At 42.0% G+C, this 144,179-nt stretch overlaps 3 protein-coding genes across 13 annotated transcripts; 2 read left to right on the top strand and 1 right to left on the bottom strand.

The window, feature by feature from the left end:
- The first annotated feature begins 43,853 nt into the window (after nucleotides 1-43,853).
- RPL7L1 (ribosomal protein L7 like 1) lies at nucleotides 43,854-53,488 on the top strand. 4 transcript variants are annotated; one of them, XM_061585219.1, is made up of 7 exons: nucleotides 43,937-44,026; nucleotides 44,310-44,418; nucleotides 45,819-45,982; nucleotides 46,770-46,907; nucleotides 48,343-48,452; nucleotides 48,577-48,791; nucleotides 53,387-53,488. In XM_061585219.1, the coding sequence occupies exons 1-6, from the start codon at nucleotides 43,980-43,982 to the stop codon at nucleotides 48,783-48,785; spliced, it is 777 nt and encodes a 258-aa protein (XP_061441203.1). In that variant the 5' UTR covers nucleotides 43,937-43,979; the 3' UTR covers nucleotides 48,786-48,791; nucleotides 53,387-53,488. The 4 variants fall into 4 exon arrangements, with proteins under 4 accessions (XP_061441205.1, XP_061441203.1, XP_061441204.1 ...); XM_061585220.1 differs by lacking the exon at nucleotides 53,387-53,488 and adding an exon at nucleotides 49,684-52,163; XM_061585221.1 differs by lacking the exon at nucleotides 53,387-53,488 and having other exon boundaries at nucleotides 43,854-43,970; nucleotides 48,577-52,163.
- On the bottom strand, nucleotides 51,867-58,190 carry MAD2L1 (mitotic arrest deficient 2 like 1). Its single transcript, XM_061585222.1, has 5 exons — nucleotides 57,849-58,190; nucleotides 56,168-56,314; nucleotides 54,998-55,118; nucleotides 53,459-53,562; nucleotides 51,867-52,444 (listed from the first exon to the last, which is right to left on the bottom strand). The coding sequence occupies exons 1-5, from the start codon at nucleotides 57,919-57,921 to the stop codon at nucleotides 52,272-52,274; spliced, it is 618 nt and encodes a 205-aa protein (XP_061441206.1). The 5' UTR covers nucleotides 57,922-58,190; the 3' UTR covers nucleotides 51,867-52,271.
- REC114 (REC114 meiotic recombination protein) lies at nucleotides 57,478-130,631 on the top strand. Of its 8 annotated transcripts, none has more exons than XM_061585213.1 (8): nucleotides 57,478-57,740; nucleotides 122,087-122,330; nucleotides 123,264-123,353; nucleotides 124,389-124,472; nucleotides 125,165-125,206; nucleotides 125,691-125,903; nucleotides 127,718-127,771; nucleotides 130,453-130,631. In XM_061585213.1, the coding sequence occupies exons 2-8, from the start codon at nucleotides 122,124-122,126 to the stop codon at nucleotides 130,612-130,614; spliced, it is 852 nt and encodes a 283-aa protein (XP_061441197.1). In that variant the 5' UTR covers nucleotides 57,478-57,740; nucleotides 122,087-122,123; the 3' UTR covers nucleotides 130,615-130,631. The 8 variants fall into 8 exon arrangements, with proteins under 8 accessions (XP_061441197.1, XP_061441193.1, XP_061441196.1 ...); XM_061585209.1 differs by lacking the exon at nucleotides 57,478-57,740 and adding an exon at nucleotides 58,153-58,483; XM_061585215.1 differs by lacking the exon at nucleotides 57,478-57,740 and adding an exon at nucleotides 71,152-71,177.
- The last annotated feature ends 13,548 nt before the right edge of the window (nucleotides 130,632-144,179 follow it).

Below are 144,179 nucleotides of genomic sequence, written 5' to 3'. Positions count from 1 at the left end.
CCCCCCCAAAAAACCACCCACATTGCCTGATCTAGACTGTCAAATGTCTGTAGTGTCTGTCACGCAGAACTCACTGAGCACCATCACAAGGGGTTCAGATAACCCGCATTCCAACATGGTAAAATAATGCATTGGGGGGCTGCAGGGCCCCATGGATTAGACTCACCCCCTGACAGCATGTACCACAAAATGCACCCCCCTCTATCTGCAGGTTTGACTGGTGTGTCAAAGGGAACATCTGAAATGAGGCAGAATCGTGGGTGGGATGTAGGCAGCATAAGGTAGAAGCAGATGCACACTGTATCCTGTAGCCCTTCAGCCCATGGCCCTGTCAACAGCCCAACTTTATGCCAGCCCCTGACTTGGTGCAAAGGATTTCCCTCCCACTTACATTAGCAAAAGGGAGGAAATAAAAAAATAGCCATTCCCACGGTAACAACTGCCCCGCTAATGTCAGCATGACAGAGCACAGGATATCGTATACCCAATCATAGCACGCCACCACCAGTATATAAACCCCACCCAGGGAGACTGTAACTCAAATGATAGGGCAGGTGGCATGAGATTATATCTCTGTGGCCTTATGCCATGCACACACAGAGCTCACAAAGGGCATCTCTGTTGATGGAAAATTGTGAAGAAAAGGAACACAGCAGCCTGACCTCAGAACACACAGCACCTTGAGCACATGGCTAACAAATCTCTTCCTAGATCCCAACAGGTACTTTTGGTCTTGAGAAAGAAACCTAGCACCCTACACAAGGAAGCAAGAGAAGAAGGGGGTATACAGTCTTCCTCCAGAAAGAGAGAACACCGGTTCCTATACCCTTGCAAGCTCATTGACAGGCAGCAATGTAACAAGTGAAAATGTTTCTTCCTAGGGAGCTGGTCCCGTAAGAGATGCTGTACCTGCTGTTACCCTGCTGTCTGTCAAGGCACAGGAGCTCTGCTGGGGTGATTGGTTGGCAGCCCCACACATGTGCCTTTTCCTTTCAGGATCTCCTTCATCCTGGATGCAGTGCAATAAAGGTCATGACTTTGCAATAAACACTTTTTTTTAATGGTAAGGAGTGGTACATAGGCAGGCCCGCTGAAGCCTAGGGGCCCAGGGCTCTTGCGGGCCTGTGCATAAGCTAAAAAATATATATATATAGTTTTTTCATTATGTACAAAAAGAAAATGTTGGCACTTTGCAATCGCATTCATAACGTTCTAAAAGGATGGCTTAAAAGACATAATGCACACCAGCCAAATAAAAACGGTCCATTAAACATTTTATTTTCCATAACTTTACTGTGCCTGCACACTGTGCCAATATTTAGTATTGATCGCTGTTTTTAATCTTCGCGGTTTGTGGCGTGCATACTGTATGTATAGGCAGGGTTCATTGTAAAGGGTTTGAGAAAAATATTGCCTAAGAAGAGAAGGGCCCCCCAAACACCAATTAGCCTAGGGGCCCTCCTCAGCTTAATCCGGCCCTGTACATAGGGATCCCTTTTCCTCACATTAGTACGACTTGACTTCATCTGGGCTCAGGACAAGGTTGTCAGGGGGACAGGCAGGAACTTGAAGAGGTCAGGTCAGACCAGTGGCTCCTCTACTGATCCTTGGACTGGGAAAGGGCAGGTTTTTCAGGGGGCACAAGGGGGGCACTGTTGCCAGGGTGTATGAGGCAGTCAGGTGGGGTGGAGAGAATGAGCAGGAGAAGGAAGGAGAGGGACTAATGAGGCCTGCAGGATTGCTGTCGAGCTAGGCTTGCCTATTAGGCTAGATAGCAGTGGGGAGTGGTCACATGGGAGGCCAGTAAGAGGAGGGGTGGGCCATAAAGGCTGCTTGGCCTATGTAGGAACCAGGGTATTTGGTCCTGGCAGTGCTCCTCTTGATTGGCTCAAGGGTGCTGGGGGGTGTATCCCCTGGCTTTTCTGGTATAACCTGAATTTGAACCAGGAACCTTCAGCATGTAAAATATAACTTGTTTTCCAGGCAAGAAGGGTGATGCTCTTGTAGTCCTTGTGGCATTTCTGATTGGGTGTTGGGGTGGCAGTGGCAGGAAGAGAGACAAATGCCCCGCATGATGGGACTGATTGCTGTCTGCTGCTATGGCCAAGTTTTGGGAACTGTTCTGGTGTTTGCCCAGAGAGTATGGGCTCCATCTCTTGTGCCCCTAATATACCAGGCATATAAGAACATAAGAACATAAGAAGAGCCTGCTGGATCAGGCCAGTGGCCCATCTAGTCCAGCATCCTGTTCTCACAGTGGCCAACCAGGTGCCTGGGGGAAGCCCGCAAGCAGGACCCGAGTGCAAGAACACTCTCCCCTCCTGAGGCTTCCGGCAACTGGTTTTCAGAAGCATGCTGCCTCTGACTAGGGTGGCAGAGCACAGCCATCATGGCTAGTAGCCATTGATAGCCCTGTCCTCCATGAATTTGTCTAATCTTCTTTTAAAGCCATCCAAGCTGGTGGCCATTACTGCGTCTTGTGGGAGCAAATTCCATAGTTTAACTATGCGCTGAGTAAAGAAGTACTTCCTTTTGTCTGTCCTGAATCTTCCAACATTCAGCTTCTTTGAATGTCCACGAGTTCTAGTATTATGAGAGAGGGAGAAGAACTTTTCTCTATCCACTTTCTCAATGCCATGCATAATTTTATACACTTCTATCATGTCTCTTCTGACCCGCCTTTTCTCTAAACTAAAAAGCCCCAAATGCTGCAACCTTTCCTCGTAAGGGAGTCGCTCCATCCCCTTGATCATTCTGGTTGCCCTCTTCTGAACCTTTTCCAACTCTATAATATCCTTTTTGAGATGAGGCGACCAGAACTGTACACAGTATTCCAAATGCGGCCGCACCATAGATTGATACAACGGCATTATGATATCGGCTGTTTTATTTTCAATACCTTTCCTAATTATCGCTAGCATGGAATTTGCCTTTTTCACAGCTGCCGCACACTGGGTCGACATTTTCATCGTGCTGTCCACCACAACCCCGAGGTCTCTCTCCTGGTCGGTCACCGCCAGTTCAGACCCCATGAGCGTATATGTGAAATTAAGATTTTTTGCTCCAATATGCATAATTTTACACTTGTTTATATTGAATTGCATTTGCCATTTTTCTGCCCATTCACTCAGTTTGGAGAGATCTTTTTGGAGCTCTTCGCAATCCCTTTTTGTTTTAACAACCCTGAACAATTTAGTGTCATCAGCAAACTTGGCCACTTCACTGCTCACTCCTAATTCTAGGTCATTAATGAACAAGTTGAAAAGTACAGGTCCCAATACCGATCCTTGAGGGACTCCACTTTCTACAGCCCTCCATTGGGAGAACTGTCCGTTTATTCCTACTCTCTGCTTTCTGCTTCTTAACCAATTCCTTATCCACAAGAGGCCTCTCCTCTTATTCCATGACTGCTAAGCTTCCTCAGAAGCCTTTGGTGAGGTACCTTGTCAAACGCTTTTTGAAAGTCTAAGTACACTATGTCCACTGGATCACCTCTATCTATATGCTTGTTGACACTCTCAAAGAATTCTAATAGGTTACTGAGACAGGACTTTCCCTTGCAGAAGCCATGCTGGCTCTGCTTCAGCAAGGCTTGTTCTTCTATGTGCTTAGTTAATCTAGCTTTAATAATACTTTCTACCAGTTTTCCAGGGACAGAAGTTAAGCTAACTGGCCTGTAATTTCCGGGATCCCCTCTGGATCCCTTTTTGAAGATTGGCGTTACATTGGCCACTTTCCAGTCCTCAGGCACGGAGGAGGACCCAAGGGACAAGTTACATATTTTAGTTAGCAGATCAGCAATTTCACCTTTGAGTTCTTTGAGAACTCTCGGGTGGATGCCATCCGGGCCCGGTGATTTGTCAGTTTTTATATTGTCCATTAAGCTTAGAACTTCCTCTCTCGTTACCACTATTTCTCTTAGTTCCTCAGAATCCCTTCCTGCAAATGTTAGTTCAGGTTCAGGGATCTGCCCTATCTTCCACTGTGAAGACAGATGCAAAGAATTCATTTAGCTTCTCTGCAATCTCCTTATCGTTCTTTAGTACACCTTTGACTCCCTTATCATCCAAGGGTCCAATTGTCTCCCTAGATGGTCTCCTGCTTTGAATGTATTTATAGAATTTTTTGTTGTTGGTTTTTATGTTCTTAGCAATGTGCTCCTCAAATTCTTTTTTAGCATCCCTTATTGTCTTCTTGCATTTCTTTTGCCAGAGTTTGTGTTCTTTTTTATTTTCTTCATTTGGACAAGACTTCCATTTTCTGAAGGAAGACTTTTTGCCTCTAAGAGCTTCCTTGACTTTGCTCGTTAACCATGCTGGCATCTTCTTGGCCCTGGCGGTACCTTTTCTGATCTGCGGTATGCACTCCAGTTGAGCTTCTAATATAGTGTTTTTAAACAACTTCCAAGCATTTTCGAGTGATGTGACCCTCTGGACTTTGTTTTTCAGCTTTCTTTTTACCAATCCCCTCATTTTTGTGAAGTTTCCTCTTTTGAAGTCAAATGTGACCGTGTTGGATTTTCGTGGCAATTGGCCAGTTACATGTATGTTTAATTTAATAGCACTGTGGTCACTGCTCCCAATCGGTTCAACAACACTTACATCTCGCACCAGGTCCCGGTCCCCACTGAGGATTAAGTCCAGGGTTGCCGTCCCTCTGGTCGGTTCCATGACCAACTGATCTAGGGAATAGTCATTTCGAATATCTAGAAACTTTGCTTCTTTGTCATGACTGGAACACATATGCAGCCAGTCTATGTCCGGGTAGTTGAAGTCACCCATTACTACCACATTTCCTAGTTTGGATGCTTCCTCAAATTCATATCTCATCTCAAGGTCTCCCTGAGCATTTTGATCAGGGGGACGATAGAGCGTTCCCAGTATTATATATATTATATAAAAGATGAATGAGGGGGCTTCCCCCCCCTTTTATCCCATTTTCTGCTCCCCAGCCTCATGCCCTGTGCAGTGAGCCATGGAAGCTACTACTGTCAGTGTGGGTGGGTGTCTGTCTGCCCTTGTTGTACATCTTCCCTTTCCTGGGCGGGTCTTGAATCCTTGTCCAACACACAGGGAGAGCTGTATGTGGTCTCCACAGGTGCTGTCTTGATGGCTTTTCCTCCCCCCCCATGTTATGGTCCTAAACAGTGACTGTGAGGAGCATAAAAGCATTCAAACCTCTGCCTGGAGGGACAACTGGGCTGTGTGCTCACTATACATTTAAAGCACATGACTTCCCTCATAGAATCCTGGGAACTGCAGTTTGTTAAGGGGACTGGGCATTGTAGCAATGTGAGGGGTAAACTACAGTTCCTAGGATTCTTTGAGGGACGGTAAATGTATGATGTGTATGCAGCCCAGCTGGCCTCTGGGGTCATTGTTGACTGTGCCACTGGGGCTGATGGAGTGTGGATGCGCTGATATCATTGTGCATGGGAACACAGTGAGTTCCTCAGACCAAGAGAAGTGGCCCATCTAGTTCAGTATTTTCTACCCTGACCGGCAATGGCTTATGGATTTCAGACAGGGTTCTCCTCCAGTCCTACCTGGAGATGCCTGGGATAGAAATGGAGATGATCTGCATGCAAAGGAGATGCTCCACCACTGACATTGTTATGATGTCCGCCCTGCGCTCCTGCTGGGAGGAAGGGCAGGACAGAAATCAAATAATAAATAAAATGATGTGGAGAAGTGTTCTGGGGATATGTCCCCATTGCTGTGAGTGGATATGTCTGTTGGTTTTTTCTGTTTTTGCATTTTGCGTGTTTCTCCTGTCCCTCCTGGGTTGTGCACTCACTGGATATGGAGGCTGTTTTGCTGGCCTAGTATTGGCATATGCCCAGTTCCAGTGCAATTTGAGTATAGGATTGCTCTGCCCATCTTGGTCCCTTGTACTGTGTCGGTAGAACACTTTCTAAGGAACATACCAAATATGTTCCATAATTTCTACTGTGCAAAATACAAAAATTATAAATTGGTAAGAACTATAAATGTCTTTTCAAAATCCATGAGGGATACCACTTTTTTTCTTTTGGTAGTCCTAATGTGTTCCTTGAATTCTCCTTCGCCTCATCCCCCACCCCACCCCAGATTTTGGTACAGCACAAATAATTGGCAAACATAATGAACTGCTTACGTAGAATATGGAATATATGGATACTTTCCCGATTACTTCTTGCAAATTTTCAGTAATTTGTCTTGTAAATTTTCAGTAAATGGTGTTCTGTGTACCGTTTATGGGACATTTATCCAGTTAGAATATTCTACCTTTTATTACTGACTCAAAACGGTGTTACAAACAAAACGCCTCAGTCCCTTTTAGGGGTCCTGATGGCTTGAGTTCGCTCCCAATACTCACCCCAATAGAGTTCAGAAACGACGAAACAAGATGGAGAAGGAGTATATATTTATTACTAACACGTGCACGTGGAGAAGCAGCCAGGCTAGTTCTGACTCAGCTGAGCACAGCCAGCCTTTTTATTAACTTTGATATGTTAATTACATTAGCATCATCAAGCATCATTCTAATACATGCCCATTTCTCTAAAATCATGTGCTTCACAAGAAATCAGTACGTGCAGTTTCTATCTTTTGTAATGTTGCTTCCCTATGACATTCCATTGCCCTTTTATGGTGTTATTTTTCACTTGTTTTTCACTTCAGCACAGTTGTTTTCCACATTCTTATCAAAACATGGTCTATGAGGCCAGCATCATTTTTATCTCAAAGGAGGCACAGTACCCATTTACTTTCAGTAAACAAGGCCACAATCAGCAAAATACATTTTTAACTCAAACAAATAAAGTCCAGTGTCACAATTGTGTTCATTTTGTATGGAGCTGGATAAAGAATTTGAACTGCGCAGGCAGAGAAAAAGAAACAGATCTCCATTGCTCCTGAGGAAGGATTACTCCGAAACGCGTTGAGCCTCAATAAATTTACCAAGCACCAGAGCCTGCCTCTCTTTTTTGTGCATTACATGGTGCTTTTCCCTTTTGTTTCTACCTTTTATTACTGCCATAATTCTAAGGAACAGGGCTTTTTTCAAATATTTACAATATTTAGCCCTGATTCTAATTATCATTGATTTGCCTCCCGATTCCCAAATACTACGCAGTAAAATGGTCATATGAAAAGTGCTCCCATGTGATAAGATTTCAAGTTACCACCTTCCTGGAAAATGCTTGCGATTTTAACAATGTGTGGGTGCTTTCTTTCTAATTGTCAGCTCTACACTGCGTCAGCAGTGCCGGTGGGGGCTGGAAATTCCTGGGTGGTTGGCAGGGAAGCAAAGTCCTTAGCCGGCAGTCTGGTCATAAATCTGCCAGGTCTAGGAGGAGGGGAGCTGATAAGGGCCAGGCTTGTCCGAAGCGTACTTGCCGAGTCAGGAGTCCAGAAGCGAGGTCAGTAGAGGTCCGGGATCAAGTGCCAAGGGGTCAGTCCGAAAGAGGGTGCCAGGAAACTAGGAACACACAAGCCACGCCTGACGTTGCAGTCAGCAACAAGCTGCAGCCAAGGTGTGCCTTATAAAGAGCAAGGTTGACAGCAGGTGTGAGTCCTCAGCGTTTGGGCCTTAAGGAGACAGGCCTGCCTCTCTTCTGCCTGACCTTCTGCTGTCTACGTTCTGCAGGTGAGGGGGGAGTATCGTGTTCACTGTCTGTGTCTGGCGGCAGGGACTCTGCTGTATCTGGGGTGCTCTGCAGCTGAGGGGGAGAAGGAGCTGGATTCTCAGGAGGCTCCTCCATGTCTCCTTCTGAGTCTGCTGCTCCTGGGTCTGCTGCTGTTACTCCCGAGTCGTCCTCATCTGAGGAGTCCTCTGACGGGGCCATGACACCATCCCCCGCCCCATGACCAACCCTCCGCCTCCCACCGGGGCCCGGCTTATCCAGGTAGCGCTGGTGGAAGCGCCGGACCAGACGAGGGGCATGCACCTGCGTCGCCTCTTCCCACGAACGTTCCTCAGGGCCGTACCCCTGCTAGTCTATGAGGTACTGGAGGCGGCCACGATGCCTCCGGGAGTCCAGGATCTGTGCCACTTCGAATTCCTCTTCCCCGTTGACTTGTATCGGCGGCGGGGGCGGTGGTTTACTACTCAAGGGGTGAGGTGGGAGAGCGGGAGTCAGCAGTGATCTATGGAAGACAGGGTGAATGCGGAAGGAGGCAGGGAGTTGGAGCCGGAACGCCACCGGGTTAATTTGCTGGGTGATCCGGAAGGGACCTACGTTCCGAGCCTCCAGCTTGTGAGACGGCCGTTGCGAACGCAGGAATTTGGTCAAGAGCCATACCCGGTCCCCTACCTTCAGCGGCGGGCCTGGTTGGCGGTGGCGATCAGCAAAGCGCTTATACGCGTCCTTGGCCTGCTCCAGCTGCTCCTTCAGGACTGCCTGCAGGGCCTGCAACTCCTGCAGCATGACATCCGCAGCGGGGACTGGCGATGGGGGTTGCACTGAGGGGAAGAATCGGGGGTGGTAGCTGTAGGAGGCAAAGAACGGGGTCTGGAGCGTGGAGGCATGCACGCAGTTATTATATGCGAACTCCGCCAGCGGTAACAGATCCACCCAATTGTCCTGTTGGAAGCAGGTGTAACACCGCAGGTATTGTTCGATGGTGGCGTTGGTACGTTCTGTTTGTCCATCTGATTGAGGGTGGTGGGCGGAGGACAAGTGGATCTGGACGTGCAGGGCCCGAAACAGGGCCTGCCAGAACCGGGCGGTGAACTGGGCTCCTCGGTCAGAGATCAGGTGGTTGGGGAGGCTGTGCAACCGGAAAACCTGGGTCAAAAACAGTTCCGCAGTTTCTGGGGCAGAGGGTAGTCCGGCACAGGGGAGGAAATGGGCCATCTTGGTGAACAGATCTACGATTACGAGGATGGTGGTCATTCCCCGGGAGGCTGGTAAGTCCGTGATAAAATCCAGGAAGACCGAGCGCCAGGGCCCTGGGGGGGTAGGCAGTGGGAGCAGGAGCCCCGGGGGCTTGCCGGGGTGGCTCTTGGCTCGCTGGCAGGTATCACAGGCCGCTACATAGTCCTTGACGTCCACTTGGACCCGGGGCCACCAGAAATTCCGTAGGACCAGGTGGAGGGTTTTATATGTTCCAAAATGCCCTGCAGGCTGGCTGTCATGGCAGAGGTGGAGCACCTCTCCCCGCAGAGCTCCCGGGGGAACGTACAACTGGTTCCGGTGGTACAAGAGGCCCTGATGCAAGGAAAAGGGGCTGTCCCGGGTGGCCATCCCGGACTGGAGCTCTCGCTGCTGGGCCAGAGCATAGGGGTCCTTTTGCTGCTGCTCCTGCACCCGGTCCAGGAGGGGTTGTGGCTGGTGGGTAGCGGCGAAGTTCTCTGGGCGGAGGATTGGGCGAAGGGGGCGATCGACCTGCTCGGCTCGGTATTCCGGCTTGCGAGAGAGCGCGTCTGCTAGGGTGTTTCGGCAGCCAGGGAGGTAGGTGACCGTGAACTGGAACCGGGAGAAAAACAGGGACCACCGGATCTGGCGTTGGTTCAGCCGTTGGGCACTTTGCAGGTGCTCCAGGTTTCGGTGGTCCATTCGTACCTGGACCGGATGGCGTGCCCCTTCCGGGAGATGACGCCAGGTCTCGAAAGCTACTTTGATGGCCAGTAACTCCTTCTCCCAAATGGTGTAGTTACTATTTTATTATTTATTATTATTTATTAAATTTATATACCGCCCGACTAGCAATAGCTCTCTGGGTGGTGAACATAAAACAGCATAAAAATACAATAAATAACAAAACAATACTAAAATACAAGCAACAATCCAACACAATAAACATTTTTAAAATTAAATCAGTGTAACTTAAAATGCTTCAGAGAATAGGAAGGTTTTGACCTGGCGCCGGAAGGAGAGCAGAGTCGGCACCAGGCGTACTTCCTCAGGGAGACTGTTCCATAGTTCGGGGGCCACCACTGAGAAGGCCCTAGATCTTGTCATCACCCTCCGGGCCTCCCTGTGAGTTGGAACCCGGAGGAGGGCCTTCGTAGCAGAACGTAGTGCACGGGCCGGTTCATATCGGAAGAGGCGTTCCGCAAGGTATCGTGGTCCCACACCGTATAAGGCTTTATAGGTTAATACCAACACTTTGAATCTAGCCCGGAAACATATTGGCAACCAGTGCAAGCTGGCCAGAACAGGTGTTATATGCTCGGACCGCTTGGTCCTTGTCAGCAATCTGGCCGCCGCATTTTGCACTAGTTGTAGCTTCCGAACTGTCTTCAAAGGTAGCCCTACGTAAAGCGCATTACAGTAATCCAAACGTGAGGTTACCAGAGCATGTACCACTGATGTAAGGTCCTCTTTACTCAAATAGGGACGTAGCTGGGCTACCAACCGAAGTTGGTAAAACGCATTCCTAACCACCGAGGCTACTTGAGCCTCAAGTGAGAGGGAAGAGTCTAAAAAGACTCCCAGACTACGAACCCGGTCCTTTAGGGGGAGTGTAACCCCGTCCAGGACAGGGTATATATCCACCATCCGATCAGAGAACCCGTCCACCAACAGCATCTCAGTCTTGTCTGGATTGAGCTTCAGTTTGTTAACTCTCATCCAGTCCATTGTCGAGGCCAGGCAACGGTTCAGCAAATCGACAGCCTCACCTGAAGAAGATGAAAAGGAGAAGTAGAGCTGCGTGTCATCAGCATACTGATGACAACGCACTCCAAAACTCCTGATGACCTCTCCCAACGGCTTCATGTAGATATTAAAAAGCAGGGGGGACAAAACTGACCCCTGCGGGACCCCATATTGGAGAGCCCGCGGTGTCGAGCAATGTTCCCCAAGCACTACCTTCTGGAGACGACCCGCCAAGTAGGAGCGGAACCACTGCCAAGCAGTGCCTCCAACTCCCAACTCCGCGAGCCTCTCCAGAAGGATACCATGGTCGATGGTATCAAAAGCTGCTGAGAGATCAAGGAGAATCAACAGAGTTACACTCCCTCTGTCTCTTTCCCGACATAGGTCATCGTACAGGGCGACCAAGGCTGTCTCAGTGCCAAAACCGGGCCTAAAACCCGATTGAAATGGATCTAGATAATCAGTTTCATCCAATAGCACCTGGAGCTGGCCAGCAACCACCCGTTCCAAGACCTTGCCCAGGAATGGAACATTCGCCACTGGCCTGTAGCTGTTAAAATTGTCTGGGTCCAAGGAAGGCTTTTTCAGGAGTGGTCTCACGACTGCCTCTTTCAGACAGCCCGGGACCACTCCCTCTCATAAAGAGGCATTTATCACTTCCTTGGCCCAGCTACCTGTTCCATTCCTACTAGTTTTTATCAGCCAGGAGGGGCAAGGATCCAGTACCGAAGTGGTTGCACGTACCAGTCCAAGCACCTTGTCCACGTCCTCGAGTTGAACCAACTGAAGCTCATCCAACAAAACAGGACAAGACTGTGCTCCGGACATCTCACTAGGATCTACTGCTATAACTTGAGAGTCTAGGTCCTGGCGGATACATGAGATCTTATTCTGGAAGTGATCGGCAAACTGATTACAGCGGGCCTCCGATGATTCCACCGTGTCCGGAGGGTTTGAATGGAGAAGCCCCCGGACAACTCGAAAGAGCTCCGCTGGGCGACAAAGAGATGATTTAATAGTGGCAGCAAAATGATGTTTTTTAGCTGCCTTCACTGCTCCTACATAGAGCTTAGTCGAAGCACTAACCAGCGCATAATTGTATCCGTCGGGAGTTCGTCTCCATTTCCGCTCAAGCCTCCTCCTATCTTGCTTCATCGCTCTCAGCTCCGGAGTATACCATGGAGCTGTATGAGCTCTACACAGGAGAGGGCGTGCAGGAGCGATCGTGTTTACAGCCCGGGTCATCTCCGTATTCCACAGAGCGACCAGGGCTTCAGCAGGAGCGCCAGTCCTATCAGCCGGAAAATCCCCCAGAGCCCTTTGAAAACCTTCAGGATCCATTAGTCTCCGGGGGCGGACCATTTTAATAAGTCCCCCACCCTTGCAGAGGGAAGAGGTTACTGAAAGTCTAAACTTCAGCAAGCAGTGGTCTGTCCATGACAAAGGGAGTGTTGTAAAACTCCCCACATCCAGATCACTTTCCCCATGCTCAGTAGCAAAAACAAGGTCTAGAGTGTGCCCCGATACATGTGTTGGACCACTAACATATTGAGACAGCCCCATGGCTGTCATGGAAGCCATGAAGTCCTGAGCCGCGCCAGACAAAGTGGTCTCGGCATGAATGTTGAAATCCCCCAGTACTATTAGTCTGGGGGACCTCAACAATATATCTGAGACCACTTCCGCCAGCTCAGTTAGGGAAGCCATTGGGCAGCAAGGTGGGCGGTACACCAAAAGGATTCCCAGCCTGTCCCTCTGGCCCAACACAAGGTGCAAACACTCCAGGCCAGTAACTGAATGAACATGGTGCTTGGTGAGTGAGATGGAACTCTTATAGATGACAGCAACCCCACCTCCCCGACCCTCAGATCTACCATGATGCTGAACCAAGTACCCCGGTGGGCAGAGCTGAGAGAGACCAACTCCTCCCTGCTCACCCACCCAGGTCTCGGTTATACATGCCAGATTGGCTGCCTCATCCACAATCAAATCGTGGACGAGGGAGGTTTTATTATATACCGATCTGGCATTTAATAACAGCAACTGGAGATCTGAGAGTTGGCTGATAGGACTACCAACGACCTTGCGGGTGTGGGAAGGACCGGAACAAGGCACAGCCACAACATGTCTGGACCGCGTTCCCCTTACCTGGCACGTCCTTCTCACAGCGCCATACCTTCCTTTGCCCATCACTACGGCAATTGGGGCCCCCTCAAGTCTCCCCGCCTGATGGATAAAACTCTCTCCGAAGCACATAATACAACTAAAATATACAACAATTAAACGTATAAAAACAGCTATATATACAGCCATATATACAGCATATAAACATACACACTCACTCAGACATACATTCATATAATCAGGCACCCATTCATCTCAAATTGCATCAACACACCAACAAAAAAGTAAAAAAAAGAAAAAAAAAGAAAAAAGAAAAAAGAAAAAGAAAGGAGCAGCACAGCAGCAGCAGCCTCTCCTTCCCTTGGGCGATGCTTTCTTTCTCCTGCAGGGCCTGGGTCTCCCAGGCCACCTCAGCCAGCCGGCTTATGTATCCCTCCAAAGAGGGACAGGTGGTAAGAATCAGTCCTGGCTGGCTGGGTACCTGGGGCCTGGTCCTGCCAGGCAGAAGTCCCTCAGGGAAGGGTGGTGGAGATGGTGGTCCCACAGTAGCAGCAGCACAGCAGCAGCAGCAGCACAGCAGCAGCAGCCTCTCCTTCCCTTGGGGCGATGCTTTCTTTCTCCTGCAGGGCCTGGGTCTCCCAGGTCACCTCAGCCAGCCGGCTTATGTATCCCTCCAAAGAGGGACAGGTGGTAAAAATCAGTCCTGGCTGGCTGGGTACCTGGGGCCTGGTCCTGCCAGGCAGAAGTCCCTCAGGGAAGGGTGGTGGAGATGGTGGTCCCACAGTAGCAGCAGCACAGCAGCAGCAGCAGCACAGCAGCAGCAGCCTCTCCTTCCCTTGGGGCGATGCTTTCTTTCTCCTGCAGGGCCTGGGTCTAGTTCTGTTCCAAAGCGTTGAGTTTCCGGGAATGGAACGCACAGGGGAGCAGGGACTGCTTGCTCCCCACCGGCTGAAGTAGGACCGCTGCCACTGCCTTATCAGATGCATCGGCCTCCACTATGTAAGGTCGGGTAGGGTCGGGTTGCTGGAGGATGGGTTCAGATGTAAAGGCGTGCTGGAGGCGCCGGAAGGCCTGTTGAGCGGCCTCTGTCCAAACAAACTTCTCTTTGCCTCGAAGCAGGTCTGAGATTGGCGTGGTGAGTTCGGAGAAGTGGGAGATGAACCGGCGGTAATAGTTGGCGAAGCCCAAGAAGCGCTGCACATCTTTGGGGCTTCGCGGAGCTGCGCAGTGGAGGATGGTCTCAATTTTGGCGAGGTCCATCTGGATACCCGAGGGCGAGATCCGATGGCCTAGGAAATCCACGGTCGTGAGGTCAAAGGCGCATTTTTTGAGCTTGGCGAAGAGGCGGTGCTCCCGCAGGCGCTGCAGCACCGCTCGAACGTGCTCCTTATGTTCCGAGGGGTTCCACGAGTAGATCAGGATGTCATCCAAGTAGATCACCAGGAAGTGGTCTAGGAGGTCCCGGAAGATGTCGTTCATGAAGTGCTGGAAGACGGCAGAGGCGTTGCACAAGCCAAACGGCATCATGGTGTACTCAAAGTGCCCATAATGGGTGCAGAAGGCCGTCTTCCACTCATTGCCCTTCCGCATACGCACCAGGTTGTAGGCCCCTCGCAGGTCTAGTTTCGTGAAAATGCGAGCGCCCCGCAGCCGCTCTAACAGTTCTGGGATCAGGGGCAAAGGGTAGCGATTCCGAACTGTAATCTGGTTGAGGGCGCGGTAGTCATTGCACAGCCAGAGTTCCCCACATTTCTTTTTGACAAAGAGGACAGGGGTGGCTGCAGGGGACGTGGAAGGGCGAATGAACCCTCGGCGCAGGTTCTTGTCTAGGAACTCTCTGAGGGCTGCCAGTTCGGGTTCTGACAGGGAGTAAAGCCGGCCCACAGGAATCTTGGCTCCAGGTAGCAGATCAATGGGACAGTCATAAGGACGATGTGGCAGCAACTGGTCTGCCTCTTGCTTCCCAAACACATCCGCGAACTCCCGGTACTGCTCCGGTAAGGGCTCGAGCGCGGAGCTTGCCTCCCGGGTCATCAGGATGCGCTCCTTTGGCCTCCAGCAGTTGGCTTGGCAATAGGGGGATCCGAGGGTCAGCCGGCCCGTGGACCACTGGATGATGGGGTCGTGCTGCTGGAGCCACGCCAGGCCCAGCACGACCGGGAAGTGGGGTGCGGCAGCCAGGTAGAACTGGAGGCTTTCCTGGTGCTCCCCCAGGGCCACGTCGAGCGGCACTGTCTCCTGTACTACAGGGCCCGAGACGAGAAGCCGGCCATCAATAGTCTCCACCAGGAGGGGGTGGCGAATGGGTTGACTAGGAACCCAGTGGAGCTTGGCAAAGGACACGTCCATAAAATTGCTGGTGGATCCTGAGTCCAGCATGGCGGGTACTTGTAGGGTCCCCCTTCCGGGGACTGTCAGTGCGATCAACACGGTCAGATGCTTGGGCGGTGAGGAACTGAGGTGGCAGGCCCCTTGAACCACGAGGTTGCCCCGGCTCAGGGGCCTGTGAAGGCCGGGGCATGGACGTTTCCCGAGGCAGGGGCTGTGGGTCGTTTCGCGGAACACTGGGCTGCAAAATGTCCCGGGGGCCCGCAATACAGGCAGAGGCCCTGTTGCCGGTGTCAGCAGCTTTTCGGCCGCAGAGAGATGTGGCCGAGCCCCTCCCAGCTGCATCGGTTCTGCCAGGGGTGTAGGGTCCTTGCCTACGGGCTCCGAGGGCCCAGCCACTGGGGCTGATGCTCTGTAGACTGGCCGGGGTCGGTTGGCAGCACGCCTGCTTTCCAGCCTCCCGTCAATCTGGAGACACAGGCGTATGAGGGCGTGCAGGGTTCCAGGGCGCTTCACCCTAGCTAGCTCATCCAGAAGCTCATCCGACAACCCCTCCTGAAATTGGTCCATGAGAGCTGCTTCGTTCCAGCCCAGGTTTTGTTGTAATAAACGAAAGTCTGTTACATATTCCCCAAGGGGCGTCGGCCTTGCCGCAGCCGGCGTATGCGGCGGTTGGCTGTAGCTGATTGGACTGGGTCCTCGAACATAGCCTTCAGTTCTCTGGTGAAGGCGGCTAAGTCGTTGAGCACGTGGCTCCGCTCGAGGAGTAGGGGCGTGGCCCATCTAGCTGCGGCCCCGGTGCACAGGTTAATCAAGAATCCCACCCGGGTCTTATCATCTGGGAAGGCCTCTGGTCGTAACTCCATGAAGAGCTGGGCCTGGGCCAAGAAGGCTGGGAGCTGGTCAGAAGCCCCAGTAAATTTCTCTGGGAGAGTCACAGGGCACTTGGCTCTCCCTGTAGGGAGAGGGGGTGGGGCTGCTGCTAGCTGGGTTTGCAAGCCTTGGACGGCCAACAACAGCTGGTCTACTTGTGAGCGCAGGAGCAAGTTTTCCTGCTGGAGTTGCTCCATGGTCAGCACTTCCCCCACTCCCTCGTTTGCCTGCTTTGTTTAGGCTGACTGCAAACTGTCAGCTCTACACTGCGTCAGCAGTGCCGGTGGGGGGCTGGAAATTCCTGGGTGGTTGGCAGGGAAGCAAAGTCCTTAGCCGGCAGTCTGGTCATAAATCTGCCAGGTCTAGGAGGAGGGGAGCTGATAAGGGCCAGGCTTGTCCGAAGCGTACTTGCTGAGTCAGGAGTCTAGAAGCAAGGTCAGTAGAGGTCCGGGATCAAGTGCCAAGGGGTCAGTCCGAAAGAGGGTGCCAGGAAACTAGGAACACACAAGCCACGCCTGACATTGCAGTCAGCAACAAGCTGCAGCCAAGGTGTGTCTTATCAAGAGCAGGGTTGACAGCAGGTGTGAGCCCTCAGCGTTTGGGCCTTAAGGAGACAGGCCTGCCCCTCTTCTGCCTGACCTTCTGCTGTCTACGTTCTGCAGGTGAGGGAGGAGTATCCTGTTCACTGTCTGTGTCTGGCTGCAGGACCTCTGCTGTCCCTGGGGTGCTCTGCAGCTGAGGGGCAGAAGGAGCTGGATTCTCAGGAGGCTCCTCCGTGTCTCCTGCTGCTCCTGGGTCTGCTGCTGTTACTCCCGAGTCGTCCTCATCTGAGGAGTCCTCTGACGGGGCCATGACACTAATATTTATCATATAATATGCATTACTTCATATAGTAATATTCATACAGTAAAAGGAAAGTCATATTATGGTGATAAAAAAATGGTCTCAGGAAATAGAGTTGACCCTCAGATGCTGAAATTTAGGTTTTTTAAATATATATATAATTTAAATATATATATATATATTTGTTTACCTAGAAGTCCTTGCTTTGTCCTCTATTTGTTTTCCCTCTTCTCCTTGTTGTCCTCATTTTATTTTATTTAGATTGTATGCCTTGTTTTTATTGTCTTATTTTATGTACAGCGCCATGTATATCTGATGGTACTATATAAATAAATAAATGATGATGATGATGATAATGAAACAAAAAAGAAATGAACGACTCAGAGCAGTATTGAGCTACTATATACATTCATTCACATGCACAGATCTGTCTAAACTATTTATTTATTTATTATATTTATATACAGCCCCATAGCCGAAGCTCTCTGGGCGGTTTACAGCAATAAAAAAAAAGAACAAATATACAAATTTTAAAACATAAAAACAATTTAAAAACTTAATTTTAAAAAAATTAAAAACTAAAACAAATTTTAAAAAATTAAAAACTAATTAAAAACTAAAAACTAAAAACAATGCTAAAATGCCTGGGAGAAGAGGAAACTAAACTAATAGACAAAATTTCCTCATGCAGAGGAAGAGACAAAATTTCCATGCCCTAATATAAATCAATTGGACCATATACTCCGGTTTTAAGGTGCCTGGGAGATGTACCTGGGTGCTTGTGTTTTATCTCACAGAATCACCACATGAATCTCCAACCACAACATCTCTCTCTCTGAAAAATAAGTTTAGCATGAAAAGTGGGAATAAGTGCATAGGGCAGTCAGATGGCAGTGGGAGCTGTGGCAATAGGATATACATGTATAGAGATGTGAATATGCATCTGTCTATGTATATCTGAATGCATTTTTGAGGATTTATATCTGCATTAATATTATAAATGGGCTATTGGCTGGATTAGAGGCTCTGAGATATGCACAGCACTTCCTTTAAACAGGTTTGTGTTCTATGCACTATCATGTAGTTTCTTTATTCTTATTATGAACCACAAGTGCTTCTGTGACGTAAAGACGCCATCTTGTGACTGATGATCAAATATCGTTATGTGAAACCATTTGGTAGTTAATTCCTTGTCTTCAGAGACCCAAAGAACTAAATTTTATTTATTTTGCCAAATTCTGATGTGGAATATTCTGTGAGGAAAAACACTTGTAAACTTGAAATATGTCCACCTTTGGTCATTATGAGAGGCAAGTTTATATGATTTGGAAGGAGAGCGACTGACAGCTATATACACAAACACATACCAGGGGATTAATTGAAAGATAGGCTGGGTGGTCTATGTCTCCATTTACAAGAAGAAAACAATCATCAGGAGATGAAGTATCTTGTAATATCAACCTCCCTGCAAAATGTTGTGGACCCATATATTTTCCCCTTTCTTTTATCCAACAGACTTGTTAGCACTGAGTAATGGCTTGCTTTTCTCAATAATCTCCATATGTCTTCAGCAGATAAAGAAAGGTGGTACTTAGATGCAGAAGAAAACAAAACAAAAATCTTAAACAATCTGACTTCCCAGTCTCTGGATTTCACAGATACGCTCTTTCACAACCAAATTTTCATCAGGCCTGAAGATTTCAACCATTTTCTTAGCATTTTGCATGATTTGTTTCACACATGAGGTTGTAGACTTGAAGTCCCTGAATTCATCCTATTATGGCGAACAGTGCATATTGCTGAATGTCCTGCATTAAGATTACAAGGCACCTATGTTTGCCGCATAATGTAATTCTGCTCATAGCAGCTGAATTGCTAAATTGCAAGTGACACTAGAGGTAACTCACCTGAGGCATGAAGCCCACCCAGCATAATGCGGCAATATCTCTGGAATACAATTAATTTTTCCTGGCCTAAGGCTGCTAACAATATGTAAACAAAAGCTTAAAGCAAAGAAACCCATAACAACAGCATTCACTGTCCTGGAATCAGGACTAATTCAGTTTAGACTAGGTGGCAGTCTTCAACTTTTCAGACTGTTTGGGGACTTTACCATATGATGGCAGTGCAGCTGCTGCAACCTATCTTAGATAAGCAGCAGCCTAGTAGTGGGTCCAGAGTGACCCATCATTTGAAGACCAATGGTTTAGATCAAGGGTTCCCAAACTGTGGTCTGGGGATCACCAGTGGTCTGTGAGCTTCATTCAGGTAGTCCACAAATGTATCTAAAAATACAATTAAAAATCATACAGCATCTAGCACAGCACATTGTAATTGTTACAACAGGCAGAAAAGCAATTTAGTGGTCCTCCAAGACCCTCAGCAATTTTCAAGTGGTCCACTGGGGAAAAGGTTGGGGAACCACTGGACTAGTGGGAAAATAGCTGTAAAGGACACCATTTGTATATTTGAGTTTAGCCTGGAGTAAAAAAACAACCACCCTTTTTCATATGTTACTATTTCATCATGTCATGAAGTTTTTGAACATGGAAAGGAGGGTTGGCAACCTGTGGTCTTGGCCAAAGTTCATGTAGCCCTCTTGGCATAATTTCATGTGAGTGACAAGAAGGAAAAATGAGGAAAAGGGGTGGCAGAAAGGGAGAGGGGAGTGTATTTGGGAGGGGTAGCCCACCACCTTTGCCCTCAACACTTTTGATTCCAGCCCTACCCACTAGGTAACAAATTACCTGTCAAATTACTCCTGAGGGACTGCGGTCCTTGGCAGATACAAGGTTGTTCACTTCTATAAAACTTAACATAATCTCAAATTTTTAGCTACTACATTCAGAGGTATATACTAAGTACTTGTAATTAATTCTACACGCTAAAGTGCCAAATACCAGCAGGTCCTGACAACTGATTTCCTTTCTTAATCAGCACCAAACTGTTAATGATGATTTATTTCACACAGTACAAAAGTCACACTTTTAAAGAGCACATTTTATTTCCTCACCCATCTATTTCTCAATAATAGTATATAACACACTGGATTTACTTTCAACATTCTCAGTTTTTGAAGTATTTGATTTACCACATCCTAAGCATTTGTTTACTGGTTCAGAAAATATAGTGATCAGCCCATTAGTGCAATCGCTCCCATCAAAGCAGAAAGCACAATTTAACCAAGGCTAACTCACACTGAAACTGCAAATTGGTTTAATGATGGCTAAAACAGAATAAAATGTATAAATGCAGACAAAAATAATGTCCGAGAAAACATATACTCACCATTCTTTTTATGACATCCAGAATCTTAGACCTTAAACAGAGGACAAAGTACTACCAACGTTGGCAATGAATATGAAGAGTGCTGTTTACAAACCTGCCCCTTCATTAAGATCTTCAAAAGAGATCCTCTTCTATGTGCCTTCACCTTCAGAAGGTACGCTACCAGAGAGAGGACCTTTTCTATGGTGGCACACATTTGTAGAATTCCTTCCCCAGGAACATCTGCTTGGTGCTGTCATTTTGGTGAAACCTAATCTGTTCATCTGTGCATTTTAACTTTGTATAATTTTACTCCTGATGTAAGCATTGGTCTCGGCTATTGTTTCTTAGATGGTTTATTATTTATTGTGTTTGTATTGTTGATTTTAATTTTTGTAAGTTCACTAATATATAGCTGTTTTAGGGGAAAGGTAGAATATAAATTTCTTAAGCAATAATAAAATATTTAGTTATGTAGATAAAAGTTTCCCAAATTTTTCCTGCAGGATATAATCTCTTGGATACAATCTGGAGCTCAAAGCCTCTTATATCTTTGTGTTGTCTCTCTAACACACACAGCTGACACACACATTACTTGCTTATACACAAATGCTCCAGTATGAATACCATTCATACTACATTAAGGCAACAGAAGTTATTTGCATTGCTAGAATTCCACCAGTGTAGTGAACATGTGAAGACAACAAGGAAAAAAAACACCTTTTGCTGTGTTGGTGTATTAAATAGTGCCATAGTGTCAGTATATCCTGTATTTTTCAGGAAGCACAATGTAGTAAGGCAGAAAGCCAGAGTATATTTATGGCTACATTCAAGGCTACCTGCAGATTTAAGGGGACCCTGGCCAAAATGTCTTCTACTGGGTCCTCTCCTCTATTAGTGGACGCTGGTCTGAGCAGTTCACCACACAGTGGCTATAGCCAGCAGCAACAGGCACTTGGGTCTAGCCACCATTTTAACTTTCCACAAAGCCCAGAGTGGTGCTACATCAACGGCATTCTGGGAAATTAAAATGGCAACTAGGCTCCACCACTTGGTGCTGCACTGGGAAAAAGTTTGGCCCTAGGACAAACTTCATCTAAAAGCCTTGCTGGGTCCTGGTAGCTAACCAAGGATGCTGGATGCTGATGCTGGACCTGGTTATATAGCCAGAGAGAGAGGGCATAGAATCATATAAAAACTTCTAACAGAATTCTACAAGTGTATGAACTCATATTCATAAGAAGGAAGAAGGGAAGGGGATGCAGCAGAAACATAGGAAGCTGTCATATACAGAGTTGGAGCATTGGTCCATCTAGCTTTGTAGTGTCTACACTGATTGGCAGCGGCATTTGAGGATTTCAGCCAGGGAATTTCTCCCAACTCTATTTGGAGATGCTGGGGATTGAACCTGGGACCTTCTGCATGCAAAGCAGGTGCTCTGCTGCTGACCATTCCTCAACTGAGTAACACTGATGTGTAATCAGGGTTAGTTACTAATTCAATTATTTGAACAGATCTACTATAAAGAGTAGAATTCCTGATTAATGTACTGAATGCAAGGAAGGAGTTTCCCTTTTCTTCCCAAAAGAAACTCAATCACCCTCAGTATTCTCTGCTGAATGACATGTCCAAATCCTTGTTTATTAAAGAAGCATTGAATTTATGGGGTTGAGCTTATATAACTCTGCAGCTGCAGGGTGATCAGTTCAGCCGCCTGTAACTTCAGAGTAGTTTCTGGCATGAGGAAAAAAAAACCCTTTAAGCTATCCAAAGAATTGTTCTGTATATTAATCAAAAGAAACTAGAAGAAAATATGACAATTTTTTGGAGAAACATAAAAGGAAATGTATGGGTAAGAATCTAGGGCTACAATCCTATATATACTTACCTGGAAGTAAGCCCACAGTAGGACATACTTCTGTGTAAATATGAGCAATGCTTCACCCCAATTATAAACTTTAGCCCGTAATCCTAAGCACTCTTCCTAGGGAGTATGGTCCATTTGACTCAGGAGGACTTACTTATAAATAAGCATACTTAAATTTGCATTATTAGTCACCTGTTCTATATTTTGTCCATCAAAAGTGTAGTGTTTGAGATGGGGTAACCAAACCTGTACACTTTACTGTATAAATGTGGGTATATATATCCTATAAACCCAACAGCGTTATGACATTTGTATTTGTTTTCAGTCACTTTCCTAATAATCTGCGAAACTGAATTTGCCTTTCTCTGCAGCAGTGAACCAAGTTGATATTTTCAGAGTTGAATACTACATGTCTGTAGAAAGCCAGCACAATCCAGGATACAATTTCTTATCAGTTATTCTGTAGTAATCAGAAATTTCCATGCACTTTCTCTGATTTTATTATAGAGTCTTTATTGGCTTCATCTTAATAGGTACTAATTCCCTCTTATGTGACCAAAACAACACCTTGAAAATAACAAATATACTAAGGTATAGGCTTGTTTGGACTAGAGTCCACTGTGAAGAAAGGCCTAAGAATAAAATGCCCATCTCTTTAAAACTCCAGTCTACCTGGCACAATTGCCTAAATTCCCCACTACAGAGTAGCGATGGGCTCCGTTTCTGCAGTAATCAAAGTTACCATCGGATTAACTATTATTTCTGATATTCTCTATCTTTGCGGAGACAATGTTGAAGTAGCAACTCTCCATGCCTGGTTTCCAATTCATTTTTTTAATTCTTTTAAAAAAAATTGCTTTGAAATCATCAAAGTGATTGATACTTTTATCGATCTACTTTCTATGTGAGCTCTTCAAATTTGTATTCCCTTTCACTGATGTCAATGAGGTATTGATTGTAACTCAGACAGAAAGTAGCAGAGGGAAAAGAGGTGTTGATTGTAACTGACAGACAAAAAGCAGCAGGGAGGAATGAGGTGTTGATTATAACAGCAGGGGGGAAGACACTGACTTGATTATCTGCCTTAATCTGTCTGCTCTACAATGTACTTGAAAAGGAATGTAAACTGGCAATGATTACAGAGTTCAGAATAAAGATTGATACCAGGGGAGACTCAGTAAATAGCGATTATAATATTGATAATTCTCTGCAAAGCAAAAAAAACCCTCCGAAAACAGGAGATCGGCAAAATGAAACAATATCATCAGAAAAAGGAATCGGATCATTAACCAGGGGCCACACTTAAAAACAGAATGTAAAAACAGGAGAGGACCCCTTCCCTATTACAGAGCAACGTACCTGTCACATTTCAAGCATCCTGTATGCATACTGGCTGGAATTCCCACCTGTTTGGTCTTGTCTAACAGTAGATTAGAAATCGCCCAGTTTATTTCCACCTTCTTGAAAGATTGGTTAAAGGTGCCAGTGGTCCATCTCTTCCATGTTCTCCCTCTCTGCATATATTCCCAAGTGATGTCCCAAGTACAAAAACTCTGCTGTTAAAGGTGGGTCAAACCCTCATGGTCATACTTGATTGATGATCCCCTTCCCACATCAAACTTCCTTTCCTGAGTTAAAAAAAATGGGAATGAAAATTTGTCATCTACTGAATATCTTCACAAGTAAGCTTGAGACTTCTCTTTAAAATAATTATCTGACTTAGTTTACTTAGGTTGCAATCCAGACTCCAGCCAGCAAGCTGTGCAAATGGGGCCACTACTGTATCTGCAGCCCTGACAGTTATGGTGGCTGCACCAGCCTCCAATCAGACCTGCATTGGGCCTGTTGCCATAAACTGATGGCAGTAGGGCCAGCTTGGAATCCAGTGATCCAAGGCTGGCTTAGCCTCCCTCCATCCCCACCCCGGAAGAACTTGTTTTGAGGCTTTCTATTGGTTGTTGTTGTTATTATTATTATTATTATTATTATTATTAATTAGATTTATTAGTCACTTGATACCCAAAGGTTCCCAAGAAACTTGCACAATGTTAAAACAAAAATAAATAAAACACACTGTAAAACATAACAATAAACAAAACTATAGCAATAGTACCCCCATGCAGCCACAGGAAGGTTTGACAGCATATTAAAACAAAGCATCATCTCAATCTTTCAAATGCCTAGGAGAAAAGGTAAGTCTTTACCTGCCGCTGAAAAGCTGACCATGAAGGCACCAGGTAGACCTCACTGGGGAGCATATTCTACCGATGGGGAGCCACAACTGAAAAGTCCCTCCCCCTTGTCACCACCTGGAACCTGGAGAAGGCCTTCAGAGGAAGGGCTTCAGAGGAAGATCTAAGGGTTCATAGAGGTGTTCCAAAAGATACTGGGATCCTGAGCCATAAAGAGCTTTATAGGTCAAAACCAGCACTTTGAATTGGGCTTGGAAGTGCACAGGCAGCCAGTGCAATTGGAACAGGATAGGTGTTATATGCTCTGTTGGTCTTGAACCCGTCAACAATCGGGCAGCTGCATTCTGCACTAATTGAAACTTCCGAACCATTTTCAAGGGCAGACCCACATAAAGCACATTGCAATAATCCAGCCTTGAGGTTACCAGAGCATAGATTACTGTAGCCAGGTTATCCCTGTCCAGATAGGGTCTCAGTTGGGCCACCAGCCTAAACCGATGGAAGGTACTCCATACCACTGAGGCCACCTGTACCTGAAGCAACAGCAGTGGATCCAAGAGAATTGCCAAACTACGAACCTGCTCCTTTAGAGGGAGTGTGGCCCCATCTAGGCTGCACACCACTCAGCATGTCAGAGGAACCACCCACCAACAGCATCTCAGTCTTGTCTGGATTAAGCTTCAGTTTATTGGCCCTCGTCCAGTCCGTTATTGCAACCAAGCACTGATTCAGCACATCCACTGCTTCACCTGGAGAACATGAAAAGGAGAAACAGAGCTGTGTGTCATCAGCATACTGATGACAAAGTACTACAAAACGCCATATGACTCCATTTGGCAATCTCATGAAGATGTTAAACAACATGGGGGACAGGACCCCTGCGGGACCCCATACTGGAGAGTCTATGGAGCCAAGCGATGCTCCCCAAGAACCACTTTCTGGAGCCGGCCATTCAAGTAAGAACAGAACCACGGTAATGCAGTGCTCCCAATACCCAGCTCAGACAGTTGTCCCAGAAGGATACCATGGTTGATGGTATTGAAAGCCACTGAAAGACCAAGGAGTCACACTTCCCCTGTCTCTCTCCTGACACAGGTCATCATAAAGGGTGACCAAGGCAGTTTTGGTACCAAACCCCAGGCCTGAATCCTATCCCAACTTAAATGGATCTAGATGCTGCTGGCAAGCCCATTGGTGGCACGTCTGCCTGCCTGCCTGCAGGGAGCACAATGTCAGGACAGTGATACTGGTGTCACTATGCAGATAGGCTGGGCAGAGGGACACAGTCTACCTGGACACCCACCCAGTGAATTGGGGTTTGGGTTGCTCTGCAAGAGAATAAATGGTTTTTTCCTTTTTTTATGCTACCTATCTGTTTTGTACCTTTTCTTTTATATCTCCATCCTAAAGATGTCACCTATGCCAACTCTGAGGAGCAAGTCCCAATGAATTCAGTGAAACTTCTGAATAGACGTATTAGAGTTGTGCTATTAAATTTTAATAAAGGTCCTTAATTTGGAATCTAGGGTTCACCGTATACTTTGGACAACTCAGGGATCTTCCCTCTGTGTACCAGACCTCATTTACATGCTATGTGCTTTGACCACAGGGAGGTAAGGAGAAAACAGTCTGAACTTGGTCAGTGGGGTGACAGGGGGGTAACTTAGTAGCTGGTCCTCCCAGGTGGCAAATTAACCTGCAGCTCTTAGAGTTTCTTTTGTTCAGCAGGAGTTAGGGAGAGGGGAGAGGTGGTAGCAGACACAGCTGGGTATAGCAGGCTGGGTTTACCTTTAAGGGAGCTTTGGCTGCTTCACACACTCTTAGATGTGAGAAATGTTATTCTCAATCGGCAGGTTTGCATGCACATGGGTGCAAAAGGAGAGAAACAAGCAGTGACATGAGAGGGAAATAAAATGCAAAAAAAAATAGAGATTGTGACAATGATGTTGGTTTGGTGAAGTTGTGAGCAGCAGCTCAAAAAGGGTTTTCTGCCCCATTAAAAGTTATGATAGCGGTTACTGGCAAAATGATACCATGTGCACGCATTGTAAATTTTGAAGAAACATTTGCCAGGACTTTATATTTGCAGAGGGAGCCACCTAATGGACATACCCCTTACCATCCCACACATCTTCACCCCCCTCAAAGCTACCCTGCAACCCTAGACACCTGACATTATTATTTAGCATTATTTATCATAATATAGCACGTTTGTCTGCCAAAATTTTCACTCAAAAAATAATACCACAGGTTTGTTGGAAGGAGTACAAATATAGCTTTTCAAAGATCTTAGTACCTGCATCAGTCATAACATCAATATTTATTCACGATTAGGCAAAAAACCTTGCGGTTTAAGAATGTACCTATAGCCAACAGATATTTCTATCAAACTTTGAAAAGCAGGGAAATTGGACAGCTATAGTGAATGCACCAGGGGAGCAGGAGACCTCTCTGAGATATTGTACTGCTCTACACATTTTTAAAAATGCAACACAATTTGAGTTGGTCTTTCACACTCCAATCCACTTCCTATGTACCTTGGAAGAATTTGGTAACGTGTGACTCTGAGTATGGATTAAAGGTACTCAGTGAACATGGCTGATTTTTAATTAATTTCAAGAGATTATGAAAACTCTGACAGAAAAAAGTCCCAAAGGGGTCTGTTTTCTCTCACTCTTTTTTTACACTTTGAACTCTCGATTCTCTTTGACTGTTTTATGTATTGCCATGAAAATTTAGAGGATTGTTAAGCAACTGTTCTGAGTTCAGGACTATAAGTATTGTAATGTTTTGTTTTGAAATGAGCTTATGGGAAGCATCAGAATGGCATGGGGGAGTATTTTCCATTTAACATTGCAGAATGCAAAAAATCCATGCTGACTATATTATACAGCCACTGTTGTGGCTGTATAATATGATAGGACATGTTTCTAAGGATAAAGCAATCTTATGGTAGATCCCTTATACCAGATATGTTGATGAAAATTTACATTAATTAACTGAAGAGATGGACAATGTAATCAGGTAGTCACTGCTACTTAAAGCAAAATTGTAAGGAGAGAGATTCTCTCCACTCCCAGCAAAATCTCACAGTGGTTTGATAACTGCTATAAGCACTGCACTGGCTGCCAGTGAGCTCTCGGGCCCAATTCAAGGTGTTAGTACTAGCATAGAAAGCCCTAAATGGCTCGGGACTAGGGTTGCCAGGTCTCCAGTTTTTGCTTGGAGATGCTGGATTTTTGCGGTCCTCTCCAGGTCTCCGCATGAGTCACCTCAATCTCCAGACTCCCAGGTTTCATTTTTAAAAAATTAAGTTTGTAGGTGGTCTGGTTCAAGAGATATACACCAAAATGACAGCCACCCACCCCCCAGCCGCAACTTCTGTTAAATGAGCTTGTAGCTGGGTGCTCTAACCCGTCCTTTCAGGTTTGTAGCCAATAAGTGAAGTAAGTGTTATGATTGACAAGGGATTTGTAGACCTTCACACAATAGCTAGAACCCATTGCAAGTCCAGAAAACTGTTGTTTTTTCCTGCTTGTCTGAAAATCTCATAAAGTGAAGTTTATAACTTTCAGTAGTAGTAAAAGTCTCTCTCTGTGTGCAAAAGATATAATTGCCATTAGAATGTGTTATGCTTTTCTAATTATGAGGAGTCAAATAAATTTAAATTTTCTTGGGCTGTTGAAGAGGGCAATGTTTTGAAAACCTTCCCAATATGAAGTTTTAATCCTATACTCGCTTTTCTGGGAGTAAAGCTGAAATGCTAATCCCACAAACTGGGAGTAAACCCCATTGAATACAATAGAACTTACTTTTGAGTAACATGGTTAGGATTTTGCTGTAAATTAATGGGACTTTTGCGTGAACATAGCAAAGGATTGTGGTTATGTTGTTAATCTTTCTCTCCCCCCTCCAATCCTTTTTTAAAAGCAATTAGGCAGGACTTACTTAAGTGTCATTGCTTTTATTTTGCAGGAAAGTAATACTGGTTTTATTTTTAAAAAATGTTCTGTAATGATCAACTGGTTTTGACAATAAACTATTATATGGAGTGTATGTATTTTACATCTCTGGTGTGTGTGTATATATGGAGTCTTTCCAACATCTCTGTGAGGTAGGGTTGCCAATTGGAAACCAAGGCAGCTCACAACAAGAAATAAATTACAATCAAATAACCATACAACAGTTGCAAAACAGCTTAAAGTGGCATGATTCTGAATTTTGATTGGGTGAGTGAAGTTCCTTATTACTTGAGGTTGTAGTTCTGCAAACGCTTCCCATTGAATACATTGGGACTTGCTTCTGAGTAAACAAATATAGGATTGCTCTATAAATATCTTTACAGGTTGTATAAATAATAAACGTCTCTGACAATCGTACTCCAAGAGGTCTTCTGTATCTTTAAAGTTGTGCAGGGGGAAGGGAGAATTTCACCTTGTGGTTTTTCCCATTACAGTGTTGCAAGAAAACCTGCACTTGGCTGAATTTTCTCTTCTCTTAAAGATACAGAATCATTCTCAGGCCCTAAGCCTGGCAACCCTATTTACTTTTACTTGTTTAATTGTTTTGTTTATGTTTGCTGCTTTGGACTCCTTCGGGAGGAAGGGTTGGATATAAATAATAATAATAATAATAATAAATAATAATAATAATAATAATACTTCAAAACCACCATTTCTGTGTTGGGCTGTGACCCATGGGCATTACTGTCTCTAGTTGTTTTCCATAAAGCCTGCAAGTTTGGAGAAATAACTGTTATCTCTTGGTCTGAGAGTGAGCAGACATCCAAGGCCAGCGGTTGTCATGGTAACGTGAGATAGCAACTGGGAAAGTTCTAACAGAGTCTGTAAGTTGTGTCTTCTGAATATTGCCTCTGAACTGTGAGGCTGGTCTTCTGTGTATTGCCTCTGAACTGAGAGGTTCTCTTCTGTGTTTACCTTTGAAGAGAGATGTACCGGGGGGGGGGTGACTGAAGAAACTCTTAAGCCTTTGGCCATAATGTCTAAATAAAGACTCTTAACATGATCTAATACTCTGAAGAAGTTTCTTGCTCAACTTAACTCCAACGTAATGTATGCTGTTTCACGCAACAACGCACACACGTCAACAGGGGTTATGGGCCCAGATCCACAGCGCATTACACGGGAGTAAGTTGCTGGTCTGAATGGCGGACGGAGTTCCAGAGGGCAACTTGATTGATTGTACCAGACGGAGGTGAGCAACATGGCTGTAAACCTGTCTGGGGGAGGCTTGCCAATGGAAAGATTGATGGAAAAGAATTATGGCAGCTGGAAGCCGAGGATGCGGGCTTTGCTGATAACAGAGGATTTATGGGACATTATAGATGGACCACCCCCGGCGGTATTGACCGCAGCCTGGAAGCGCAAAGATCAGAGGGCGCAGGCGTTTATAATCTTGGCTCTATCGGATTCTCAACTGATGTGTGTGAGAGATGAGCCGTCGGCTAAAAAGATGTGGGACGCGTTGCAGGATTTGTCCCAGGAATGGCAGCGGAGGCAGGAGGCGCAGAGAGCCGAGCTGATGGAAGCTGTCAGAAGCAAGGAGGAGAAAAGTGCCGAACCGGAGGAGGCAGCCGAAAGCAAACAGGATTACAAGCAGCAGCTGTTAAAGGCTTGTTATGCCTGTGGGGCTCGTGGGCATCTCCGAAAAGACTGTGCAGTCAAGCAAAACTCCAGGGACGGAGGCTGGAAGACGCATAGCGGCAGTGTGAACTTTGTTTGTAAACAGAAGTCTCAAGATTTAGGACCTGTTAACTGGCTTGTTGACACCGGTGCAAGCCATATATTAATCAAAGACAGGAGTTTGTTTTACACGTCTACAGATGAGCAGGACTTTGTTTTACTTGCAGGTGGATCACACAAAAGGGTGGAAGCCCGAGGACTGGTGAGATTTAATAAACTTGGGATAATGTCAGAATGTTTGTTTGTTCCGGAATTGGCTCATAATATTTTATCAGTTCAAAAACTGGTGACTTCTGGGTATTGTGTAACATTTGATAGAGGAAAATGTTTTCTGCAGAGAAGAGGCAAAGTTGTCTGTCAGGGTTTTATGACACAAGGGCTGTTTAGAATGTCCATGGGTGTGAAGTGTGCTGATGACTTGAGTTTAATGGGGCGGAAAGAGAATGACGGTCAGAGCTGTAAGAAGACAGCTGTTAAAAGCACACAGCCACAGTATTCATGTAATGCAGTCAGGCTGATGCCTGAAAGAGTGCATTGCAGCCGAGTTTACAAGCCACAGGGTAAGAGACGTGGCAAACGTGCACCTAGAGCACAAGATAATGCATATTTCAGAGCTTGGTGTCCAGAAACACAAGCGCAAACATTTAAACCAGATCTTGACGTAAATCTGAAAGGCACGAAGACAAAGAGTCTGGTTTTGTCAGGAGCAAAGACAGGAGGTCTTGAATGTTTTGTGGATGCAGATCATGCAGGGGAGCTGAGCAGTCGTAAGTCAACCTCTGGCATAGTTGTGATGTGGCACGGGTCATGCATTGACTGGAGCAGCAAGAAACAAAACATGGTGGCTGACATAATGACCAAGCCTTTGTGTGAGGAGAAATTTGGCAAACTGGTGACAAGGCTTGGAATGAGCCAAAGTTTGATTGAATAAAGTTCTAGCTAAATGTACAGAGATGTTCTGAAATGTACTGTAATGTACTGAGATGTAATTTGGAACTGTATTGCAAGATGTATTGTAGAAATGTATTGCTGAAATGGAAAAGTTATAGATGCAATGGAAAGTATTTGCAGTCTTAATGGAAAAAAAAGGGGGGTATGTTGGGCTGTGACCCATGGGCATTACTGTCTCTAGTTGTTTTCCATAAAGCCTGCAAGTTTGGAGAAGTAACTGTTATCTCTTGGCCTGAGAGTGAGCAGACATCCAAGGCCAGCGGTTGTCATGGTAACGTGAGATAGCAACTGGGAAAGTTCTAACAGAGTCTGTAAGTTGTGTCTTCTGAACATTGCCTCTGAACTGTGAGGCTGGTCTTCTGTGTATTGCCTCTGAACTGAGAGGTTCTCTTCTGTGTTTACCTTTGAAGAGAGATGTACCAGAGGGGGGGGGTGACTGAAGAAACTCTTAAGCCTTTGGCCATAATGTCTAAATAAAGACTCTTAACATGATCTAATACTCTGAAGAAGTTTCTTGCTCAACTTAACTCCAACGTAATGTATGCTGTTTCACGCAACAACGCACACACGTCAACATTCTGAACTGTGTCAAGATGGAAGTTTGGGAGATAAACACTGTAAATTCATTAATTATGGCAGTGTGACTAAAGCCATACTCCCAACAAAGTCAGGGGCATTTAAGTCCATTGATTTTAATGGCCCTAAGCTTGCTTAACTCTACATTTGATTATGGTTTATGAGATTTAGGCTGCAATCCAGTACATGTCTACTTAGAAGTAAGCTCCATTGGCTTTAATGGGACTTACTCCCAAGTATGTGTGCATTGGATTGAAGCCTTACTGTACCTGAGCCCAAGCATTTAATCTCCGGTGTGAGACAAACATGATCACAGTAATGGAGTTCTAAATTTTCCTTAATTATTCTGTGGGAGGAGGCATTGCAGGGAGCAAATTAAGAATAGCAACTGGCTTTAATTTGCACTTGCAGAGTGAGATAATGAACTTTATGAACATTTGGAGATAGCAACAAATGCTCATCAAACACATCTTGATGTGTTAAGAAAATAAAGGTGGGAAGCCCAGAAACCACCCTCTCTTCAAATTAATTTAAAAGGTGTGGCCATGGTTTAAAAATAAATGCCCAGGAAAAAGCTGATAGGGTATTTTTGTGACAGTACTCACTGGTATAGAATACCAGCTCCTCTTTTTTTGCTGCCCATGCCAGCCATTTTGTGCTTTGTGCTGGCACTAGGGTTGCCAGGTCAGAAACATCCCAAAACCTGAGATTTTAGGGGCGGGCCCGAGTGATGTCATGGGGCGGGCCCAAGTGATGTCATTAAGCATGATACATTAAACATCAAACACAGTTGCTTGGACCATACAATTAAAAAAAATATCTGACTGGAAATTAAGCTAGACATCTCAGCTAAAAGATGGAGCCTGGGTAGGGAACATTTAATCAGAGCTTGGAAGATTACTTTTAAAAAGTAATAAATTACAATTACAGTTACATGGCCCCAAAAAGTAGTAATTACCGTTACAATTACTGTCCCAGAGCAGAGTTTGGGGTGGGCACCCCCAGTTACTTATTTGTTATGATTTTATGACATCATTATGTATTTATGATAATATCAGAAGCCTGATGATTTTGATTGCATACATGTATTGTTATTCTTGATGGGGAGAGTCCCCCGATCACAGTGATATATCATACAGGGTACCCCAACATATATTTTGGGGTTCAGAGACATGTTAAGTTTGGTTTGAAGTTGCTGTAGTTGTCAACTCTTCCTTTTTAGTGTTTTGAACTTTCAAGCAAATAAGGAACTGGGAACTAGGAACCAACTTCAGCGTCGTATCAGTTAGATTAAACAGTTGCGGGGGGGCTGACGTTTTGGCGTATATCTCGGGAACCAGACCACCTAGAAACTTAGTTGTTTTTTTAAATTGAAGCTGAGAGTCCAGAGATTAAGGGGTGGTAGCTGGAGAGCCGGAGGGCCCCCCAAAAAAACAGAGACTCTGGCCAAAAACCAGAGATCTGGTAACTCTAGCTGGTACCCATGGTACTTTTATCAAGGTATGAGCACTGGTGCCTCCTTTTTTTTTTTACCAAAACACGGGCTGTAACTATTTACAGTGCAATCCAAATTCAACATCTGCCAGGATGAATCAGTTTAGAATAGACAGATTTTGGTCTGTCTTGGCTGAACCAGTGAACTCTATCATCCTGGCTCAGCTGGGGTTATACTGGCTCAGGTAGCAGAGCATACACCAGCGTGAGTCCCCCAAAAGGGTTGTTCAGGGTGTGTGATGGGAGTGGGATAGAGCAAGGAAAGACTTACACCTATTCCAAACCTCTTTCAGCTCTGGGTTGTCCATACCAGAGTTTATTGTGGGTTTGCTGCTGTATGCATTCCCATTTAATTTGTGTAGTCTACATGACATTACCTACAAACAGCACCAGTCTCAACTCTTTTCCACTGTTAATTCGGGTCTACCCGATACAGGGAAAATCTAATTAGTTGGAGGAAATCAGGTTTCAGACTGTTCTGAAGTTGCAGACAATTTGTTTCAGTGTTTTGGGGTGGGTTGATCAATCATCACTTTCTGATACTCCCGTTTCCATGCCCACTACTTCCTCCGTGCTTTCTTTTCTTTTCCAGCTGCGGTCGTAACTATTTCTGGTGTGCTTCTGAACGAGGATATTTTCCCTTTGATTCCTCAGATTTGCACAAAACCAGAGAACTGCACAGGCCAATTTACAATTGCCCAACTGTGCTTTTGCACACTTCTTGGATGGGGAATTCTTTTTTTAAAACCAAACAAACAAAAAACAGCAAGGTGCACAGGCACAGCTGTATGTGCATATGCCCTGTTGGTAAGTGGCGTAATACAATGAACAGATTAGAAGGCAAGGGCAAACACAAAAGGGAATGCCTACTGGTTTGAATACGAAAGACCAAAGTTGCTCCTCATATTCATATTTTAATACATGTGGGTGTGGACTACTCCGGTCTAATTCAAATGGGGAAAATGTGGATTGAAAGTTAAATAATGCTGAAATATGGACAAGCCCTCAGTCGCATAACTTGGCAACCTATTGGAACTTACGCCAGCAGAAAGGGTGGTGTTAAGTCAAACTTTATTTTTTAAAGGCTTGCCAGGCTTGGACCAGCTCAGCTGGCAGTATAGAATCATAGAATAGTAGAGTTGGAAGGGGCCTATAAGGCCATCAAGTCCAACCCCCTGCTCAATGCAGGAATCCAAATCAAAGCATTCCCAACAGATGGCTGTCCAGCTGCCTCTCGAATGCCTCCAGTGTTGGACAGCCCACTACCTCTCTAGGTAATTGATTCCATTGTCGTATGGCTCTAACAGTTAGGAAGTTTTTCCTGATTTCCAGTCGAAATCTGGCTTCCTGCAACTTGAGCCCATTATTCTGTGTCCTGCACTCTGGGATGATCGAGAAGAGATCCCGGCCCTCCTCTATGTGACAACCTTTCATGTACTTGAAGAGTGCTATCATATCTCCCCTCAGTCTTATCTTCTTCAGGCTAAACATGCCCAATTCTTTCAGTCTCTCTTCATAGGGCTTTATTTCTCATAGGCCGACTCCTGAATGGAGTTTGGAGTAAGGGTAATTTACACTGGCTTAACTTAACGCCACCATAATGAGAGGGGAAGAAAAAACTTTATTTTATGTTAAATAAATTCATTGCAGAATGAATTGTATTTTTCTGGATCCAAGCAAATGATTTCCATTGAAAATTTGCTGGTTATTTTATTATTTTATTATTTTATTATTTGATTTATATCCCGCCCTTCCTCCCGGCAGGTTATAGCAAAGTTTGCCCAATGACGGTGCATATCCATAATTCTCTTTTTTTATTTATGTCATATAAATCTTCTTGTTGTTATATGCCTTCAAGTCAATTACAACCTATGGTGACCCTATGGATCAATGACCTCCAAGAGCATCTGTCATAAACCACCCTGTTCAGACCTTGTAAGTTCAGGACCGTGGCTTCCTTTATGGAATCAATCCATCTCTTGTTTGATCTTCCTCTTTTTCTACTTCCTTCTGTTTTCCCAGTATTATTGTCTTTTCTAATGAATCATGTCTTCTCATGATGTGTCCAAAGTATGATTTATTTATTTATTTATTACATTTATACCCCGCCTTTCTTTTCATGGTAGAAACCCAAGGCGGCTTACATATGGTTCCCAGGCGGTTTCCCATCCAGGCACTGATCAGGCCTGACCCTGCTTAGCTTCAGCAAGGTGCTGGCCTCATGTGCCTTCAAGACTGTAGCCTTGGAGATATTGCTGAACTACAACTCCCACCAGCCCTTGCAAGCATGGCCAATGGCCAGGAATTATGGGAGTTGTAATTCAGCAACACCTGGAAGGCCAAAGGCTCTCCACACCTATCCTATATAATTGCCATCAACAAGTCAAAATTTTTGCCCTGTGTGTGTGTGATAACCTCAGTTTCATCATTTTAGCTTCTAATGATAGTTCTGGTTTAATTTGTTCTACCCAATTATTTGTCTTTTTTGCGGTACATGGTATCCGCAAAGCTTTCCTCCAACACCACATTTCAAATGAGTTGATTTTTCTCTTATCTGCTTTTTTCATTGCCCAACTTTCACATCCATACATAGAGTTTGGGAATACCATGGTCTGAATGATCCTGACTTTAGTGTTCAGTGATATATCTTTGCATTTGAGGACCTTTTCTAGTTCTCTTATAGCTGCTCTGCATAATGTTGTCATGCATAGGATTTCACTTGTAGTTACACTGCATCATGAATTTTGTGGCTTTAAAGTTCAGTTACATATTTGGAATGATGTTGCACTGCATCCTAGGAATTTCCATTCTTGAAGCTGCACCAGCACCGAGTCTTTCTCATACATGTTTATTTAACTGTAGTGCAAAAAGGGATATTGTGGCATTTGATGAGATACACAATGCGGTCTAACAGAATAGGATCAAAGTACTATTAGTCAGTGTGGATTATATGTTTATTTTATTTATTGTTAAAATTTACAGTCATAGACCCGTAATACAGAAAGAAGACCAAAATAAAACAAGACTTTTAAAACATTATGATTTTTGATTGAACTATGGTTTTTGAGTCTGTCTTTTCCTAACCGATTGAGCTATGTAAAGGAATTTTGCAACTTGCTCTGTTATGAATTTATCTTTATCTAACAAAAGGTGCCGAGCTATCCATTTTGAGGATCTTTCAGAAAAGTTTATAATAAGTGGCACAATAAGTTTAATCCTGGCGTCACTATATAGTTCACATTCAAGGAGTACATGCTCTACAGTTTCTGGGAGATTAGAGTTACATATGCAAAGACGAAACTCTATAGGAATGCCTTGAAAACGGCCCGTTAAATAAAAAGAAGGTAAGCAATTAAACCTTGCTCGGGAAAACAGAAATCTATAGTGAGGGAACGTTAGTTCTTCCAAATATGAGGCTTGGGATGGAAAACGAAAAGTTAAATCCAGGAAAAGAGGGGAAGATGAAGTTTTGGCCCTTGAAAAAGAATATTGTCGGTCTAAATCAGCTATTCTTTGGGTAATAATAGAATTAGCTTTCATAAAATCCCATGAGGACAATAGATCGTGCGACAGGCCTAGGCGATTTAACTTTTCATTAAAAATTTTGGACCAAGAGCATTTGAAAGGATCTTTCCATATTAGATTCAGGTATCCCAAGGAGGGACCAAAATAAGCCATTTTGGTCCAAAATTTAAATGCTTGCGACCAGGCTGTGCATTCTACCGAATTTATTCCCGCTTCAAGACGGAGGCCAGCTGGAGAGGCACATCTAGGCAGGCCAAATATAGCCCGCAAGTACCCTGAAAGAACCGCTTCAATTTTCCCGTTAAAGTTTGTTATCCAGACTGGAGAGCCGTACAAAAGTTGGGGTAATATTTTGAGTTTGAAAATTTTCATGGCAGCGGGAATATATCTCCCTCCATTTGTGTAAAAAAATCTGATAGAGGCTTTGGAGATGTTATGTGCTGCGTTAATTGCGGACTTAATGTGAGTTGACCAGCAAAGAGAAGAACAAAATATAACTCCTAAATATTTAAATTTCTTAACCTGGTCAATCGTTTGGCCTTTAATTATCCAACGTTTCTTCGAATGTCTATTTGAAAAGACCATTATTTTTGACTTATTATAATTAATAGAGAGAGAATTTTCATTACAGTAGGTCATGAAGATATTAAGAAGTCGCTTGAGTCCAATTTCCGAGAAGGACATTAGGACCGTGTCGTCTGCATAAAGCAGTAGGGGACAGCTCACTTCTGCTATTTTGGGTGAGTGAAGATTTTTGGCAGTGCATTTAGAGCTCAGGTCATTGAGGAAGAGGTTGAAAAGAGCAGGGGCTAAGACACAGCCTTGACAGACTCCAATATTTGTTGGTATGGGGTTTGACAAGGATTCGCTTGACCCAGAACGTACCCTAAAAGAGGTACCATGATAGAGTCGGCTGATTAAAAATAGAAGGCGCTTGTCAATTGTGGTTTTATTTAATTTGGCCCATAATAGATCTCTTGGAATGAAATCAAAAGCTGTTTTGAGGTCCATAAAGGCGACAAAAAGACCTCTCTTAAAGCCGCTTGAATATGTTTCGGCTAAGTGTCTTAAGACTAAACAGTGGTCGTTAGTAGATCTGTTTTTACAAAAACCTACCTGTTCCTGCCCCAAGATTTCTTCTTGCTCTAACCAGGATTGTAGTCTATTATTTAGAAGGCTCGCGTAGGTCTTGCCCACTATAGAAAGAAGACTAATGGGCCTATAGTTTGTTGGATCTGTCCTGTCACCTTTTTTATGGATCGGAATAATCGTTGCCTCAAGCCAAGATGTAGGGATAATTCCCATCAAATTAATTTTGGTAAAAAGAGATGTGAGTAGAGGCGCCCACCATTGAATATTAGATTTTATCATTTCCGGTATAATCTCATCAGACCCAGGGGCTTTGCCTCTTTTGATCTTTCTAAACAAAAGAACAACCTCTGCTTGTTCAATCGGGGGCCAAACAGGTAGTGTATTGAGATTAAACAGCAGCGAGGACTTATGTAAATTTCCGTTGGTTTTTGTAAAAAGAGTGGAAAAATGTTGTTCCCAAATCTCTAAGGAAATAGGGCACTTTAGGGGAACAGTCGATCCTAGGGCATTAGTAACTATTGCCCAGAAGAGTTTGGAATCATTGATTTGAGAGGCCTTTATCAGGGACTTCCAATTTTCCTGCAACGCTACCATCTTCTTGTGAGCTATTAGTTTTTTGTAAGCTTTTTTAGCTGTATAATAATCAGGAGGAAGAAAGCTTGCCCCAGATTTCCTATAATTATTATAAGATTTTCTTAGTTTCTGCTTTAGGTCATTACATTCCCTGTCAAACCATTTGGGATATGCCGATTTTCCTGAACGGCAGGGACGGAAGGGTGGTTTTAGGGATTTGACTAGGTCAGAAGTTAATGCAAAATATTCCAATATAGACTCCGTGGTTGAGTTTGATTCGATTATGGATGTCCTGTACTTAAAGGCCTTTTGGGAAGTTAAGAAATTTTCCAATTTAAGAGAGGTATGTTCATTCCAATGAACCCTCTTGCATTGGACTGCAGTTTTAGTCATATCAAGTGCAGATTTTGGAGAGAGGCAGGGAGTTTTACAGTTAGGGAAATTAAATAGTAGAGGGAGGTGGTCACTTTCCAATCTATCTCCAACTAAAAAGTTGGAGATATGTGAGAACAAAAGAGGGGATAGCAATATATAATCGACCACACTACATCCTCATCCAGAAATATAGGTATATTCTGGAGAAAAATCGACTTCTTTATGCCCATTGACAATTATCAAGTTTTGGCGAGATACCATTTGGGTCAAACATATACCCGCAAAATTTATTGTTTGATCTTTAGAACTACGGTTATAGTGTGGGATTTCATATTCAATGTTCTGATCGGCCCAAAAGGGAGATGTAGCCAGTGTGTCATTATTTGGGCCTATTCTGGCATTTAGATCTCCTGATATAATAAATTGAGCTTTTGGATATTTGAGTTCTAAATTCATTATAAAATTTTCCAACTGTTGCCAAGCTGATAAGACCTTAGACTCTGTAGAAAGCGGTGGAATATAAACATTAACTATTAAGATCTGAGAAGAATTTAGGTCTAATAAAGCTGCAATAGCTATGTTATCACAAGGAGATAAATTTTCAATTTTGGCACCCAGAGCTGTAGATATTAAAATTGCTAGGCCAGCCTTTGGTCTGCCTTTACTTTTTGCTGATTTAGCAAAAAGTTCAAAAGTTTGAAAGCCTTGTAAGTAGATGTTTTTAACAGCCCAAGTCTCTTGTAGGCAAATTATATCACAAGAGCACAAAAATTCAGAACATCCAGGAGAAATTAACGTGGAAGCCCAACCTGCAACAAGGACACGACGTACTCTAAGAAAAGGAAGAGGAAACCGGACTCTAAACTCCCACTTGGTCAAATTTGTATCCTGGAATGTGGATTATATGTAACAGCACTAGTCCAGCCTACTGTGGGGTTGGCATGATGTCCCAGCCTTCACCATTGCCATGCAGCCATGTGGGAACAGCCATCCAACCACAGAATGTATACATGTACACTATATTTGGATGGAGTATTCCTGTGAGGATAACCAGGGATGGTGTATCACTCCAATACACACAATGGGTTAGATCAACCCTTTCATATATTGTCCAAACTAGCCTTATGAGAATGCTGAAAGTGTAAAAAAAATATATATAATCAGAAGAATACATAAATGCTTGTTGATGTATAACACCACTGAACGCTTCCTGATTCACGGTGGACATCTGTCATATTTTACCCAAAGCTGACAGATTTTGGTATGGGCTGAGAATTTTTGGAGTAGATTTTTGATATATAGGAACTGTATGTTCAACTCAGATGCTCATTTCTGTGAATGTCTGTGGCAAGTCTACAAAAATAATGCTTATGTATTTTAAGGTATTATTTAAATTTTATTTATTATTTACATTAGAGCACTTGGCATGGAATGTCCAAGACTGTAAACAAGCAACTGCACCAGAAAAAAAAATTCTGGTGGGGCATAGTGACCAGAAAAAAATGGGGGGGGCACAGAAGGGGTAAGGTATATTTCTAGGTAGGCAAATATATATTAGGTGGAGGGTGAGCTCCTTGCGTGTGGGGTACGGTTGCCAGGTCCATGGCCTGAGACTGATCCTGTATCTTTATGAGAAGAGAAGGTCAGCCAAGTGCAGGTGTTCTTGCAACTCTGTAATGGGAAAAACCACCAGGTGGAATTCTTCCTCCCCCCTCCACAACTTTTAAAGATACAGAAAACCGCTTGGAGGCCGGGCCTGGCAACCAAGAGGTCTTCTGTATCTTTAAAAGGTGTGCAGGGGGAAGGGAGAATTCCACCTTGTGGTTTTTCCCATTACAGTATTGCAAGAACACCTGCACTTGGCTGACTTTCTCTTCTCCTAAAGATACAGGATCAGTCTCAGGCCAAGAACCTGGCAACCCCAGTGTGGGGGCACTTGCCCTCCCTTTTGACACCACCCCTGCTAAACTGGAAACTCCCTGGAAAAAAATTACCTCAACCATGAACTCATTAAAATCCACATGCTTAGCTGTGCCCACCTCTGTAGAAGATTCGGTTTTATGAGTGGCTTTTGGCTCAACTTCAGACTAGTCAAGGAGAAGGAACACCCACGTTTAAATCACCATTTGGCCACACTTCCTACTCTTCTCTCAGGCTCACCAACTCGTGGGGTTGTTGTGAGGATGAAATTAGAAGAACAGTAATACCCCAGTTAATGAAGTACATGCGTTCCTGGACATTCCTTCTTTAACAGAAACGTTGGTACCAGAGATAGGAATAACATGGAAAGAATAGGGATAGGTTCCTACACCAGCTCAAAGATGGTGGGTGAAGCTTCAACAGAGGTTTAAAGGGTGCCTACCCAGCCCCCCCCCCAATTGTATTTGATCCTTCCCTCCCCAGACACAGTCTGGACAGTTTCACCTTAAAGCAAAGGCACATGCTCGAATGTTTATCCATAGCAAAGCAAAGCTGGTTAGGTTCACCTTATAAAAAAGCCTTAGTTAAAAGGAGCTTTGTTCCTGGAGGATTCCTTAACTGAGGTATTAATACTGCCCCCTGAGCTCCTTGGAGAAAAGGCAGGATAAAAAAAGGCAAAAATAAATAAATATTTCCTTTATAATCAGTTAGGGCACTGGAATACAGAAAAACACCTGGGTGAAAATGGTTTCAGAAATGAATAAATCTCAGCAGTGTGTGTGGATTTAAACAATGTTCATTTTTTCAACTAGAAGGAAAATGTAGCTTTCATTTTCTGTTTTATACTATTTGGCAAAATAAGAAGCTGGAGCATCCATCACTTCAGCACACACAGTGGCATGGTCCTCCATCCTCAGCTCACCTAGGGTGTGTATTCGAGTGCATATATTAAAGCTTTCACTGAGTAACCTCACGAACCGATTAAACCCTGCAGCCATTATGTATAGATTGCAGCAAAGGGAAGGGCAAACATTAATTTTTCTGTGCTTGTTTTATTAAATTGCTTGAAAGTGTTTCAGGAAAAAAGCATCATCAACTAGAATTGCAGCAGGGAACAGCTTCCAGAGAGCATGAAATGTCAGCCGTCATTTTATACGGATTCTGGAGCAATTGTTTTGAAAAGGGATCCTTTCTGAATTGTATCATGCAGATTTAGAACCCTAATGACGTGTTCTGAGGCAAACTTGTAGATGTGCTGCTGTCTACAGTCTTGGTGGGAGCAGCCCAGTAAGCCCCATTGAACTCAATGATACTAATACAGAATATATGGAGTTACACTGTTCGTATGCAATCCTTTGCACGCTTACTTGGGAACAAGCCCCACTGGGCTCAGTGGGGTTTACTTTTGAGCAAACGTGCCCAGTATTAATCTGCAAATGAACTACTTCATCTTCATTGGCTAATTTAAGTTTTAAAAAATGAAAAGGAGCAGCAAAAGGTCACCGATAGTGGCGGAAGCTTTCAAGTGCATGTTCCATATCATAGACTTAAAAGAGAAACTCACCATATAGTTCCCAACATCTCAAGTCTCCTGTGGGCTGAAACAGTGTAGATTATACATCCACGAGAATGGGTATATACTATAGCCAGCATGGATCTTTTGCATTCCGCAATATTAAATTGAAAATACCCCCCATACCATTCTGATGCTTCCCATTAGCTCATTTCAAAACAAAACCTTACAAAACTTATAGTTCTGAACTCAGAGACACTTGCTTAATGCTCTAAATTTTCATGGTGATACACAAAACAGTATGAGAGACTCAAGAGTTCAAAGTATAAAAAGAGAGAGAAAAACAGAAGCCTTTTGGACTTTTTTCTGTCAGAGTTCTCATAATTTGTTGAAATTAATTAAAAATCAACCATGTTCACAGAGTACCTGTAATCATATTAATGACCTTGCCCCCTACTCTGACCTTTTTCTTCTGCAGTTTAAAAAAATGTCTGGCTGATTTTTAATTAATTTAAGAAATTTAGCATTGAACTCAATGATAATGTCAGGCATGCTCAGTAAGAACTAACTGTCAGTGTTCTAAAAGCCAGACTCATAGCGGCTTGGCTAATCAGGGGGCCACACCCATGCCAGACCTTTATTTCACTTTAGATAGTCATGACTTCCCCCAAAGAATCCTGGGAAGTGTAGTTTGTGAAGGGTGCTCAGAGGAGACTCCTATTCCCCTGACAGAGCTCCAGTGGTCAGACTGGTTTAACAGTCTGCCACACTGATTGAAGCTCTGTGCATATCCTAGCAACTCTCAGCACCCTTCACTAACTACACTTCCCAGGATTCTATGGGAGAAGCGATGATTGTCTAAAGTGAAATAAAGGTCTGGTGTGGATGTGGCCATGGACAGCTTTGGTTTAAGTTTGGGTGGGAGGCTACCATGTGCTTGCTGTAGAACAAAAACGTGGGGGAAACCCTGAAAAGTAAACATACTGTTCACAGTGTTTTCCTTTTGGAAAGGAAACGGGCTTCTCCTCTGCCCAGTGCCCACTCACTCAATTACCAAATTCTTCCAAGATACACAGGAAGTGGATTGGACTGTGAAAGACCAACCCAAATTGTGTTTGCATTTTTACAGATTTGTAGGGCAGTACAATATCTCAGAGAGGAGGTCAGGTCTCCTGCTCCCCTGATGGATTCACTTTAGGTTCCCAATTTCCCTGCTTTTCAAAGTTTGATAGAAATATCTGTTGGCTATAGGTATGTTCTTAAAGTGCAAGGTCTTTTGCCTATTGGTGAATATCCTGGGTTTTACCCTGGCTGTGATGGGGCAACGGGGCAACAGCACCCCCCCCCCCCGGAAAAGGCAGCAACAAAAGCTAAGACAGGAGTTGTAACTTTTTGTGTATACAATTTTTTTTTAATTTTTGTACATTTAAAAATGCAAACCAGTTTCTGACAAACAAGGATCCTATATATAATTACGTGCTGGTGCGAGAGGACAATCTAGTTACAATGCAATCCTAGGCAGGTCTACTTAGAAGTAAGTCATATTGTCTATACAGGACTGCCGCTTTAAATCCAAATCTGCCTCAGCCTCATTTCTGACCTGTAATATTAATAGTTTACATTGCAGGGCTTTTGTAAGACATTCTCATTCTGCCACAACCCTCTCCCCCCCCCCAGATAATACCTTGCATTGGCATCAAGTCAACAGAGACATTTTTAAAAGACTATAAATCAAGATTAATTTTTCCATATGGAATAAGAAGACCCAAGTTAGAAAAAGTACGAACTCCTTTTTTTTTTACTATCTTTTTCTTCTGGATGAATATACAGTACTGCAGCTTTATGACAGCTACGATAAATTCATGGAATTTTCCGCTGTTTTTTTTTTAATGGACCGCTCTCTTTATTCTGTATCAGCAAGAAAATAACATTTAAAAAAGAACCCAGAAGTTCTCTGTTCAGACAATGACCAGGATCTTCTCATTTCTTACCTCTATGCCGCTTGGAGACGCTATCCCGTGGCGGAATAAAAACCATAGAGAATAGGCTAAAACAGCTTAATGCCTGAAGCCTTGTGTTTGAGATGCGAAACATTTCCTTCCGTTTTGAATTGAAGGGAAACGCATGCGCAGTAGCATAAAAAGTGGCAAGGAAACATGGCGGAATCTGAGTGAGTTTCATGGGGAAAAAGTGGATCGGGGAGTATCTACGTCCATCCTCGGAGAGGTTGGGCTTCTGATATGTTTGTTGGGTAGACTCATTGTCAGAGGTGTGTAAGAGCAATGAATGTGTCTCAGTGTATTCCGTATTTGATCGGTGGAGGGAGATTGTAGTATATGGAAAGCTACAACTTCCAGAAGGCTGTGTGTATGTTTACAGAGCGAATAGACATTGATAGAATTAATTTCTGTATGACGTTATGTATATAGAGGAAAAATCACTTTCCACTAAACATGCTGTTTCGTATGTTGTAATACTTTGTGTGACCTGTGGTGACTGACTGTTTTAGACCACAAAAGAAGATTCCTCGGGTGCCAGAAAATCTACTGAAGAAAAGAAAGGCCTATCAGGCAATCAAAGCCACCCAGGCAAAACAGGCGCTGCTGGACAAAAGAAAGGTATGGAAGTTATATTGTAAGACAGGGCATTCTACTGTTCTGTACGCGATGATTATTAGCTGAGTTGTGAAACCCCTGAAGCAGATCAGTTCTAACTACTGATAGATGAAATGGTAAATAGAGTGAGGAAAACCTTTTGAAAAAGAAAAGTGATAGAAATAAAGGGAGTAAGTCTTAATGATTCAGAAGCATATGCTCTTTATAACGGTTTCCTGGGAAATGTTGTCATGGTTGGTAGCTTCTCTGGCACCTCTTCATTTTTCTTGTACTGGAAGAATAAGTACTCCCTCCCCTTTCTATCTTCCCTTTTCTCCCAAACAGATGTTTATTTTTGGGATGGCGCTTTCAGTCTTTCTTCATCAAAACGTTTCCTTTACATGCATCTGTGTAATTTTCTTCATTAAAGTCTTGATTGCCCCATTTTAATTTGTAATACCTTTGTCTTGTGGATGAATCAGACTGAGATGCTATGTTTGAGATCTGTCTTTTCTATATCAGCTAAACTATTTTTCCGCTGTAACTCTCCTGCCCCATTTTTTGTCAGTCCCTAGCCTGAATAGATGTGGTTAGGGTTGTGCTGTTAGTAAGCAGCAGTCATAACTTTTTTGTTTTTTAAAATTATTAATTAAAATAAATATGCAATAATTGATATTAGCTATATAAACTTTAATGAATACTAGCATAAAAACACATATGTACTTGTAAATAGTGTGTGTATGAGAAAAGAAAAGATTTTTTTTTGGAAATAAGCAGAAACAAGGTTATGTGATATGTTAGTTTGTTACTATATTGTGTTGCTGAACATTGTCCTGTGTCTTATTGCACCAGTACATGATGAAATTGTTCTGTTTTTCAAGAAATTATGTGGCTGTTTATCTCTCTTACCATTACAATATTAGTCAACCATGCGTGCTAGGTTCCATTAGTATTCAGGTAAGTCCTACTCAGAGTAGACCAGTTGAAAGTAATGACCATAACTTAGTCACTAACTTGACTGTGTAGGACCAGCACTGAAAACCACCCCATATCTTTATTATCTAATCATCAAGTGAGAAAGGAAATGTTTTTTCCAGTTACAACAAATGGGCACACGTGCAGCTGTTAACAGGTGTATTACCAATTTTGTGTCCACTGATAAAAATGCATCTGACATACCTGAATAGGATTACCATTAGATTTAGTGGAAGTTCATACCCTGGTATAACTTTAATTTCCAATATAACTGTATTTAGGACATTACCAAATTATACTATTGAGTGATGTGCAGCAACTGGCATATTGGTGGTATACCGATATATTTTGTACTGAAACAACATGTTAAGCACTTTGACGATTAGGTACAAAGCTGGGTAACACAAATAGTGATTGAAAATAAAGTTATATCTTTCCACTTTTCTTAGCATCAGAAAGGAAAGCAGATTAGATTCAAACGCCTTGAGACATTTTTGCGAGATTCTCATCGGAAACACAGAGACGATGTCCGTCTGCGGCGCATGGAACAGAAGCCTGGGCTGCTCTTAATGCCTGATAGACACAAACTGGCTTTCGTTGTACGGATTGCAGAGTAAGTAACTATTTTGTCATCTGCGACTTAGTTTTCCAGCATTCTGGTTTGTCTCACCATTTTGTTCATACCTACTTCTGATTTGTGCAGATTTTAAAACAAAGAAATTAAGATTTTCCATTCCACGGTGTGGGATGGAGTAGCCTTGGCTGGAAAAAAAACCCGGCCTCATGGACCAAATTAGGATCCCTGCTGGGCCTAATTTGTCCCATGGGCTGGGTGTTTCCCCATGCCTGTGCTAAGCCAGGGTTTCTGGTTTGTTGCTTACAGAATGAGACAGGACTACTAGAGATGTGCGCACCAGTATGCAACTCAGGGACGTTATAGTTTAAACCAGAGAATCTGTGGCCCTTCGGATGATGCTGGACTACAGATCCCATCATCCCTTATCATTGACCATGCTGGCTGTGGCTGATTGGAATTGGAGCCCAGCAATATCTGGAAGGCCAAAGATTCCTACTTAGTCCTGGCAAGCAACACAAAGTCACCTTGTGTAATGTGTGAGAGCAGCTACTGTATGTGTTTTCCAGTTCCTTCTTTTGCTACAGTTCTGTAAATCAGATCACTATGCATCTAAAGAGCAGCTGAAAGTTAACTATTGCATATGGCCTTCTAGGAATTCCATGTCCAAAAGTAGCCACTGGAGTAAAATGAGTTGTAGCTGTTTGATACAACCTTCAAGAAAATGCAAGAAGTTGATTGTTGTCATATACCTATATTTGTTGCCCCTTACTGGAACAATCTCTCTAAAGTGAGAATTTGCCTGATTTTTCCTCTTTTGATTTAGAATTAAAGGAGTGAGCTTTCATGTGCGGCATGTCATACAGAGGCTACGGTTGAGAAAGATTTACAGTGGCACATTTGTTAAATTGTCACCAACATCGCTAAAAATGCTGCGAACTGTGGAGCCTTATGTGGCATGGGGGTTAGTATGCCTTTATTTTTGTGTGTGTGTGTGGGAGCTTGAGGAAAAGCAATGAGTGGAATATATGTAAGAAGCTTTGTAACTCTGAAAGTGTTAAATGGATTTCTCTTTTTGCATCCTAACGCTGGTATGTTAAGAAAAATTAATAAGCATAAAATATGGAACTGCTCTTGATTATTTTTTCTTCCATGTGATTTTTGTTTAGAGTGGGGGTTATATGTGTGTTGCTCCTGCCTTTGGAAATGCTACAACCATCCAGTGCCTATCAGCTTGTAGTCTTCCCATAATTTTGAGCCTGGCTTTTCCAGGAATATACACAAAGCTCAGTGAGCAGTGCCTGAGAGTGGCAATTTATAAACTTTGATGGCTTACAGTGAAATAACTGTGTAGGTTAAACTGAGCAGTGTTTCTCTTTGTTAAATCAGTGCCCTGATACTGCAGTGTAAATCAGGTGATCTGTATCCCCCCTCCAATATTGTTGGATTACAACTCCCACAACCATGAACATAGGCCATGCTGGCAGGAGCTGATGGGAGTTGGAATCTTAATATCTGGAGAGATACAGGTTCCCCACCCATGGTGTAAATAATACTCATCAGACTTGTCTGAGCAGCCTGGATAAGTCCAGTTTACCTGCTAACTCTCCAGATTCTAGCCTTAAAGTTTTGTGCTTGCTGTTGAAACCTTTGAAGTTCAAGGCTATGCTGGGGAATCTGATCAAAGTGGGAGGGGGAAGAGACAAACAAGATTTATAGCGCATGTTCATAGTTTTTGGAGGTATCTGTTAGTTCAGGATAAAGGATTGACCATAATAAACGTCAACATTTTTTTACCATTTTCTATACACATACAAATTAAAAAAGAAAGGACTGCTGCCACTAACTATTGTATGTGAGCTACTTGGGATATTGCATATATCCAGATGTTAATACATTTAGTGTAATATACAATATACGTTTAATACACAGTCTGTTTGGAGATGGGGCTAATTGTGTGGCTTTTTGATTAAGCTCAGATCAAGTTGGATTTCTAGTCTGTTTCTGAACAGATCTTGTCCACTGGCCTTCTAAAAACAATGTAGCCATGAATCTGCTGCAGTTACTGATGTCCTGCCTGAACTATAAAATAGGCACAATGTTGATATGTTAACAGAAGTTAGGTTAAAAGAATACATGCAGTAGTGCCTTCTATCCTGGGCAGCAACTTGCCCAAAGTTGTCTCTTCTCACTCACTCACTCGCTCACTAAAAAATTGGCAGGTAGGAGGCAGCTGAAAAATGTGCTGTAAAATTGCTCTGCTCTTGTAGCCCTTCTCTGGGACCTAAGTATTCCTCAGCTGGCAGTTTGCAGCTTATTCTGTAAGTAATGGCAATTTCTGGAGAAATGTGTAGTTGTTTTCCTCTTTAACAGCATCTCCACTAATTTTGTATTTACAGTTACCCAAACCTCAAGTCTATTCGAGAGTTGATCTTGAAACGAGGCCATGCAAAGATCAACAAGAAGCAGCTTGCTTTAACAGACAACATTCTGATAGAGGAGCATTTGGGTAAGAGACAAAATGGAGTCAGAGAGGATGACTCTTAACTTTGGGGCAGCATGTGTTTCATTGTCATTTAGCAAAAGGGCAAATAATTGGATGATGTTTCTAAAATCAGTTTTTCTCCCCTTAGGAAACTATGGTATTATTTGTCTGGAAGATCTTATTCATGAAATCTACTCAGCTGGGAAGCACTTCCTTGAAGTCAATAATTTTTTGTGGCCATTCTACCTGTCAGTAGCTCGCCATGCTGCCCGTAATAAAGCAGGGTTCCACAAAGAGATTGGCGATACTGGATTTCGAGGCAATGGGATCAACCAGCTCATACGTCATTTGAACTAGATTCAGGTGGATACTTTTGTGGATTTCAATCGTTACTTGCATTGTATGTTAAAATAGTATTGCCAATGAATTCCTTCTGTAACAATCGCCATAATTCAGAAAAATGGAGCACCTCTCAGGATATTCATTCTGGTTTTGCATTGTGAAATTGTAGGATGATGCCAAAACTGACTAGTTTCAATTCCAGGGTATAAAAACAGGAGACGAGCTATAGGTCCAAAGTTCAGTTCCTCAGCATGTTCAGTAAAAAGACCGGGTAGCAGAGATGGAAAAGGCCTCTTGTTGGAGTGCCTGTAGATTAGGAATGGATGGACCAAAGGTCAGATCAAGTATGAGGCAGGTTCATAGGACTTCTTTCATATCCAGTTATCCATAGGTTTGGCAGCTTCAGGTAGACTCCAGTAAGCCACATGCAAAAAAAACAGGAGGAATCAAGATTTACTCTGTAGTGGATCATACTTTGTATAAATCTGCATGACCCTTGCATATTGGGTCAGATGCTTCAGAGAAAGGTGGAGGAAACCTCAAAGATGCCAATCAGTTTAGGTCCTTGCATACCATAACTGACAATGCATAAATCCAATGGGTTGTATTCAGTGCAGTGCTAAGGTGAATGTTTCATTAGCACAAGGATTTTTTCTTGTGTAATGGAACATTCTCTCCCTCTCCTACCCTTGCATGCTCCCTAAATCGGTTCTGAGGTGTCCACCAGCCCTCTGGAACAATTGGGGGATGGCATGGTGGGGGGGGGGGAGAGAGAAGGGGAAAATCATTGTCCTAGTGCTAATCCTTGTGCTCACACAACTATTTTGTTGAATACCACCCAGTTAAATTAAAGTGAATTTAATTAGGTGTGCAGTGCTGGGAGAAGTGTTTTGTTTGTTTGTTTGCTTTTTAGGATTCCACCTCCAGTTAGACTGCACACTTGTCTGCTATACTGTCATGAGCTTAGTTCTCACCAACAGCTTTCTTCCATACTTGTTTCCAGGTCAGTCATAAAAATACCATTTTCCTTAGTATTTTTCACCAGCTGTCTTCACTAGGCCCCAAAAGTGTAGTGGTTTTTTTTGCATATTTTTGTTTCTTTCTGAAAGATTGTTGTGAATATATTTGTACTCCATGATGTACATCCGAGTCTCATTACATCTGTTCCCTCTCTATGTGATTATGAAACTACACCTCCCTAACTAAATTGGAAGAGATATCCAAGATGTGACTTAAATGTTATGATCAAATTGTGATCCTATTTATTGAATAGACCTCTTAAAAATGTCACTTGCACAGCCCTCTGAAATTAATATATAATCTACAAAGACAATGGGGAAGTTTTGAAACCCAGTACTGATTGTGTGGAATTTAAGATACGCTTCGAGTAGGAAACCTTAGATGACCTAGACCCAGTGAAATGTTTTGGCGTGTATTGCCTGAATGCAACAGGATCCCTCTTCCCAGGTTAATGTTTGATTCAGCTACAGACCAGTTGATACCTTAACTTCTCGTCAAACTTCTTGATGCGCCAGCCCATCTCTCTCAAACAAGCCACTTTGAATATATCCCTTGAACTTTTTTGTATGTAGTCTCATATAAAGACTTAATTTTTTATTATTGTGGGGTTTCTTTATATATCTGACAAATGCAAGAACTGGATTTGGGAATCCTGCAATCTAAGCTTTTGATTCTAATGAATGTGTTGCCTTTTGACATTTGTATGCTATTGGTTGAAGAGAAACGGAGGAAAGCAATTAGTGAAACTTACGTCTGGGAGATAGATGGTGATTTAATTTCTTATGTGAAGCATCCATGTACTGTGGGGATTGGAGGAAAGGTGGGGTATAAAAATACAAAATAAATACATTAGTAATGGGCCATTAGTTTTAAGGGGGGCACTTGTAAGCTATGCACCTGATGCAGAATGAGTCTAAATTAAACTACAACCCTTTAAACCCAAATACCCTGCATGTGTATAAATACAATTTGTCATAACATAAGTTGTTCCTTAATTGTGTACAGTGGATAGCATCTAGTAGAGAAATCAAGGACTGTGGTAATATGGATCATTTCAAACAAATTTTTAACCAGCAGCTTCAGAAACAACGGCATTTACATCTTAGTTATCACTAATGAGGAGATGTATCAAATAGACAAAATCCTGGTTTAATGCACACGTGTGTACGCAGTTAAACTGTGGGCAAAGTTGAAGTATAAATTCATAGGTTACCAGTCGTGGTTGTATGGCACTTCCAGTATGAGTTGCTTGGGAAGTGACAGCAGAAGGCTTCTGTCCCCAAGCCCTACTTGTGGGCTTCCTATAGGCAGCTGGTAGACCACTGTTGGAAACAGGATGCTGGACTACATAGGCCTTTGGTTTGATCTTGTATTCTTGTTTGTGAGGTTATATTTTCTAGTTTGCAGCACAGATATAACTTCCCAACTAGTGACCATGATCAAAGTCAGGATGGTCTGAAGGCACATGATCTGCTAAGTGGCCTTGACCCTGCACTATGGATACATCATCTGGGAACCATCTGTAGGCCACTTGGCACATTTGGAGGAATAGTTGTATATGTTGTTAATAAAGACTGCTGCCAGGCATTTTCTCAAATGTGAGCTTGCATACTCATTTATTCCAGTGGTGGTACCTGTCATCATCAGGCTAGGCATTACAGAACAGCAGGTATGCTCAGTAAAAAGCCAAAGATTTCACAAATATGGCAAGGGGGTGGTTTTGTTGGCAGATCACAGCTGCTCAAGAAAAAAAATCCCCCATGTGCTCCCCTCCACGCAGCAACTAAGATTAGGGAAAAAGTTTCCATTGGGTACCAATTCTACTTTTGTTGTAAGCCTAATAGCTGCACATGGGGCTGGGGGGCTCAGTAGGGGAGGCTATGGGCTAGATCTAATCTATAGGCTGGTTGTTCCCAATCCCTAGAGCCTTGTATCATCCTGCAGTATGTGCTTCTGTACACAACTAAAACACAAAATGAAGTAGTTGTGTTTATTAGCAGCAGATTGTCACATCAAAGTAGATAGTTATACAAGATACTTTGCTAGTTATGATAAAAAAGCTGAAGTTGCACTTCATGCATTTAAAATCTTTATTCTGCAAAAGAATACAATTAAAAAGACATTTGACACATTCAAATAATATCCTATAATGTACAGACCAGAATGAGAAAATTCAGTTGCATATTAAAAAACAGGCTTTCAGTATTCTAGCAATGCATCCCTAGTATATTTTCAAGATTATCAAGTTGGATAGCTCACCTGGTAGTTTTGCCTGTTTATCTAGTCCACATTGAGAACTTGAGAATTTTTTTTGCAATATAATTTGGAATGATTTGGCATGCACTTGTAAGATAGGCTATGGAGAGATTTTTACCCTAAAAGCTAAAGGGGAGTTATGTACAAAGTGCACATTCTACTCAGAATGTAAAACTACTATTTACGTAGGAAGTTTAGAAGAGGATTGTACAATCTTATTTACAGTCAAGGAAAGGTGTCTTTTTTGTAAGCAACCATACTGTTGACTTTGTGTATTGTGGTTGTGAAAGAACGAAGGCGAACTTCTTCAGAGTTAGCAATGAACTGTGGCCCTGATTCTTCCCATTTTTCTGGAACAACCAAGTCTTTGTCTGTAAAAATTAGTAAGTCAAATGCACCTGGAAGGAAAAAAAATTCTGCATTTATATTTCATGACTTTTAAATAAGCCATTTTTAAAGTCTACAATGGGGAATTCATAATATGCTTGAATTTAAAAAACAAATTGAGCCAAAGATAAGTCTAGGTCACACATTCATATTCATTACTTGATGGCTATGATATACTGAGATAAGATTACTAGAACTGTAGTTTTCTGAACTGTGTGCACCCTAGATTTATGCCATGGTCATACTATTTCAACCCTTACAAATATTTTTTTTACTACTGCAGAACACAGACTTCCACTTTTAGTGAACTTCCTACTATGATCCAAAGCATTCACCCCACTCTGGATAGTTTCAGGCAGTTTAGATCCCATCTATGTATATCAAATCAAGACTTTTTGGCCAGATGCCCGTCACTTTGCATTTGCTTTCACAGAACTTTTAAATGCACTCTCCTCTGTCAACAGCAGCAATGCCAGTTATAATTCTGCTTGTTTGAACTGCTATTAAGTGGTAGGTGAATGGATTTATCATAAGGAAGCAGGCAGGCCAGGAAGGTTGCACCTCATCTCAGAGCACCATTAGGAGAGAATGAGGGGCAGGGAAAGAATACAGCACCCCTTCCCACCTGTACTGTGTGTTAAATCATGTTCCATTTCTTCACCTCCTTCACAGAAGTTCAGCATTGGATAGTGACAGTAATACAGACTAAAGAGATCCTCTTGGAGCTGTTCAGCTTGCTTGTATTTTATAAAACAATGACATGGCATCACCTGAAAATTACACTCATTGTTTGCCTGACTCCAGATAATCCATGAATAAGTTAGTAGTACTGGTCCCAGTTCAGATCAATGGTTTACTTCCTTGTCAAATACTTCTTTACAGAAATTATGTTGTAACTAATTGAAAATGTGTGAAAAGAGATGAAATCACAATCCTATTTCCTTGCTTTGTAGCTTATACTATGAACAAGCACCTAAAGACATTTGTTGGAGTCTGTCAACAGCATCAAGTTACAAGATACTTACATGTTGTTTCTAATAAAGGAAGAAATGTTACTGTGGCTGTTATTTGTCTGATAACAGATTTAATTTCATCCTGGATAGCTTTCTGAGATTTCTGTCTTGGGGCACTAAAATAGCAATCAAAAGTTGTCAGTACACAAGATGTTTGACAACATAAATTAAAAACACTATTCATGTTTTACATAGTAAATATTTTATCTGTATGATAAAGATGTGTGAGATTTATCACTTTATATCTTGTTGTTCCCCATACCAAATAAAACTTTTCTAGGTTACTGGACAATTGGGCATGGGGGAAGATATGAGCCCTTTGCTGATACTTCTAGCAAGACTTGCTTATGGTTGCATGTTTTGGCTAAGTTAGAATGTCAGTCTGCTGTTCCAGTGTTTTTGCAGTTGTACTGACTGCTGGAACAAGAGAACAGAGTGGATAGTTGAAAGCCAATGACAGAAAACTTAGTGTATGTGTCTAAACACAAGAGCTTGTTTGAAGGCCTGTTCTGTGATGTGATTACAATGAAGTGATGCTTTACAACTACCATTCTAACTGCAAAGTGCTAAACAGCAGATCTTCTTTCCAAGTGGTTAAAAGTATTATGTCCTTGTGTTACTTATGAGCAGATGTAGCCTTCAATGGGCCATTCCAATATTTTTGAGCGACTTTGGGAAAATAAAATTGGCCCAACTTAAATTCCATGTTTAGTGTGGGTCCTATGCAGGAATCCAAGGCCTATGTGAGGGCAAATCTCTGGCTTGCAGGCCAAATCAGGCCTAGCCTGTGTCCCAAATTGGCCTGTAAAGCTGTTTTCGCCAAGCCATGCCCAACAGCCCAACCTCGGATGTCATATGACATCAGACATGGGGTAGGTAGATATGGCTGCAAAGGAACAATTGGGAGCCTTAAAAGTGCCATCCTGATTGTTCCTTGGCAAACAGGACTTGCTGTCAGCATTGATCAGCTGATTTGCATTCACAGCAACCCTGTTTTAGGTAGGAATCGGATGGGCTATGGAATTCCCATCTCTGCTTTACTCCATAGCCCGGCCAATAATTGGCTGAAGTGGGGTTTGTCAAATTCAGGCTGGCAATGAAAAGGATGTTCCTCTATGGGTCCGGCTCAAGCCATGCCTGCAAAGGAAAAAAAATGTTGGGCCATCTGATGTCATTGAGATGGGAGGCCATGATCTGGTTTCCATTCAAATCCTGTTCCACAGCCCTAGCCTGTGTCTATCACATTTGCTTGGATGAGCTTGCTATTGTTACCCATTGATATGGACAGCCCTTAAAAAGGTCAAGCTGACTACTTGTATAAGCACAACACTCAATACTGATTTGTTTTAGCCAGATTTGATGGGCTGTTTGGATATGACGGGATGGTGAGCAATGCCTTCCTTTGGCAGTCCCTGTTCTGAAGCAGGTACATCACTAGGCTTTTTTCACTTTTTGTGGGCAGGGTGGGGGAAAAGTGTGTGCAATTTGAATACAAAGCCAAACACCTACATTTTCTATTGCTTGAAGTAATTGAGTTTGTATTGCACTTACTTTTCATCCTTTGCAGTTTTGTCACATTCAATGTCAAATTGCCACCTTTCAAGAACTTCACTGGTTTCTTTACTAGAGATCACCACCACTAGCCGCTGAACGAGGCACTCATAGAGCCATTCTGAGAAAAGCAAGAAGGAAAATAGTTTTCTAGAAGTCCAGCACTAGAAACTTGAGAAGCATCTAGCTGCTGTAAAAGCCCCAAAGGAGTGCATTTATCCTTCCTTTTCTTTAAAAGGAAAGTGCCTTTGCTCAAACTCAACTGTTGCACCAGTTATGTTCCTTCCTGAAGAAGGCAGATGTGGCCAGTCACAAAGACCTTAATCACATCCAGATTAGATTACTGAAATGTGTTCTATGTGTGTCTGTCCTTAAATACTACAATTAGTACAAAATAGATGCCAGAATGTTTTCTGGTGCTCATTGTTCAGATCAGTCTTGTTCCATCAGCGCTGCTTCCTTTTCTAGGTCCAATTCAAAGTGCTGGATGTTTCCTATGAAGCCATGGCTTGGGGCCAGGATATCTGAAGGGTATCCTCTTTCCATATGAATCTGGCCCTCACTTGCAGCCATCAACAGCCCTGGACTCATCTGGGAAGAAGGATGGGATATTAATTAATTAAATCAACAGAAGGCCTGCTCTGTGGTGCATAACCAAGGAAGGCATGCATGGTTGTGGAATGAGACAGGGCCCTGTCAACTGGTGTTGCCTTTGATGATTTTCAGGCAGGCAGCCAAGACATTTGTCATGTTTTTAATTTTTCTCTTTTGATGTCCTGTTATTTAAGTGATTGTTCTGAGAGTAGAAAAGAGGTGGTATCACCCCTTTCCAGTTAGATTTTTGCAGAAAGTAGCAGGAAAGCATTGTTGGCACATATCAAAAGTATAAACAGAAGAAACTATCCTTTCCTCCATGCAGAATGCGGCTGAAATGAGAGAACTTTGCTCTCCCACAAAGAAAGGTCTTGCATTCAAGAGTAACGTCTATTTTGTGCAATCTTGACAATTGTTCCCCAGTGAAACTGGGAGGAGTTTTTAAGCTACGTTTTAGCAAATTTTGGCCACTATGGGCATTAAAAATTATTGTAAGCCTGAGGACAGGGACTGTCCTGTTTTCTTAGACTCTATACAATACCCAAAAAACGATTGGCACTCCATGAATAAGAATACCTTTTAGCTGTCCTACCACATTGTTCAGATAATTTTTAAGTTCGGAGTCTGCAGTTACAAGCATAGTAAGTCCATATTTCTGAACATATGTAAATGTTTCAGCAGGATAGATCCCACGTTGGTATAAAATACTGTTGATGCCATATGCTGAAAAAGAAAAAATATTCACATTACAATACAAGGACCAACAACCTATACCACCTTACTTTTAAATTTCATCAGTTGCTTCCAGCAACACGGACAGCATGTGCCTGTTTATAAGGCACAGAGATAACGGCTCAAGGGACAGTGTCCATGTGATGTACCGAAGTTACTGTATAGTAAAGTTGGAAATAGTTTATTTTCTCATGGCTACAGACCAGTAACAGGCATAGCATAGTGTTAGGATGCTTATTTTAAAGGACCACCCTTATTTCAATATAAAGTTTTAAAAATGAAAGCAGATCATGCCTCCAATGCTTTTAATAACTACACATGTGTTTTATTTTAATCAGTGGAACTTCTGCTTTAATGCTACAGTGGTGGGCAAGCAAAAGATACAAAACAACATCCTTTACAGGCATGTAACAGGTTATTTGTACTCCTCAAACGTTTACTTTCCATATAATGGTTTTACCCAGAACTGAAAATCCACTCGTTATAGAACCACAGAATTGATAAAATGATTGACTTCCCCTAAATGCAAAATAGGTAATATTGTACTCTCATATTACTTCAATCACATCAAGTAATACATGAAGAGTTTCTAAATCTATGCCTACAAGGGCATGGATCAGGGATACCAACTGGCAAGAGTCATAAATACACCACAGATGCTCACAAGTAAGCCAAGGATAGACAAGTTGCCTTCCTGAAAGAAAATGACCTTCTATGTATTTGATGAGAAAAGTGACCTCGCAGGTGTTTCTGGGAAAAGTCACCGGTAGGGTGTTACTGTCATGTGTAGATTACTAACATCTACAAGGAGGCTAGTAGCACCTTAAGACTAGCAAATTCATTATGGCATAAGCTTTCATAAACTAAATTCTACTTCAGGAGTTGCACGAAGTGTTATCCTAAACTGGAGGAGGAATAATTACTAGATTCACCGTGCAGGTTCAAGATACGACCAACAAGGGAGTTAACACCACAATAGTACATGTCTACTCAGAAGCACATTGATTTCAGTGAGGCTTACTTCTAGGTAAATCGGTACAGGATTGCAGCCTCAAGTTCAGTGTATTACAAATCTCTTCATATGTTAACAGACTATTCCTCTTATATAACAGTATAAACTTTTCGGATCAGGCTCTTGCCGCCTTGTACTTAGTCTGAGGCGCCACCCACACTGATATGTAAGTATGTTAAAAAAATAATACTACGTGGTAAAGCGTATGAAGAGGAAAATAAAATGAACAGAGGCCGCTCACACCACAGCTTCCTCCTTGCTTCAGTCGAACAGGTTTCGGCTCGGACGCCATTCCCACATCTCCAGCCACGCAACGAGAGAGCGAGCGAGCAACCTTCAGCGCCTTATCCTAGGCATCTCTACTCGGAAGTAACTCTCACTGAGATCAATAGGGCTCACTCCCAAGTAAGTCGCTTGCCTAGGCACAGCCCTACTAAACACACATGGCTTACTCGACCATACACGCTGACCCCGAGGATACGGCCCCCATCCTCCGTTCTCCCAGCTACTCACAGAAAAACTCCGCGACAAGTTCAGCGCTCCCCCGCAAGGTGATGCCCTGCTCCCGGTTCTGCTGCTTCGCCATTTGAAGCGGAAAAGGCGAGCGAGTTGAGCTGGGACTCAAAAACGAAACAGGCCACACTAGAAATTACTTGATGAAGAAGAATCCCTAGGCTTTTTCCACCCCCCTTTACAAAGGAGGTCTTCCCGCCACCTGATTCAAAATTCAGCTCCACCTCCCTTACGTCACGCGAGAGTAAAAGACGGCACGTGACTTTAGCCCCATTTAGTTCTCTATTGCGCAGGCGGTTTGCAGGGGGGAAAAAGCACTCAAGGGTTTGCGTTCCTGATGTAGATAGCCCAAAGCGTTTCCGCCTACTTATCCTTTATAATGGCGCAGGCGCGAAAGCTTTGGACTTTTGTTCTCGCTTTCAACAGTGGAGGGTTAGATGCTGGCTGTAGAATGCTATGGTTTTCCGTTAGTAAAAGGGATGGGTTTTATTATCCGTTTCAGTTTTTCTCCTAAAACAGTACTGTTTAAGGTGGTTTTCTTTAAGAAAGGGATCTGCAAGCTCAAACGTTATTTGCTACATGAAGGCTTTTGCGTCAAATGTAAATATTGGTACTCTGCAGGAGTTGCCTTCAAAGTACGTTGTGACCTGTTAAGTTAATACATCTTACGCTATTTACAACAGTTGTGAACTTTCCCCCTTTCTCCCTGTAGCTGATGTATCATGTAAAGGATTTAATTCTTGGATACCATTCAGATTCAGTTTTTAAAAAGAAGTTACTGTTTAAAGTAGACTTTGTTTTAGGAGTGATCGTGCTTTCAATCCTATATATTAATCATGAGGGCCAGTTTTTAAAAAAGAATTCACAGAATTTTATGGAGAGGCTGTAGGCTATTTTGGGCCTGATGTGTTTGAAATAAACAGGCTTTATGATTACTAAGTTTATATTCTGCCCTTCCTCCCAGAAGGTATTTATAATAAATACAATCAGCAATAAGACTCACAAAAATGAAATAGACTTGTAATATACTCCAACACACAAACATAAAAAGGACAATGCACAACAAAATAAATAAGACAATGAACTATACTACTATGAAAAAATTGGTTATAGTTCTGTTTTAACCATAAAATAGGCCCCAATTAATCCTAGGTTAAGATTTTCTGAACAATCTTTGAAGAATGTGCCCAGCTAATTCCTTTCATGTGGCTGATAACAGCTGTTTTCTTTTTGTCAAGAGGCTATTTTTACTTGTCTGTTGAAGCACATTACAAGTATATTTTCATATTTGTGGGTTATATTGCTGATTGTGTGTGATACATAGGGCCCCTTATTGCATACTGTACTGTACTTTGTAATAAAGTTAGGTACTTAGCAGCCCTTAATGATATCTCAAGAATGAAAATTCTCCAGAAAAGACAGTGGATAGACTTTAAAAACAAAATGAAAACCTGGTTCTGTATGTGCTCAGAGTGTTTAAAATAGTATGAAAAAGGAGCAAAACAAAAAATGGGCTGATCTCAGTATTGTGTGGGGTAATATTTATTTAAGACATTTCTAAACTGCCTTTCATCCAATGGATTACAGGGTGGTGTTTACTTTTAGGCAATATTATTAGAATATTTGGGGACGGTGTAAAAGCCGGAACGGAACAGGCTGGAATGGGCCCTTTATAAAAGAATTTGATGCCAAAAACACTGGGATGTGTTAGAGACCCTTGAAAACAACATTTAGGAACAAAAACCATTCCGATAGCCCGGAATGGCTACTTCCTAATGAGCCACACCTCTGAAATTCACCAGTCCCACATGACTACATGGGATGCATGCAATAAGACACAAAACTTCCACGCAAACTGTAATATGAGTAGGAACTCAAATGAATTAGATATAGTTAGATGGAGGAATCAGTTGGGAGAGGGACCAGTAGGAAAATGAAAGCAGAGCTCTTGGTTATGCTGCAACAGACGGTTAAGTAAAGTTTGTTCCTTCTAACGAGTATTTGTGATTCATTTCAACTCTTGCAAATATTACATGGTGTCAGAAGACTACCTAAAAACACAAGGCAGTGAAAAATGGACCAGTTGAAGCCTCCAGGAAAGTTGGTGTTTGAAGGAAATGCAGCAGAGAACTGGAGAAGATGGAAGCAAGGGTTTGAATTGTACTGCATTGCAAGTGGAGCAGATAAAAAAATGAGAGACTCTAGTCAGCATTATTTCTGCATGTGGCAGGTGAAGAAGCAAGAGAGGTATTTAATACTTTCCAGTTTGATGGTGATGCAGATAAATATAAAATTCAAGTTTTGATGAATAAATTTGAAGCTTATTGTGTGCCCAGAAGAAATGTTACTTATGAAAGGCACAGGTTCTTCAGTAGAATACAGAGTGAAGGAGAAAGGATAGACCAATATGTGACTGATTTGAAGCTTTTGGCTCAGACCTGTGAATTTGGGGAGCTGTGTGATTCTCTTATTAAGGATCGCATAGTGTGTGGCATTCAGACAGACAGACTGGGAGCCAAGTTACTGAGAGAGAGTGATTTAACCCTTGAGTGTGCAGTGAATATATGCAGGGCAGAAGAAGTGGCTGCAAAACAGATGAAAGATTTTGGGGCAACAGAAAAACAAATGGATGCCTTACAGGGCAAAAGTACCTTTGAAAAGCCAAAAGTAAGCCAGCTGAGTTGGAATTTCACGTTGTAGACTTTGATGCACGAGCTGTACTTGGTCTCCGGGCTGTGACTAATTTAAATTTGGTGCAAAGAGTTAATTTACTGAAAAGAGCTCCAGTAGATCAATGGGATGTTGCAGTTGAATGCAAATATGTATTTGAAGGCTTAGGTTGCTTACCAGATAAATACGCCATCAAAATCAACCCACAGATTCCACCTGTAATTCATGCACCTCGGAAGGTTGCAGTGGCACTAAGGGATAAAGTCCAAACGAAACTGACTCGTATGGAGCAGTTAAAAGTCATAGTTAAGGTAAAAGAACCTACAGAGTGGGTGAATTCAATTGTGGTTGTAGACAAGCCTGGCCGGGACCAGATAAGAACATGTTTAGATCCAAGAGATATGAACAGAGCAATTTTAAGAGAACATTTTCAATTGCCTACTGTAGAAGAAATTACCAGTAAGCTAGCAGAAGCAGAATTGTTTACGGTTCTTGATGCCAGTAGTGGATTCTGGCAAATTCAGCTAGATGACAACAGTTCCAGGCTATGCACATTTAATACACCTTTTGGCAGGTACCGATTTACTAGAATGCTATTTGGCATCTCTTCAGCTCCCGAGGTCTATCAGAGGATGATCCAACAGACTTTTGGGGTCACATGCTACATAGATGGTATCCTGGTTTGGGGGAAGACCAAACAGGAACATGATGAGAGACTGAAGAGAGTTCTGGACAGGTGCCGAGAGAGGAATCTGAAACTGAACAAAGTGAAATGCAAATTTGCCATGACTGAAATAAAATATCTAGGACACATCTTAACCAAAGAAGGACTAAAACCTGATTCATCTAAAATAGAGGCCATCACTGATATGCCCAGTCCAAGTAACAAAGCTGATCTTCAAAGATTTCTAGGAATGGTGACTTACCTAGCAAAGTTTATCCCAAATTTGTCAACAGTAACAACCCCTTTAAGACAGCTGTTGGCCCAAGATGTTGAATTTTGCTGGATGTCAGTTCATGAAACAGCATTCAAACTCCTGTTTTGAAATATTATAACGTGAAAGAACCTGTAACTCTGTCAGTGGACGCTAGTTCTACAGGCTTAGGTGCTGTACTGTTGCAAAGAGGTGCACCTGTTGCATATGCTTCTAAAGCAATGACTGCGGCCCAACAGAAGTATGCTCAAATAAAAAAGGAAATGTTGGCAATAGTGTTTGGATGCACAAGATTCCATCAATTTCTCTATGGCAAAAAGGTAACTGTGGAAACAGACCACAAACCATTGGAGGAAATTTTCAGAAAACCTTTGCATACTGCACCTCCAAGAATCCAAAGATGGCAGTTAACACTGCAGAAATATCAATTACAAGTGCACTATAGACCAGGCAAAGAATTAATAATTGCTGATACCCTTTCAAGGCATATCTTGAACAGGGTGAAGGAATAAGTTCTGAAGAAGCTGGGGTTGCTGTTAACCTCATGTTATCTTATTTACCAGTCTCCGAATCAAAACTGAAAGAATTTCAGGTGGTTACTGAAAATGATAGCATTTTGCAAATCCTGAAAAATGCCATTTTGCAGGGGGGGGCAGATAGAAGAGTAGGAGTTCCAGAGTGTATACGTGTTTATTGGAATTACAGAGAGGAATTAAGTGTTCATGATGGACTCATTTTTAAAAGTGACAGAATCGTAGTACCACAAGATTTGAGGAAAGAGATATTGAATATTATACATGAGAGTCATCTGGGTGTTGAATTATGTAAAAAGTGGGCACGAGAAGCTGTATATTGGTCAGGTATGTGTGCCCAAATTGAAGAATTGGTACTGTCATGTACCACATGTCACACCTTCAGAAATAAAATCCAAAAAGAACCAATGTTACCTCATGAAATTCCAAGAAGACCTTGGCAGAAGCTAGGAATGGACTTGTTTGAATTTGAAAGAAAGGACTATCTACTTTTGGTTGATCATTATTCAAAATATGTGGAAATATGTTTGCTTGAAGACACTACAAGTAGATCAGTAATTTTACACTGCAAATCTATATTTGCAAGGCATGGTATACCTGAAGAGGTTGTCAGTGATCATGGCCCTCAGGTTTGCTCTAGAGACTTTAAAATGTTTGCCAAAGATTGGGACTTTGTTCACACAACATCCAGTCCACTATTTCCTCAATCAAATGGAATGGCAGAAAGAGCGATCCAAACAGTAAAAAGGATTCTTAAGAAATCTAGTTTGAATAACACAGATCCTTATCTTAGTTTATTGGATTACAGAAATATGCCTACAGTAGATACAGCCTCACCTGCACAACTTTTAATGGGGAGATGTTTAAGAACAAGGTTGCCTACCTCAGCACCATTGTTACTACCTCAGCAGGTAAAAGGTGACATACAGACACATCTGAAGAGAAGACAAAAACAGAAGCTTTACTTTGACAAAGGTTCAAAGCCTTTACCACCTTTGCAGGTTGGTGATTCTGTTCATGTTTGGCAAGATGGAGTGTGGAAACCAGCGAGAGTGACTGGACAAAACATGACTCCAAGATCATATTTGGTTCAGACTGATGATTTAGCTGTCTACAGACGGAACAGAAGAGATCTTCAAAGCACTCCAAGTTGTGAACCAAAAATGGATGAGACTACTGAGACTGCAACTGCACCTCCATCAGAGGTAGACCTATCAGAGTCTCAAGACAACAGAAGTGGAACAGCTATAGCACAAAATGCCAGTGATATACCAGAAAAGATTTTGGACTCTGAGTTACCTGTTACCACATCAAGAGGCAGAGTGATCAGAAAACCAATTTGATATAGACAGTAGTTTCTATCTTTTTCTTTTTTTAAAAAAAAGGGAGATGTAATGTGAGTAGGAACTCAAGTGAATTAGATATAGTTAGATGGGGGAATCAATTGGGAGAGGGACCAGGAGGGAAACAAAAGCAGAGCTCTTGGTTATGCTGCAACAGACGGTTAAGTAAAGTTTGTTCCTTCTAACTAGTATTTGTGATTCATTTCAACTCTTGCAAATATTACACAAACCATGTTCCGATACCCGTTCCAGGTTATAATACGCTTTTACGTAAAACAGCCCAGAACGGCAACTTCCCAATGAGCCAGACCTCCGAAATTCACCAGTCCCACATGACTACATGGGATGCATGCAATAAGACACAAAACTTTGGCGCAAACCATGTTCCGATACCCATTCCGGGCTATAATACACTTTTACATAAAACAGCCTGGAACGGCAACTTCCCAATGAGCCACACCTACCAAATTCACCAACCACACATGTTGCTGCCTCTCCTTTTGTTGGGAAATGGGAGATAACACAGGATGACCCAGGAACCTCTGGGGTGATCAGCAATACCCTTTCTTGCTGTTTGTAGGTCCACTAATCAGCACTATTGGTGCTGCTACCAGGTTGTGAATGGCTGATGAATTGGGGAGAGAGAGAGAAAGAGAGATTGGAGGGGCAAGTCGGCTGGCTTTTACTCATAGCTTTTCTGCTGTAGGTAATGAGAGAAGACACTACTTGCTGCCACTGAGCCACCTCCACAGTATAAATATAGCATACCTGGCCTGCTGCCTTTTTGGTCTGAAAAAAGAAGGGATCATCCTGTCTCTGCAGAGACCAGCAGATCTTATAGTGCTCCTAGTGGGAAGAAGAGTAAACTGTAGCTATTATCTAGCACCAAAAGCTATCTGTAGTTGCATTCAATACTAGTATAGCTTACTACAAAAACCTTGCTAGGAAAGAAAAACAGCAATGTACTATATTGTTTTCACACACAACTCATTAATTATTACTAGAGCTGCCAACTAAGTAATATTTATTGGAGCAATTTGTTTTGCAGTTAAATTTGCATACTATCAACATTTCATTCAGGATGTTTTGTGTAGATGACTGTATAATTTATAAATAAACACCACCACTCGTTGGAATGAAAGGTCATCTTTAATATATATTACAGTAACATAAGAGAATCAAAGTATTCACAAAAATACAGAACTTTCAGCAGTATCAATTTAAATTTGACATCATCAGATGAAATTTGTCTCTGTTAAATTAACTGAAGTTATATTTGGCTATATACCATTGAAAACAATTGGACCGCATAGCACAAATCTTTGCTTGTGTGTATGCAAGTGGGTTAGCAGTCTACTTGCAAGTTTGATTGTTTGGGATGCTTTTGAACTGGCTATTGACGTGGCTGGTTCAGATGTTGTTCTGGGCTCTGTTCAGAAAGATGTATTATTGCATCGAACGTGGCTTATGTGGAAGTTTTGTGACTTTTTGCATGAATCCCATCGAGTTATGTTGGATTGGTGAATTTGGTGGGTCTGGCTCATTGGGAAGTTGCCATTCCGGGCTGTTTACGTAAAAGCGTATTATAGCCCGGAACAGGTATCGGAACATGGTTTGCGTGGAGGTTTCATGTCTTATTGCATGCATCCCATGTAGTCATGTGGGACTGGTGAATTTCGGAGGTCTGGCTCATTGGGAAGTCGCCGTTCCGGGCTGTTTTACGTAAAAGCGTATTATAGCCTGGAACAGGTATCGGAACGTGGTTTGCGTGGAAGTTTTGTGTCTTATTGCATGCATCCCATGTAGTCACGTGGGACTGGTGAATTTCAGAGGTCTGGCTCTCTTGGAAGTCGCCGTTCCGGGCTGTTTCATTCCGTTCTGGAGGGCATTTTGGTTGTTAAAGGGTTAATTAAATCCTATTGGAATGGTTTTTGTTCCTAAATGTTGTTCTCAAGTGTGTCTAACACATCCCAGTGTTTTTGGTATCAAATTCTTTTATAAAGGGCCTGTTCCAGCATGTTCCGTCCCGTTCTGGCTTTTACACCATCCCTAATATTTGTGGTCCACCAATCTGTTTTCAACTTTTAAAGCAAGTGTGCATACTTTGGGTGCACTTTTAAGGCATAACTGATACTCAATGAAATTTGAACTGTTTAAAAAGAGGTACGTAAATTAGTATTGTTTACAAGAATTCTGGTTGATCCGTTACCCATTCCTAATGAAACAACAATAAGCCATACATTTCAAGGCTGTTTCCCCTACACTGTTTACTGTTTTCCCTCTGTTGTACCTCTGGACATGGTATCTACTAACAAGATGTGACAAAGTGGGCTTTACTCCACAAAATTTACCCCTTAGTAATTTGTTGGTCTGTAAGGTGCTGTGAAACTATCTCTGTTTACTACAAGAGTAATAAGGCTGCCGCTTGACAGTTCAGGCAACATTTTTGAAATATATCGCAGAAAAAGAGCTTTTATTCATCAAGGATATTTAGATATAGCAGACGTCTTCATATAGTAATTATAATGAATGGATTTATTGTTATATTCTCCCTTTCACAAAGTTCAGATATAACTTCCAGAACATAAGAATGCAAAAGGGGAAAGATTCCAAATTTATTATTTTTATTATTATTTAATTACCAGTTTCCTTTTGAAAAGTCTTTTTTTGTCTTGAAGGAATTTTTCTACACCACGTAAATAGAAAGTGGTAATAATAATACTATGTATTTATTGAATTTATATCCCGCCATTCCTCCCATTCCCGTCCATTTTAATTCACTCACGCTGGTTATTATATACCATAAATATATATGGCTATGGTTACTATATATAAATAAATGCCCCCTCTATGATAAGCTTCCGCCAGACTTTGAAGACCTGGTTTTTCAGGCAGGCCTTTGGGATGGGTTAAGTTTTTACTGTTGGGTTTTAAATTTTAATGTTTTAATGTTTATGTATTTTTTCTTGTACGTCGCCCAGAGTGGCTGGACAACCAGCCAGATGGGCGACTAATAAATATAATATAATAATAATAATAATAATATATACCATAAATAAATATCAGTCAGGAAGGTGGTGAATGAACAAATGGTACTGAAACTCAGACTCTTAATTTGCAGTATCTCTTGGTGAATACTATAAAGGTGTTTCATTAAAACTTGTGGCAGTAATATACTAGGAACAATCTCCTAGTACTACTTTCTGGTCCCGCTCCGACTCGCACTTCCTTCAGGACACCATGGCAACAGTGTCAAAAGCCTCTAAGAGATCAAGGAGGACCCACTGGGTTGCATTGCCCTGTATCTCCTGATAAAGGTAATCAATCAAGGGCACCAAGGATGTTTCTGTGCCAAAATCAGGCCAGAAGCCAGACTGGAATAGATCTAGATCATCTGCTTCACCTTGCCCAGGAAAGGAATGTTAGAGCCAGGACAGACGTTTTCAAAAACCTCTGGATCCAGCGACGACTTCTTCAAGAGGGTTTGCACTACTGCCTCTTTCAAGGCAGTAGGCATAACTCCAGTAGTGAGGCACTGACCACTCCCTGGAACCATCCAGTCAATTTTCTCCTATATTTTTCTCCTATATTGATGGGTAGGGATCAAGAGAGCATGTAGTTGGCCTCACTATCGCAAGCGTCCTGTCCACATCCCTGGGTTGCAACAACTGACCCCACAAGCTATAATTTGACAGTGCTCTAAGACCTCGACCAAGCCTGAACCAGTTGTAGCATCAAGTTCAGCATGAAGTTGTGTAATTTCCCCCTTAAAGTGATTCACAAATCTCTCACAATAGGCTATGAGTGGCCTATTGTTGATGATACCACACTGGTCTGGATCATCCAGTTTACCACTCGAAACACTTCTGCTGGGTGATTCGCTGAGGATGCAATAATGGCCAAGAGACATGTTCTTTTAGTTGCCACTGCTGCCACGTGATAGGAATTGCTATGTACTCATACCTCTCTTGGGTCAGATTCACACTGGAACTTGTGCAACCTATGCTCTGTCTGATGTCAGGCCTACTTCATTGACTGAAGCTCTTCAGTAAGGCAAGGAGCCTTTGGGGCACCCAGTGGCCAGAGATGGCGCTTAGGAGCAATCATGTTGATGGCCCTTTCCACAGTGAAGCTAGGGTCTCAATAGAAACACTAGCCATGCTACCTGGAAAATACCCCAGAGCATTCATTCCCTCACATTTCATCAATCTCTGGGGGCGGACCAATCTAGCTGGTCATCCAGCCCTGCAAAGGGTGTGTGTTAGTCACAGCCAATCCAAACCTTATCACAGAGTGTTCCATCCATGACAATAGGATAATATTCAGTCCCCATAATCACTAGATCCTTTCCAATGCCCCCTGTAGTGAAAACCAGATCTAGGGTATGACCTGCTGTATGTGTTGGGACAATATATTGTGACAGCCCCATGGTTGTCATGGCAGCCATGAAGGCTGGCCCAGAGAAGGCAGCATCAGCATGGATACTGAAGTCCCCTGGGACTAGTGTCCTGGGCTTCTCCCACACCACACCAGAGACTGCCACCAGATAACTGCAGAAAGACTCAGTATGCTTTGTCATTTCAAGTAGAAAGGGTTTTCTTTTGTAGTTTTTTGCTCAAATTACCACAAGATGGCAGTGTTTACCTAGTAGTCCCCCCCCCCACATATTTTATTATGAGATGTTCTTATGTAAGATCTGAGATACTGTTTTGTCTAATTTTGGTTGTTTAGCAGCCCACCAGGGTATCAAAAGCTTGAGATTTTGAAGCAATCAACAAAATTAACATTTTCAAAAATAAATATTTCATGATGATATTAAACATTCAAATATCTTTAGTTTCTTTGTGAACTTGAGAGAGAATGCAAGCAAGCAAGCAAAAACAACACATTGCTTTTTGGATGAAAAGTACTAGAGAATACTGCTGAGACATAGTCTTTTCCCAGCCATATTCCTGCAAGTCTATCACAGGGAGGCATGTGTGGACCAAAAGACCCTGGATGTCCTTCATGAGTTCTGCATATCATGCTGCCTATCAACACATCCCAGAGGCCCCTCCTGCACAGCTGACTTCACTGGTACCTGCCTGCTCCTTCCCTAGTTGGGACCATGGCCTGATAAATTCTTTAAAAAATCAAAGAAATATCAGTTGATAATATCTCTGTCAATCAAGAAATGCTTTGGTGGTATTTCAAGGACATTACTTGTTTGCTGTTCCCATAGACCCTGGGCTGGCTACAGGTTTAACAGGGACATCATTGTCCTTATTACTATTTAAATTTTGTAACTGTTACAGAATTATGTAATACATTTTACATAATGTGAGCTGCCTTGAGCATGGCTTATTATGGAATGGCAGTATACAAATAAATGATGATGATTATCTTTTCCTGCAAAAATAACACTAGTATCCTTGTCCACTTTGATTCCTGCGTCTTTGCAAACATAATTATCAACAGAAATTAACACCTAGTAGTTGAATTTGAATGGCGCTACCTTATGGGTTCCTATTGGGAGGAAGGGCGGGATATAAATCTAATAACAACACTACTACCACTGCTTATTACTATTTTAGATTGGCAAATATGGTTTTTAATCCTCTGGTCTGAAAATGAAAGAGGGGGACATTTTTTATTAGGACTGTGCAAGCCCCCTGCACATCTGATTTGTGTCCTGACCTGACCTGCATTGATTTGGGCCCATCTGACTGAATTTGGACCCTATATCTGAATTGAGAAATTTGGGGACATGGTAGCCCCTTGAGCGGAGATTAACCCTGCCAAATTTCTGATAGGTAGCTCCAGGGTTTTTTGTGTTACCCGCTTTTAAAGTTTGATTTTTTCCAAACACTGTGACTAGAGAGTGTTGAGTCAGATTTTAGCCCTGGATTGGATTCCCTTCCCCTCTGCCCTCCCTGGTGTTCTCCCTATATTGTGTTGTAATTAATAATTGCAACACTTTATAAGAAAATCAGTCAGCTTCTCTACAGAGTGTTTTCAGCTCCAGATTCGGAGCAGACCTGAACCAGCTTGAGTTTTGGCCAGATCAGTTGTATAGCCCTAAATTTTATACTTTGTAAGTCATGACATATGTGTAAGTTCTTGTTCTTGTTTTTGGTGTGAATTTGGACATGCAATTTATTTAAAAAGCAACCAATCCCATAAAATAAAGGAAGCTACAGCAAAAACAAACAAAAAACCACCTCACTTAAAATCCAGAACAGCTATAAAACATACACTTTGTGTTCAATTTGCACTTTGTGTTTGATACCATATTCACACCTTTTACAGGGTTGTACTGCAATCTAAGGCAATTCAAGAGGCCTTAAGCTCTTCAAGTGATTTTTTTGTATCTTTAGATGAGCCTAGCTAGGGAAAGCCAATTAGGGTGGGCCTGTGTCCTTGCTATATCTGACAGGAAGCTGATAGAAGCTTCTACATGTTTCAAGAAAGGGGAAAGGGGTTTGTTAGCAGCAAAGTAATTCTGCACTTTTCTGAACCTCATTGGGGTTGAAGTTACTGATACTTGACCTAGAAAAGTTATGTAATTACTAAGTGTATTATCCTTCTTCTAAAAGCATTAACATATGCCCAAACTCCTGTAGTCTGACTTGTCTTTTAGATAGTAAGCTTCTTAAGGGCAGGGACCTTTCCATAAAATTCAGTAAGGTGCCCTACATTGATGGTATAGTACAGTAGGGCCCCACTCATACAGCGGGTTATGTTCCAGACCCCGCCTAAAAGCGAAACCCGCCTAAAAGCAGAACTCATTTGATAGAATGGTGCCCGACGCCCGAAAAATGCCGTAAAAGTGGAACAAGCACTGTATGAGTGGGGCCTTACTCTAATTGAAAGCCGCCGTATTAGTGGAACACCTAAAAGTGGGCTGCCGAAAAGCAGGGCCCTACTGTACAAATAATTGGCCTAATAATTATTAAATTCTCAGGAAAGTAATTATGAGGCCTAAAAGGGGTTTAAATGATGCACACGACAAAACATGCTGTGTAAGTTACTCATTGTGTTAGTTGGTCACATTTTCTTAAACCTAACAAATTCAAACAAGAGAATGCACTTAAAGCATATAGATTTTTATTTTAATTTGTTGATGGGTGTGTTTGAGTTTTATGACCAATATAACATGCTCAACAAACATGAGTTTTGGAACATGGCGACGGGGAAGGCTGCTCCGCTCCGAGCTTCAAGATGAATATAAATTATTTACGATGAGCGGCTAAAGAAGAAAGTGTGAATGAGAAGGAGAGAAGGAGCTGAGCAATTCACATATAATTGCTCACCCTTACTAAGTGCTACAGCTTAAATGCCTTCCCTTCCCTCTACAGGGGAAGGGAGAGAAGAAAGGCAGAAGAATTCTATCCACCTTCTACGCCTCCCACGCCCAGTATCAACCTGAAACAGCTGAGCAGAGCACCCGTATGGGGCGCTGCGTTGAAAGCTTCGGCAGCGACTAGAAAAGAGCGCGTAAATGCATAGGAGTTGAGTAACTTATATTCCATCTAACTACTTGCCCTTCCAGAACTGCTGCAGCTCAAACGCCTCACTTTCCCCCCATGGGAGGGGGGAATAAGAAAGGTAATAGAATCTCATCCACCATCCATGCCTACCATCCCATGCAACAATCCAGAACACTTGAACACGGCACTCCCTTGGGATGTTGCTTGAAAAGTGTTTGTAGAAGCTAGAAGCCGAGACGCCAACTTATCACGGACATTGTGTCTGTGTAGCGGTTGGAGAGGAGAGCGGAACATGGGAACGTGAAGGAATTGAACAACATGTACTTCATCTAGTTGTCTGCCCTTCCAAAGTGCTGCAGCTTAAATACTCCACCCTGAGGTACTGCTTGAAAACTGTTTACATTGGTCAGAAGCTGAGATGCTAACTCACTGCGGACATTGCATGTAGAACAATGTTTGGAGAGAGTTAGCGTTCCGGGGAGCTTACACCTGAGCTGAGAAATACACAGACACATTTTTCTTTTTCTTATTTTCCCCTTTTCTCTTTCTTTTTTTAAGGGGAAAGAGATTAGCTTGTTAGTAACATCAACTAAACCTAAATTTTTCTCTCTTCCTGCTTTTTATTGTTCATGATTTTCTTTTAGTATATAATTTTTTGTGTGATTATTGTTTTTGCTAGTGTGCAATTTTGATACAGATGGAAATGAGAAAACTTAAAAATTTAATAAGAATATGAGCAGCAAAGATCCTATAATATGAACGTTTATATATAATTTTCTTTTTTGATATATAAATCTTTTTTTCTCTGTATAATTTTTTACTCTGTTGAGAATAGCTTCATAAAGTATACTTACTAATTGAGTTGGTACTTAAACCAGATAAGTTTTATATCTTTGGGGGCTAAGTTTTGTACATTTAAGTATTACTTGCAATATATTGTAATATATAATTAACTGGCCACTATCACATGTATTGTTAATAATCTTACTGGAATACTGCTTCTTAACAACCACCACTTTACTCTACTATAACCCTACTTTCAAAGAAGGAATAACAACAACAGAACCAAGTAAAAATAGGACTGTGACATCTGAGTTCCTCCCTCTGATCACAATTAAGAAAATGGGAAAGAAAACAGCTAAAACCAAGGATTTAAAACAAAGCTTAATAACAAGACTTAAAATTAAATCAAGAGGAAATGAACACAAATAAAGGACCTCCACAAGAAACAGAGATGGAAGAGCAAATTACAGAAGGAAACTTGTTAACAACAGAGCAAGGACCTGCAGAAAACAACTTAGATCTGGTGCTCTCTTTAAAATCTTTGCTAATAGAAGAACAGAAAAACTCAGAAGCAAGAATTAATAAAATTCTGGAGCAAAGGGATGAAAAATTCTTAGAATTATTACAACAAAGAGACTCAGAATTTAAGAAAAAGTGGGAAGAGCGTGATAAAAACCTAGAAGAACAACTGGACATAATAACAGACAAAATGAAGAACTTGGAACAAAAACTGGAAAAACAGGATAAAATTATAGAAGACCTACAGAGAAAACAAGAATCGGAACAAGTGCGAGCTGATGTAACAAGTAAAGAGATTAAAGAACTGAAAACCATAGATGAACATTTAAAAACAGATCTAAGAGCTACAATTTGAATCAAGGAAATATAATCTTAAATTTAGAGGTCTGCCAGAGAAAATAGAGCAAGAAGACCTTATAGGTTTCCTTTCAACTAAATTGATGGATTATTTATTTAAACTTAGACAGTCCTGCAGCAGTTGGCATTGAGACAGCTATAAGAATTGGTGCAAGAATGAATAAACCTCGTGATATTCTAGTTACATTTATCACTTTAAGAGTTAAAGAAACAATATAACAAAATATGTGGGCCAAGAAAAGGTTAATATCCACCCGGAAATTTTGTCAAGAAGAAGGGAATTTAAATTTCTAACAGAAAAATTACAATCATTTGGGATACGATAAAACTGGAGCATTCCTTTCAAGTTAAATATCCTAATAAAGAATGAATGGGTCTGGATTAGAACATTGAATAATGCAAAACAGTTAGCTACAGCATTAGAAGATCCAAATTTTACTCAGTTCTCTCCAACAAAGTAAAAATAGACTCTCAATCTAAATATCAAATTTGAAATTAGTTATTTACCACTTTTTTACTGTTTATTTGTGTAAATTGTCTAAATTTTAAAATGAATTCATTAGAATTAATATCACTTAATGTTAAAGGCTTAAATTCTCCAGTAAAACGTAAAAGATATGCTAGACAATTGAAACAAGAACAAGTAGATATAATCTTCTTACAAGAGACTCATAAAACAAGGACAAGAAGTTTATTTGGAGCAACTAAAATTGGGCATAACATATGCATCAAGTGAAAAAGCTAAAAGAAAAGAAGTTGCAATAATGATGAAAAATCCAAATATTAATGTAATAAATTGTGAAAAAGATGAAAATGGGCATTACATACTTTTGAATGTACAGATTTCTAATCATAATTATAGCTTAATTTGTGTATATGTGCCATTAATCAGACAAATGTTTTTAATAATACAAACAATTTAATAAAAAATCATGCACAAGGAGAAGCTATTCTTGGAGGAGATTTAAATGGAGTAATATCATCTACAATGGATAGATCTAAAAAAAAAGCATTTCAAGGAAAATTACTTAAAATGTTTATAGAAATGATGAAGCAGAACAACTTAGCAGATGCTTGGAGATTCTATCATCCAGATGATAAAGATTATACATATTTCTCCCATGTACACAACTCATTTAACAATAGATTACTTTTTGACAACTCTGTACTTGCTCACTCAAATAGAAGAAATTAAGATTCAACCTATGACGTACGCAGATCATGCCCCAATAAAGATAAAACTAAAATTACAACAATGTCAAGATAATACATTATGGCAATTAGATAATATACTCCGGAGCTGAGGGCGATGAAACAATATAGGAGATGGCTTGAGTGCAGATGGAGGCGGACTCCTGACAAATGCAACTTGGCATTAGTGAGGGCTTATAATAAGACGTATTTTGGGGCAGTGCAGGCGGCGAAGAAACAACACATCACTGCCTCTATTCAATCTGCTATCTCTCGTCCGGCGGAGCTTTTTCAAACTGTAAAGGGGCTTTTACATTCTGGCCCTAAGGACGTGATTGAACCGTCGAAAGCACACTGTGACGAATTTGCCAAGCACTTTCAGAATAAAATCTCTTGCATCCGTCAGGACTTAGACTCCAATGTTATAGCAGTTGATTCAAACGAGGTCTCCGGAGCACAGTCTGGTCATGTTTTGTTGGATGAGTTTCAATTGGTGCAGCTTGAGGACGTGGACAAGGTGCTTGGACAGGTGCGTGCAACCACCTCTGTGTTAGATCCTTGCCGTTCATGGATAATAAAAGCTAGTAGGGATGGCACTACTGGCTGGGCCAGGGAAGTGATTAACGCTTCACTATGTGAGGGAGTGGTCCTGAACCACCTTAAGGCGGCGGTGGTGAGACCACTTTTGAAGAGATCCTCCCTGGACCCAGAAAATTTGAATAACTACAGGCCGGTAGCAAATGTACCATTCCTGGGCAAGGTTCTGGAAAGGGTGGTTGCATCCCAGCTCCAGGCTCTCTTGGATGAGACCGATTATCTAGATCCATTTCAATTGGGTTTCAGGCCCGGTTTTGGCATGCAGACGGCCTTGGTCGCCCTGTATGATGACCTTTGTCGGGAGAAAGACAGAGGGAGTGTAACCCTGTTGATCCTCCTTGATCTCTCAGCGGCTTTTGATACCGACCATGGTATCCTTCTGGGGAGGCTTGCGGATTTGGGAGTTGGAGGTACCGCTTGGCAGTGATTCCGCTCCTATCTGACAGGTCGTCTCCAGAAAGTAGTGCTTGGGGAGCACTACTCGATGCCCTGGGCGCTCCAATATGGAGTTCCACAGGGATCAGTCTTGTCCCCAATGCTCTTTAACATCTATATGAAGACGCTGGGTGCCGTCATCAGGAGTTTTGGAGTGCGTTCTCATCAGTATGCTGATGATACGCAGCTCTACTTCTCCTTTTCACCTTCTTCAGGTGAGGCTGTCAAGGTGCTAAACCGATGCTTGGCAGCGATAATGGACTGGATGAGAGCGAACAAATTGAAGCTCAATCCAGACAAGACTGAGATGCTGTTAGTGAATGGATCCCCTGACCAGACGATGGATGTTAGACCTGTTCTGGATGAGGTTACACTCCCCCTGAAGGAGCAGGTGCGCAGCTTGGGAGTCCTTTTGGACCCATCCTTGTCACTTGAGGCGCAGGTGGCCTCAGTGGCACAGAGTGCTTTTTACCAACTCAGACTGGTGGCCCAGCTACGCCCATATCTGGACAGGGAACATTTTGCTTCAGTTGTTCATGCTCTGGTAACCTCGAAATTGGACTACTGCAATGCACTATACGTGGGGCTGCCCTTGAAGACGGTTCGGAAATTGCAGCTCGTGCAGAATGCAGCGGCCAGATTAATAACTGGGACCAAGAGGTCAGAACATATAACACCGATCCTGGCCCGCTTGCACTGGCTGCCTATATGTTTCCGGGCCCGATTCAAGGTGCTGGTTTTAACCTATAAAGCCTTGCACGGCACGGGCCCGCAATACCTGATGAAACGTCTCTCCCGATACAAACCTACCCGTACACTGTGCTCAACGTCGAAGGCCCTCCTCCGGGTGCCTACTCAGAGAGACGCCCGGAAGGCGACTACAAGAAAGAGGGCCTTCTCAGTGGTGGCCCCCGAATTATGGAATACCCTTCCTGATGAAGTTCGCCTGGCGCCTACATTACTATCCTTTCGGCGCCAGGTGAAAACCTTCCTCTTTGTCCAGGCATTTTAATATTTTTAATATTATAATATTTAATATTTTTATATCTGTTAATAGTTTGTATTTGTATCTAATGTTTTAACAGACAGTCATACGACACACCTTTTATAATTGGATGATTAGTTGGTTTTGTAGCTGTTTTAAATTGTTTGTGTTTTATTTTTTATGTACACCGCCCAGAGAGCTTGCTATGGGCGGTATAAAAGTTCAATCAAATAAATAAATAAATAAATAATACTGTCTTACAAAATGAAGATATTAGAGAAACAATTAAACAACATTTGGAATTATACTTTGAACAAAGCATAACTCCAGATATAAGCTGGTCAACAATACGGGACGCAGCTAAAGCATATATAAGAGGGATCTTAATACAAACAGCAATTGAGCAAAGGAGAAAAAGAATTGATCTCATCGACTGTAGAAAAAAACTGAACATAAGCTAACTGAATCGTCAGAAGTATTAGAACAATTAAATATATGGAGACAGCTATATCAAAAAATGCAAACTGAAAAACTAGAAAAATATACCAACAGTATGAAGCAAAGATGGCATGAATATGCAAATATCTAAATTTTTAAAAGATAAACAAACGAGCTCTAGTTCCATCTATTAAATATAAAGATAGAAAAACAACAAATTCAACAGATATAGCAGAATGTTTTCAACAATTCTATCAACAATTGTACTCTTCGCAGAAGCCATCAGGGGAACAAATGGATAAAATATTTTTAAATATCAATATGCCTAAAGTTACAGAACAAGATTTAAGAACCCTAGAGATAAATGTATTAGAAGAAGAAATAAGAACTACAATTAAAGCATTGGGCAATAATAAAGCTCGTGGACCAGATGGTTTAACAAGCGAATTTTATAAAATATTTGTGGATACATTAACACCTCATTATTTAACAGTGATCAATGAATCAACACAACAAAGAAAACTACCAGCATCATGCTCAGAAGCTATTATTAAAGTTATATTAAAACCAAATAAAGATCCCACTCTCCCACAGTCATATAGGCCAATTTCATTACTAAATCAAGATGCAAAAATTTGGACCTCCATTATAGTAAAAAGGTTTAATAATATAATACCATGTTACATCAAGCAAGACCAAACAGGATTCATAAAAAATAGGAAACTACAACATAATGTCAAAAAAAAATGTCGATTGCCTAGAGATAAGTCAAAAGTAAAATTTATAAGCTATTTTTGTTTTTAGATGCAGAGAAGGCATTTGACAGCGTGGAACTGTCATTTCTGATCAGAACCCTACAAGAAATGAACTTGGGAGGTATATTTAAATCCTGGATAGAATTAATATGTCAAAAACTGACAGCAAAAGTATATGTTAATAATCAATTATCAAAACCTATCTTGCTGAAACGTGGAACTCGTCAGGGATGCCCATCTCTTGCCATTATTATTTGCTGTTTTTTTGGAACCAGTAGCAATATTAATAAGAAATAATCAACAAATAACAGGAGTCAAATATGGTATGGAGGAATTTTAAATAAACTTGTATGCAGATGATATCAAACGATATTAAAAAATCCTAAAACAATCCTTCTGTGCTTATTTTGTGAAGAAATTATTAATGTAGATTTTCAAAGTAGCAACTTTGCTTACAGTGGCAAAAATAGGTATCGCACAAAAATGGAAGAATAACACCCCCCCAATATTGATGGATTGGTTGAAAAAAACTTGGGAGACAGTATTAATGATAAAAATGATTTATAATAGAAATGCAGTGGATTATAACCATCAAAATAATACAGTTCTGGAATGATAAAGTGATAGATGAAATAGCTCCATTTAATTTATTTACCTTAATATAGGAAACTTGTTATATTACTATGCTTAAAATATAAAGGTGTAAAGTTAACCTTAATCATCACCTATATTATTCATTTTTCCTTTATTTTTCCCCTTTTCCTTTGATGTTCCCTTTTGTTCATCCCATATCCTTGTTTGTAATGCTTTTATGTAATCGAAATGGAACATTATCTACTTCTACTTTATCTTGAATAAAAAATTATTTAACAAACAAACAAACATGAGTTTTACTGTCATAAGCTCATCTATTCCAAAAAGTTCCAAAAGTTTAGAGAAATGAAAGGGAAATTTAAACCAAGAGTAGGGATGTTGAATAATCAACAGCGGAACACACTGAATGACCGAGATGAAATAAAAGGAAGATGGAAGCAATACACTGAAGAACTCTATAAAAGAGATGCCAGGATGACAGATTCATTCACAGAGGAACCATATGATGAAGAACCAGAAATTTTAGAATGTGAGGTGAAAGCTGCTCTTAAAATACTTGGAAGAAACAAATCACCAGGAATAGATGGCATACCAATAGAGTTGCTACAAGCTACTGAGACTGAATCAGTCCAAATTTTGAGTATAATCTGTCAAGAAATATGGAAAACTAAACAATGGCCCACAGCCTGGAAGCGTTCCATATACATCCCAATTCCAAAGAAGGGGTATCCCAGGGAATGCAGTAATTATTGAACTATTGCCTTAATATCCCATGCAGGTAAAGTAATGCTCAAGATTCTACAACAAAGGCTCTTGCCATATATGGAGTAAGAAATGCCAGAGTCCAAGCTGGATTTAGAAAGGGAAGAGGCACTAGAGATCATATCGCAAACATATGTTGGATAATGGAACGGAGCAAGGAATTTCAGAAGAAAATCACCCTGTGCTTCATAGATTACAGCAAAGCCTTTGACTGTGTAGATCATGAAAAACTATGGAATGCTTTAAAAGAAATGGGGGTGCCACAGCATCTGATTGTCCTGATGTGCAACCTATACTGTAGTCAAGAGGCTACTGTAAGGACAGAATATGGAGAAACCGTTTGGTTCCCCATCGGAAAGGGTGTGAGACAGGGGTGTATTTTATCACCCTATTTATTTAATCGATACGCAGAACATATCATATGGAAAGCAGGATTGGACCAAGAAGAAGGAGGCATGAAAATGGAAGGGAGAAATATCAATAATTTAAGATATGCAGACGATACCATACTACTAGCAGAAACCAGTAATGATTTGCAACGAATGCTGATATAATAATAATAATAAATAATAATAAATTTAATTTATGTGTCACCTATCTGGCCAATGGCCACTCTAGGCGACGTACATACAATAAATATGGCAGAATACAATATAAAAATACAGTGAAATATATAAATTATAAGAGCAAACAATACATAATAGGAGGCATTTAAAACAGAAGAATATTAAGCCTCCCCAGAAGTCCCGAAAGCCTGCTGAAAAAGCCAGGTCTTTAAGGACTTGCGGAACATATTCAGAGAAGAGATGTGCCGAAGATCTTGTGGGAGGGAGTTCCAGAGGGTGGGGGCCGCCACTGAAAAGGCCTTCTCTGTAGTGCCCGCCAACCTAGCTGCTTTGGTTGGCGGGACTGAGAGAAGGCCTTGTGTGGCCGATCTTGTCAGGCGGCATGATTGGTGGCGTTGTAGGCGCTCCTTTAGATAAACTGGGCCGAGACCGTGTAGGGATTTAAAGGTTAAAACCAACACCTTGAATTGGGCCCGGAAAACAACTGGAAGCCAGTGTAGATCGAACAACACTGGCGTGATGTGGTCCCGGCGACGACTGTTTGTGAGTAATCGAGCCGCCACATTTTGAATAAGTTGTAGTTTCCGGACCGTTTTCAAGGGTAACCCCACGTAGAGCGCATTACAGTAATCTAATTGAGAGGTGACCAGGGCATGTACTACCAGTGGGAGCTGATGAACAGGAAGGTAGGGTTGCAGCCTACGTATAAGGTGTAGTTGGTACCAAGCTGCCCGGCTCACTGCCGAAATCTGAGCCTCCATGGACAGCTTGGAATCAAGTACAACCCTGAGGCTGCGGACCTGGTCCTTTAGGGGTAAACTCACCCCATTGAACTTCAGGTCAACGGTTCCCAACCTTCTCTTGTCCCCCACGAGCAGTACCTCGGTCTTGTCGGGGTTCAGTTTCAGCCTATTCCTTCCCATCCATCCACTCACGGACTCCAGGCACTTGGACAAGGTTTCCACAGCCAACTCTGGCGAAGATTTAAACGAGAGATAGAGCTGAGTGTCATCCGCATATTGGTGACACTGCAGCCCAAATCTCCTGATGATCGCCCCCAGCGGCTTCATATAGATGTTAAATAGCATGGGAGAGAGGATAGAACCCTGTGGCACACCACAATTGAGAGGCCAAGGGTCTGAAACCTCCTCCCCCAATGCCACCTGTTGGTACCTAAGAGAGAAAGGAGCGGAACCACCGTAATAAAGTGCCTCCTATTCCCAATCCCTCTAGGCGATATAAAAGGATACTGTGGTCGACAGTATCAAAAGCCGCTGAGAGATCAAGGAGGACAAGGAAGGTAAATTCTCCCCTATCTAATGCCCTCCTCATATCATCTACCAGAGCGACCAAGGCTGTTTCAGTTCCGTGACCAGTCCTGAAGCCCGATTGGTATGGATCTAAGTAATCCGTGTGTCGACAACTGATTGGCCACCACTCGCTCAATGACCTTGCCCAAGAATGGTAAATTCGAAATTGGGCGAAAGTTATTCAAAACCTGGGGATCCAAGGAGGGCTTCTTTAAGATGGGCTTTACAATTGCCTCCTTGAGGGCTGATGGCATCACACCCTCTTTCAAGGATGCGTTTACCACCACCTTGATCCCCTCACCCAACTTCTCTCTGCATCTCATGATGAGCCACGATGGGCAAGGGTCAGTTAGACAGGTGGTAGGCCTTACAGTCGAGAGCACCTTGTCCACATCCTCAGAAGAGAGAGGCTGAAAACGATCCCAGCATACCGGCATGCAACCGGTCAACTCTGATTCATTCACTGTATCCACGGCGCACGGGATGAAAGTTAAAGAGGAAAGCACAAAAGCAGGACTACAGCTGAACGTCAAAAAGACTAAAGTAATGACAACAGAAGATTTATGCAACTTTACAGTTGACAATGAGGACATTGAACTTGTCAAGGATTATCAATATCTTGGCACAATCATTAACCAAAATAGAGACAATAGTCAAGAAATCAGGCTAGGGCTGGGAAGGGCAGCTGTGAGAGAACTAGAAAAGGTCCTCAAATGTAAAGATGTATCACTGAACACTAAAGTCAGGATCATTCAGACCATGGTGTTTCCAATCTCTATGTATGGATGTGAAAGTTGGACAGTGAAAAAAGCGGATAAGAGAAAAATCAACTCATTTGAAATGTGGTGTTGGAGGAGAGCCTTGCAGATACCATGGACTGTGAAAAAGACAAATAATTGGCTGTTAGAATAAATTAAACCAGAACTATCATTAGAAGCTAAAATGATGAAACTGAGGTTATCATACTTTGGACACATCATGAGAAGACATGATTCATTAGAAAAGATAATGCTTGGAAAAACAGAAGGAAGTAGAAAAAGAGGAAGGCCAAACAAGAGATGGATTGATTCCATAAAAGAAGCCACAGACCTGAATTTATAAGATCTGAACTGGGTGGTTCATAATAGATGCTCTTGGAGGTCACTGATTCATAGGGTCGCCATAAGTCGTAGTCGACTTGGAGGCACATAACAACAACAACAAGAAGCTCATCTCATTTTATTCATAACATAAAACTTCTCAGTTTACCAAATGAGAAAGCAAAACTACCAATACAATAAGGAGCTGTAATCTATTGTCTATTTTCTTGGAGAGGTCTTTAAGATTATAGAGAAAATTAGAAATATTCTAAGTCATCTTGCATGTCACCCTTCTGGTTGTTTTACTCATGTGTAAAATGCCATTTTGAAAAACTGTTGCCAGATAATTAAACTTTGTAAAATTATCTTTTAAATGATATAGAACATGCTAGCTACATATGAAAATGAAAAATAGGTCTCTAGGTTAACTTTTTCAAGGAATTACCTTCAGATAAAAGGAGTAGCTATGGGAAGTCCAGTAGCACCTAGCATAGCTAATTTATACATGACTGTCATTTTGAATCAAGAGGGCAATCCTTATTTTCAATATATGCTATATTACAGTAGATATATTGATGGCGACTCTGTTGTGGCTTATCACAATTGTGCAATGGATTTTTTTTTTGTATGGATGAATGCTGTGGATCTGAACATTATATTCACCATACATAAGGTTCTAGAAGAAATTTATTTTCTGGATGTTGTGAAGTGTTCTGTGGATAGATATATGTTATTTACACAAAACCTGCGAATAAGACTATCCTGCATTATAGTAGCTATCATCCAGCTTACTTAAGAGATAATTTACCATTTGCAGAATTTCACAGTTGAAAAGAATTGTACTAGTGTAAACATCAAATTATAGGAAGTCAGATTTTGGATGAACATCAGGAAAACTTTCTGTTAGAGGAGTATGACAATGGAACCAATTATCTAGGGAGGTGGTGGTCTCTTCAATACTGGAGGCATTCAAGAGGCAGCTAACTTGGATTCCTGCATTGAACAGGGGTTGGACTCAATGGCCCTATAGGCCCATTCCAACTCTACTAATCAATATAGAGATAGGTATGAACAACAATTGATATTATGAGGTTTCCCACTGGAAGTTATTAGACATAGGAAAGTTATCGTAGGAACAGACTCTTGATAAAATAAAAATAAACCTCATAATAAATTGTTTGGGTTGGTGGGTATGGTGATCATATGTCTATATGGTGCACTGGAATCTGGGAAATTTATATATAATTTATATAGGTATTGAATGTTTGTATTGTGCACTATGAGAAAATTACAAACATTTTTATAAGTAGCTGGGTATTGATGGTTGCAAAATTCGTTTTGCAAAGCTGAATGACAGACATAATATTGTTAACTGTTTGTGATACAAATAGCTGAGAAACATACTTTTGCTTCCAAAGATGCCTAGTTTGGGTTCTTTCCGATGACTTGTTTATTGAGTATTCAGCCTATTTGGTTTCATGAAGCTTACAAGAAGGTTATTTGTTTGTGTAGAGGTTATATGGCACTGAGTGTTCATCCTGATTTGCTTGTACAGAGTTTATAGATGTCAATCAATTGTTTATTCCACACTGCAAAAAAAGCTTGTTTTTTTAAAAAATAATGGGTATTTCTGGTATGTGACTGAATCCTTCCTGCAAAATACTGACAATCTGGACATAGTCTTGGACTGTTTTGAACTAATTTTGAACTGCTCTTTGTTTGTTTTTTGGAGTTGACACAGTTCTTACTGTCTTTTTTATGACAATATGAACACACAAAACTCAAGGAAATCCAATATGACTGAACACACCACTACTGAATTGATCAGGGATGGAGAACTTCAGGCTCTGTACGCCTCTCTGTCTGCCCACAACCCTTCTCTCCAGGCCACACACACACACACAATGCCCTGAGACAGTTTACCTGGCTGGAATGTGTCCTTGCTTTGTGGTTGTCTGGATGGAGGATACAGAAAAGTGTGCAAGTGTGTAGAAACTAGCCTACTGTTCAAATCTAAAATTTACATTTGTTGCACTACCCACTGTTGCCTCTGGCCCTGATGACCGTTGCCATATTGCCATCAGAAGGTTGCTCTGAAAGGAGAGTGGCCCTTGACCTGAAAAAGATTCTCCACCCCTGAAACAGAGGAATCTTTTTTAATAAAAAAATTAACTGTTTTAAAAAATCCTACCCCCCCCCCCAATTCCATACAAAAAAAACATATCCATAGAAAACCAGACCGGGAGAATCTCTGCACAAAATGGAAAAACTGAAATGACATGAAAATGTTATATTTAACTTCAAAAATTTGCAGCACGTGAAGTGAATCAGTCTGCACAACCACAACCAAATCTCCATCAGATCAATCTATGGAAATTTCTAATATGAAATTCAGTTGATTTTAATTCATTACCAAGAACCACTTCTCAATGCAAAAACCCTTCTCCTGGGCCATGTGATTTTTGTAACAAGACAGGGAGCAAGAAAAATAGAATCAAGTTGAAAAGAATGAGGAAGTAAGGATATGCTCCTCTTCAGAAGTTAGAGGTGAGATTATCTCCCTTTCCTAACCTTTTGTTGGGTACCAAGAGTTATTCCCTGCCACAGAGAGCTTAATTTAGGGGCTAAGCCCCCCATTATAATTTTGGCCACTAGGATTTACCTCTGAAACAAAGCTCTGCTTTGTGAAGGTAGAGATCCTTTTACCACCCTAAGCGTTAAGCAACACCAATTTCTAAGGACCTTATTTTCTCTCCCCCCCCCCCGCCTTTGCTTTCAAACTGCCTTGGCAAGGGAAAGCCTCAAACTCTAGGGAATCATTAGGCTAATTAATCTCAGGAATTCAAAGGCATACTAGCGAGATATGCTGGACGGACTAACAAACACTTAACTGCCATTGAGACACTCGCTGCTATTCGTTAGCAAACGATATACAAACACTCATACAGATTCAGAGTCAAGTAAACAACATTAACTACTAATAAATAGCTTAGACAGACAGATAGATAAGGATATAACTTGGCCAGACTGAAGAGCAAGGCGAAAATCAGTACTGCTCAAGCAAGGCAGGAAAATGAACTAGCACTCCGTGGGAGGGGCTGCATTAACGGTCTGTTTGGAGTGTTCTCTTTCCTGCGTCAAGCACTAGCAAGGAAGACAATACCCACTTGGGGGTGTTCCAGTGCCCACTGGAGAAAGTTCTTCTCTTCTACTACTGGGCAGGCTAGCCTGTGAGACTCTGGATTTGGTTTGTCGGGTTGATAGTGTGCATACAGTTGAACCTTTAACACAGGAACGGCTACTTGCTATATATTCTGATGTTTTTGAAGGTCTTGGTGGATTTGAGGGTGCTCACCATATCCATATTAATCCAGCAGTGGCTGTCGGAAGGTACCTTTTGCAATACTGGACAGATTAAAGGAGACTTTTGGACAGATGGAGAGTGCAGGAGTAATATCTAGAGTTAATGGTCCTACAGAGTGGGTCAGTAGTCTGGTCATTACAGAAAAGAAGAATGGGAAGTTCCATATATGTCTTGACCCTTGTGATTTGAATAAAGCAGTTCGTAGACAGCATTATACCATTCCTACAACAGAGGATGTTTTGAGCCATTTAGCTGGTATGAAATTTTTTACCATCTTAGATGAAAAAGATGAATATTGGCAGGTAACGTTGGATGGACCTTCATCACGTTTATGTACATTTAATACACCTTGGGGAGGTATTGTTTCCATCGTCTGCCATTTGGACTTAAATCCTCTAGTGAGGTGTTCCAATAGAAAAATGAGGAAACTTTTGGTCATATAAGAGGGGTGTACATGATAGCTGATGATATGATCATTGCAGCAGAGACATCAGAACAGCATGATCAGATTCTTAATCAAGTTATGGAGACAGCGCATGCTAAGAATATTAAGTTTAATAAGGATAAGATTCAGTTTAAGGTCAACTCAGTGAAATACATGGGTCAAATAGTGACTGCTCAGGGAGTTCGACCAGATGATGACAAAGTCAAGGCTATCTGAGATATGATACATCCGCAAGATAGACAAGGTGTGCTCAGATTTTTGGGATCTCTGCAATTTCTGTCAAAATATATTTCACAGGAGGCAGAATTGACAGCACCTTTGTGAAACTTGTTGACAAAGGATGTAATGTTTCAATGGATGCCAGAACATCAGAAAGCTTTTGAACTGATTAAACAGCAATTGTGTCAGGCACCCGTACTTCAATACTTTGATACTCCCAAACCAGTTACTGTGCAAGCTTGATGCATCAAAAGATGGTCTTGGAGGATGTTTGCTTCAGGAGAATAGACCAGTGTCTTATGCTTCGAGATCACTTACCTCATCAGAGCAAAATTATGCTCAGATAGAGAAAGAATTGCTTGTAGTTTTGTATGCAATGAAAAAATTCTGTCAGTATGTGTTTGGTAAAGTTGTTTTAGTTCAGATTGATCATAAACACTTAGAAGCAATTTTTAAAAAGCCAATTGGTAGTGCTCCTCCTCGTTTGCAGCGTATGCTTTTACAGCTTCAGAGGTATCAACTTAATGTAGTGTACACCCCAGGTAAGCTCATGCATGTTGCTGATACATTGTCTCTAGCTACTGTGGATCTTCCTGTAAGTGATGAGGATTCCATGGCTGGTGAGAGAGTAATACATGGATTGGGTACACTGGTCATGCAGGGGGTTGGACTCGATGGCCTACAAGGCCCCTTCCAACTCTATGATTCTATGATTCTATCCAAGGCGGGGGGGTACTGTACAGGAAGCCACAAAACAAGACCTCAACTTCAAGTAGTGGCAGTCCTCATAAAGAATGGATGGCCACAGTATCTGAGAGATGTTTCTTCTGTTGCAAAGCCTTTTTGGTCTGTGTAGTCCATGGGGCGTTCATGTAATCATTGCCTTTGCATATGTATGGCTATTTTTATTGTGTAGACTTGCCTTTAAGAGGTTAAGATTTGCAAGTGAAAGCTTATAATGTTGTTTTTCTCAACTTTAAGCACCTGCAAGAAGTTCAGCTTGTCAGAGATTAGGTCAAGGAACAGTCAATGAGTACCCAACCTACACCCAGCTGTGTCTTATCTAGGAGGCTGATGGGGAGGGAAAGGACCATTTGATGTACAGAAGCCTTGAAGCTGGTCTGGATAGCTCTAATGAGCTGCACGTGTCAAAGAACAGTAGTGCATGTGCCAAGGAGAGGGTGGCATAGACAGGTCAAGAGGACCTGTTTACACCAGAACAGTGTCCTCGCATGTAGATAGGATAATCCATCAAGTGCCTTGACACCCTAGATCAAGAGACTGTGATACTTCAAAGATAGTAAGATAGTAGCATAGAACCTATTAATCCTAGAATGGCTTTGATGCTTAGGTTGATATAGTATAATTAATCATGTATCCTGTCAAGATGCGATGATCTGATGTAAGATAGCGACTAATGATGTATTCCATCAACATTGTGCTTTGCCAAGATTTTTGCTATAAAAGGCACCCATGTAGCCCAGTTCAGGGTTCAGACTGCAAGTGTCTGCCAGGACCTTGCAGCCCATTCCATGTTTGTCGAGTATGCCTGTGTGCTCGCTAAATTACTCAATAAACGTCTCCTTTGTGAGTAAACCTTGAATCTGACTCATTGATTCCTTGGTACTGAACTTAAATTTGAAGGAGCCCACGGCCGGGCCAATACAGTCTGTAAAAGACTTTTTATGTTGTCAAGATGATACTGTTTATTTGGGGGACAGGGTAGTTATTCTTGTGTCTCAAAGACAAGGTGTCCTCGCAAATTCATGATTCTCATCAAGGTATTCAGAGAACTAAAGCTAGGGCAAGAGGATTGATGTATTGGCCTGGTATGTCTAATGATATTGAGAAGGTGGCTGGAAATTGTTCTGTTTGTGCTCAGTATGCTCCACGTAATCAAAAGGAGTCACTGAAACCACATGAGATTCCTGAATTACCATGGCAGAAGTTGGGTGTAGATATTTTTTAATATGGTTCTTCTTTTCTTCTTGTGATTGATTATTTTTCAAAGTATCCAGAAGTGTTGAGCTTGCCTGACAAGACAGCAATAACTGTGATTGTTAAGCTTAAAACTGTGTTTGCTTGTCATGGAATTCCAAGGATAGTTGTGAGCGATAATATGCCCTTTGCTGGTAAAGAATTTCAACAGTTTGCTTGTGACTGGGGGTTTAAACAATGTTTTAGCAGCCCAGGGTATCTGCAATCCAATGGAATGGTTGAAAGAGCAATCCAGTCTATTAAACAGCTTATCAAAAAGGCAGAGGATCCTCAGGTGGACCCACATTTGGCATAGCTGGAATATCGCAGTACACCAGTTACTGGAATGCTATATTCACCTGCTCAAATGTTAATAAGCAGGATGCTAAGAGTAAACTTCCAGTAACAACTAATTTATTATACCCCAAGATACCCATTGGTGTACGCAGGGACCTTCAGAAAATACAGGATAGACAAAAACATTTTTATGACCATACAGCAAAGCACCTTAAGGCCCTAGAAGAAGGAGATTCAGTATTGATAGAGTCTAATGAAGGCTGGCTCCCTGCTACTGTTACAGAGAAATGTGAGCAGCCTCGTTCGTACCAAGTAATGACACCAGATGGTCGCAGGTATCGGCGCAATAGACACCATTTAAAGCTTCAACAGCAGACATCTCAAAAGTGTGACGATATATGTTTAGGGCAGGATGAATTTCTTGCCATGGAACAGAATGCTCAACTGGACAATCCTCTTGACAACGTTGTAAGTGATGCTAAAGACACTAATGAGGACAACATCATACCTCAAGAGACAAGTGCTTCCCATGTTAAAGAAAGGCTTCCTGTACGTGTAGCATCTCGAGGCAGACCAGCCTTTTACCAGCAAGATTTAGGGACTATGTCCCTTGAGAAAGGATGGTGGTAAAGACCATCCTCAGCTGTGGGCTAAGTACTGGTGACCTCTGGCCCCATTATAATGATTTTCTTGATTTTTATTTTTGTGTTGATATGTCAAATATGATTTTATTGTTTTTTATATATGTGTGCTTTTGTTATGAAATGGAGATGTGGTGTAATGGCTTTTTAAGATCCATGAATTGCTTGCTAATCAGCCAAGTGCTTTAGCATTCCTTATTTAAATGTATGTTTTTGAGCTTTTCACTAAACCTGTTTCCCGTATCTGAGACTGATAGAATCGTAGAATCATAGAGTTGGAAGGGGCCTTGTAGGCCATCAAGTCCAACCCCCTGCTCACAGCAGGAAATCCACAGCTAGAGCATCTCCCGCAGATAGCTGTCCAGCCTCTGCTTGAAGACATCCAGCGAAGGGGATCCCACCACCTCCCTAGGCAGTCGGTTCCATTGCCGAACTGCCCTTACTGTCAAGAAGTTCCTTCTAATGTCCAATCTGAATCTACGCTCCTGCAACTTAAAACCATTAGACCTAGTCCTACCCTCTTGGGCAGCAGAGAACAAATCTGTACCCTCCTCTATGTGACACCCCTTCAGGTACTTAAAGAGTGCAATCATGTCACCCCTCAGCCTTCTCTTCACCAGACTGAACATGCTAAGTTCCTTCAACCTTTCCTCATAAGACTTGTTCTCCATACCGGCTATCATCCTCGTCGCCCTCTTCTGAACCCGCTCCAACTTGTCTATATCTTTCTTAAAACGAGGCGCCCAGAACTGAACGCAGTATTCCAGATGAGGCCTGACTAATGCAGAATATAGTGGGACTATTACTTCCCTCAACCTGGAAACTATAGCTCTGTTTATGCATCCCAAAACCGCGTTTGCCTTTTTTGCTGCAGCATCACACTGCTGGGTCATGTTCAACTTGCGATCCACTACAATTCCAAGGTCCTTCTCACATGCACTACTGCTAAGCCGGGTATTTCCCATCCTGTACCCGTGCATTTTGTTTTTGTGGCTTCAATGCAGAATCTTGCATTTGTCTTTATTGAATGTCATTTTATTAATTTCAGCCCAATTTTCTAGTCTATCCAGGTCCCTTTGGATTTTATTCCTGTCTTCCATTGTGTTAGCTATCCCTCCCAGTTTCATATTATCCGCAAACTTCATAAGGCTTTCCTCCACCCTGTCATCTAAGTCATTGATAAAAATGTTGAAGAGTATCGGCCCCAGGACAGAACCCTGTGGCACTCCACTCGAAACCTCCTTCCAGTCCGAAGCAGAGCCACCAACGACCACCCTTTGAGTACGGTTTTCTAACCAGTTGTGAATCCACCTGACAGTATTTCCATGTAGTCCGCATTTGACAAGTTTGCTAATCAAAAGGTCATGGGGGACTTTGTCAAACGCTTTGCTGAAATCTAGATAGATGACATCTACAGCATTTCCACCATCTACTAAGCTAGTGACCCGATCAAAAAAAGAGATGAGATTAGTTTGACAGGATTTTTTCTTGACAAACCCATGCTGGCTCCTACTAATCACAGCATTGTCATCTAGATAGTTGCCAATGGACTCTTTTATTATCCGTTCTAATATCTTTCCCAGTATTGAAGTCAGAGTGACCGGCCTGTAATTCCCCGGATCTTCTTTTTTACCCTTTTTAAAGAGCGGGACGACGTTTGCCCGTCTCCAATCCTCCGGCACCTCTCCTGTTCCCCAGGATTTCTCAAGAATGATGGCAAGAGGTTCCGGGAGTACATCCGCAAGTTCCTTCAATACTCTGGGATGCAGTTCATCAGGCCCTGGAGATTTAAACTCATTTAGGTTAACTAGGTATTTCCTGACTATCTCCTTATCAATCTTAAACTGCAATCTCGACCCCTTACTGAGATTGCTACCGATGCAAGGTTGCACACTGTTCCCTTTTTGGGAGAAAACGGAGGCAAAATAGGCGTTGAGCAGTTCTGCCTTTTCCTTGTTATCTGTCAACATTTTGCCATCCTCATTCAGCAGCAGTCCCACCGTTTCCTTGGTCTTTCTCTTGCTTCGAACATATCTGAAAAACCCCTTTTTGTTGTTCCTCGCTTCCCTCGCCAGCCTCAGCTCATTCTGGGTTTTAGCTTTCCTTACGCTATTCCTGCAAGCCCGAGCCACTCATCGGTACTCTTCCTTGGTGATGCGTCCTTCCTTCCATTCTTTATACATGCTCTTTTTTATTTTTACCTCCTCCACCAGTCTTCCGTGTAGCCACATTGGCTTTTTCCGATGTCTTCCGTTTTTCTTCCTCTTTGGAATTGTTTGCAATTGCGCTTTTTGTAGTACTTTCTTCATGAACTCCCACGCTTCTTGGGCTCCTTTTTTCTTTAGTCTATCTAGCCACGGGATCCTACCCATCATTTCCCTGAGCTTGCTAAAGTCGGCTTTCCTGAAATCCAAGGTCCATATTTGACTATATTCTTCTTTGGCTTTCCCCAGAATCATGAATTCCAGCATTATGTGGTCACTTTCCCCCAAGGTACCAACCTCTTTAATTCCTGTGACCAATTCATCCCTATTAGTTGAGATCAGGTCCAGGATTGCCGATCCCCTTGTTCCTTCTTCTACTTTTTGAAAGAGGAAATTATCAGCAAGGCCCATCAGGAATTTGTTGGAGGCTTTGTGCTTTGCAGAGTTTGTCTCCCAGCAGATATCCGGGTAGTTGCAATTTTACTTTCCCCGTTTTCTCCAGACAACTAGTCTTATGAAAAACATTAAAACCAAAACAGTAGCATTAAATACATATGACAAAACCAAACACAGATGAAACTGCTGACCCTGTTTTGTCCTTTGCATATCAGCAGGATGGGGCAGATTTTTAGGCAGGCACTGGAGATGGGACCAAGCCACAACAACCAGCTGTTCAACTTGGTGAGGTTACAATCAACTAGAGGTGGATATTGGCTATCTATATAAACCACCTTCCAGCCACAATTTGCAGATAACTCAACACCCACATGTTCTCTCTGTGTTCCTTACAGTATTAGCCAATGGTTTTGGAACTAAGGATCTTCCCACTTTATGTTGGTTTTAGCCTATTGTGTAGTGTTCAGTTAGAGAAGGGTAACATTAGCAACAGTGGCTGGTAGATCGTTTTCCTAGGTCATAACCATCAGGACAGTGTGGGTTTAGTGATTGCTGGTTAAAACATTGCAGAGTACCCTAAGATATGCAGTACGGGATGAAGTCAGGAGTTCCTTAGAGGAGCCTCTCTTAGGGTTGCCATATTGCCCGGATAGCCGGGTTTCACCCGGATTCTATGCATGCCACCTGGCGCCTGGCTAGCCCCTTACGTGGCCCGGATTCTCAGCTTTAATTTAAACAAACAATTAAGTTTCTAGGTGGTCCGGTTCTCGAGATATACATAAAAACGTCAGCCACCCCCCTCGACTGTTAAATCTTTCTTTAAACAGTATTGTACTATAGCACTTTGTAGCTTTAACCCCGCCCGTTCAGCATTGCAGCCAATCAGGTATTGTGTTTCAGTTTCATTGACCTCAGGCAGTGTCTAGAAAACAAAATGGTGGTTTCACACACACACACACACCGTTTATCTGAAAATCTCATAAATTGGGTAAGTATATACATTTCAGTTTTTTTTCCTCTTGTGTGCAGGAGTCAGACCTTGGGCAGTGTTTTGAAAACCTTCCCAATACTTGCTTTTTGTAAAAGCAATGCTAATCCCATATGCCCAAAGTAAATCCCATTTAATTCAATAGGACTTACTTTGAGTAGACATGTTATGAATGTGCTGAAAATCAATGAGACTTTGGAGTGAATGTAAAAAAGAATTATGTTTGTGTTCTAACTCTTTCTGTCTCCTGTCCAATTTTAAAGCAAGTAGGCAGGGCTTACTTAGGTATTACAGTTTTTATTCTGTAGGAAAGTAATACTGATTTTTTAAAAACTAATACTGATTTTTCTGCAATGACCAACTGGTTTGACAATAAACTATTATATGGGCTGTATGTATTTATACATCTGCTGTGTGTGCGTGTGCATGTATGGAGTCTTTCCAACACCCCTGTGAGGTAGGGTTGGAAACCAATGCAGCTCACGACAAGAAATAAAGCCATTTAAAATCCAATGACCATAAAACAAGTATAAACAGTTGCAAAACAGCGTAAAGTGGCATGATTCGGAATTTTGGGTTGTGTGAATGAAGTTGCTTATCACTTGAGGTTGCAGTTCTGTCCCTGTTTGAGTAAGCCCCACTGAATACGCTGGGACTTGCTTCTGAATAAATAAACTTAGGATTGCATTATAAATATCTTTACAGTTTGTGTAAATAATAAATATATTTGATAGTCATGCTTATATACATATTTCTTCATTTATCATATTTTTGGTTTTTGGTTAGGAATCCTGACTGGTTGTGAGATGCTTAGTTTTTTGCCTTACTCATAGGAATCTTGTTGTGGTTGGTATGGTATTACATTTAGGAAAGTGTTACTGCCTTCTGTGTTTTTTTTTCCTATTTGCATTTCACTTATCTTTAACCTCACTCCATTACAGCCATAGAAGCAACAGCAGCATATGCAAGATAATTAACTCCCATTAGTGATAAGAACAATAATTTATAATTATTATTTCAATTAAAACAAGAGGCTTATCAATACTTTGAAGAGGACCAGATATTTATTTTCTTTCTGAGCCCAGGACTGGGTCTTTCATGATGCCTGGTGGGGGGGGGGAAGACAGCAGGAGAGTAGTCGATAAGACAGACATCCTGGCATTGGTAATCTAATTAGCAATGTATGTGTGGGGTTGTTGCACACTTCCAGGCCCAGTTTCATTTTGAGTATGGAGGTGGAACCTGTGTAGATGTGGTTGAGAAATTTTGAGTTAAGCAAAGCTCTGCTTTTATAAAACCTAAGAAACATACAGATACTTTGAATGTCTGAGTGCCTGCACCAGTGGAATACTGGAGGAACTTGTAATACTTGCTGCAACAGTATTTAGAACGGAGCATGTGGTGTGAAAGATTCCTTTTCCTAACATTTTGGTTTATTTTTCTCCACTCACCACATCTCTGAAATATATTGTATATGTTATGGTTAACCGTGCTGCTGCCCTGACTTACTTTATGTTTGTTGCTATTTTGTGTTTTTATTATGTTTTTATATTGATTGTGTATTTTTATTGTTTTTATTATATTTGTAAGCTGTGCTGAGCTGTTTTTAACAGCAAAAGGGCAGGATATAAATTCTCTTAATCAATCAATAAATACTCCATAGTGTTGGAAACTAGGCATTTAAGGCTGAAAATGTTGCTTAAAAAAAAAGATCTCACATCTTTCCCCAGTTTTTGGTGGTAATTCCTAGGCACAAAAACAAAACAACTGGACAATCCAAATATTAATATGCAAATATTTGTATAATATGCAAATAATATGCAAATAATTTGCATAACATGCAAATTAGCCTGCCCGGATTTGTGGAACTGGAATATGGCAACCCTAGCCTCTCTGGGATATCAGGCCAGGAAAAGGGAGGAACTAGACCAGGGTTCGAATCCCCACATAGCCATGAAGCTCACTGGGTGACCTTGGGCCAGTCACTGCCTCTCAGCCTCATGAAAACCCAGTTCATAGGGTCACTATAAGTTGGAATCAACTTGAAGGCAGTACACAGGAACTCTCTGGGGCCTTCCTGAATTACCCAACCAAAATCAAGTGGCTCACAAAGTTTGTGTGATTTAGTTAAGGCCTCCTTCAAGACATCTTGAGTAGGGTTGGCAGGTTCTTGGCCTGAGATTGATCCTGTATCTTTAGGAGAAGAGAAAGTCAGCCAAGTGCAGGTGTTCTTGCAACGCTGTAATGAGAAAAACCACAAGGTGGAATTCTCCCTCCCCCCTCCACAACTTTTAAAGATACAAAAGACCTCTTGGAGGCTGGGCCTGGCAACCAAGAGGTCTTTTGTATCTTTAAAAGTTGTGCAGGAGGAAGGGAGAATTCCACCTTATGTTTTTTCTCATTACAGCATTGCAAGAACGCCTGCACTTGGCTGGCTTTCTCTTCTCCTAAAGATACAGGATCAGTCTCAGGCCAAGAACTTGCCAACCCTAATCTTCAGGTGTGAGGCTGAGACAAGATCAATAATCAGTTCAAGATCCAGTTTGAAAGTTAATAAAAGCTCTGCTCAGCTGTTCAGTAGTTTGAGAGTTAATAAAAGCCCTACTCAGCTGTTCAGCTAAGCACATAGAAGCTTAAGAGGCAAAGGAGTTCAATGTACACCCAGACCCCATTATGCCCCCCCACAGGCCAGATGTTGTAGGACTCCTTCTGGCAGCACTTCTGCTGTCAGAAGGCCAGTACTGTCCCACCCTGCTGGCCGCTCTGGGTCTGACTTGTTATAAGGCACCTTCCTATCCTAAATGCTACCGCTTGAAATTTCCCTTCCTTTCATAATTCATTATTACTGAAACAAAATTGATGAGAAAAATACAGAGATTTCATTGGGAATAGTCACAAGTACATGGAAATGAGCCAGATGTGGACTTCCCGGAAGGATTGCTCCGCCTGTGGCTGCCTCTGAGATGAGCTCTGTCTCAGAGGAAGCTTTTTTCAGTTTAAAATCAGTCAAAAGGGAACTTTGACTGGTATAAATGTTCTCCCAGGCAAGGGTGAACCGAAGATTATCCACAGAAACTTCGTTGGGCTGTCGGTGGCTGGAATTGATCAGGAATTCCCTGGGAAAAGAAGGCATACCTAGCAGCCGAGGACGGAGTTAGGACTTCCAGCAAGCTGGGCTGAAAAAAAGCGAGACGTTTTTTCTTTTAAACGATCCACAACGGGCGAGCTTTCTTCTGTCTAATCTTATCATTTGGCTTAAATTACTACAGTAAAAGAGATTTGTTTAAGAATCAGCAATCAAGATACCTGGGTGAGTTACATTTCTCTCTTTTATACAAGGAATTAAGGAGGAGGAAAGAAAATTTAAAAAGCTTATCTTATTTTTTATGGCAAAAAGCTGGCCTGAATTTGGAAACTATAAAGATTAAAACGGATGAGGGGCAATTTACCCGAAGAGAAAATCTGATTTAGATGATTATTTGATTGATATATGTCTGGGACTACTTTTTCTTGGACTACTTTCTTTAGACGAATCTGCTGTTCGTGTATGTTACTAATTGTTCGGCGCTGTGACCCAAATTTGTTTTGCATTCTTGGACGTGCGGGAGATAAGAACTGTGCTGGCCAGATGATGTCAACAGGCCTGGAATATTAACTCCCTTATTGCTGGAAAAAGAAGCAAATTACTCTTTGCTTGGGAATTGTGGCTATATTGGAAATTTGAAAGGTTTTTTCTTCGGCTTTAAGAATGACAATCAAAGAAGTGGCAGAGACCCTGGATGTATCCCTGGAAGGGTTTTTCCTGCTAGATATGTTTCAGAAGATAATGGATGAGATTAAGATAACGAAACAAGAACTGGGACAGAGTAGACAAGAGATGGCAACTGAATTTGGTAAAGTGAAACAGGAGCTGGAAGAAATAAAGGATTATATGAGAAAAGAAGCAGATGGACAAGCAATAGAAGATGAAAAAGAAATTAAAGGGAAGGAGCAAATTCTGGAGATTGGATCAGATATATCAAATGTGGAATTGGAAAAAGATTTGGACTTTATGGCAAAAATTAAAGGGAGGATGCAAGTCCTGGAGATTGGAACAGATATATCAAGTGTGGAACTGGAAAAAGATTTGGAGTTTGTGGATCCTGGAGATAAAGATTACTGTTTGGAATTCGGCGTTGTCCCTGGAGAAATTGATGAAGATATCAGAGATAAAGCTATCAATGTTTCGATGGAATTTCTGGACTGGAATGATTTGATGGAACTTGAAATAGAGAAAATTTATAGAATTAATTCCAGATATGTGACAATGGAAAAACTCTCAAGAGATGTGCTAGTGCATTTCGTAGAAAAGAGGAACAGAGATATGACTTTACAACAATATTTCAGCAACACATTCAGAATTGATGGCAAGGAAATATTTGTGATGAAGGAAATTCCCATCAGACTCTTACTATATGACTATGACTATGACAGCAAGATTATTATGGGTGCAAGGATGGAAGTTGGAAGATGGAATTAACACTGATAATGGAAAAATGGCTATTGAAATTACTGGACCTAGCAGACTTGATGAGATGGATTAATTTGACATGTTTATTTGGAGAAAAATCGATGGATATATTTCTCAAGGAGTGAAAACCTCTCTTTGACTTTTTGCGGAAAGAATAAAGTGATGTTAATGAGATTTGATGATTAATTAAGATAACTACTGGAGGAAAGTGATTTTGTAATATATTAAGAGACAGGTTTGTTATATATCATAGACCTATAACTGATTTGCGACAAATCGGAAGTCAACATTTTATTTTATTGTTTAATCTGTTTCTTTTTTTTTTTTTTTGTGTTTGAAAATTTGAATAAAATTAATGAAAAAAAAGGAAATGAGCCAGATGCATTGAATCAAAACTGTTCTGTGCCAATAACTGAACAGGTTTCCCCCCCCTCCTAAATACCCTTGTCATGAGAAATTCCTCAGTCTGGACAAGGTAAATGGGGGGGGGGCATAACACTCCAGACTCATTCCCTTCCATTAGTGAAAACAGTGTTCTTTAGCCAAAATCTAGTAAGAACATTTAAATGAGATTAAAGGACATAGAAAAAAGGTTTTCTCTTGGGAATGGAAAGACTGAAATTCTGTAAATCAAAGAGGAAAGCCTGGTTAAGGTAGGGTTGCCATATTGCCCTGGTTAGCCAGGTTTTACCCAGATTATAGCCCTGCTACCCAGCGCCCGCTTAGCCCATTAGGTGGCCTGGATTTTCCGGGTGGGCGCCGAGCTGCAGAGACTGGCGAGGAGAAAAGAAGAGAGGCATGCGGGGAGGGCAAGGTGGGCGGTGCTCAGAGGCGGGGCACCTACCTACCACTCCCTTGACATAAATGTTGGTTGCGCTGCGGGCACAACCCTGCCATCAACAAAGATGGCGGCTGAGGCTTTCCTAAGGGGCTGATGCCTCTGCCACATCTTGGTTGATGGCACGCATGTGTGCTACATGCGAGCATCCCTGCCATCAACGAAGATGGCAGCAGGGGCATTAGCCCCTTAGGGAAACCTTGGCTCCATCTTTGTTGATGGCAGGGTTATGCCCACAGAGTGACCAGCATTTATGTAAAGGGAGAGGAAGGTGGAGCATGTAGGAGGGCGTCGAAGGCCTGTGCAGTAGAGGGGATGCCTGGGAGCTCACGATCCACGGGACTGGAATATGGCAACCCTAGGTTAAGGTCAAGATTCAACTAATTTATTAGCAAGGGGACAAAATGGACATAAACATATGAAATGAGTCCAAGAGTAAAAGTTTTATGAGAAAACAAACTCAAAAGACCTATGCCATTGAAAGTTATTCTAAATAAAAAGCAATTGGAAGCTAGATGTGACAGAAACATATGAAAGGTGCAACTGCAAGAAAGAAATGACATTTCTACTGAATGTCAGGAAGTACACATTCAGAACAAACAAACCTGAAAGGAAAGGCCATGTGGAATAGAAAGGGATGCACTGAAACCTGTCACTTGATGAGGCAGTCTTCAAATTAAGTGGTCTCTGCATGAGTAAAAGGCAGCATGGGATACCATCTAGAGTTCGTATCGGCACTTTAATTAGCCCTTATCAAGAGGCCCACCTCTGCACAAAGATTGGGGAACAAAGAATACTTCCTCTCCAGATTCTTTCCCAGTTCTGAAGTTTGAGTAAGCATCTGCAGTATGATGTCAACCAATGTGGACATTTCCTCTTCGTTCTTAAGGAATTAGTTTAGCAAACACCTCTCGGTCCCTTAGTGACATGCCATTGCCAAGGCCTGATGATCAACAGTATCTAACCGCCTATAATTAGTCAATGTGTAGTACCTTTCCATGTTAATTTCCCTGAATAGATCATTGACTAGGACTATGAGTAAAACCTCAATATCCTCAAATCTCAATATTCTAAAAAAAACAAACTCAAATGGCTTGAGTCAAGGAATCCAATATTGCTCAGGTGTTTCTGAAAGACTGAAAATAGCCAACTGTACATTATAAAATTGGGCAGCGAGCTGAAAAATTTTATTCAAGGACTTTCGTGATCAAGGACTAGATAGCTATGATCCACCTAGTCTACCGCTCGTAAGAATAGCTTTATGCTCTCATGTGAGTCATCTTGAGCTCTCAAAGAGTAACCTTATATTGAAAAATGGTGTTTTCTTGACATCCCTCCCTAAATGGAGGGTCTGCTTTCAGGTTTCTACAATACTATATTCAATATGTCCCTTTTCATGCATTTGTTATTATTTCTAATAACTAGGGGTTTATGATTGGTTGTTGTGGAGACCCTGAAGTCCCAAGACACACACACACACAGATATAGATATATAGATATGTATATGAATATATATAGATATATTTTACACGCATGTAAGGCTGTGATCAGGATACCTGCAAAATTGGGAGTTCCAATCACATGCAAGTTTAAATGCACTTAACTGGTTTTGTATCGACTTCTTTTCTGCCGATGTCTGCACCAACACATAGATGACCAGAGGACGAGGCCAGGGGCATAGCCCACTCATCATGTGAAGCCCCTTTCATACAAATAATTCATGAACAAGACTATTTTAATATGTGGCTTTAATCTGATTTTTTTTTTGCATTTGTAAGGTATATAATACTTGGTCCCAAAAGCCTGGAGGATTGGGTGGCTTTTTAGAAATGATTGGGTGGCTTTTTAGAAATGATAATGTTGTTAATCAAAAAACAATTTGTTGCATTCGCTTACGAGTCTGCAAAGCATAACCATGATGTCTAAGGGGAGTTTGTCATGTTAGCGCAGTTGCACGTAAAAGAAGATTGTGCTTGAACACATAGTTTTCATAGTATTTCTTGCAACATTTGCATTCTTAATTATTTTAGGCATTTTTGTCTTAAAAACATCACACCCCAGCACTTTGTTTGCACTAAAATAGATATATTTCTGCAAACAAACCATGTATGTGTTTAATATTAGCTAACATGTGCATCTACTTCCCTGCCCCCCACATTGCCATCACTGAAATGCACAATTCTGGCACAACTGTTGTTGAGCATGATCTGAAATCAATAAGAGGCTTTTGTCAAGATTTCGCTCTCATTTTTTGCTTTAGGGGAAGGAACAGTTTGTTCTTACCGTAAATGGTATTTCTTCATGGATGACAAGAGGTCTCCACGTGGGTACTGCAGCTCCCTCTACAGCTCAGAGACAGGAAAACTCCTCAGTGAAAGTTTTTTGCTCCTCCCTTGTTGCTGAGGCTCAGTTTTCATTCTTGTAAAGCTCCTATAATAGCTTCAGCTTATCAGAGAAACGGAACACTTAAAGAAACAAAACAGCAGTTGAGAAGGATATGAACAGTAAACAAGTATAGAAAGGCCCGCGTGGCTGAGCAGCCATGGCACTCAGTAATACTGTCCCATAAGCCATCCAAGGTAGGGAGGGCCATGGAGACCTCTTGTCATCCATGAAGAAATACCATTTACGGTAAGAACAAACTGTTCCTTCTCTCATGGATGACAGAGGTCTCCACGTGGGACGTACCAAAGCTACGACCTGGGGTGGGTAAAATGGAGGCAGGACCTCTTACAGGACCCTGCGACCAAAGGAAGCTTCTGTTGATGCGTAGAGGTCAATTCTGTAATGGCGTGTAAAGGTAGAAGGAGATGACCATGTGGCCACCTTACATATTTCTTCTATGGAGGCATTAGTGGAAAAGGCCGCCAAGGTAGCAGCTGACCTGGTGGAATGAGCAGTAAGATTCAACAGAGTAGGCTGGTGTAAGGCTTCGTATGCCATAGCGATGCAAGCTCTAATCAACCTTGCCAAAATATTTTGTGACACCTTCTTGCCCAAGGTAGGGGGATGGAAAGAGATAAATAAGGAATCACATTTACGAAAGGATTTAGTCCTAGCAATATAAACTTTTAGAACACGTCTGACGTCCAAGGAGTGCCACGCCCTCTCTGTTGGCAGTGCGTGTTGGTACGGTCCAGAAAGCCGGTACCGAAGCAGGTTCGATCAGAAATAATCCAGGCCAGGCAAAGTACTTTGTAAGAGTCTTTTACTGACATTAAGCTTCTTAAACACAGTTCTCCTTCCATACAACTTTTCCCCACACCAGAGCTGCCGTGAGTTCTGCTCTTATCTGAGCTGTTGCCCTTGCCAACCATCTGCCGGCCTTGACAGACCTGGCATCCCCTCTTGCTCTGGTTAACCCTTTTACTTCAGGTTTCCTTTTCCTCACAAGAACCTCTTTCTGTGAGACACACAGATAGCACAATAGGCCAACACTCTCTCTAGGGTGAGATGGATTAGGACAAAAGGAAGGTAAGATGAGTTCCTGCTGCCTATGGAAGGCAGAGTTGACTTTAGGAACAAAGGCTGGGTCAGTTCACAGTACTACTTTGTCCTTGTGAAATGTACACAAATGTTTCTGTATGGAGAGGGCCTGTAGCTTGGACACCCTGCGTGCTGAGGTGATAGCCACCAGGAATATCAATTTAAATGAAAGGACTCTAAGAGGAACAGACCCAAGTGGCTCAAAGAGTGGTTTTTGGAGAGCGCTAAGGACAGTATGTAGGTTCCATGACGGAAATCTATGTATTCTGGAGGACTTAAAGCAGTGGCTCCTCGAAGGAACCTTTTGACAAGAGGATGTGCAGCCAGAGGTATATCAGTGTTGGGAAGCAGGATAGATGACAGAGCTGACGCTTGCCTTTTTAAAGTGTTTGGTCGCATGCCCATTTGTAGGCCCTCTTGCAAGAACTGTAGGACTTGTGTAACTGCCGCTGACTCAGGAGGGGCATTGTGTTTAACGCACCAGGAGGAGAAGGCTTTCCATGTTGACTGTTAGCTTCAAATAGTGAACGGGCATCTTGCAGACAGGATGGTATTCAATACTGCAGGCGAAATACCTAGTGCTAATAGTCTATTGCGCTTAATCTCCATGCGGTTAACTTGAGCCATTGTGGGTTTGGATGTATTAGAGGACCTTGATGAAGTAAGTCTTGACACACCGGAAGATGGAATGGGGGGCTCTGTGCCATTTGGACTATGTCCGAGAACCTGGGACACCTTGGCCAATAGGGGGCTATCAGGACCACTTGAGGCCCTTCTGCTCTGATTTTCTTCAGTACTCTGGACAACAGAGGAGTCGGTGGAAAGGCGTAAAGTAGGCCTGATGGCCAGCTTACTGCCAATGCATCTTGCTTCTCTGCTCTGCGACTGTGAAAGCGGGAGAAGAACCTCTTTGTCTGGTGATTGTTGTCTGACACAAATAGATCTGTGTGGAACCTGCCGAATTTTGCTTGGAGGGACTGGAACACTTCCGTGTTCAGGGCCCACTCGCCTGAAAAGAGCTGTTGTCTGCTCAACCAATCTGCTGCAGTGTTCAGGTGACCTTGAATGTACTCTGCTGAAATTAATGGCAAGTGTCTTTCTGCCCATAGCAGCATTGAGGCTGACTCGAGGTTCAGAGTGTTTGAGCGAGTGCCTCCCTGCTTGAGCAGATGAGCGCGAGTTGACATGTTGTCAGTGCGTATAAGGACATCTGGGAGTGTCAGTATGGGAGCAAAGTGACAAAGGGCCAGATGTGCTGCCCTTAGCTCCAACCAGTTGATGCTCTTGGTTGCCTCTGTCGGCGTCCAGCAGCCTTGGACATATTGACCTTGGCAATGTGCTCCCCAACCCTGGAGGCTTGCATCGGTGGTAATGACTGTTCGAGGAGGATCTTGCAGTGGAACTCCTTTCTTTATGTTCTTTGCCTCCATCCACCAGAAAAGCAAGCGCTTGACTATTGTTGGGAGGAGAACACGACAGTGGGAGCGCAATGCGATGTCGGATTGAAAGCGAAGGAGGAAACTTTGGAGTGGGTGGGAATGCAAGTGCGCCCATGGAGTAATCCCTATTGCTGACGCCATCATCCCTAGTAGTTTGGCAAGCAACATCACATCTGCTGATCAAAGGCATGACAGGATGGATGCTAGAGTGGCAGTCTTTTGGATCCTCTCTGGTGACAGGGAAATGTACTGACGTGCTGTGTCTAGTATTGCCCTCAGGTGAAGAAGCAGCTGTGAGGGGTTTAGATGACTTTTTTGGGAATTTACCAAGAAGCCGTGGTCCTTGAGGTAACTCAATGCGATCTGCACGTGTTGTTGAGCGTGAAGAAAGAAGTGAAGCGAATGAGGAGGTCGTCTAAGTATGGGTAGATGTGCATCCCTTGTATGTATAGACCCGCCACTAACGTCACCATGACCTTGGTGAACTCTCATGGAGCAGATGCTAGGCCAAATGGTAGGGCCTTATATTGGAAATGGAGTCCGTTGTAGCAAAAGCAGAGTAACCGCCTGTGTGATGGGGATATAGGGATGTGGAGGTATGCTTCTTTTAAGTCTATCAATCCCAGAAAGTTTTGTGGAAGCAGAGCCTCTCGTATAGACATAAGGGTCTCCATCTGGAACCTTCTCTGGGTCACAAACTGATTTAAGAATTTGAGGTCGGGTACAGCGCACCAGGATCCGTCTCTCTTCCCGGCCAAGAAGAAGATTGAGCAAAGACCTGAGAAAAGCTCTCCTGAGGGCACTTCCTCTATGACGGAGATGTCTAACAGGTGGTGAATTTCATTCAGGATTGCCTTGTGTTTTTCCTTGGACTTGGCTATGGGGGAGGGAAGGAACCTGGCGGGTGGGTACTCCAGAAGTTCTATCCTGTATCCATCTCTGACAATGCTTAACACCCACTTGTCGTGCCATCTGGAAGCAAATTGTGTCAGATGGCCCCCCACCTGCTGTCCTGGTGGTGAGTCAGAAATGTTGGTTCTGGTGTCCTTGCCTTGCTTGGGTGGAGGAGGCCCTGGCAGAAGGGGCCAGGGACTTCTGTGGAATTCTCTGCCTATTCCAGTAGGAGCGGCCAGACCTGAAGTCACGGGCCCTAGAATCTGGAGCCATGAAAGGGGTGGAAGGGGTGAAAGGAGGAAGCAGGACGTTTAAATATACGTTTATCCTCTCTCTTCTGGGTCGGCATCATTTTCTTTTTGTTCCTGGTCTTGATCAGGACCTCATTCAATGCGTCATCACCAAAAAGCTTAGTGCCTGAGAAAGGAACTGAGGCTAAGTTAGCACGTGAAGCTGCATCTACATCCCAGTGGTTAAGCCACAGATGTCTCCTAGCTACTACTGCTGCTCCATTGCTCTTTAATAAAATTGGGAAGAGTCCATTGAAGCATCAGCTATGAATGCCAGTGATCTAGATACCGTTAGTAGAGTCTTTTTGAGTCTAGAAGTGCCTGTGTTAACATTATCAATCAGGTCCTCAACCCGTAGCAGTGCTGCTCTGGCAAATACAGAAGCCGAAGTGGAAGCTCGTATTGAGAGTGCATTAGCTTCATGAGAACGCTTTAAAGCCACATCAGACTTACGTTCAATAGGATCTTTTAGCTGCGCGTCACCGTCCCGTGGCAAGAGCGCATGGGAAAGTACAGCAGAAATGGGCGCATCCATGGCTGGAATGTGAAGTTGGTCCATGATGTTAGCATCTAGGACATAAAACTTATTAACATAATTAATACCTTTCCTGCACTGGAGAGGCAGATCTAACCTCATAATATTTTTAAATGGGGTTGGCAGTGGCATGCACCTAGTGGAGGGTTTTGGCACAGGAAGTATCAGTGCACTCTTAGACAGTTGTCCCTGTTGTTTTTGCGCCACATTTAAATCCAATGCTGCTACCACTTTGCAAAACAGAGGATCAAAATGAACATCTAGAAATAGCCTGGCAGACTCGGAGTCCTCCATGTCTGACCCCTTGCTCCATTCCCCTTCTTCAAGATCTGGGTCTCTGTCATCATCTGACTGGGCGCTCTGCAGGGAAACTCCCTGCTGCATGGCGTGGCCCCTGACAATGGAACGTGGGGAGGGGGAGAATTCTCTATCATGGTCGTGATGAATATTTGAGGGCCTTTTAGGGAGTGGGGGGGGCCTCTGCGTCTTCCCTTAGGGAGGGAGAAGGTTTTTTGGGTGTCCTGCCACTTGCCAATTCCTCAGCCAGATCCCCAATCATGGCTTCTTTAAGCTGTTGCAACACTGCAGGAGAAAGCAGGTCAGACAGCGTAAACTGTGGCTGTTGGTGCAAAGCTTTTAAGCCAGGTTGCCCAGGGGGATTAATACCCATGGATTGAACTGGAGAGTCATACCTTCTTAATTCCTCATCTTCCAAAGAAAGGTGCTTCAGCTCCCTAGGTATGATAGGAAGGAGGCAGGGGGGCTCTGGAGATCGCCCAGGCTGTGTGCTAGACAGGGCGATAGCGCTAACAATGGGTGGGAGCGGGGGGATTTCAGCTGGAACCACCGCCTCTGTAAATGCTGCTGCTGCAGAAAGCAGGCCTGTAGGCCTCTCAAAAATGGCGGGAGTCTGCTGATCCAAAATGGCAGTCGTCTCATGCTCATCAATTAAAATGGTGGCTGTTGTGCCGCAACTGACCGACATGAGCTCCACTGTAGGCCCCGGTAATAGGGAGATACGATCAGGCAACTCACGGTCCTGGAGAGGCTTGCGGGGAGCGATGGAGTCCATCCATGAAGACGTCACTTCTAGAGGGTCATCTCCACCAATAAGCAGCCCTTGTTGAGCATTGGCAGGAATTTGGAGCGGGCGGGAACCAACTACAGCCGCAGCTGAGTGTTGCCCTGTATTCTTTGAGTATTTTTTCTTCTTTGAAGAATAACTTGCTTTGTTCTCCATGTCTTGCATGGAGCAGAGGGCAGGGGAAGAGAGAAGGTAACAAACCAAGGCAGGAATTTGGCTAGGAGGTATTTCTCCCCCCCCCCTTTTTTTGAACAATAAAATAAGGGGAGAGGAGAAAGGATTGGAAGTGAAAACAGAAAAGGGGGTGAAAAGACACCACAAAGAGGAATAAGCTAGTTTAGAATGGAAGACAGCCAACAGGATGTGCTCCGAGCTGAGACAAGAAATAAAACTGAGCCTCAGCAACAAGGGAGGAGCAAAAAGCTTTTACTGAGCAGTTTTCCTGTCTCTGAGCTGTAGAGGGAGCTGCAGTACCCACGTGGAGACCTCTGTCATCCATGAGAGAAACGTTGCCAGCTGTCAAGAAGCGTATAAACAGTTCATAAACGGTAAGAGTTCTCTTAGGCTGCTGGAAGAGTGTAGTTGTCTGTTTCTCTTCTTAGAAGGCTTCATGAAACATACATGAAACACATTTGAACACAAACATTGTTCAAGAAATGCACCATGTTAAAAAAAATGCCACAAGTTTATTGTAATTGTACAAATACAAAAATAATCTAGTATTTCCAAGGGAAGATTCAGACTTAGTATTTGTATAGATATAACTGAGCCCACTTGCTAGTTATCTTGTCTGGGAGGATATGATATCTGAAAACATCCAACACACATCAAACACTACTCTCCTTAGCTAACCTTTTGGGCTATAACTACTCTTCTCCCAAGTGACATGACCAGTTTGATCGAGCTGGGACATAAGGGTTCAGGCGGTCCATAAGATACCCTGGACCTAAATTGTTCAGGGCTTTGTAAATTAATACAAAGACCTTGAACCTGGCTCGGTAGCAGATGGGCAGCCAATGCAGATGTTTTAAAAGTGGTGTCACCTGTTGTTGGCTATGTGCTCCCATCAGCATTCTGGCAGCTGAATTTTGCAACAGCTGGAGCCAAGGGCAGCTTCACATAGAGCGCATTGCATTAATCTAGCCTTGAGGTTACCAACACATGGACTACAGAAGTCAGGCTATCCCTGTCCAGGAATGACCACAGTTCAGCGGCGTAGCTAGAGCTTTTGCCGCCCGGGGCGGTCCCTGAGTTTGCCGCCCCTCTCAATACACTCCAAAAATACTACAAAAAGTCAAAACGACGTATAGATAAATAAATTAAAACACTATGTTTATTTTTGAAGTAAAACTTTAATCCCAACATTCTAAAATGTTATTTTTCTTGCTTTTCTGTTAGCAAAATAGTCGATGACATTGTTGAAGTCTATTTCATCACTCAGTTGCTGTTTTATAGATAGTATTGCAAGATTTCTTAAACGCAAGGTATTCATTGTAGATCTTAGGTAATTCTTAATCAACTTTAATTTAGAAAAACTCCTCTCACAACTAGCAACACTTACAGCAATTGTGAGGAAAATTCACAGTAGTATTACAATATTTGGAACTGAGTTCTTGAGACTGTATTTTAGAATAAACTGCAAAAGTTCAAGGGGACCATCCTTCCACGTCTCTGTTTCGTCTTGCGTAGCAGCAACAGAAATAAAACTCTGAAGTCTTTTTCTCTCAACGAGGAACTCTTCTTTATTAATGTCATCGTGATCATGATTTAGTTGACATTCATATTTATCATTCAAAAGATTCGATGGAGTAAGGAAGGCATATTTTTCAGCAAGAACATGAAGCTGTTGAAATCTCGTGGTGATTTCTTGGATCACTCTGTCCAGTGAAAAAAACATTTCTCTCCTCAACTCAGTTTCGCATGACAATTCAGCATCTCGTGATTTTCACCTGCCATCAATTTCTTCTTTCTACACCGACGATCCATGACTATCCCCAGATCATCACAAATATCTGTGGCGTAAGCTACTGAATTGTTAACTAATTCGTCCCTATTTTCAATTAAAAATGCTTTTAAAGCCTCGAGTTTTATGTCACATTGTTGTATATTCAATCCTTTGGTTTGGAGGTAGACCTGTGTGTCGTTAATTTCTAGAAGGACAGATTCCCACAGGCCAAGAAAGCACAGGAAGGAAAATGATTGTAATGCAACAAGCAGCACGCCAACATCTGACCTGGTAACTCTATTTTCTTCTTCACCAGTTAAATGTTCTACAGCACTTAAGATTTTTGAGTATTTTTTCTTTACAACACTCACAGCATCTCCCCGTGCACTCCACCGAGTTTCTACTACACGCTTGACACTTTGACCAGTGACTGAAGTCAGAATATCCCAGCAATGGGTTGAGGAAGAAAAAAACGTGAACAAACGCTCCACAGGGTTAGGGTTAGAATTCACAGCAACAGAAGCTGCATGTACACCCACCAAATTCAGTGAGTGATTTGTACATGTGACAAATTCTGCTTTTCCATTAATTTCCTTGATGAGTCTCTGAACGCCAGTATGTTGACCAGCCATCACAGCAGCATTGTCCTCTACAATTTTGAATATCAATTCTGTGGTTTTCTAATTTTTGCAAAATCATAGTTGAAATATTCTCGGCGGTTTTACCTTTTGTTTCAATCATGAAATCAACAAATGATTCCACAACCTTCACTTTATTTCCATCGATCATAACGTAGCGTAAAACTTGGTTCGTTTGATCCTTATGAGAAATATAGGGTGCTGTCGAATATCATAGAAAAATACTTTGCTTCTTTTACTTGCTCGATAACTTTGCTTCTTACTTTTTCTCCCAAAATTTCTATAAACTCGTTCTGAATAGTAGGCGACATATAGGATTTAGCAAACTTTTTCCCCATCTTGATTCTTAGAATATGTTCACGTAGCACTGGATCGTATTTTGCCAACAAATGAACTAATTCTAAAAAATTTCCTCTATTTCCCGTTGATTCAGGTTAATCATCAGTCTCGTAATGAATTCCTTCTCGGTGACCCCATAAAGCCAAATTTTGTTTAGCTAGGAATCTAATGATATCCAACAATCTTGAAAGTATCTCCCTCCACTTCTTTATTTCGTTTTCAACTTGTTCTTGTGCCTTTTTATCAATTGTTGCTCCACATTGGATTCTAATTTCCAACTCCTTCCATTGTGTGAAAGATCGAACATGTGCCACACTAGATTCATGGTCGAATATTTTAGGATGAAGTTTCCACCACATGTTAAATCCATCTGCAGAATCAAAATTTGAATGACTTCTGTCTGCAAATAGTCTGCAACAAAAGCAGTAAAGAGCTTTCTTGGAAGGAGAGTACACCAACCACGACCTCAACATTTTTTCATTATTTGGCAGAGTTCGAAAAAACCACTCACGTGTAAGTTTTCTGTTTCGTCCTTTGATTGACGCACCCTCACGAATCACTTCACCAAAATCAGAATCTAGATGTTGAACGACAGACGCACCTTGACGTACCAGTAAGATCTGTGTGTCATCGTTAATCTTACTTGGCCAAAGACCAACATCTTTAGCTGGATTTTTTTGTTCGTTACCCTCCTGATCGCTTGTTGAAGTTGAATAATCACTTGACTTTGACGATGGTTTGAATTCGGAAATTGCTTCATCAACAGTAGTAGTAGTTTCGCGAGCGCGACTGAGGTATTTCAGTAGTGCACCTTCATTCTTTTTTAATTCTTCCTCCCTAGCCTTTTCGTTTTTTCTAAAGGCTGCACCACTTTCTTTTATTCGTTTCATCTTAAGTAAGACTGAAAGAATACTAAGAAAAAGAAAGATATTCATAATAACTAATAATTAAATAAATAAGGAATAACAGGGACAAATAAATCCCTTTTAAAATGTTAGTTTGTGTAGTCTGCACGCCTAAAAATCTGTGATACTCTAACTCACCCCAGAAAAACAAAGAATGATGTAAAATCACAAAGATATTACACACACTTAATGAGATCAAATTATAACAATCTGAGGCTTAGTCACCGTCACCACTCGTCAGACTGGCGGGCGTTTTTGCGGGGGGTGGGGGAAATGAAGGAATAGTAAAAGTGTGTGTGTGTGTGTGTGTGTGTGTGTGTGACAGAGAGAGAGAGACTTAAATTACTGATATTTCTCCCTCCAATTTTCACACCTCCTTCGTCTCGGTCCAGTGCCGCTTTCAACCACAAATGCTGGAAGAAATAGGCTGTAACAAGACAGGCACCGCCACCTAGAGGCTGAAGAGAGAGGCCGGCCGGCAAACATCCCTGTTGCATGCTCCTGGCCCGTCAGTTTCTCCGCTCCTCAGGCCCAGTGAAGAGGGCCAGGGCAGGGGGCAAGCGTTGCCTGCAGAAAGTCCAGGCTCGACCCTTACCACCTCCAGTTCACAAAGGGGGAGTCAGCTATCCTCGCCCTTGTGGCGCCTTCCGGGCTCCGGGTTCCATTTGCACTCACCCTGCAACAGATGCCGCCGAGGCTGCCCTCAAGCAAGGAAGGGCCGGGGAGGAGCGAGGAGGGGTTCCAAGCCACGCAGGCGCCACGCCTTTCCAGGCCTTCTTGAGCCCCCGGCTCCTCCCCGGCTGCCCAAGCCAGACATGCTTGACCCGCCGACTCCAAGCCTCAGGAGTGTGAGTCTGCCCAGCAGTTGACGGGGTGGGGCATGCATGGCGTTTAGGTTTAGCTGAAGTGGGGTGCCGGCGGGGTGCGGAGGGGACCTTCTCGCTCGAAGGGACCTGCTGCTTGACGTGCAGCAGAAGCCCCCCGCGACCCTTAGTTGGAACTGCCTAGGGCAGGCTGAGCTGCCCTTCCGTTCACTGGGAAACTCGCCTCTTTTCGCATTAGGGTGGCGTGGCAGCTCTTGCGTGTGCACCCTTTGAATGGAAAGTGGGAAGGTGCCAAACGAACGCGCAAGGGGGAAGAGTTTCCTCCGGCCAGCCCAAGAATGTGCCGCCCGGGGCGGACCGCCCCCTCCACCCCCCTAGCTACGCCACTGCCACAGTTGATGTACCAGAGAAAGCTGGTGAAAGATACTTCTAGCCACAGAGGATACTTGGGCCTCTAGTGACAAAAATGAAACCAGGAGTACCCCTAGGTTATGGACCTGGTCCTTCAGCGGGAGTATGACCCATCCAGAACAAGTAACCTGCCTATCTCCCAGATATGGGAACCACCTACCCAAAGAGCCTCGGTCTTCCCAGGATTCAAGCACAGTGTTGGCCCTCATCCAGTCCACTACATATTCAGATACAGCCTCAGTTCACAGCCTCTCCTGATTCAGATGTTATGGAGAAATAGAACTGCATGCTTCTTCCTGAGGGAAATTAGCAATCCTCAATACGTCCTATAAATTCTCATTGCTCATTTAACAAATGAAAAAGAGGAAATTGGAATATTTCTATCAAATCACATCTACATTCCAAAATTGCTTCTATTTTAAAAGTTTGGAAGAGAAATTACTTGTTTTTTCATGTGTGTACATTAAGACTTGACATATTGAACTCTATACCCCAATCTGGTTTTGATTTGATAAGAGGGAGGCAGTAGTTAATTACAAAGCAGGCCTTCTGTGACTCAACCATTTTGCATTTAAAGGTTCTTGATTATGCCCAGAGTAGGTCTAAATCTTATTTAACAAACACACATTTGGTTAAAATACCATCAAAAGTGTGGCTGCAATCCTTCTGAGTCAGCTAAAAAGTCACTATAAAGAAAGTGTTTATTAGCAACATTTTCCATGGTCACAACAGCTGGCCCAGAAGGGTCTGTGAAAAATCAGCTGCTTATTATAGTCAAGTGTAACCATTTTCAACAGGGGTAAAGTGTCAATAAACAGTTTTGATTCCAGAATTTGGAAGAGGTTTTACAGGGCACATGACATTGAAAAACATAAGTCAATTTATACATATAACAAAGTTCTACCATTTGAAATGATTTTTTCCAATTATTATAGAAATCTTTCTTAACTACATAAGTGTAATAAGAAATCATATAGGTGGTGCTGGTGGACAATAAGTACTAGAAAATATGACAAATTATATATATGCCATAAGTCCAATTTATTAAAGTATGGAAGGAAAAGTCCCAAATGGGTAGGTGTTACCATATTCTTGTCATTTAAAGGAGATAGGAAGGGATCTCCAACATAATTAGCAGTGGCTGGTCCCCTTTGGGCCTGGTAGAGTGGAAAACAGGACAGTGAATAAATGGTATATGAAGCCAGGGGTCACAACTGGTGGAGTGAACAGGAGGCATGGCCACTTTTCTCACTTTTTGTCTCTTGGCCTCACTCCTTTAACAGCAGCCTGACATGCAGAAATTAAAACAGGTGAAGCTATTCATGGCATGGCTGTTATTGTGGAGGAATCCACTCGGAGGCAGTTCTGTATAGAAACAGATCTCAAGTTTATTCAGAATACAGCACTGGAGAGAATGAGCAGAAACCTGGCAATCTGAAGCAAACTCTGACTCTGAGGGCCTGGTGTAGCTTTTTATAGTCTTTCAGTAACAGAACTGGACAAAGAGAAACTTATATTCATACATTTGGTACAGCTAAAGCAAGAACAAAGGGATTTTGTTTTGATCATCAGTCTCTTATCAGTAAATTACTATGGCAACCATGTTAGGGAGTCAGTGTTGCACCCAAGAAGTTGATACTTCAAGGGGGAAGGATATAGCAGGAACATGTTAACTCAGTTAATTGTGTTGTTTGCTTATTTTCCCAGGCTTTGCAATCTTATTGCTCTCTTCCTACATCCACAAACACTCTGACCTTCACAAACAGAACCAAAGATTTAGGTACCCATAATTCTCTACTCCCATAGCCCCCCATTTGAGAATTTTCTATTCTCACCTTAAATTTAAATTTCATTCATATTCCAATTCAGTTTGCATCATCTTTCTTTCTTTCTTTCTTTCTTTCTTTCTTTCTTTCTTTCTTTCTTTCGGCTGGTTCACACAGAGCTTTAGTTCAGGTCTGGTGCTACTCACAGCCCCTTTTAATTTGCATGAATCACACAATGTTGCATGCAATCAGCAGCTAGATCAGTTTCCCCCTTTAAATCCATAGTATATCAATGCTCTTTTAATCTGGTAACCTCATGGTTGGATTACTGTAATGCGCTTTACGTAGGGCTACCTTTGAAGACAGTTCGGAAGCTATAGCTAGTGCAAAATGCGGCGGCCAGATTGCTGACAAGGACCAAGCGGTCTGAGCATATAACACCTGTTCTGGCCAGCTTGCACTGGTTGCCAATATGTTTCCGGGCCAGATTCAAAGTGTTGGTATTGACCTATAAAGCCTTATACGGTGCGGGACCACGATACCTGGCGGAACGCCTCTTCCGATATGAACCGGCCCGTGCACTACGTTCTGCTACGAAGGCCCTCCTCTGGGTTCCAACTCATAGGGAGGCCCGGAGGGTGGTGACAAGATCTAGGGCCTTCTCAGTGGTAGTCCCGAACTATGGAACACTCTCCCCGAGGAAGTACGCCTGGCGCCGACTTTGCTTTCTTTTCAGCGCCAGGTCAAAACCTTCCTATTCTCTGAAGCATTTTAAGCTAAATCGATTTACTTTAAAAATGTTATTGTATTTGATTTTTGACTGTATTATTGTGTTATTTATTGTATTTTTATGCTATTTTTATGTTCACCGCCCAGAGAGCTATCGCTAGTCGGGCGGTATATAAATCTAATAAATAAATAAATAAAAATCCAAAAAGGTAAAAACAGCTTCAGTTTGTATCTCTGAGTGCTTGTAAATGTTTTACTCCGATGTTTTAGGTGGGTGTCAATCATTCCCTCTCCACACCCACTCCACTCCCTCCTCCTCCCTTTCATTTCATTTCCTGTTTGGCTGCTGGCTCCTGTTCTGCAAGCCTGCTACAAACTGTGCTTTATTTTTCTTTCTCCCCTAATTTGTGCACAAAAGCATAACACTGTTCAAGCAAATATTTGCATTCCAGCTGGATTGTAGCAGTGAAAATACAAATATGAAACTCTGGAACAAACTGAGCATGCTCAGTTGCCAAGGTAGCCAGAGGAAGTGAAATAGTTTGTTTTGTCAATTTTGTGCACAGCAAAACTCTTAAAGAAACAGGACTGAAACCAAGTACTGAGGTGATGGAGGCTGGAAGGATTGATTAGTGGGAAACTTCAAAAATAAGGGAATACTGTGGAACTGCACTATTGATTGTCTCGTTAGTATCTGTGGATTTGGAATATTTCAAAATGAGACATGCCTATTCTGTTTTGTTAAGATTGTATATATACATATATATATTATTTGGATTATTAAGGGCTCATCCCGAGAGAGAGATGAGGATGGGCGGATGGGCATGCATGCGTGTGTGTGGGGGGTTTCCATGGCCAACAGGTGACGCAAGGTGAAGCAAAACACACGCACATTTATGAGGCAGGCGGACAGGCAGGCAAGAGCTAGCTGTGCCATGTGTGTCTTCTGCTTGCGGAGTTAGGGAACAGGAGGGGAGGTCGCCTGCCCAGTGATAAAGACGTTAGCAGAGCCAACCAGCTGCAGCCACCTGGTCTCTGAGCAGAATGAGCAGGAGTGCAAGAGGCTCTAAGAGCAGAGAGCGCAGAGCAGGTGAAGAGGGAGAGTGGCTAGCACATTGTCTCTGGTCCGCTGTGGGTGGGGAGAGGCAAGGCTGCGGGAGTAGAAGAAGAGCAGGAGGAGGAAGCTGCAGAAGGGAGGCTGTCAAGCAGAGTAGCAGACAGTAGTAAACTGAAGGCAGCAGAAAGGAAACAGACCTAGCCAGCTGCGTGCTGCCAAAGGGCTGGGACAGAGACAGGGCAGAAGGGGTGGCAGAAGAGGCAACGGAGACAAGGAAGGAAACCAGCTGGAGGCAGAAGAAGAAGAAGAATTGTGAGTGAGCGAGAGGGGGGTGGTAGGGCCAATGTGCTAGCAGGCAGGAAGTGGGGGGAGGGCAAGTGACATCCGAAGTGCGTCCTTGAGAGCTGGAAAGGTCTGGTAACCCTAACACACACACACAGAGCTCCTCACCTCCATTCTGCTGCTGCATCCTCCTCCTTCATCCTTGCCGTCAGGCTCTCCCTCCACTCCTTTCTTCACCACCGTCCACAATTTTTTTCTCTCCGCGCCACACCGTCTGGCTCTCCACCTCTTCCCTCGTGGCCTCTTAACACAGAGCATGAGGGAAGAGCCAGCTGTGCAGAAGCCCAGTGTGAGGCACGTCTTTCATCCACCAATCACAACAGCAGAAGACTTCCCCTGCTTTCCCCCCCTGTTACTTCCAAATGTAGTGCAGAAATGTTACAGTTGCAGCTGAAAAGTAATGAAATTACCACTCATTCTGTTACAAGCAAAATGTAACGAAGTTACCCAAACATTATTCAAAAAGGTAATAAATTACAAGTAATTCATTATTTCTAACGAGTTACTTCCAAGGTCTGCCAGAATCATCCAGGAGACAGGAACCATCTGTAAACAATACTAAATAAGAATTAGTAATAGGTTTGTCAACTAAATCAGGTCTGGGAGTGGTGAGAAGGTACACTATCTGCTCACAGTCATGGGTTCACCATTCTCCAGCAGTGGTAAAAGAGAGGCAGGATTAAGAGGACCAGAACGGGTTAGAGACAAATTTGTTGGAGCAATTAAAACTTCATATTTAGTCAAATGTGAAGCAGAAAGGTGTTGGTTTTTTTTCTGGCAGCAACAAAGTTAAAACGTATCAGTGGTGGAATGAATTCAATGACCAGAAAGCAAGGTAATGCCTGTCATGAATCCGCACCGTCAAGGATCATGGATCAGACACAATTCCCACCCTTAGGGCAATTGATCTGGAACCAAAATATATCAATTCACCCTTGCCAAAGCTGTGTGTCCAACGCCAACCCTGCAAGGTAGAATAGTAGGCTGCCACCACCCCTTTTACTGGTACCACTCAGAGTCAGGGGATCTCTGAGCCCAGACACTAGGTAAACCAAGGTCCAAAAAGACAAGAGCCAAACCTACACTCCTTGTCAGGAAACCTCTGGTAAAACCCACAAAATAGAATTAAGCTTTTAACTTCTTTTTCCCTCTTTGGTAGTTGCATGACTGAGAATGGTCAAGGTGCTGAATTCAGAACCACCCTTTCTCTCAATGAACACACCAGGTTAAATAGAAGTAGCTTTATTAAAATAGATAAGTGCACATCAATATATGTAGCAGCAAGTAATCCTTTAAGACCATACACCCAAACAGGGGTTTAGGTACATACAAGAGAGTTCATACACACAACAGGAAAATAACAACCTTTTCTAACCTAATACTTACACATGAGGTAGATGGTTGAAGTGGCCTCTCTCCTAAGAGAGAATGATGTTAACCACAAAGCAATGGAACCAGTCATAGGTTACCTCCCATAGGCAACCCTGGGACCATGAAACAGAAAAGAATGGAACTCTGGAACCAAGGCAGCAGAGAACAAAGGCTATGGGTCTCCAGCCCTATACTTAAGGGAAAGAATTCTAACAGTCCAGGATTCAGGAACCAATCAGAAAATGTCTGATGTAACCCCTTCTAGATGTTTCTCACTCTTTCGCGCCTTCCAGGCCCCCCTCCCAACCGGTGTTTCAAACTTCACAGGCCAAGAACGACCTTGAGTACCAGGCACTTGTTAATCAGCACAGATAGCCAGGTGTTCCATGTTTAGGCTTTGTCTTAACCATCTTCAGCTGGAAACCGAAACCTAAAGGTTATTCTAACAGAGGCCTGTCTTTTTTAAAATTTAGACTCCTAGAGTTCTTTACTTGAACCAAAATGTTTCCTTTATGGTTTTTAATAACTCATGAACATATACAGGTTCATGACAGTGCCTACTCTGGAAAAAGCTATTACTAATGTAATCTTTGTTTTCAAATTTTCACTAAAACTAAGTTGATAACAAATGTCTTTCTGGTTCTTCCAAGTACATCAATGGAAATGATTGTTTTGTATTGCTTTTAAATGCTTTTATGTTGGTCTGATGTTTTGTGAGAGGGCGATATATAAATATCTTTATAAATAAATAAAAACATCCCATTTTTTCTTTTGACTATGTTTATGATTACTTTATAAGCATGTTTTTGATCTTGAACTAATGATTAATTAATTGTTGCATTTCCAACTGAGCTGCATTGCAGCTTGTTTTTCTTATCATTTCATTGGTACTTTGCTGTGATCTCAATAAATTGTGGTTAATCCAAGTTCACTAAGATTCTTTCCATTCATTGAAATAACTTTATCTTCAAGAAGCATCAGTGCTCGGTTAAACATTTCTGGTTTTCTTGCAAGTTTTGATTCAATGGCCAAGGTTCCCAAATCTGTGAAGCACTCTTGACAAAAAGTTGACCTGAGGCAGTTTTTAACATGAGCCAAAGTGCTAAATGACTTCTCTGCTTCAGCTACAGTCATTGGATGAGTGCAAAAGATATGCAGAGCTACACAAACATTTGGAAATAAGCCTGAAATATTAAGTTCATGAATATTATTTGAGATGTTCAGTGGTTCCAAAGTAATGTCTCCAAAGCTAGCCAAATGAACTGCTTTCAGATATTTCACTTCTTTACACAAGTCTGTTGTGACCTCAGCATGGTACTCATCAGTGAATGATTTGCATGCTTCTTCAGTCTGGTTTTCAGTCATTTTGTTGGATTTCCACAGAAATCAAATTTCTCTTCTAAACGTTTCACAGCTTCATAATGATTTTAAAGCTGGAAATTGTCACCAACTATGTTAGAAACATCCATCTTAAACAGATCATCTGCCCCTGTGACCCACCAAGAGCTGAGCAATCACTTAGACTAAAATGCAGGACAGATGCTGTCAAGGTGGATTGGCCCAAGGGGTTACTTTACTCTCATTCAGTCTTCTTCAATGGACAATCTAGCGGATTTATCATCTCAAGACGGAGGTCATTCTAATCGCTCAATCCTTGGTTTTCAGACTTGTTGAATTTATCAATTCATGATCCATGGTATCTTCCATTCCACTCCGATCTGCTGATCCAGGGCCCAGTGATTCATCTCCTCCATTTAACAGCCTGGAGGCTGAGAGGCTCTGGTTGATGGGGTTAGGTTTGTCAGATATTGTGTTAGACGCACTTATTGTGTCAAGGAGGGATTCAACCAACAATGTTTAACAAAAAAGTTACAGGTGCATATTGAAAGCATAAAAGCTTGTTGCTACATACAGCCACAGTTAAAAGACCCATATGGAGGTCCCCACTATTGACAAATAGCTGAAAAAGGAGGGGAAATGCTAAATGGCAATATATTTTCAGTTCTCTTTCTGGGAGACTTTTTCCTTAATGTCTTGATTAATTCTTTTTAAAAATGTTCTTGTGCTAGAGGAGAGGTTAATGTTGTTTTGATCTTTCCCCCAATTACTTGTGTTTGGGGTTAGGGAATTTGATTTCAACACCTTTGAAAGGAAAGATAATAATAAACCATTATACCAAAAAAGCCATTGTGAACCAACTTGCTCTACAGCCATTAGTGGTGCTCTCCTCTTCATAACATGGTGATCTTTGAAATGTGTGTTGTAGTTTAGTTGTGGTAAGTATGGTTTCATTGGTTTCTAACTATTTGTAAGCTGGGGGGAAGCAATGAAATGTGCTTGTCTCAGCTCATGAGAGAGGGATAAAGAGGGAGGGGCTGGGCTTAATTGTTGACAGGACCCAACACCTTTATTCCCTCTGGTTCTAGAGATGGAAAATTTCTGAAAATTTTGAAGACATGGAAAACAAGTGGGGGTTTTGGGGGAGGGGGAATGGATTGTTTTTGGAAAATAGAAAAATATGCCAATACTCATATTTTAGCACACTTTATAGATCAAAAGTCACTTTATTACTTTTTGTTGTTATTACTTTTTGTTATATGCCTTCAAGTTGATTTCAACTTATGGCGACCCTATGAATCAGCAACCTCCAATAGCATCTGTTATAAACCACCCTGTTCAGATCTTGTAAGTTAGGATTGTGGCTTCCTTTATGGAATCAATCCATCTCTCATTTGGCCTTCCTCTTTTTCTACTCCCTTCTGTTTTTCCCAGCATTATTGTCTTTTCTAGTGAATCATGGCTGCTCATGATGTGTCCAAAGTATGATAACCTCAGTTTCATCATTTTAGCTTCAAATGATAGTTCTGGTTTAATTTGTTCTAACACTCAATTATTTGTCTTTTTCGCAGTCCATGGTATCTGCAAGGCTCTCCTCCAACACCACATTTCAAATGAGTTGATTTTTCTCTTATCTGCTTTTTTCACTGTCCAACTTTCACATCCATACATAGAGATCGGGAATACCATGGTCTGAATGATCCTGACTTTAGTGTTCAGTGATATATCTTTGCATTTGAGGACCTTTTCTAGTTCACTCATAGCTGCCCTCCCCAGTCCTAGCCTTCTTCTAATTTGACTACTGTCTCTATTTTGGTTAATGACTGTGCCAAGGTATTGATAATCCTTGACAAGTTCAATGTCCTCACTGTCAACTGTAAATACACAAACTTTGGCATATAATTATCATGTTTGGAATATTAAAAGGACAGTTTATTCAGACTATAATTACAAATTGATTTTACTTGTTAATTTTTTTTGTTATAAAAGAACGTACAAGCTGCTGAACTGTAAGAAACCTAATGTTGCTTTGGTTTTGCAGAGTCATGAGGAGCATGCAAGAAACAATAAAAACAGAAACCATCAGCATGGCAGTAAAATGAAGAAAAACGTTTTCTCCAGTTCTCCACAGTGTCAAACAGACATAAAGCACTCACTTCCATTAAAAAGGCTCAGCACTATTACATGAATTTTAGCAGAGCTTGGAAAAGTTACTTTTTTGAACTACAACTCCCATCAGCCCCAGCCAGCACCGTTTTAATAATCTGATATCATACATAGTCTTACATAAAAGTCTTCCTGTTATATAATTTTAATAAATCATTTTGGAGGATTATATGAATACCTTGTCTTAAACATTTTATTCATCATTCTAAAATAAAATATTTCATAATCCATTTCCCCCCAATTCTTCTGAAAACAAAGGCTTTGGAAAAATCAGGAGAAAAGCCCAATTTATTTATTTATTTAATATCCTGCCCTTCCTCCTAGGCCTTCACATCTCTATTCAGTTCTAGGATAGAGTCCTGGCATATATGAAGTTATAAATAAAAGTGCCTTTTTGGCATGTGCAGCGTTCAGACTACAAAGGTGTCACAAACAGAAAATGGAATAATAAACTTACTGTGTTGGTCCTACCTTTCCCCAGGCCACTGGGTTTAGTTCCCTATATACTCGCAGAAGCTGTCTTTATTTCCCTCTCAGAAATGTTGGAGAATATTCCTTAAATGTGTAAATAAATAAACTATAGAAATATAAACAATCCATTTATATAAGGGTGTTTGCAGATGGGTGTTTATTGTTGCATTGATGCTCTTCATCTTCAACAATGCTGTTGGCATCCATGCCAGCCTGCATCCCCCCTCCCATTTAATACAGATTTACACTTTCCAGGGAAAACGTGTCAAGTTTTTTTTTTGTAAAACACTGTTGCCAACAACCCTTTTACAATATTAAGCCCCCATCTGGAAGCACTCTTAGCTTTTCCCAGGATGCTATGCCCCTACATTTACTACAAACAAAACAATAATTTACATGACTGAAGTAATATTTGAAAGACAAAATACACAGAAATAGAACAGAAATAATAATCAGTGTCAGGAAAGGCAGGAATGTAACAATGGAGATTTGAAGGATAAGCTAAACATTCTGTAGAAGCAAGGAAATACAAAGATTTCCTGTCAGTGTTACACACATTTCCAGCCAAGAGTTCATACAGTGCTTTCTCAAGCAACTGTGATGGTGACCTTAGCCTTAAGGAAGATCTTAACACAGTATAACCCTCAGGCAGGATAGAGGGGTTTTCTTTTGGAAGGTGACTTTTCTCTTTGGATTCACATTTTCAGGAGTCAGGTTTGTCAAGCCTCAGGCTTGTTGACTGGATGCAGGCTGTCGTCTTGTGGGCCTCCTCAGCTGAGGAAGCTACACAGGATCGGGGAATGTCTGTTAGTCCACATCTGTGAGACAAAACATGGGGAGAATCCAAACGGTTGGGAGTTTTACTTTGCATGAGGTATCTCCCCACCATCCCTGTGTTCTTTAAGAGTTTCTTTTTCAGAAGGCCTACAAAGCGCTTCAGCTAGTGACACTTTTTTCTTTTGAGGAAGAAAGCTATTGCAGCATCTTCTATAATAGTGTTCTGTAATTTCTGTTGTTACTCCATTTTGCCATTATACTAGAATGTTATTGTTGTCTAAGCTGTGTTGAGCAGCCTACTTTTGAGCTTAAAAGGCAGTGTACAACTTTAACATGACAATATGACCATAATAACAGAACTGTGGTTTGTTTGTTTTACTTATAGCCAAAATGCGAATCCCCAGGCACATGGGAAGACGTAGTTGTACAAGTGTAGCAATCATTGAAGTATATAGACAGCTGCACTCAAGGTCAATTATAGTTACTATGACACTCTGACAGAAGCCTGAGTCTTCACCATTGTGACCATCAGCTGGATTCATATTTCAATTCAAACTGAATTTAGGCCTTGAGTTACAATTTGAATATCACTAATCGGTATTAACAGGGCACAGTGATTTATCTTCTACAGAATTTCTTCCACAGCAGACCTTTGAATCAAATAGTAAGCAGAGATGAGTTACTTGCTGGCGGGGTGGTGGCTATTTATATTGACAACAATATCTTTTATATTTTCTTTGTTATAATTTTGAGAGACTTCAGGTACAAACAAGTTGGTTAAACAAAAGAGATTAGTGTCCTTTAAAAAGAAAGACATTTACGAAGTTTCTAGGAGCGTTCAAAAGATGGCTGCTTAACTAATGTGTGGTTATATATATGCTTTCTGTGGAAGAAAAACAATAAAATTTTGTAATAATGGCAGTTTGACTGTTATAATACTTTAAAAATAATATTTTGATTTCATTTTGTTTCATAGAAAAACAAGCAAGCACTGTCATAATTTACTATAAATCAATAAAGTACAGTTGACTATTATTGGTGCTGTCAAAAAATTATACATGCTTTTTGTCATGCGTAAAATGATCAGTGGTCATTAGTTTGCTCAGCCTTATGTTGAGACAGATGGATTTTGCTGCTTAAGAAGGAAACTGAAATTGAGGGATATTATAGCAAGCACAGGAATCTGTATTTCATTGCAGTTTCATCTTGTCTTTTAATGTTACATTTTGAATGGCATTTCTGAGTCTGACACATGGTAGATATAACCCTGGGAGCAATGATAGGTTTGAGGTTACAGGTGCATCTTTACAGATGTTGTGCTATCGCACAGGCGAGAATTATGAGTAGCAATTTTATATCAAAATGATAGCAGAAAGCAGAGTGGTAATCAAAGAATGTATGCATTATCAAGCAGGTGCTATCTCATTAATCACTAATTGCTCTGACTGACCCTCATCCCTCACAGATTCTCTCTTTACTCCTCACCCTCATTCTACCTAACTCCCTTTGTTAGATGACTTCCACTCTCCTAATTTTTCTAACTGCTTTGGATTACTGAAGCAGCTCCTTTCAACATTCCAGAAGAGGCAGGGCATTATACAGATACCCAAGTGCACCTCAGACATTACAAAAAGGTGCAGAAAATACACAGTGGAAATTGCCTTTAGGATTCGTCTTTAGTTATAAGATGGAAAGCAGCCCTTAAAGACTGAGGCAATGTCATCCAGGGGATCTCTGGCAGTATGCACGAATCTGTCTTAGACCATTGGTCCATCCAATTTAATCTTATCTATATTGATAGGTAGCAGCTCTTGGGGTTTCAGGCAGCAGCTCTTTGGGGATTAAACCTACATATAACGCACCTAGTATTGCATCTTCCTGTTTCTCAAGTTCTAAGTGGGAGGTGATTATTTTCTTATGGTGCTGTGGTGTAGCCACCAGGTGAGCTGGAATACAGTAATATGTAGAGAGAGTAAGGGTGTACTTATGGGGCAGGGGGCCTAGAACAACTCTGAAGTAGAATAGGAAACAAGGAAGATAACCCTCCAAATATGTATACATCTTAGGTCAATTGGCAGGAGATGCAAACTACCATTAGTCCAAGTCCTCAGGTATGCTTCATTGCAAGAATGAGGCATACCTGAGAGCGAGCTTATATAGTTTTGGATTGGCAGGAAAACGGGCTCCACTGAACCATTAACTAAATCGCACTCTCTTGTTGATTTTTGTAGAGTTTGTGGTTTCCTCTCAAGTGACTGTAGCCAGGAGATGATGACAGGCAGCAGTAACAGCCTTTTGTGGCTCAATTGTGATCCAGCTTTATGCTCTGAAGCAGAGCAGCCACTGCCAGGCCAAATTCCAGAAACAGAACAGTCACGGGATGCTTCTTCCTGCCTCAGCGCAGCAGAATGGCCACTGAGACGTTATGGCAAATTTATGCCCGGAAGCTTGGGAAATACTTCGGGCTCTTGGGAGGTAAGCTTCATTTTGGCTGTTCCTAGATGGAGGTGCCTGTATGTCAATAAAATAATGTAAGACCTGTCTCAGAATCAAGCAACAAGGGCTTTGCCCGAGCAAGAGTTCACTAGGGCTCAGATCCTGTATCAGGGATAGTAGTGCTCCAGGTGATGTTGAAATCCAACTCCCATTGGCCCCAGCAGTTCAGCAACATCTGGAGGGCCACAGATTCTACATCTCTGATCTATGATCTGGAACATATAAATACTGTTTAGTGCCCCTGAGCAGGTGCTCACACAGAATCACAGCACTTCCCCATAATCTCAGATTATGGAGCAAGAGTTCTAGGTTAGAAGGTATGTGATGGGGGGCAGGCACTGTGGCCTGCTAGGTGCCTGCCATTGTACATTCTCTTTTTGTAGAGGTCTCAGATGTGCTACTGAATGCCATTTGTTGGGATACCATCAAACCTTGTTTATTGCCCAACCCAAGGCATATGATTGACCACAGTGGGATGCAGGAAGGTGGACTCAATGGATCTTGGTCCTGACCCAGCAAGGCATTTCTTACGTTCTTAGGGTTGGATCTAAAGTTGATTTCAGATTCAGAATTCAGTTCTTTTCACCATTCAGCGGATTATCTAGCACTGGAGTACAGGCTTCTAGCATGATTTGGGGGCAGGCTTTAATCTCTAGGCACCTTTCTCTTCATGATTTAAACAGTGGCTCTAGGAATAAATAAAATATGTTTTACATCTTATTTCTTAAATGCTTCTGCATAAGAAGGAATAAATCCAGTACTATTTCTTACAATAAGCACCAATAAGCTTACATTACATATATTTTGTACAAATCACCCATTTAAGATAAAAGTTAATTATGGGTTTATTCTTGTTTATATATTATTACTGTAATATTCCTCAAACACATCTCTTTTTCATTATAAAAAAAGGTTTTGGAGTCAAACAAAGAATCTGGCTTTCTTGTTCTCACCATAGTTATTTCAGGCCATTTCTTCATTTCCAGAGGAAAGGAAGTACTGGTAAGTATCCATTTTCATAGATACGTGTGTGTATTGAAAATTTCCTTTTTCTTAATTGATTTAGTGTTCTTTGTTGTAGGAATGCCATGAGTTTTACTAAGCACTGCTTAAATGGTTCACAAATGTAAGCACTATGTTAGATGTTTCCATTTCAAGGTTATACAAAAAGCAAAGGATGCCATGTGGTCCAGTTCCAAAGTCCACAGTTGTGCAATAATTTATAAGGACCAACCAAAATATTACAAAAAAGTGAGCAAGCTTTTGAGTTCTCCAGAATTTTTCATCAGGCTGTGCCTAGCAGAGTATGGGGTGAAGGAGGAAAAAGAAAGCTGGATTGCCGATGTAGTCATAAAGTCTAATTTAGACACAGCTGTAAGTTAGTGTAGGACTTTATATAGTTATCCCAGTAGCCAAATGTTGCTGATGGAAGAGGAAATCCTTTTCTGAGATAGGTACAGAATAGCAGCCTGGTGTACTTCTAGTAGTCTTGTTCTGTAGTTGCTTAAAATATATTATGTAGGTGTTTCAGTAAGCTGATATCCAAATGATAGTACCACTGATTGGCCTTATCTTAGTTGGTTCTGTGCTAGAAAATTCATTAAAGATCAGAATGCCATAATTCAGAGCAATCTTTGTCAAGCATGTGATGATTTGTGCCTGGCTCTGATGTCTACTTTAACATTTCCTGTACTCTGTTGAGGTGTCAGAATGATGCTCTGGTTTTTGAAAACTCGAATGTTTGGATTCTTGAAAACCAGCTTTTCAAGTAAATTGTGAAGAAACACAGGCCTGAGCTTTTATGCCTTTATACATACCTGCATGCATGAACACATAACTTAAACCAGTGTAAATTGAGAAGTCACACAAGTTTTCCAAAAGAGATTACAAAATGGGTTTATTTTACATTAATGCGTCTATAATTTTTTTACACGATCAGGTTCACATAGTGGCTACACTGAAACTGTATAGTCCACTCTATAGTATGCTATTTATTATACTGTGAATATGTTGAGTTGTGTTTTGTCTGTATTTCAGGAAGGTTTTTCATTAATTGATGCTTCTCAATGGCTGAAAATAGTTAGAAATGCAGATTGCATGTTATTTGGTTCAAAGGCAAAGGTATGCTTTCCCCTGATATTTCTCTTTGGCGGTCTTGAAAGTTGTCCAGATTATTTCCCATCCATTTCATTTTGTACTTTAGTTCTTTTCACTTAATAAACCTTAGGCAGTTTCAGAGATGCTATATACACAGGATCCAAATTAAAGAAAATACTCCCTTCTGTTTTATTATTTATTTATTACATTTATACCCCACCTTTCTTTTCATGATAGAAACTCAAGGTAGCTTACATATGGTTCCCAGGCAGTCTCCCATCCAGGCACTGACCAGACTGCTGGTCTTATGTGCCTTCAGACCATAGCCTGGGATCTCTTTTGTGGGATGCCTGATGAAGGCATGAGACCCTCCATTGTTACCATCCATAGTGCCAGGTAAATCTTGACAACGTGAAGAAATATTCAGGACAAAGAAAAGTTTGCTCAAAATATTCTACATTTCTTGCTGAACTGAGCAATTCTTTTTTTGTCACAATAAACTCCCCAAACAGTCCAGTGAGAACTGATCATAGAGTGACCATAGAATGCTGAATGACAGTTGGAGGAAACAAACCAAAAAGTCAGGTGAGAGGCAGAATTGAATAGAGTGTCCAGAACAAGAGCAGACTTACTGGAACAGTGAACAGGAGCATTTCACATTGCAACATTTTGTTGCAGATCCTACTTGTGATTAACTTAATTCTCATTTATTTCAGTTGGACCAACCTGCAACTAACTTGCTCAGAATCCAATCCAAGGTGTGTGCCCCATCAATAGTGACATAGGGTAGATGACAAAAAGAAGTATTATCTGTTAGTAAATCAGATCCATGAGATGCACAACAAAACCTCGTTAGACTGGAACAGTGATTCACAATGAAATCTTGTGAAGGTTTCTAGAATACTCAAAATTAAGATTGAGTTGTGCATTGTGAGAAAGTTCCATCACAGCACCAAATCAGTTAGTAAAATTTTAAAAGGATAGCTTTCTACAAAAAAAAGCAAACCATTGGTTAGAAAAAGCAAGCATTCTATATGCAAATTATTGCTAGCTACTCCTTAGTTTCCATTAGAAAATGGTGGTTTCACAATATCTCAACTGTTGAGGTATGCATATACCCAGGTTGATGGCTTTAACAATGCAACTGTAATTAAATAGAATAGGCTGCTGAATATCCAGCATGAATTAAATTAAGGAGATTGAAAGTTAAAATGTCATTTTCTGTTTGTGGCTTTGAAACAGAACAAACATCGTATGTTTCGTGTTCAATTTATGGGAGACTCCAAAACACTGGCAGAGGAACACTGCAATAACTGTGTACAGAAACTTGCTGATTATGTTCCAGTTCAAGTAATGGATGCAGCAAGACAGGAACTAGAACAGGGTCACAGCCTGCTGCTTGATACTGAGAGTCAACCGAAAGATGCTGAGCAAAATGTACCAATGCAACATACTGTAAGCTGATGGAATGTGTGTAGAGGGTGGATAGGCAGGGGACAGAGAAAAGTACTGCTTTCACTCTAGTGTATAGTTTAAGTTTGTTCTATAAAATAGGGATATGGGACTGTCACAAGAGATTGTGTTGCCTGAGCTGCTGCTCCCCCTCCTCTATTTCTTCCCACTTGCACAGTGGCATCAGCAGTGCTATCCCTCCTCCTCTTCCCTCTTTTTCTCTCCTTCCACCTCTTCCTTTTTGTCACCACTTTAGCAGTGCTGGTGCACCTCTTCACCTCCCCCCCCTCTCTAGTAAGGGCTAAGGGAGTCATTCGTCAGAGCTAGGCATTCTGGGCAACATGGTTGTGGGAGGGCATGCATCATTTCTGAAGTTTGCTACAGTGGCTAAAAATGCTTCCTAACTCTTCTGTAGGAGGTGGAGAGCTTTGTTGGGTGGGCAGGCAACAATAGTAGCAGCAGGGCTGGTCAGTGGAGGCAAACAGCAGGCACCAATATTTTGCCTTCCCCTGCCTGAGGCAATTATCTCAGTTTGCCTAATGTGAGGTCTGGCCCTGCAGGAATAGCCAATAATATGTACATGTTTACCTAAACTTTTGGTTACCTTTTTTGTACTGTTATACCCCTTATGTAGCAAATGTCATAGGATTCTTAACATTTTTAGAACCATCACCTTGGCTTCTGGTATCTGTTTTGAAATCCAGCCATGTTACTGATGAGGCAAAAGCCAAAGTGTTTAATAGTTCCAAGCTTACTTTTTGGTTCATTCAGTCACTTGTTTACATATACATTTATGTGACTGATATCATCCTGCTAGGATCTAGAGACTACTTGTCTGGGGTTTTTTGTTCATATAAAATTTTACAGTGACTTTCCCATATTTATGGGAAAGGTGATTGGGACAACTGAACACATTCTTGGAAGATACTGATAATCTCAGTGAGGGTTACATGCCAACTACCAGGTTTTAGTTACAAAAGAGTACTCCAATAATAGCTTTGGAGGAAGTTTTTTTCTCTTGTCTTCTTAAATTACTTCATACTAGGGTTCCTTTAGTTTATTTATTTATTTATTTATTTATTTAATTCAATTTTTATACCGCCCATAGCAAGGCTCTCTGGGCAGTGTACATCGAATAGTTCCTCCATTCCAGATTGCTTCCACTGAACCAGAGTTCTCTCAATAGTTCTGTCCTGGGGCTTTCTACCAAAATCTCAGAAGCTTTTCCATAAAGATACTGCAGTCTTTAATTTTTCTTATTCAGGGACTTCCAAGAGCCTCTTTATTTGGTGAGGGAAAACAAGTATGTATTTTCCAGGTGTAACAAAGGGATGGGGAACTTGTGGCCCACCAGATGTTGTTGGATCCAGGTCCCATCGTCTCTGATCACTGGCCATACTGAGTAGAACTGATGAGAGCTGGAGTCCAACAACCACTGGAGGATCACAGGTTCTGTCACTCCCTCTTATAGTTCTTTCTTTTTATCATCTTTTGATTGCCTATAGGTGGACCTGCTGCTTCTCCAGAGGCTTAGGCAAAGCAGGTGTTTGTTTGTTTGTAGGTACCTGATTTCCTCTTTATGGTCCAAGTTGTGTTTCTCTCTTGCTCCTCCTGTGTTATGGGTGGAACCCCAATGGCCTTGTTGTACACATTTCTGTTGCAGAGTGCTGCTTTAGTAGGCTTTTCTGATTTTAGTGCATTCTAAAATCAGTTTAGAGCACCCAAACTGGAAAACTCCTTCCTTTAATATTTTTTTTACTAGTTTTGTTGCCTTGGAAATATAACTGTTATTGAATTTATATTAAATACTTTTTTAGGTTGTAAATTTACCTCCAGCCCAAGAAAGAACATCTGTGGCAGAGCTAGCACAGGTAAATAGATAAGCACAGGACGGTTCATTTCTGTGTCAGAAAAAAACAATGATGATGACAATAACAAAAACATTCAGCAACATATATTTATTATGCTATCACACTCACAGCCAAAAAAAAAGTCAGCAAGTTCTCGCTGCAAGCCAAATACCTGTTTGCCTCTGCTTTGGAAAGAGACAGACGCAACACTAGGCATACTCACAGACTGTATTATGATTGGCTATGGGTGGCTGTAGCCCCGCCCCATTTACTCCATTAAGTTAACCTGCTGCTGTATGTAAAATCAAGGTGTACAACTGACTATACTGACAAAATGAGCAGGGGATGGGGAAAGGCAAAACTCAGTTTGGAAGAACCAGACACCCTAGTAAAATTCCAAAAATATTACGCATGGCGCTTGTAAACTCTTTTTCTCCCCCTAGAGATAGGGTAGGACTCTGACTATAGAGATGGCTTGTAATTGGCTATGAGTTTAAAAGGGAATTGGTTGAATTGAGAAGACTGACAGAAACAAGTTGGAGAGTGAAATCTCCACTCTCCATAACTTAAAATGGAAGCATTATTGAGGATAGACGAGACCCTAGAATTCGAACAGGGCATGCCCTAATGGACCAGCCTTCACTGGTGACATCTCTAATTTGTAGGAACAAGCAAGAAGACTGATGGAAGCAATCCCTAGTTAGCAGCAAAAGACCCCTAGGATAACATTCTCCTTTGTCACTAGATATGTTGTAGAAGTTTTCCTGGGCCAGGCTTGGCAAAGAATTTGCAGCCCACCTTAAAGTAAGAGTGAGTTTTACCAGTCCCTGAATTCTTCATCAGCTTGGATAAAAATAATGGAACCAGAAAATAATTGTTGGCTTCCCTGGCTGACTAATGTTTTGCATATAAAAGAGTGAGATCTCATGCGGCCAAACAATGTTTGCCATCCAGCTTACCCTGGAGACTTCCTGTGGCAGTTTCTGAGGCTGGGCTAGGCTGGGCTGGCAGCCTAAGATCTCATGTGCTGACAGAGCTGTCAATACGAGTAATCCCACTGTTCAAAACAACCAGCACAGCCTTGGGCTGTAAAAAAAAATCAGTGCTGGAGGGAAAGCCTAATCTCATGGGTGTTCTATATGGTACGGGCTTCTTTTTTATTCTTTTGTTTGCTCCTGGAGTCTCTTGATTATCTCCTATGCAATGGAGTGATGTCACTCTGTTACATTCAAGAGGGGCAGATTTAAGATGGTTATTTTTCTGAGTTTTGGATTGTCTGTGACAAATGATATGGGATTTTCCAAAAACTGATGTCAGATCATTTTTGAGTTAATCCACCAATCTGTTTGTCACCTCTATACAGTAGATGATCTGCAAACAGGATATTGAAACCACATCCACTAAAATCACACCCACCCACAAAACAAGGGCAAATAAATTGAAATAACAAAAGACCATAATGCAGTTTCTCTACCCTTGTATCTTATATTCCAAACAACTTAATTATTTTGAATAGAATATTTAAAAGACAAAAGCTGTAATCCTGCACATGCTTCTTTGGAAGTAAATACTGCTGAACACAGTTGGACTTATTTAGAGTAAATATGCAAAGGATAATTCTGAAATAGTACTTAAATTGATCTAACACCTTTTGTAAATTCCTGGGTTCTGTGCCATGGGGGTAAGGGAAGGGAGTTTCAGCCAAATCAGAGTGTATTCCTCTGCCTGGCCACCCTTCCGATTAAAATTCTCACTATCCAGAGCTAAAAATTTATGACTGGCCTGGCATGTGCTTCCTTTTTCTTGAGATGCAACCTTGAATGTGCTCGCCAAAGCAAAACACTGGTGAATATATCTCCCACCTCCCAGCTGTAGCCCTAGACCAGGTCAGGTTATCACACCCTCCAATTTTAGCCATAGACCAGGTCAGAGCTATCAAATTAATCCCATAATCCCCAAATGAACTGACATGGAAGATCTATATGCATATATAACTCAAAACTGTTCATTTCTTCCACACCTTTATAATTGATTTCATCAAGAGGAAGGTGTATTATTTATTTAGACAATGTACGTATTGCTTAACTACAGAAGTCTCTAAGAGGTATACAAGGAATATAATACAAAGGAAATTAAATTGGTAAAAACTATAAAATCAAACTTCAATTAAAATGCGTGTTGGAATAAAAAAAGTCTTCAGTAGAAGTTGAACAGGGAGGGGGCCTATCTGACCTCAGTTGTGGAAGGGAGTTCTAAAAAATTGAGCTTACAATGCTAAATGCACAGCTCCTGGTAAACATGAGCTACGCATCCAAGCCATGGAGGACAAGTAACAGTGACTCCTCCCACAATCTTAGTGATTAGACAGAGATATAAGGGATCAGACATATAAGGGATCAGGCAGTCCTTGAGGTATCCTGGGCCCAAGTTGTTAAGGGCCTTGTAGATTAATCGAAGAACCTTGAAGCTGACCAAGTAGTGTATGTGTAGCCAAAGCAAACTTTTGAGCACTGGAGCAGTAATGTGCTGGTGACAGTCTGTCCCCATCAACAGTCTAGCTGCAGCATTTTGCATTATAATGCCCTTAATTCGACAGAGTAATGTGTTGACTGAAAAAAATACTGGTTTTGGATGTATTAAATCTTTTTAAAATACTGTTAATTTTAAAAAAGTGGTTGAACCATATCTGTTTGCTTCTGCAGCATGTATTGACATCAAAAGTTGAGCTTCCTCTTGCATATCAACAGTCCCAGTGGAATGCTGAAGATCTAGGCAGTTTTATTCGATTGTGTCTCATGGATCAGAGCTTCCCAGCCTTTGTGCAAGAAGTAGAGAAGCAGCTGAAAAAAATTACAGATGGATAGAAAGCAAATAATTGAATAAAACATGTAGTATTAAAGTTAAATAAATTCAGTGTAGACTGAGAAAGAATCCTGAAGCCAGAGGTTTTTTGTAAAAGTGAATACACTTATAAAACTACACTTTATACACAAGCTTTAGAGGTATGGCCATTACAATATATATTTAAATCATGTGCAAAACCACAGGGTCACACTGAAATGAAATCAATTGTATACAATGTTATGCTGTAAAATTTCATACATAGTTTAGAACAAAAAAAAGTAAATTGCACAATTGTGTCTTAGTTGAATGTACAAAAATTGAACACATCGGTGCAAGAGGATTTTCAATCATATAAACTATACATTTTGACTGCAGTAGCTCAGTAGTAGAGCATCTGCTTCGCATGCAGAATCATAGAACAGTAGAGTTGGAAGGGGCCTGTAAGGCCATCAAGTCCAACCCCCTGCTCAATGCAGGAATCCAAATCAAAGCATTCCCGACAGATGGCTGTACAGCTGCCTCTTGAATGCCTCCAGTGTTGGAGAGCCCACCACCTCTCTAGGTAATTGGTTCCATTGTCGTATGGCTCTAACAGTTAGGAAGTTTTTCCTGATACTTAGTCGAAATCTGGCTTCCTGCAACTTGAGCCCATTATTCCGTTTCCTGCACTCTGGGATGATCGAGAAGAGATCCCGGCCCTCCTCTGTGTGACAACCTTTCATGTACTTGAAGAGCACTATCATATCTCCCCTCAGTCTTCTTCAGGCTAAACATGCCCAGTTCTTTCAGTCTCTCCTCATAGGGCTTTGTTTCCAGTCCCCTGATCATCCTTGTTGCCCTCCTCTGAACCCGTTCCAGTTTGTCTGCATCCCAGAAGGTCCCAGGTTCAATCCCCAGCATCTCCAAATAGGGCTGAGAATGTCCCTTTCTAGAAATCTGCTGCTAGTTAGTATAGACAATATTGAACTAGATGGACCAATAGCCTGATTCCGTATACGGCAGCTTCTTTTGTTCCTCTGTTCCATCAGTTCTCAGACTGTTTCAGCTCTTTCAGTCCATGACGTATGACATATAAAGCCTTCCTATATAAGTTATAAGCTAAGGGCTGGGAGAGAACTCAGTCTGAAATGCTGAAGAGCTGCTGCCAGTCAGTGTAGACAATACTAAGTTAGATGGGCCTTTGGACTGATTTCAGTGTAAGGGAGCTTCCTATGTTCCTAAGCCCAATGGCAGCCAGTGAATGAGCTCATTGGCAAGAGCTGTTAGCATGAGGGCAGGATATAAATCAAATAAATAATAAATAAATAAATAACAGTAATGAAGCTCTGGTGGAGGCAGGAGGCATGTTGATAATTATTGTGCAAATGTATAGTCGCTTAATGGCTAGCAGCCCCTAGTGTGGATTGCGGCTGCCATTAGCCATGCCCTTGGAGCAAACTGACAGATCTCCCCTTCATTTTTTCCCCTCAATGGATACTAATAAGGAAAGGCTTTTTCCTCCCACCTCAGTAAGCCCAGGGCTGTGTGATTCCCATTCAAAAATCTTGTCACTGACTGCTGCCTGTTTTCTTAGCACAATTCTGATCTCTGTCTGTCTGTCTGTCTGTCTGTCTGTCTGTCTGTCTGTCTGTCTGTCTGTCTGTCTGTCTATCTATCTATCTATCTATCTATCTATCTATCTATCTATCTATCTATCTATCTATCTATCTATCTATCTATCTATCTATCTATCTATCTATCTATCTATCTATCTATCTATCTATCTATCTATCTATCTATCTATCTATCTATCTATCTATCTATCTATCTATCTTATCATTAGATCCCATGTCTATGAATTCTTCCAAGGGTGGTTTGCTCTTAATTCCTCTTTAAATTTAAACCAAGGGCTATCATAGTTTGAAAGTGCTGCACAACTCCTGTGATAGCCACATGATGCTTCCAATAGCTCACAAGTGGACAGTGGCCCTCCTCTGTTCCCTCTGTATTCAGACAATTTTTTTTAAAGGAAGCTGCATTTAACACATAGCTAATATCTGTTGATAGACCTATCTTCCAAAAACCTAATTTTGCTAGTAATCATCATCACATTTTGTGGCAGCAAATTCCATGTGTTAAAATACTTTTTAATGCAACTGGTCTGTCTTGAACCAATTTCAAATCAGTTTTATTGGGTAACCTGAGTTCTAGCACTATGAGAGAGAAGCAATTTTAGCTCCAGTCATTCTATAGAATTTATACTTTTATGCAATTTCATCATTTTTAAAAGTAAAAAGCCCCAAACTATCTGATTAGGGTAGTTCCTCCAACCCCTTGGTTATTGTACACCCTTATCCTGTGCATGCTTACTCAGAAGGAAGTGACTTTTAGTCAGTGGTACTTACTTCTGAATAAATGTACATAGGTGTGAAGCTTTTGTTGTCTGTTCTGCATCTTTTTCAGCTTCATTGTGTATAAATAAATCCTGATTAATCTGTTTTTCTGTGTGTTTGAGATTTTATGAAGCAGCTCAACTTTATATATCGCTCTTAGTCATGAAAAATTCAGCTATTTTCACAAGCATAATGGCTTTCAAGCATTTTAAGATATCTGGCCTTCAGATGGAATTGTGCAACATGAAAGACACATTAAAAATTATATCTCCTGTGAAAAGAACTACATTAGGTGCTCCCGTGTGTATTGATTCAGATAATAAGAGTGTTTGAAATGTATTGAATTGATGGCTGAGAAAGTTTTCATTAAGAAAACATTTCCAACTCAGTGATCCCTTAAGAATCATATTAAAAGTGTTCATAACACACACACACACTTCCTTCCCCCTCCCCCAGAAGGAAAGAATCCCATTTGCTTCTGATAGCCAGCTTAAAACTATAAGGCCTTGGCCTCATCCTCATTTGGTGTGGATGAGGACAATATTGGGTTATCAATTTGGAGACATCACATAAAAATCACACTGAGCACATTGGAAAGGATGACACACCACCAGGCTCAGGGCTGGTTCTAAAGTGCGGCCAGGTGGGGCACTGGCCCGAGGGCCCCTGGAGCTATAGGGGGCCCCTCAGCAGCCCCTCCACTCTTCTGCGATCCATGCCCCCCCAGACGCCCATCTACCTGTCTCCTATCTTTTACCATTGCCCTTAATGAAGATGGTGGCCGTGGTTTCCCTAAGGGAATGAAGCTCCTGCTGCCATTTTAGTTGATGGCAGATATGCGCTCGTGTAGCGCGCACACGTGCCATCAACAAGGATGGCGGTGGAGGCTTCATCCCCTTAAGGAAACTGCGGCCGCCATCTTCATTAAGGGCAATGGACAGGAGACAGGTAGATGTGTGTGTGGGGGTGCGTGCGTGCACACGCCGGGACCCAGTGCAAGCTGATGCCCAAGGGCCCCGGCATACCTGGAGCCGGCCCTGACAAGGCTGTAGAAATTAGAAGGTAAAAAAAGTTCTCTTGGTTCTCAGCTCCAAACTCTGTAGTAAATAATGGATAAATGAACATTGTATGACTATTAAAAAAACGGTGTTGTTTCTCCCATGATTAAATCAATGGAAAAAGCAAATTATGATTATTTCTTGAATGCCTTAGGGTACAATCCTCTTGGTGTTCACACCGGCCCGAGGGGAATCAGGATACAGCATATGTCTGGGGGAGGAGGGAGGGTGTCAGCACAGCCGGGCTGCATGGGCAGAAATCTTGCATCTGGGCACAGCCACCACCCAGGCGCAACTGAGGCCAGTGCAAGGCCCGAAAAAGGGATGTTCTCCCTGGAGAACAGCTCATCATAAGAACATAAGAACATAAGAAGAGCCTGCTGGATCAGGCCAGTGGCCCATCTAGTCCAGCATCCTGTTCTCACAGTGGCCAACCAGGTGCCTGGGGGAAGCCCGCAAGCAGGACCCGAGTGCAAGAACACTCTCCCCTCCTGAGGCTTCCGGCAACTGGTTTTCAGAAGCATGCTGCCTCTGACTAGGGTGGCAGAGCACAGCCATCATGGCTAGTAGCCATTGATAGCCCTGTCCTCCATGAATTTGTCTAATCTTCTTTTAAAGCCATCCAAGCTGGTGGCCATTACTGCATCTTGTGGGAGCAAATTCCATAGTTTAACTATGCGCTGAGTAAAGAAGTACTTCCTTTTGTCTGTCCTGAATCTTCCAACATTCAGCTTCTTTGAATGTCCACGAGTTCTAGTATTATGAGAGAGGGAGAAGAACTTTTCTCTATCCACTTTCTCAATGCCATGCATAATTTTATACACTTCTATCATGTCTCCTCTGACCCGCCTTTTCTCTAAACTAAAAAGCCCCAAATGCTGCAACCTTTCCTCGTAAGGGAGTCGCTCCATCCCCTTGATCATTCTGGTTGCCCTCTTCTGAACCTTTTCCAACTCTATAATATCCTTTCTGAGATGAGGCGACCAGAACTGTACACAGTATTCCAAATGCGGTCGCACCATAGATTTATACAACGGCATTATGATATCGGCTGTTTTATTTTCAATACCTTTCCTAATTATCCCTAGCATGGAATTTGCCTTTTTCACAGCTGCCGCACACTGGGTCGACATTTTCATCGTGCTGTCCACCACAACCCCGAGGTCTCTCTCCTGGTCGGTCACCGCCAGTTCAGACCCCATGAGCGTATATGTGAAATTCAGATTTTTTGCTCCAATATGCATAATTTTACACTTGTTTATATTGAATTGCATTTGCCATTTTTCCGCCCATTCACTCAGTTTGGAGAGGTCTTTTTGGAGCTCTTCGCAATCCCTTTTTGTTTTAACAACCCTGAACAATTTAGTGTCGTCAGCAAACTTGGCCACTTCACTGCTCACTCCTAATTCTAGGTCATTAATGAACAAGTTGAAAAGTACAGGTCCCAATACCGATCCTTGAGGGACTCCACTTTCTACAGCCCTCCATTGGGAAAACTGTCCGTTTATTCCTACTCTCTGCTTTCTGCTTCTTAACCAATTCCTTATCCACAAGAGGACCTCTCCTCTTATTCCATGACTGCTAAGCTTCCTCAGAAGCCTTTGGTGAGGTACCTTGTCAAACGCTTTTTGAAAGTCTAAGTACACTATGTCCACTGGATCACCTCTATCTATATGCTTGTTGACACTCTCAAAGAATTCTAATAGGTTACTGAGACAGGACTTTCCCTTGCAGAAGCCATGCTGGCTCTGCTTCAGCAAGGCTTGTTCTTCTATGTGCTTAGTTAATCTAGCTTTAATAATACTTTCTACCAGTTTTCCAGGGACAGAAGTTAAGCTAACTGGCCTGTAATTTCCGGGATCCCCCCTGGATCCCTTTTTGAAGATTGGCGTTACATTTGCCACTTTCCAGTCCTCAGGCACGGAGGAGGACCCGAGGGACAAGTTACATATTTTAGTTAGCAGATCAGCAATTTCACCTTTGAGTTCTTTGAGAACTCTCGGGTGGATGCCATCCGGGCCCGGTGATTTGTCAGTTTTTATATTGTCCATTAAGCTTAGAACTTCCTCTCTCGTTACCACTATTTGTCTTAGTTCCTCAGAATCCCTTCCTGCAAATGTTAGTTCAGGTTCAGGGATCTGCCCTATATCTTCCACTGTGAAGACAGATGCAAAGAATTCATTTAGCTTCTCTGCAATCTCCTTATCGTTCTTTAGGACACCTTTGACTCCCTTATCATCCAAGGGTCCAATTGTCTCCCTAGATGGTCTCCTGCTTTGAATGTATTTATAGAATTTTTTGTTGTTGTTTTTATGTTCTTAGCAATGTGCTCCTCAAATTCTTTTTTAGCATCCCTTATTGTCTTCTTGCATTTCTTTTGCCAGAGTTTGTGTTCTTTTTTATTTTCTTCATTTGGACAAGACTTCCATTTTCTGAAGGAAGACTTTTTGCCTCTAAGAGCTTCCTTGACTTTGCTCGTTAACCATGCTGGCATCTTCTTGGCCCTGGCGGTACCTTTTCTGATCTGCGGTATGCACTCCAGTTGAGCTTCTAATATAGTGTTTTTAAACAACTTCCAAGCATTTTCGAGTGATGTGACCCTCTGGACTTTGTTTTTCAGCTTTCTTTTTACCAATCCCCTCATTTTTGTGAAGTTTCCTCTTTTGAAGTCAAATGTGACCGTGTTGGATTTTCTTGGCAATTGGCCAGTTACATGTATGTTTAATTTAATAGCACTGTGGTCACTGCTCCCAATCGGTTCAACAACACTTACATCTCGCACCAGGTCCCGGTCCCCACTGAGGATTAAGTCCAGGGTTGCCGTCCCTCTGGTCGGTTCCATGACCAACTGATCTAGGGAATAGTCATTTAGAATATCTAGAAACTTTGCTTCTTTGTCATGACTGGAACACATATGCAGCCAGTCTATGTCCGGGTAGTTGAAGTCCCCCATTACTACCACATTTCCTAGTTTGGATGCTTCCTCAATTTCATATCTCATCTCAAGGTCTCCCTGAGCATTTTGATCAGGGGGACGATAGATCGTTCCCAGTATTAAGTCCCTCCTGGGGCACGGTATCACCACCCACAACGATTCTGTGGAGGAGTCTGCCTCTTTTGGGGTTTCGAGCTTGCTGGATTCAATGCCTTCTTTCACGTATAGAGCGACTCCGCCACCAGTACGCCCTTCCCTGTCCTTCCGATATAGTTTATATCCAGGGATAACTGTATCCCACTGGTTTTCTCCATTCCACCAGGTCTCGGTTATGCTCACTATATCAATGCTCTTCTCTAAGACCAAGCACTCCAGTTCTCCCATCTTGGTTCGGAGGCTCCTAGCATTAGCGTACAGGCACTTGTAAGCAGTGTCTCTCTTCAAGTGTCTTTGGCACTTGTGGTTAGGCCTGTGGTAATTTTGCTCTTCTGAATTTATATCCTGTGCCCCTGCTCTCACAATGCCTACTTCTAGGCCTACCCCTTTTAAAATTTCATCATTTCTTTGGTTTTTATCCCAGGGGGGAGGTTTATTCCGAACCGGACCTTTCTCAGCTCCTGTTGGGTTTCCCCCCTCAGTCAGTTTAAAAGCTGCTCTGCTACCTTTTTAATTTTAAGTGCCAGCAGTCTGGTTCCATTCTGGTTCAAGTGGAGCCCGTCCCTTTTGTACAGGCCCGGCTTGTCCCAAAATCAGATGGGGAAACAGTGCCTCAGGCAGCCCCTCTCCTTTATATACCTGGAGCAGAGAAAAAACAGGATGGCAGAGTTGTGGAGTAAGTGACCATTGCCCTACTGTCTCTTCAAGACTAATGAATTTTGGTTCTAGTTGGAACAGTTACTATTGTGAATATGCTTTCAAGCATACTTGGTACATTCCATATGCCATTGTTTCCTGATGGTTCAAGCTGACTCAGGTACACCGGAGAAATTTGGACAAGTTCCCTTGAGTTAAGTTTTGCCTCAACTCAGGGTGTTTGGGAATGTATGAGCACCCCCAGTTCTATTCCCTTGCCATAGTAGTTCTTGTGTCCTTATACTTTCTCAGAAATCCCATTTTCTTATAAAATACATAGCTCAAGAGAGGGGATTATTTAAGAAACTTGAGCTTCATCTTGAAGCCACACAGGAGAAGGAGAAGACTGGGTAACTGGTTAACTAGTATCTTTCAGCCTCAGAAATATAGAGGCAGGCAAGCAGGCCACCCCAGATGTACCTTTTTCTTAATAAAAACACACTTATAAAATTATAAATGTAATACACTGGATTGTTTTAAAATCATTATAAAATCTTTCTATTTTTTTCATTAAACCCTTTGATTATGGCTTTTCCTCTCTAGATGGCATTATTGCTATACATAGGAATCAAACTGTAGCAATTTCATAAATCACAACTTTCTCTCGCTCCTTGATTCTGAACAATAAAGTAATTAATTTTCTGCATCGGCCGGGTCTTGGCAAAGAACCAGAAGGTCTCTGTGACCGCTGTCATTTGCAACAGGTTTTTCTTGCTTTCAGATCTGAATTAAATGCTATCCATTCTTCCTTCAGGGCCTTTGCCCTGGCATCTTCTTCAGATATCCATTTTTCTATGCCCTCCCCAAGGTCTGGCTTTTTCATGCGCTGTATACCATTGTTTATACTACCCTTTCCTAAGTTTGTACCAATGCTCTTAACACAGCATACTCCGATTTGAAAGACAATATATACAGCACACAAGATTAGCAGGACATGAAGAGGTGCCCGTAGAATGGATCCACCAAGCCCACCAAAAATGTTACTGAACCATCCTTCAAAAGCCCAAGAGTCTTGTTGATGTAGGTTCTCTGTCTCGTGTTGAATCACTGATATCTGGGAGTCAATGGTGCCAGAGGCGTCTGTAATTTTTGTGCAACATTCTTTTCCTACAAGGGCACACACGCCTCCTTTGCTAGAAAGTATGAAGTGCAATGCTAGGCGATTTTGCAGTACCATCTGTTTAATTTCTTTCATTTCTCCTTTTATTGCCTTAAACCCCAGAGCAGTTGCATTCGCAACCTTTTCCAGGGAACAGGCTAGCTTTTGAATCTCTCGCATAGCTAGAGACACCCGTAGCTGGGAATTGCTATACCAAAAAACCTTTCAGTATTAGATATATCTCTGTAATTTCATATGCATCTGGCTGGTAGATCGTTCAATACTTGCACAGCTGGAAAAATAGTGGCAATATAACAGTTTCCTGGTCACTTTGGCGGAAGATACTTGTAGGCTCTATCTCCGCAAACAAAATAATGACTTACTAGGGCTATAAAACCTTTGTTGCACTTATTAGACATCAACCATTGTAGATAATATCCTTCAAAAGGGAGGCTGGTAAATGTGGTCTGCCAGATACCATTCATATGTGCCCCCTCTAATCTTATTTTGTGGGTACATTGGCTATTTCCCAGAAACAAAGAGGAGCCATTACATTGCCAACAAAATATACCCTGTCTTTCATAAGCCAACTGAATGTATTCTCCTCCCTTGATGTTCACATCTTTCCATGTGGCATCAGCCTTCAAATCCAAGTAATGTGGATCATTCATTTCCATTACATTTAAAGGCATAGGTATCATGGGAACACCTCCTGCTGAGTGTATTGGAATAGGACTTGTATACACAGTTCTATGTAACTGCTATAACCATTATGCAAGGCTGTCTTATTGCTTTTAATATGTATAAGTGCCTTTAGGAGGTTAAGATTTAATAGTTAAGCTTCTGTAGATTTGGACACCTGCCAGAGATTTAGCTTGTTAGAGATTAGGTCAGAGAACAGTTGAGTAACGGTCAAGGACACCCAACTGGGCCTTATCTATGTGAAGCTAGTAGGCTGGGAGATGGTCCCTTTGATACAGCTGTTAATGAACCACATGTGCCGTGTAGCCATGGCACATGTGCTGGGGGGACAGGGTGCCAAGGAGAGGTCAAGATAGCTTCACATAGCAGCACGAGGTGCATGCACGTGCAACAGCTAATTAATTATATGCCTTGGACACCTAGTACAGACCCTTTCTCACGTAGACCAGATAATCCATCAAATGTCTTGACAGCTCAGATCAAGGAAGTGGGATACTTCAAAGATAGTATGGCTTTGATGCTTAGGTTGATATCGCATAATCAATCATATATTCTGTCAGAATGATGTAAGATGGCAGCTAACAATGTGTTCCATCACAACTGTGCCTTGCCAGGATTTTCTCTATAAAAGGTGCCGGTGCCGTTAGCTCAGGGTTCAGACCTTAATGCCTCTCTGCGAGAGACCTTGCGCCTGTTCCACTGGGTAGGCATGCCTGTCATGGCCCAGTTCAGCGCTCAAACTGCAAGTGTCCATGCAGAGACCTCGCAGCCTGTTCCATTTATTGGGTAGGCCTGTGTGCTTGTTAACTTACTCAATAAAGTCTCCCTGTAAGTAAACTCTTGAAGCTGTCTCATTGACTCCTTGGTATTGAACTTAAAACTTAAGCAAGCCCACAGCTGGGGCTAAGACATGACTACATAACCAACACTCAGACAGGTTCCAATCTAACCTAATTTGATCCATAAAGGCCAGAAAGGTATTAATATTAGTCTCCCCTAGTGGAAAGAAGATGCTTAATGCAATTGCCATTACCAACCAAACTGTCACAGGCTTCCCAGAACACATAATAAGACACATGAGGCTATAAGGATTATATGCAAAGTAATTATAGTGTCCAGTGCATAGAGGTTATTTGGCTTGCCCCTCCAGGCAATTTTTTTTTTTTAGATTCGATGTCTATACTTCTCCCACCTTCTTTACTGCAGACTGCATGATTGTAGGAGTTATTGGACAGTCTCAAACTAGAAAAAATGTTAGTAGATTCGCTCTCCACCCCCTTTGATCGTCCTTCTGCCCAGGTCAGACGTATCAGTTTTTCCTTGGTCTCAAATTATAGGGATGAGGAGGTGGGTTAGAAAATCAGAGCTCTGAAGATCACTGGCATCTATGTTCTGATACCCACTATCAATCATGTCTTGCAACTGAGCATCCACAGCAGGGTCAGCCAGATTTGATTCCACCTTGTCAGGGTCGGAGTTGTCCTCTATGGAATCTTCTAGGTATGTCTCGAAGAGATCCGGGATTTCTCCTGTGGCCCTTACCTGGGCAATCAAGCCTGGATCAATGCTTTCCTCTGTGGAGTAACCTTCCTCTCTCAGTTGTTCCGAAATCTCCTAATCCGTTTTGTCCGGGCAGAAGTCAGGCTCCTCAGGTTCAGAAGGTGGTGGTGGCACTGCTCTGCTGCTTGAATCAACGGTTCTACAAGCATGACTTGCGTGTATCCACAATACTCTTTCCTTTACTCGGACATTCGTATTAGTGGTCATCAGGACTGGAAAAGGGCCTTCCCATCTGGGCTGGAGGCAGTTCTTCCGTCTATGGTCCTTCACGAACACATAGTCACCTGGCAAGATAGAGTGGCAAGGCATGTCTGTAGGAACTGGGAGAGTGTCCTGTACCTGAGAAGAGAGACTGACAGCAATTTTAGACAAATGTATAACATATTTAATAAGTTCATCATAGTTTACAGAGAATTCAAAAGCCTTAATTTTCTGTGGTGGCTCTATTCCCAATAGAAAAGGTCTACCAAACATGATTTCATGAGGAGTCAGCCCATGTTTCCTGTTTGGTATATTTCTCATGTACATATGCACCAGAGGTAAGGCCTGGGGCCATTTCAAACCAGTATCAGCACAAATTTTGCCCAAGTTCCTCTTTAAATTTAAATTCTTGCGTTCCACGTGTTCTGAGCTCTGTGGGTGGTAAGGGCAATGAAACCTTTGCTCAATGTGCAAAGCAGTACATAACTTTTCCATAATTTCTGCAGTGAAGTGACCTCCTTTATCAGAATCTATTTTGAGAGGAATCCCAAATTTGGGAACCACTTCAGTCATCAGTTTCTTTACCACTGTTATTGCGTCTTGACGTCTGCTAGGGAAACACTCCACCCATCCACTAAAAATGCAAACAATCACCAGACAGTACTGAAAACCACAAGATGAGGGTAATTCGATGAAGACAATTTGCAAATATTGGAAAGGGCCATAGGACCACTGGTGAGCACTTTGGGTGGTGGTTTCTCCTTTTCCTGTAGAAAATTGGTGACAAGTGACACAGGAGGATGCTATGCATGCTGCCTCCTGGTGAATGCCTGGGGCATACCAATGTTTCAAAATCTGTTCAGCCACCCCCCTTTTGCTCATGTGGCCCATTCCATGGGTCACCTGAGCAAGATGTTGCACCAGGGGTCTGGGGTTTGGACTATACCAGATACTCTTAAATTGTGCACAATCAATGTTGACCCAGGCTACCTGTTGGCCCTTCTACCTGCTCCTATGTAGGAGTCTTGTTCTGCGATTCTGCAAACTTTAACATGCACAGAGATAGAAATCTGAAAGAAAAAGGAAAAGAGCTGAGGAACTGCAAGCAGCTGCAGCTATTGCAGCTATTGCAGCTTTCCTATGGCCTAGAGAAATAGAATCAATTTCATTAGAATAAGCTTCATAGTAAATAATGGAAATAACAGGTAGAAGAACAAACAAAAGAAGAATAGCATTCAAAAGAACATGAATCAATTACCAATAATATACAATGGAACCAGAAAAAAAAGTGAGGAATCTTCTGTGCTTTATCAAAACATAGAAACTGCATACAGTTCTGGTCGACTCATCTCAAAAAGGATAGTATAGAGTTGGAAAAGGTTCAGAAGAGGGCAACCAGAATGATCAAGGGGATGGAGCGACTCCCTTACGAGGAAAGGTTGCAGCATTTGGGGCTTTTTAGTTTAGAGAAAAGGCGGGTCAGAGGAGACATGATAGAAGTGTATAAAATTATGCATGGCACTGAGAAAGTGGATAGAGAAAAGTTTTTCTCCCTCTCTCATAATACTAGAACTTGTGGAGATTCAAAGAAGCTGAATGTTGGAAGATTCAGGACAGACAAAAGGAAGTACTTCTTTACTCAGCGCATAGTTAAACTATGGAATTTGCTCCCACAAGCTGCAGTAATGGCCACCAGCTTGGATGGCTTTAAAAGAAGATTAGACAAATTCATGGCGGACAGGGCTATCAATGGCTGCTAGCCGTGATGGCTGTGCTCTGCCACCCTAGTCAGAGGCAGCATGCTTCTGAAAACCAGTTGCTGGAAGCCTCAGGAGGGGAGAGTGTTCTTGCACTCGCGTCCTGCTTGCAGGCTTCCCCCAGGCACCTGGTAGGCCACTGTGAGAACAGGATGCTGGACTAGATGGGCCACTGGCCTGATCCAGCAGGCTCTTCTTATGTTCTTATGTTCTTAAGACCCATCAGTATATGATACCAAAGCAAGAATAGAGAAGAACATCAGAAAAATCAGTACTGGGTGTAACAATCATTTGCATCAAGGCTCTGGGTGTCCCCTTTTGCAAGTGGGTATCCACTTAAGGCAGTACAATTATCAGGATTCAAGCCATGAGGTTCTCCATCTGTATAAAAAGAACAGCCTTAGAATTCACAAAAGCATTCTCACAATCAGTGCTCTCATAGAATACAGCTGAGTATATCAATGTGGGTTAAAGCAATAAGGGATGCTTGTTTCATAGTAGGTGTTTCTTCTCTGGCTCCTAAGTAGCTTTGTTTTTTCTAAATTTTCTAATCCTTCCATTTAATTTGAACCCAATATCCTCTTCTCCTGTGTTATCTTTCCTTGGGGGAGACATTTTTCTTCATTTTTGTGTGCTCTTTCCTTTCCCTTTGTTATATGGGTAACCACCTTTCTTATCCTAAGCTTTTGGGGGCTTTGCTCTGAGTTCTGGTTTTGCTCTGAATCCTCCTTTCTCCCCTTTCCCCCCAAGTTGCCTGCCTTACTCAGTGGAGAGATGACACAATGGCTTCTGTTTCAACTGCCACGCTTGTTCCTCTGATCGGCAGCGCTGTAGGTGCCATTTTGTTCTTCTAGCCATTTTTGTGCCTCCTGCCTTTTTCATGCTTAAAGAGCTCACCCCCCTTTTCCCAATCATTGTTTGTTTCTCTGTAATTTGTTTGCCTCACTGTCTGTGAGGTCCTATTTTTCAATCTGATTTTCACCGTGTGTCCTTGTTAAAAAAATCAGTTTTTCCTCTCATCACAAGGTTCAAACTTGTCCCTCATGTGT

Source organism: Rhineura floridana, chromosome 9 (genome assembly GCF_030035675.1).
Source record: "Rhineura floridana isolate rRhiFlo1 chromosome 9, rRhiFlo1.hap2, whole genome shotgun sequence".
Taxonomy (NCBI): Eukaryota; Metazoa; Chordata; class Lepidosauria; order Squamata; family Rhineuridae; genus Rhineura; species Rhineura floridana.
Note: the sequence above shows the minus strand (reverse complement) of the source record. Positions and strands in the feature narration are given on the sequence as shown.

Bases quoted from the DNA above. Each gene is read 5' to 3' on its own strand.
- RPL7L1 (XM_061585219.1), top strand. From the start codon at position 43,980: ATGGGGAAAAAGTGGATCGGGGAGTATCTACGTCCATCCTCGGAGAG. The intron at 44,419-45,818 runs GTATGGAAGTTA...CACTTTTCTTAG, and splicing joins CGCTGCTGGACAAAAGAAAG to CATCAGAAAGGAAAGCAGAT. The intron at 46,908-48,342 runs GTTAGTATGCCT...TTGTATTTACAG, and splicing joins GAGCCTTATGTGGCATGGGG to TTACCCAAACCTCAAGTCTA.
- MAD2L1 (XM_061585222.1), bottom strand. From the start codon at position 57,921: ATGGCGAAGCAGCAGAACCGGGAGCAGGGCATCACCTTGCGGGGGAGC. The intron at 56,315-57,848 runs GTGAGTAGCTGG...TTTCTTTTTCAG, and splicing joins ACTTGTCGCGGAGTTTTTCT to CATATGGCATCAACAGTATT. The intron at 52,445-53,458 runs GTAAGTATCTTG...TTTTCCTTCCAG, and splicing joins TCCTTTATTAGAAACAACAT to GTGCATTTGACTTACTAATT.
- REC114 (XM_061585209.1), top strand. From the start codon at position 58,428: ATGAAGGCTTTTGCGTCAAATGTAAATATTGGTACTCTGCAGGAGTTG. The intron at 58,484-122,086 runs GTACGTTGTGAC...TGATTTTTGTAG, and splicing joins CTGCAGGAGTTGCCTTCAAA to AGTTTGTGGTTTCCTCTCAA. The intron at 125,207-125,690 runs GTGTGTGCCCCA...GCTTTGAAACAG, and splicing joins TGCTCAGAATCCAATCCAAG to AACAAACATCGTATGTTTCG.